The sequence below is a fragment of the Mesoplodon densirostris genome, chromosome 1 (genome assembly GCF_025265405.1).
Source record: "Mesoplodon densirostris isolate mMesDen1 chromosome 1, mMesDen1 primary haplotype, whole genome shotgun sequence".
Lineage (NCBI taxonomy): Eukaryota > Metazoa > Chordata > Mammalia > Artiodactyla > Ziphiidae > Mesoplodon > Mesoplodon densirostris.
The window spans coordinates 55,274,536-55,418,714 of NC_082661.1; the positions used below are offsets into that span (position 1 = coordinate 55,274,536).

Sequence of the window (144,179 nt, forward strand, 5' to 3'; positions counted from 1 at the left end):
CATGCTATCTTCTCTTGCATCTTGCTTGTGCCCTCAGGTCTTGTTCACATTCAATGCTAGATGTACCTCTTCCACCTGGGTCTGCCCCAGCTAATGGCTTGCAAAGTGTGATAGAAATATCTCATGAGGGGTAGTTCTGGTATCATGGTCACTTGGTGTTCCATGGTGAGGCACTCATCTCTATCAGGGCCTAGTAGTATTCCAGGAGCTGTGTTTTCAAAGGTGTATAATTCTCTGTTGCAGTTAACATGGCTTTGATCCAGAATTCTATGGATTTACATTGTGATTCTCCTATTGGGGCTTGTCATAAAACCTACATGTCTTATTTTCCCACCACTGATACCCCTAATAGTCTCTGCTGGGCTGTGTGGTCCAAAAGGCCAATAGCTGCTTGCCCTGCAGCCTAGACCTGTTGCAGAGTCCTTTTCTGCTATGGACCCGACTGAAAAATGGCATCCTTCTGTGTCACCAGGTATGTGAGTTGGAGCAGTATTTCTGGAAATATATTGCTTCTAGAACCTGAAGAGGTCTACCTGGCAGGCATTGTGCTGCCTTGCTCATGATGGGAGCTACAATATGCAGTGATTTCTCTTTTACTTTAGAAGGGATGCCCCAGCATACTCAAGATCACTGGACTCTGAAAATATACTTATGTGGCAGGCTCCTGAGTCTTTTAGAGTTCATCTCCCTTGAGGATGCATGTAAATTATCAAGGCCTCCAATATCCTAGCAACTGCTTGTTTTTTGATCCAACTAGCATGATGTCATAAATTTACTGGACCAGTGTGATACTCTGCAGGATGTCCAGCTGGTCCATGTCTCTTCAGACTATGTTATGACAGAGGACGAAGAGTTAACATAGCTTAAGGACAAGGCTATAAATGGATATTGTCGCACATTCCAAAGGAATGTCAATTATTTCTGACTCTTTTTTTGATAGGGGATAGAAAAAGAGTCGATTTGCCAGATCACTGGCCACATATCATGTACCTGAGTCCCTACTAATCTGCTCTAGCAAAGATAACACACTTGACACAGCAGCTGCAATTGGGGATACTATTTGGTTAGATTTGTGATAGTCCATTGCCATTCTCCAGGATTTGTCTGGATTTTGTAGAGGCCAGACTGGTAAATCAAACAGAGGTATGATGGGAACCACCACCCATCCATCTCTTAGGTCTTTAAGGGAGACAACCATATTTACCTTTTTTCTCTCAGTTTTTTTAAAATGTGGGTTGTAAAACACATACAGTTGTCCCCCCATAACCATAGGTTCTGCATCCACAAATTCAACCAATGGTGGATGGAAAATATTTGAAAAAAATTCCAAAAAGCAAAACTTGAATTTGCCACATTCTGGCAACTATTTCCATAGCATTTACATTGTATTTACAACAGTTTACATAGCATTTACACTGTATTAGGTATTATAAGTAATCTAGAGATGATTTAAAATATATGGAAGGGGGATCCCCTGGTGGCACAGTGTTTAAGAATCCGCCTGCCAATGCAGGGGACACGGGTTCAAGCCCTGGTCCAGGAAGATCCCACATGCCATGGAGCAACTAAGCCCGTGAGCCACAACTACTGAGCCTGTGCTCTAGAGCCCGTGAGACACAACTACTGAGCCTGCGTGCCCCAACTAGTGACAACCCATGCACCTAGAGCCTGTGCTCCACAGCAAGAGAAGCCACCGCAATGAGAAACCCACGCACCGCAACGAAGAGTAGCCCCTGCTCGCCGCAACTAGAGAAAGCCCACGCGCAGTGACCAGAGACCCAACACAACCAAAAACAAAATAAATAAATAAATTTTTAAAAAATAGCATTGGTTTAAATTAATTAATTAATTAAATAAAATATTCGGGAGGATTGCGTAGGTTATATGCAGATATTACACCATTTTATATAAGGGATTTGAGCATCTGTGGATTTTGGTAGCCACAGGGATCCTGGAACTACTCCCCCTCAAATACCAAGGGATGACTGTATTACACGGAATTCACTGTTTCAGCCATTCGTGAGTGTCCAGTTTGGAGGCATTTAGTACATTCAAATTGCTGTGCAACCTCCACCGCCATTAATCACCACATCTCATTTCACTCAGCATAATGTCTTCAAGATTCATCTACATTATAGACGGTCTGATTTTCATGGCGTATTAAGGTTAAATAAAATTCCATTGTATATATAAACCAGATTTTCTCTGTCCATTCATCTATCAATGAACATTTGGGTTATTTCCACCTTGTGGCTATTGTGAAATAATGTTGCTATGAACATGGATGTACAAATGTCTGTTCAAGTCCCTGCTTTCAGTTGTTTTGCATATATACCCAGAAGAGGAACAGCTGAATCATATGGTAATTCTATGTTTAGTTTTTGGAGTACTCGTCATACTGTTTTCCATGGTGGCTGCACCATTTTACATTCCCAACAGCAATGCACAAGTGTTTCAATTTCTTGCCAACACTTGTTATATTCTTTTTTTTTTTTAAGAGCCACCTGGACACCATGTGCTTCTTTCTTTTTTTTAAGAAAATATTTATTTATTTATTTATTTGGTTGCACCAGGTCTTAGTTTCAGCGGGGGGGCTCCTTAGATGCAGTATGTGGGCTCCTTAGTTGTGGCAGGTGTGCTCTTTAGTTGTGGCATGTGAACTCCTAGTCGTGGCATGCATGTGGGATCTTCCCTGACCAGGGATTGAACCCAGGCCCCCTGCATTGGGAGCAATGAGTCTTATCCACTGTGCCACCAGGGAAGTCCCACACTTGTTATATTCTGTTTTTTTGTTTTTGTAATTGGCATCCTAACAGGTGTAGAAGTGATTTCTTACTGTGATTTTGATTTGCATTTCCCTAATGATTAGTGATGTTGAGCATCTTTTTATGTGTTTATTGGGCATCTGTATATCTTTTTTTTGAGAAATGTCTATTCAAGTCCTTTACCCATTTTTTTAAGTGGGTTGTTTGTTTCTTGTTGTTTCCTTCAGTTGATTTTGTAACTGTTTTCTATTCATTGCAATTGTTCTTTGTTTCCTTTTTCACCCCCTATTTTTCTGCCTTCTCAGGTTTTAATTGAACATTTTATATGAATTCATCTTATCTCCTCTCTTAGCATATCAATTATACTTCCAAAAAAACTTAGTGGTAGGCTTAGACTTTTCAATATACATTTTAACTTATCTAAGTCCATCTTCAAATCACATTACACTGCTTCATGCATACTAAGTTATTGCAGGTAACTCAGAATATCTCCAATTCCTCCCTCGCATCCCTTATAACATTGCTGTCATTCACTTAACTTATCCATTTGCTATAATAAAATATAAATAAAATAAAATAAAAGATTTTATTTTACTTTTATTCCTTCTCTAATACTCTTCCATTCTTTATGTAGATCTGAGTTTCTGGCCTATATCATTTCCTTTTCCCTGAAGAACTTCTGTTAATATTTTTTGCAAGGCATTCTTCATTTCTGTTACAATGTTTTTTACTTTTAACATTTCCTTTTCATTCTTTTGTTAGAGTTTCCACTTCTCTACTTGTATTACCCTGCTTATGTTAATCCGCTCTTGCACGTTATCCACTTTTTCCATTAAAGCCCTTAGCATACTAATCAGAGTTATTTTAAATTCCCTGTCTGATAATTCCAAAATCTGTGTCATATCTGATTCTGGTTCCAGTACTTGCTTTGTCTCTTCAGACTATGTTTTCTCTTGTTTTTTAAGCAAGCCTTGTAATTTTTTCTTGAAAGCCAGCATGATGTATTGGGTAACAGGGGCTGAAGTAAACAGTAGGTCTTTAGTGTGAGGTTTTATGTTAGTCTGGCAGAAGTTGGGCTGTGTTGAATGTTTACTGTACCTGTAGGTGCTAGAGGTGTCAAATTCCTCTGTTGTCCTTGTTTAGTCTTCCAAGTTGGCTATGGTTTCCCTATGGAATCATCCTCAGTTTGAGTCCTCATCTTGCAGCTCTTTCAGTGCTAATCGTGTTGTACTGTTACACTGGAGCCCTGCTGGGGTGGTGGTAAGGAGTGGGCAGGGGATGTGTTCTCTAATCTTGTCACTGAATCTATCTTTTAATGGGCCTGTGTTCCTGAGCTGTGACCTTCACAAGCCTTTCTTAGCTTTTTTTTTTTTTTTTTTTTTTTTTTTTTAATGCTCTTAGATAAAACAGGAAGGCTAGAAGGGGTTGGAGTGGGAGAAATTCCCTCCAGCCAGGTGGGAAGGCTCTGGTAAGAGCCTTTTTCCCTCCTGGAAAGTAAGTTCTTGCTATGGAGAATGTTCTGGGCATATTTCACAATGGTTGCTCTTCCCCATCTCTTCCGGAGCCACAAGAGTATCTTTCTTGGCTCTTTATTGTGAAAACTTGGTGGGATTCCTGGAGGTAAAACCCACTGGAGTGTGAAAGCCCACCTAAGACCGAGGCCCACAAGAGTTTTTCTCTCTAGTCTCCACTCAGCCATTAGCAATTTGTCAAAATGACCACTGAGGTGAGCATTCCAACCAGGTATGGCTCCAGTGGCTTCTGCTCCAGGTAATCACATCTTTGCTATGACTCTTTGAACTTGCCTGTCTCTCCAGAGTTCAGGGTGGCAGTTTACCCTGCAACCTCAGTTTTCTAATGGTTTCAAGAAAAGCCAAGGGCTTTCAGTTTGTTCAGCCTTTTCTTCTAAGAACGGGAGTGATAACTTCTAAGCTCTTTACATGCTGGCGGTGTAAGTGGAAATTCCTCCCCAGGTTGTTCTTTATTTAGTATCTTGGCTGAGATGGGGGGGATGGTTTCATAAGCCTTTACTTGGCATTCCCCACTATGATAGCTCTTACTCCTTACAGGCCAAAAATTCAATATGGGGGGTTGTGCAAACTACCAAGGATGTCTATTCTTAAGTGTATTGATACATTTATGGACTGGGGACATGACAAGTGGGTGTGTTTGAGGATCCAGGAAAACTGCTACAAGCTGGACCTGGGCCAGACCTCCATTCCAGGCTCCCATCTGCCCCCACTCTAACGGAGTCCATACAGGCACTTGGAATCTCTCAGTGTCAATGTCAGTTCAGGTTCTATATGCAATTGTCCTTGAAATGTTTGGGTACTCTCTTTTCCCCAGTGTATGGCTACATAAGCAAATGGCTACAGATCCCTTAAGGAAAGGACTCGGGGAATGACTACTGAATACACTGTTATGGTGTTGTAGAGTTCTTTCTCCTAGGAACATATTTCTCCCTTAATTAATGTATTCCAGGTCCAAAAACTGGTTGTAAACCCAAAACTAAAATGGAGTCACTTATGTTAGGGACAAAATGGAGTTGGCTAATTCAGGTTCATTAAAGAAAAATGAAACTTAACTTTACCTAACATAAGTTGCAGGAATTTACAGCTCTTCTCAGAAATCAGCAGAGGATGCGGGCCAGTCCCCAAATGCCAAGTCTATTCATGCCATCTTTGGATTTCCTTGTTCCCCTGATCAAAATAAGGAAGAAGACCACCAGGCAACCAATCAGCTGAAAAATCCAAATAACTTCTGCATTTACCCCCCCCCCAAAAAAACCCTTTAGTCTGTGAGCAACTCAGAATTCATTGCTCTGGTAGCCCTGAGTGTCTCACCTTGCAGGTCAAAAGCCTTTCAATAAACTCATCTTTCTGCTTTGTTTTATTCAGTGTGAAGAATTTGGTTTTTGACATAGTTCAGGTCCAGAAACTGGGCAAATTTTCACTGGGGCAACTTTCTTTAACCTCTTGATCTTGCATCCTTGATTTATATTGGTTGTTCAGATTGAGGACTTCCTTTGATGGTTGTCCATCTATTTTGCCTTAGATGCCTTGTTCTATTTACCACCTCCATAATTCTGTGGGTCAGGCCCCCTTGACTGCACTCCTACCTTATAGCATCCACTTGGTTTCGGATGTTTAAATGCCACCATAAGACCTCTGTGTTACAGGGTGCTATCATCTCTACCTCTCTCAGGAAGTCCAGCTCTGAAATGTCATCGTCTATCTTCAGTCCTGGACTACGATGACAGCCACCACTGAATTTATGAGTGATGATGATGCCTCTCACCAGAAATTCCTTTTCGATTTGCTAAGTGGTGTATCCTCTGAACTTTTCTGTGGAATATATTCATCTGCTGAGTTTTCCAGCTTTATGTAAGTATTTTCGCTCTAGCATGTTCACTTACCTGAGCTGTTTAATCCCCCCTTACACTGTCAACCACAGCAGTTCTGGAATTTCTACCTTACTTGATGTAGTTTGGGCCATTGTTTTTGCCATGCTTCTAGATGACATCTTGAGTGTGTTCACGCCATCAACTGAGGTTCTTGTGCGAACCCATATCCTGGGAGAGTACACCCAAATTGATAAATTCTCCCTCATTGGACTTTATGTTCCGCCTTCATCTTCTCTTTTTATCCAGAACCTTCAGAATTCAATCACGTGCATACTTCCCTGGCTTCTGTTGGTACTTGTTGCATAGGTTCTACAGCTTCTTTGGGGTTGCTTTCCAATATTATCAGCCTTAGAATGTCTGTGGAATATCATATATCGTGACTTAATTCTAATCATTGCCTAGTGATCAGCAGGTAATGTGGGGGGTGCATCCTGAGGGAAGTGCATGTTATCTTGCACAGAAGGCCTCTCATTATCTCACAAGGAAGGAGCACTAGCTTTTAATAGGAAGTAGTGGGACATTTTGGCAGACTCAGCAGGTTGTAGAGAATTTAGGGTTTGAGATTTTTCATGTATATTGACCTAAATGTCCTCATCCCATGTGTCAGGGTCCCACTCTTTCCCAAACAGGGATCTACCCTTGAAATATCATGCCTGCCTAAATGGAGAGTTTAATCTTCTTTGGAAGTTTCCACTTGGCTTTCTGTTACTGTTACAGTTAAGTCCTGGGATCTGTCCTCAGTTTTCTCTGTCTTCCCACTGCAGGAGATGAGAACCTCTTTACATGCTTCCAGAAGATCTTCTGGCTTTCATACTGAGCTTTGACTTGCAGATTAATCATACTCAGCCTTTCATTATCTCTCTTCAAAGTATCAAGTCTACTTAGCAATAGTCAATCAAATCCCAATGGTCTTACAGAATAGATACTATTTCCCCTATACTTTGGCAACAGTGCCTGATCTTTCCCAGTACACCATAGTTGAAAGCTTTAACAATTGCCCTGCTTTCTTGTGGTAGCTATGTTCCACCTGCCACTGATTCATTGCCAGCCAATGAAATTGGTGGCCAACTGCAACATTCAATCATAGTGTCTTCTTTCTTGGACCATTCCTGGCACCAAAGCTTTTAGGTCAGATTCCATGAAAAGTAGACTCTGAAGCAAAGATTAGTGTTCTGGGAGTTTATTAAGGAGTACACTAGTGGAAGGAAAGGCATAAAAGTAGGATCAGACAGAGGGAAAAATTAGGCTGTGATGCTGTCGTATAATAAAGAATGACTGGTTTTGTCCCTGGTTCCTGGGAGGCAACTTCTAAACCATTGGAATTTCCCATGGGATAGGAGTGAGTTTGTTATTTATGGTGGGTCCTTGGACCACACCTGAGTTTATGCTATTGAGATGATTTAGGATGAGGGTTGGTCATGCCAGAAAGACCAACCATGTGATAAAAGAGTTGAGGCTTTCAGCCATATGACATCAGCCTAGGTTCTGGACCTCTACGGAGGGTAAGGGGACTGGAGATTGAGTTCCATCATGGGGCCAGTGATTCAATCAATTATGGCTGTGTAATGAAACCCCAATAAAAACTCAGGACACTGAAGCTCAGTGGAGCTTCCTGGTTTGTGAACAACACCTTCATGTGTCAGGAGGGTGACGTGTCCTAATTCCACAGAGAGAGGGCACAGAAGCTCTGTGTTTAGGACCCTCCCAGGCTTTACCCTATGTATCTCTTCATTTGGCTGATTCTGATTTGTATCCTTTATAATAAAATTGTAATCATAAATATAGCACTTTCTTGAGTTCCGTGAATCATTATTCCAGCAAATTACTGAACCTGAGTAGGTTGTGGGAAACCCCAAATTTGTAGCCAGTTGGTCAGAAGTACAGGTAGCCTGTGGGTCCCTGAGCTTGTGGACGGCATCTGGAGTAAGGACAGTCTTACTGGAGACTGTGCCCTTAAATCATGGCATCTGAGCTAACTCCGGGTGGTTAGTGGCCAAAATGCATGGTGGTACAAGAGACACCATCATAAATAATAACAGCCTCAGCTGATCCCACAGGGAGCTCTGTTGCGCCAAAGCTCATGGTTGTTCCTAGTTACATAAAGGGATCAGGTGTTTATACCTCCACAACGTCTTCAGGCTGCCCTTGAGCAGCTCTCTTTATTTATTTAGCTGTGTTGCTTCTTAGTTGCAGCATGCAGGACATTTGTTGCAGTGTTTAGGCTCTTTGTTTGGCACACGGGCTTCTCTCTAGTTGTGGAGCATGGGCTCCAGAGGTGTAGGCTCAGTAGTTGTGGCGTGTGGGCTCCTCTAGCTGTAGTGTGTGGGCTCCAGAGTGTGTGGGCTCAGTAGTTGTGGCGCATGTGCTTAGTTGCCCTGCGGCATGTGGGGTCTTAGTTCCGTGATCAGGGATTGAACCTGCCTCCCCTGCACTGGAAGGTAGATTCTTAACCATTGACCATCAGGGAAGTCCCAGGCAGCTCTCTTTAACCAAGGAAATTCCTGAAGGGAGCAGACAGTTGAGTACCGTCTGCAAGTAGCACTCCTAGAAACTGAGGGATGTCTTTCATTCTTGAAGCAGAATTTCTATGGCAAGTCATAGTGCCCACTACACTTTGTTACAGTTTCTATTAAATGGTAGAGAGAGGACAGAGTGATTAAAAGCACTACTGAAGATTGTTTTGAATTTGTAAGCATTTTGCAACTAAAAAGAATTCAAAAAGAGAGATTGGCCGGTTGATCCTGGCAAATCCTCACAAGTGATCATATTTTCCCAATTAAGTCTTTTTGATGTCTTCCTATTGCTCTTGGGAAGGATAGTCTTAATATCCTTAGCAGACAACTCAGGCTCTGCGTGAAACGGCCCCCTCTTGCATCTGCAGGATCATGTCTTCCTCATCTCATTGCACTCATGCTCTCTCTGTCTGTGGATTGCACCTGACTTTTGAAAGTTTCAGGGCCTTTGCACAGGCTGCTTCCTCTGCTTGGAAATGTTTTCTTACCTCTTTGCCTGACCAATTTGTACTGTTTTTTTCTGGTCTTTGTTTAAATGTCCCTTTCTCAGAGAGGTCTTCCCTAACCTTCACTCTAGATGAGGGCCACTTGTTATATGCTCTCACAGTGCCTGTTCCCTTTGCATGGCCTAAAAACACTTACCAGATATAGTTACCTGTGTATTTATCTGTTTAATGCCTGCCTCTCTCCCTCTGATAAGTGTCATGAAGGCAGGAACTATGGCTATTTTGTTCTTCTCTTTTTCCCAGCACTTAATTCAATGCCTGGCATGGGAGTTTAATAAATATTTGTTGAGTGAATAAGTAAATGAAGTAATTAAGGCATAGATAATAATGACAAAGTGCAGTGGTTAATCACGTGGCTCTGGAGACAGAGTGGGTTCAAGTCTTTTAAATCCTGACCCGTTCATTGAGAGCTCCGTGAACGTGTCCTCCCCTTTGACAATGTAGAAATTTATCAGTTCACATTGAGTCTGTCTGACTGGGGAAACTTATCCTCAATAACGAAACCCTAGGAGAATAATGTGGAATAAGAATGCCTCCTTATCAGCAGCACTACTGTGTACCCCTTAAGCACACAGACTGTTCTGGAATGAATCCAAAACTGTCATCTTGGCCACAATACTCAGCTTCTTGGTGCCTCAGTTTCCTCACCTGTAAAGAAGTCTAACTCATAGCACCCAGCTTAAAGTTCTGTAAGGATCTGATAGGTTAATATATATATAAGAAACAGTGTGCGGGACCCAGTATATGTGTGTGTTATATGTGTTACCTAATATTATTTATTAAGTTAGGTTGGGAGACACCTCTGGTTTGACACCTGGAGCTGGTTAGCTGCACAGGACATTCCCTCTAGGTGAGTAAAGTCATGCCATAGACCAAATAATAGACTGGAGAGTTGTCTGGTAGAGTAAGAGTAAAGGAAATCTCCTCTGGCAACATTTCTGGGAAGCTGTAGGGGAGCTGGTGGATAGCTCTTCTCTATTCTAGGGACCGTTCTGCCTGAAAATCCAGTATGAGTCATTCAGATCCAGAACTCTACCCCTCCTCACAGAGAGTGTAAACATCCTGGCAGATTCTGGCCCTTTGCTCCCCTGTTGTAGATTCCAGAAAGGCCACTATACTTAGGGAAATACAGCCTCTCATCAGTCATTCAGGTCACAACACAATTGATTAGGTTACAGTTTTCTTTAAATATACACTAGACCCAAGGAAGAAGTCTTATCACTTTGATTTCAGTTCCTCCTTTACCAAGTTTCCTTGCTCATTTATGACAGGCTGATGCCTCTTAGGGTGGAGCATTTCTGCAGGTAGGATTCTAAGCTTTTCCCTCATTGTTTCTCCAAAATTTTAGAGCACTTTATAGTATCCCTCAAACTGGGAACCTGGAGACCTGAGCCTGGAAATGTGAGAGTGAAATCTGGATTTTAATTCTGACATTGACACTAACTGGGGAACCTGGTCATCACAGGGCTTAGATTTCCTCATTTGAAAAATGAAGCAGAAAGAGAAGATCAGCTGGAAACCCTTCCAGGTTTACAATTCAGTGATTATGCATCATGATCGCCAACAAAAGTCAATATGCTGTTAATGTATTTTTAGGGTAGAAAGTTGTACTGAGTATTTTATAAGTGAAGATACTCACTTTTATTTGGGCTGACTTTGGAATGTGCATTTTGTACAAAAAAAAAAAAGAATTCTCTTTATAGGCTGCAATTGTAGAGTTGTATTTAACCTTAGAGATTGCAATTCTGAGGACTGGATAAGAACCCTAATATGGTCTTCCAGGGCATCCAAATGACCACTGCGCAAACTACATAGATTACCCAGCTTGGGTTGGTTCACAAATCTTTTTTCTTGTGTGCTTCTTCTGGGAATGGATGCAACAGAGCAAGCAGATAGGTTCTGGGGGGAGAGAGTCACAAAAGTCATAAAGTCATTCTGCCCCAACAATTTGCTATGGCTTTAGGGACAGCCCTAATGGCTGTGTGACATAACCTCTCTCAGTCTTGGTGTCCACTTCTATTAAATAACACCTACTTTGCAAGGTTACTGTAAGAATGAGAATAGAGGTACGGTTAACACCGTGGAAGCACATAACATGCACACAGGAAAAAGTTACGCCCTTCCTGCCAATTTTCCCTATTCCAGTAAAAACATCAATAGGTTGAGTGCAATCTGTCCGTGCTTGGTAAAAAGTGGCAAACTGTTAAATCAACTATAGTATAAAATAAACATTAAAAAAAAAAGGCAAAATGCATTATGGTAAGTCTTGACATTTTCTCACCTCAGTTGCCCCACTGCAATTGAGAATGTCTGGTCAGTGGCTTCAAGTGCTAGATCAGGAGTTATAGTTGGGTACCAATCCTGGCTCTGTCCCTTAACAGCTGTATAATCTCGATTAGTTTTTCAACCTCTGTGGGTCTCAGATTCCCCTAATGCCAGGGTAATACAGATGGATAGGATTTCCTAACTAGGATTAGACTTCCTCTTCTCTCAATTTCCTAAATCAGAGGGCCGTGAAGGGGCCAAGGGCCCAGCCCGCCTAGCACCCGCCCAGAGGGCGGAATGTGCCTGCCAGACGGAGGGCGGAAGAAGGGCGGGTCAACGAGGCGGTGGGCGGGGCTGGAGTTCCCGCCTCCTATGCGTGCGCGAGCACCACGTACGCACGCACGTACGTACGCACGCACGCACGCACAGCATACCGCGGAAGCGCGCGCGCAGGCCCAGCCCTCGTCGCCGCCGCCATTTTAGCTCCTGGTTCCGGCCGCACGGTGTAGGCTGTTGTAGCGGGAGGGGCGGGGGTCCTCCAGAGTTTTGTAGCTGCCTTCGACTGCACCGATAGAGCCGCTAGGTTCTCTTTTTTTCTTCCTTCGTAACCGCCCGCTCGAAGAGTCCGAAGATGTCTAAGCGACACCGGTTGGACCTGGGGGAGGATTACCCCTCCGGCAAGAAGCGTGCGGGGACCGATGGGTAAGCCAGGCCCGGGGCGCGAGGCAGGAGCTCAGGCTTTGTTGGGGTCCCGGCCGGGAGCAGGCCAGCGAGGGCTAGGCCGAGCGGGCCACGGGCCCCGACCCTTTTGTTTCCCTCTGGGCTCGGGTCACTGGCGGCGGGGCGCGGGAGAGCGGACCCCCAGGCGTTCGGCCCGGCAAGGGCGCGGGGAGCTGAGTGGCGCGGTGGCCGCCCGGCCCAGTCGGGAGAGCGGAGAGGCCTGTCGTGGCCAGTAGGGTGCCTTCTCCCCGGGCGGAGTCGAGCAAGACTCACTTCGAGGGGAGCGGACGGGAGGGAACCGCGGACCTCGTGGCCTGGGCTCCTGGAAAGGCCTGGAGCCTGGGTGGGGGAGGGCGCGGCGGGAGTAATCGTTTCCAAGGGCACCAGGTACTTCTCAGGCAGCGGGGTCGGGGAGAGGGCCTTGGGGGGCGGCTGGGCGCCCAGCAAGGGGAGAAGCGGAGGCCGGAAAGTGAGCGAAGCGCGTGGATTCTGGTGTAGGCTGGGGTGGAGGTGCTGGGAGTAGAGTGAGGCGTGCGGACGAAGAGTTCTCGGGGGAGGGGAGAGTAGAGGGCCAGCCGGGAGAAAGGAAAACGTGGAGTATACCTGATGGGCTGGAGGGCTGGTGGTTTGGAGCCGCGGAGTTTATACTTTGGCGGGAGAGTGCGTGCCTCGGTCCATTCAAACACTTCAAAGTAGATACTAGGCAAACTTCCGCTCTCTGCCCACGCTCCCGCCATCTCCTTTATTTCCTGCTTTGGCCGAAACAGTAGTTATTGGGCATCCCCGGGATAGCAATTAGAAGGCATTCTTTTTAACCAATAAATTCTTGTTTTCTGTGTCCCTCCCCCGCCCTCGTTCCTAGGTAGCTTTTGAAATGAGAAGGCCCTTTTCAAAAGTTTTTAGTGTTTACGGCAAAATATCGGCCGTCGGGAGGTTGCTTTGGAGTTGAAATAGACCACGCCCGTGGTGTTTCAGATTCCTTTCTACTTACCTTTTCTTAAAGGTGCAGAGGAATTTAACAGTTAACCTTAGCAATTGCATCAAAATCATTTTTTGTCCAGTGTGTACTTTTCGTTCCTGAAGTACAGAGATTTATTTGGATAATTCAGGCAGAGACATGAAAGTCTGAATATCTTCAATACTTTGCATAATTTTGCATTTTATTGTGTGTGTACGTGTGCAGAATCACTGTCAAGTCCGTATAACTTTTGTTCACTCAAAGTCCTTCCTTTCGGTTGATTGAGATGTCTGTGTCTGGGGAGTATAAGCCAGGATGGGGCATACTTTTTGGTGGCTTTCCGTATATTGAATATGGAAAGCATAAATATATAACAGTTTAATCGTGTAAATTTTTTAGTTTACAGTGTTCTATGTCAACTTTCTCTCCCTCACCCCAACACACACAGCAGAACTTCAGCACATTTGAGCTACAAGTCACAGGCTCCTTAGAGCTGGAAGTGACTTTAAAGAGAGTATACTCGGCTCCACTCGAGGGATGAGAAATGGAGACCCAGAGTTGTTAAGGTGGCTTGTGCAACCTTACAGTTTACAGGTGGATCTAGAACCTTGATCTTTTAATTTTCAATGTTAGCCTGTTGCTTTTTCCAATACAGCACACAGACTGTGACTGTAGTTAAGAGTCATTACAGCCTATTTTAATGACATTTACAATGGGTTGGTAAAGTAGGGAACACTTGGTTCTTTGTTCCTGTGCAGCAAAAATAAATTACTTGTCATCTGGCTAAGTTGCAACTAATGCCTCTCACAGAATTCAGATTGGAAAAAAATAAACGGGGAAGGAATGAATTCACTTACTAATATTTGTGTGTATGTGCACCATTTAAATGCTTTTTTGGGGATTAGCGGGCACATGATATGTACATGGTTTGTTCCCCTTTCCTTGCAAATCCGACATCCTTAGTAAAAATGTGGACTTTTTAAGTCTTTGATGGTGACCTTTTGATTCTCTTGGATATTATATATGACATCTACCTGTAAATGAACGAGAGTTCATCTTTGGAATAAAGCTCAAGTTCTGAGATATTTTGGAGGGATATTTGTATACTCATTTCTATGTCACCTGAATGTCATTTCTGATAGAACTTTCTTTAGCAGTGGGCTTGGAGTGTTTATTAGTGCTTAGGGTTTTTTTTCCATATTTAATTTTAAAAGTTACCTTTGTTGACTGTCATGCAATCTTGTAGATTTTTTTTTTTTTTTAAAGCCCTGCTAAGTAACAGGTGGTTTTACCTGAGAAGGTAGGCCTGTCAGTCTTGTGAACTCCACTGCCAAACATGGATGTCCCATTTTCCCCGCTACTCAGAAGGGAAGGTAATTCAGTGAGAGATTTTACTCAAATTCATGCTCCCAAACTATATATGGCTTTATTTACTCTTGATATATTTCAAGTTTGGAAACAGGTAGAGAAGTTGAAGGTTTCTGTTACATACTGACCTTATTCCTTTTTCCATTTTTCCCACAACATTTTCTGTGTAAAATTATTAACCAAAAGACAACTTACTGTTGAAATATGGAAAAAATTTTTGAAAACAGGGACAGTTTTCACTTTGATGTTAGTTTCTGCTATTACTACCTGATAAGAATTTTTTCGATTAAAAATGTGAAACATAGATAAGATAACATACGTACAGTGTTCCCAAAACTATTTCAGGTGCTTTATAAACAGGTTTTCACTGCAGTTGTGTGATGAGGTTAAGTAACTTGCCCCAGGGAACACAAGAAACGTCCATTCATAAAGATATAAAGAAAAGGGGAAAAAAATTATCAGAAATCTTCATCCCCATCTTTATTTAATCCCTGATGAAAATTTTTTTAGATCTCTGCGTATTTATTCACAGGTATCCTATTTGATACCAGTAGGATCTTTTAATATATTATTTGTGCTTTGATTTTTAAAAATTCACCCAGAAATATGTCATAAACTGTGGAATGGATGTACATTATTCTTTTCATTGGCTGCATAGTATTCCACTTGTAAAGGGGTATCAAACTTATTTAACCAATTTTCTGTGCACTGATGTTTTGGTAGTTTCCTAGTCTTACAAGTGAAAAGTGTGATGAACATCCTTATGTGTACTTATATCCCTAGAAGTCCCTGAAAGTGAGATTACCAGATTGAAAGCAATGCTTGTTTAAAATACTCTGATTTTGATAACCAATTTACATCTTCATTAGCATTTCTTTAGTATCTGTTACTCCATGTAGAATTTTAATGTGGCATTTTAAATTTAAAAAATAAATGATAACCAATGTTTATTGGGCATTTATTATGTACCAGGCACTACTTTAAGCACATTACATATATTAACTCATTTAACCCTTGCAATACCCCACAAGAGCTTTTTAAAGATGAGGAAAGAAATAAATGTGGTCATATAGTTAGCTTAAATGCTGAGCCAGGATTAAGCTGAGATAAAATACTGAACCACGTGCTAAACAACTGTGTCTTGTTGTGTCTCTCCCTGCCAGTATTGTGGCTAAGTGATCACGGCTTTGATAATTAGTTTTTTAAGCATTATACCTCGATTAGTAAATCTTCTAAGTAACAAACTCCTTTATAATAAAGGTGCCTGTTTAAAAAAGAAAACATGCATATACACAATATTCTGCATATATTTATGAAGCAGTGGGTTTGAGGGCCCCCCCAACTGACCCTTAATTTTTATCTTCCCTTTCCTGTTGAAGGTAGATAGTTTGAATCACAGGCAACATTTCTAGGTGATTGAATTTGCTTTCTTATTTTAATCTAAGAGACTATTTTATTAATACTTCTCGCTTTGCAGATTAGTAAATTGAGGCTTATACCTTTCCAGTGGTTATGCAACTGTGATCTAGGTGCTCATGCTCCTTTTAGTCTTATACTAGAGTTAAACCCCAATTCATGGTCAGCAGTTAATTTTTGTGTCTTCAGAATGTATTTTATGCTTCCTCTGTTGCAGTTATTTTTGGTAATAAAGTTTCTGGTGAAGTAGGCCATTGAAAAACATGTATTATTTAGACCAGATGTTCTTTAAGGATTCTTTATGTTCTATGAACTATAAAATGTCTAGTCTTTGAATACATTCCTGACTACAGTGCTTCTCACTTTGCTGGACACGTATCTAACTGTCCTGTTGTAAACTTTTTCTCATTCACATTTTGGGGCTGTGCAAATACTTATTTAATTACAAGCACCTTAAACTGGAGCAGAAAGAGAGAAGCAAAGAAAGGATGGTTGACGGTATATTGCGAAGATAGGCCAGGAACCTTAAGTTCTGAGTTAGGGGACTTTATTTTGTATGCTGAGTAGGTTATCCTTTAGGTTCCTTTGATTTCTTTCTGTTCATGCCAGATGAGATGAGAAGCTTAGATCCTAGCTTGTATGTCCTGTAATTCTGTAGAAGGTGAACATTGGGTTGGGGGAAAGGAGAATAGCTTTTTATATATACATATATGAAAAGATTATATATATGTAAAAAATATATGTGTGTATGAATATTTGTGTACATATAATAAGGCTTTTCTCTATTTAGGCAAGTTCCTGTGGAATAGAATTATTTATTTTAGAAGGGACAATATCAAATATAATTGGTCTGTTTACTATTTTTGTAATTGGGGAACCATCCTAACTCATGCTGGGCTCAGCATTTTAGCTGTATTCTACGAAGGGGAGTAACTGTTGCCCAGCTGATGTGCCATTACATCAGAATGAATGGTCTTCCCTAGTCTGCTACTGATAATTGAGGCATGGGAAATTTGTATGTCTTTTGTGTGTTATGGATAAGGAACATGACATGTTTAGCAGCTTGTGTCATGGTTCCATGTTGCCTCACTGTTTCAAATCTGAGTCCAAACACCTTGTGGCACACTTGTCTGCTATAGGATTTAGTCTGAAGTAAACTTGATTAGTAAAATGAATAAGCGTAGATAATTTTAAAATTCTTACTGGTTAGGGATCATCTCTAGTAACTAGAAGTAGATACTGGAATTGGCTAAATGACCTAAGATTAATATGGTGGTCATCTGCATAATTTAAACATTTTAAACAACTTAATAGTGTTCAGTGAAGCTTTTTTTTTTTTTTTTTTTTTGCGGTTCGCGGGCCTCTCACTGCTGTGGCCTCTCCCGTTGTGGAGCACAGGCTCCGGACGCGCAGGCTCAGCGGCCATGGCCCACGGGCCCAGCCTTCTCCGCTGCATGCGGGATCCTCCCAGACCGCGGCACGAACCCGCGTCCCCTGCATCGGCAGGCGGACTCCCAACCACTGCGCCACCAGGAAAGCCCGAAGCTTGTTTTTAAATGAGCTACTTTTCACTTTATGCATGATCAAAGTATACATAGGTTTTACAGAGTACTTCCAGTGTTTTTTACTATTGCTGTTAAGGATACATGCAAGAGTAAACAATGAAAACAAGAATGAAAAGTTTTAGTTTTCCTTATAGAGCAATGTATGCATTTTGAACAAAATTTGGGAAGTGTTAACTTAGGAAAACAAACTTGCTAATTCTTTAACTCAGAATTTTGTTCTGAATTTTGTTTGTATTACTGTAATGTGAGGTGGAATTGTCTTTGAGGCCAGAAGCAATAAAAGACTTAGTTCTTGCTAAATTTTGAACATACTTTCAGTGTGAAAATACCTTTTCATGTAACCTAAAGGAGAATCTGGGAAAGACTCTGATGCCATTCTCTTTTTGCCTAATTTGTCCCTACCTTTTTCCCACACTGCCCTCAGTCTTTAATTTCTAAGGAAAGGATTTTACATGCAGAATGAGTTCTTGTGTTATCTCAGCTGATGGCTAAAGGTGGAAAGAGACTGTTCCTTAATAGAATTTGAAGCATCATTAAGGAAGGGAAAGATGTTTATGGATGAGGAATGGAGAATCCTTGATTACAAGTTCTTTTTCATTGTTTCTGATACTTCGAGTTTTATATCAGTTTATTTGGTTGGACATTTACTTTCTTGTGACTATAACGCCGCTATGAACATTTTGCGTAAAATTTGGAATCTGAGTTGTAAATTTTTTTTTATTTTTAATTTTATTTTTTTTTTTAGGAAGGATCGAGATCGTGACCGTGATCGTGAAGATCGGTCTAAAGATCGAGAACGAGAACGAGATAGAGGAGATAGAGAGCGGGAGAGGGAGAAAGAAAAGGAGAAAGAATTGCGAGCTTCCACGAATGCTATGCTTATCAGTGCTGGATTACCACCTTTAAAAGCGTCCCATTCAGCTCACTCAACCCACTCGGCACATTCAGCACATTCAACACATTCTGCTCATTCTACACACACAGGACATGCAGGACACACATCACTTCCACAGTGCATTAATCCATTTACCAACTTACCCCATACGCCTCGATACTATGATATTCTGAAGAAACGGCTTCAGCTCCCTGTTTGGGAATACAAGGATAGGTTTACAGATATTTTGGTTAGACATCAATCCTTTGTACTTGTTGGTGAGACTGGGTCTGGTAAAACAACACAGGTGAGTTATTGAATACCACAGTACGTACTTTATTAACGTTCACGTTTACTAAATGTTGCGTATTTGGTTCTGGTGGTTATTCTCACTGGCTATCAGAACTTTTTGAAGCATAGCTGCTTTTATGTTTAGCAATTTTTAGTGAATTACGGGGTCGGAATCCTGTAGGGAAGTACCTATTTTCCTGAGTCTCTTTGGAAAAACAGCGGTGCTGTTTTTTTCCAGTTTTATTATGTAAATTATGGCAGTGATACTGTCCCACCCACTTTGAATCTGGGGTGGTACATATTTGGGGGCACAAGGTTTTCCAGTGCTTCGGTGGAGAGAGCTGAACCATTAGAGTGGTTTTGTTTTTGTCATTTTCATTTCTTTGTTTTTGTTTTTATAATTGTTTTGAACTATGTGAATATTATCTGTTCTTTTAAAAAAAAATAGAAGAGCTAAGTAAAGTCTTTTTACTTGAGACCTCCATCCAATAGTGTCCCCGTCCTCCCCACCCCTGAACTAAACACACATGTTAGTGTTGTATTAGAAATATATTTAGGATATTTCTCAAACGTGGATGAGCCATTATTTACTAGGTCCATGTTATAGACATTTAGGCTGCTTCTAATGGTTGTTTTGCATGGGCAAGTATATCTTTAGGATAAATTCTCAGAAGTAGAAATTACTGGGTCAGAAGATGGATTATAATTGTGGAACGTACAGCCAAATAGCCTTCTATAGGGAACGTATCAGTTTACCGTTCCGTGAGCATGTATGAGAGCATACGTGGGAAACCACTAGAGTGTACTACTGAACTTGAACTTTTGCAAATCTGACAGGAGAAAAATGGTATTTCAGTGTAATTTTTTAATTTGCATGTTCTTGCTATGAGTGAGGTAACCATATTTTCATTTTCAGATGCTTGAGCCTGACCCATCAGAAAATTTCTTAGATTTTACAAAAATAGCAGCCCCTGGCTATTGTAGAAAATTTGGAAAATTCAGGAAAGTGTTGAAATGAGTTTAATAGTAACTTACACAGAAATAATCTCTGTGTTTCCTATGGGCCTGATTTTCCATGTTTATGTACCTATGAACATGTTTAGATTTGAGCATACTGCATATACAGGTTATCCTGTATGTGTATAATTTAAGTTACACAATGCCACAAGTCTATCAATTTGAGTATTTCATAGAGACATTTTGAAGGCTACAATAGCAACCCAGATTGGAGGTGCTTGTTATATAAGACTGAGCCTTAGTATGGTTTTTCTTTTTAAATGGAGGAAATGTAATGCTGATGTTGGAAGCTAAAACTGTTCGTTTATTTTTATCACCTTATGGAAATTTAAAGAATTAAATACATGAAAAGATATAACTCTAAGATTATTAATATTATATTTTTAATAATTATTTCAACTGGCTTATCTAGTTTGTGTAGTATTAATAGCACGCATTTAGTCAGCAGTTGGGTAAAGCCAGGCACTGTGTACTTTGTATTATCTCATTTAAGTTTTTCAACAGCCATGCAAGGAAGTTGTTAATCACCATTTTCCAGATGAGCAAAGTGAGGCTTTGATTTATGAGAGGTTTAGTGGGTTGCCCTAGGTTACACAGTAGATATAGGTGGGTTCAGTATTTAAAACTCTGTCCCTTTGTCTCATAGCCAAAGTTATATTTATTTCATATTACCCTTCTGTGGTCTTATATGATTAACCTTATTTCAGAGATGAGTTTATTTAGTAGCAGTTAGTGGAGAAGAAGGGCAGGTGAACTCAAAACAAGATTTGTGATTTTTTTGGATTAGTTTTTTTTTTTTTTAATACTTAAGGTACATGGATACCTAGGATTGCAGGGATTTGGGGGATTCAAAGGGAAACAACAGTGTAAATAGTGAATTTCACGCAAATGCTTTTTCCACATACTCCTATTAAACTTTGACTCAAAACCATTAAGAATAGTTAGCCATTTTTGGTTATCTTTTTGTGCCTATCAGAAAGTGAAATTCTCCAAACAAAATAGCAGAAGGAACCTAACTAAAATGTAGTAATAGGGCTTCCCTGGTGGCGCAGTGGTTGAGAGTCCGCCTGCCAATGCAGGGGACACGGGTTCGTGCCCCGGTCCGGGAAGATCCCACATGCCGTGGAGCGGCTGGGCCCATGAGCCATGGCCGCTGAGCCTGCGCGTCCGGAGCCTGTGCTCCGCAACGGGAGAGGCCACAGCGGTAAGAGGCCCACGTACTGCCAAAAAAAAAAAAAAAAAGTAGTAATAGTACAACTAGTATTCTTCAAATATCACTGTACAAATCCTATACCAAAAAAATGCCACGTTTCCTGTAACATTAAAATCTGTTAGGCTTTTGGAGGCTCTGATGGAGATCCATCATGTCCTTCTTGTAGGAGTGGATTCCAATTTAACGTAGTAAGCACTTAGATTTTTCCCACGGTTCTTTCCCAGGTAAGTGAGTAGAGAAGAACCATTAAATTAGCAGATCTCTTAGTTTCTATTGATAATGGGACAGCTAGGAAATGCAGTGTCATCATGGCAACAACCAACTACTTATGCTTGTTGGTCTTTTTTTTTTTTTTCCTTGTTTACCCTTCATTGCCCTCCTTCAGGGAAGTGCTTTTGCTGCTTCTATAGGTCCTATTGAATTTGAGTTTGATAGTTAACTAAAATTAACTTTTAAGATGTACTTAAGGTGTTGCCATTGTGCCTACTTCTGAGGGGAGAAGGATAGGAGTTAGATTCTGCTGGCTTACCAAGTATGAGCTAAATTTGTAACTTAAATTGTATAGGAATCTAAGTTACAGTTTCTTAGAATATTTTTGGGAACTAACATTTGTTATGAAGTAGAATTTTCCTAAGTTGGAATTTTTCCAGTGCATAGAGAAATGCTTGGTGGTGGAACATTGACACTACAGAGCATATTCAGCAAAGCCTCAGTGGACCTAGTTCACTGAGGAGTGCAGTTATGACATATCAGTGTTATACATTACCCTTCCTTGGCTTGGAGAGCTCATGCTATTATAAGTTTAAGTCATAAGTAATAATTTGTGGTGTGCCTAAATTGAATTTTGTTTTAAATTATTAGAATGAGATAAAACACTTCATGTTAAATGTACCTGATGCGCAGGCAGAGTAGAATTAATTCAAATGTGAAATTATTTGATAGATTCCACAGTGGTGTGTGGAGTACATGCGATCATTACCAGGACCCAAAAGAGGAGTTGCCTGTACCCAACCCAGGAGAGTGGCTGCAATGAGTGTGGCCCAGAGAGTTGCTGATGAAATGGATGTGATGTTGGGCCAGGAAGTTGGTTACTCCATTCGATTTGAGGACTGCAGTAGTGCAAAAACCATTCTTAAGTAAGTACTATCTTTAAAAATGAACCCTTTTTTCCCCTCTGTTTTTATTTTCTGCCACCAGATAGGGGACTTTGCTAGTGGAGTCTCAAGCCATCTAACTTTAGACTAATCCATATTAGACCTTCTTATGCTTACTAGTTGACTTTTTAATATGGACTCTTTTTCTTGGTAGTAATATATGTATAGCTATTCAGTGGTCATTGAAGTTCAAAGGTCAGATTTTTTAGTTACTTGGTGCAATATCTTAGGTGAAATTCTGGATCATTTAAATATGATAGAAAAGTAAAGTGATATATTTAGTAAAGGACAGTTACTTTTAGAACGAATGATGTGTGGGAAGGGGTATGATTTATTTGGGTGAGAGAGCTTTTAATGTTAACTGTACAGCTATTACCATGCATATGTTATGAGCTAAAAGGAGGAATCTTTTGTCTTGTGATATACTCTTGGAGTCTCCTCAAAGACCTCGTTCCTCTTCATTATACCGTGGTGCATATGATTGACAGCCATACTGAGCTTTTTTTCTAACATTTTCTTTAATTTCCCTAATACTTTACCTTCATCTTAACACCTCCATTCTGCGTAAGTAGTGATGTTTGTTGCCTGATGGTAATTCTTTTGAAAATCTTCCCCTTTTTTTATTTGTTTATTCTGTGTATGTATGACATTTCAATCATTTTTTAAAAACAATTTCCTTGTCATGATACAATCTTCTCCCTCAGGTTGTTTTTAAAAGACAATTGGGAATAAAATGTTACATGGACAGTGACGTGAGTCTTTGATGGCAGAGGTACATACTGTGTTATGGGGGAAACTATATATTTTACAGAAAACATCAAATGTATGTAAAAGTAGAATAATACTGTAATGAACTCATGTTTATTTGTCTTGCATCTTCAAACTTGGCCAATCTTATTTCATCCATACCTCAACCTTTTATATGTCCCATATAATTTGAAGTAAATCCTAGGCATCATACACTTTCATCTAAATATTTCAGTGCATCTCTCTCGAAGATAAGATTTCTTGAAATGTAACTGTGATATCACAACTTAAAATTTTTCCATAATCAGAACATTGTTACTCTCAAGTTTCATTTCAGTTTCTTAGTTTCTTTGATATATTGTTTCATTAGAACTTCAGATTGTTTCATTTTTAATAGCAATTGAACTTAGGTGTTTAGTTTAGTGTAATCACATTATTGGTTGGTTGTAATTACAATATAATTGACAAAAACACTACATAAGCAAAATCTTAACTTAGGATTGTTTTTAATACTTTAAGATTAGATAATGTCAAGCAGTTGAGGATAATAAAAGGCAGTTTTACTCACCTTTAGGAGGAATAATATTCTAAAATTTGATTCAGTATGCATTGAATTTTTTTTTTAAAGCCACAGTTGAGCAGGGAGAACAGAATTTGGAAATTCGGAGATGAGAAAGTTACATGCAGTGTTGGGGCAGAATGTGTGTTGTGTATTTTTGTAGTAGGAAGTGGTAGGCTTTCAAAAGCTGTGTGCTTGTGAAAGGTTTTGGTTCAGTTAATAGGGAGTGACAAGTAACAGATTTGATAGCTCAAAATGAAAGTATCTTGGGCATTGTGATATTTTCTTAATGGAATGGTTTCTGGAGGCTATAGTAAAATTTTAAAAAACTTTAATTCTTGACAGGGTAAGCTTATTGGAATTTCTTCTAGAATCTTCTGAAGAGCTAGAAGCTAACTTAGTATTATCTTTAAGTGATATCAAGTCCTAGTAGTACAGGGTTAGTGGTAGGTTTAACTCATGGGAATGCTTCATTAAGTGCAGTGTCTTATGAATCCCTATGTGTATTTTGTATAGTCATCTATCAACTCATTTCTTGAGAACCCAGTGTTCAAAACATTTAAAGCTTTAACTTAATGAGGATCGGTTACATAGTTAATTGGGTAGGAAGAGTGAATACATCAGACAACTATCAGTAATCTCCATAAACTATTTTCATATATAGATATAAAATGCTTATGTATCTACTGTGTAGCCAGAAGAAGCCTTTAATTTTCACCATAGAAGGATGGTAAAGAGGACTAACTTATAAAGATTCTGTCTCAGGAGCTGAGAATTTAACCATGTCCTTCCTCATTCATTGTGTATACTGAATAAATGCGTGTTTACTAATTAAATAAGTTTGAGAGTACTTTAGCCTAATTATATCTTTAAATCATCTTTATACAGATTAATGGTCCAAAGATAGTTTCTTCAGTGTTTGGGACACATATATGTCTAGGTTCTAGGTCTAATATTATGCTATTTTAGAGGATTGGATCTAGTGTAAATTAATGCACAGTATGTTAGACTAGCCTTAAATAGTTATCCAGTCCCAGTAGACAAGTTACTTTTCAAAACCACCACTGCTAAATGGTTTTTATATTTTGTTTGTTGTGTGTTTGCCTGCTCCCATCTTTTTTTTTTTTTTCCCCTCCCTGAAGTATTTCTTTTGCAGTATATTTATGTTCCTTTGGCCATCTTGGAATGCACATTATTGGGAGGGGTACCTCATGAGGTAGCTATAAGAAGAGCAGAATAGTCAGAAAGATTAAGTTGCCAAATTTGTGATGAGTCAGTGAAAAATATCTTAATTCATTTTAATATAAGGAAGAGGTTGATAACAGTTTTGCACAGGATTTTAAGCACTTTATAGTTGGACTTGTCACAAATTTTAAGAAATCCATTCTTCATCCTTTGTGAAGGAGCTGATAACTTTTAAGGCAGTTTAGTAGTCTTGAACTTTTGGGAAAACATCATAATATTTAAGTTATTAATTTAGTAGCTAATTTCACTGTTATTTTAGGTGGTATGCTTCCTTTTGTTTTTTTTTCCTCAAACTGCCAAATTACTGAGAGATTGTGATATTGAGGGAATCCAGTAATTTACACAAGTAATGTTTGGTCATTCATTCAGTCAATTGATAATTGAGTATCTTCTGTATGTTGGGCAGTGCTAGGTATAGTAGTAAATCTGGTTCCTGTCTACGTAAAGCAAATAAAAAAGTAAATATAAAATTTAAAATTATGATTAGGCTCTGAAAGAGAATTTTGGAGTGTATATGAAAGCATTATTTGAGAATTCAGTTGAGACTAGAAAAGAGAAGGCAGAATTTTAAGTCAAGGACTGAACTAAAAGTAATGGTTTGCCAGGAGTAGGGATTGGGGTACAGAGAAGCAGATCTTTCTAGGCACATGGAACATCATTTTTAAAAACTTATTTTCTGAAGGGGAAAAAAAATTGTACTTTTTACTTGAATGCACTGTAGTCTGCATATTATTTAAAGTATCCAACTCATTTGTGTGAATCAGCATTTCCATGGCAGATGGCTTTTGAGATATTTCAGGACTGGTTTGTAGACAGTATGGATGATCAAAGATTGGGGTTTTTTTTGTTTTTTTCCTTGCCTAATTGGAACATAAACCCTTTGGGAAGAGAGTTTGTGTCTGTATCTGTAGACATTTCTTGTGCATGAATCCTTTAAAAAAAAATTCTGAGGACACGGAAGGGGCAGCAGAGGAGTGTGAAAATTTGTCACTACGATGTAGACTAAGGGTGAATCTTAAATATAATCATGGAGAGGGTAGAATTTTCATGGAAAGACATTTTCACTGATTTGTTTAAACTTGTCTTGGTGGAGAAGGTATAGTGATTTGATGTACATAATTTGCCTTTTATTCTGAATCTTTTGCTTTTGGGTATCAGATTTATTTCAATTTTGGGATGTCACTGGACTAAGAACTCAACCCAGGATAATGATGAAGCAGAAAGTGTTGCAGCTCTTTATTGGAAGACACATGCTTTTAGCTCTGTATGACTGTGCACTATCCTGAGATGTTTATCTTTTATATAACTTCAGGACAAGATGCTAGAAAATCAAGGAAAGTTAAAACACAGGACATAGCTGAAATTTAATTAAGTAACGGGGAGAAATAAAGCCTTGGGTTTTAAGGTGTGGTAAGCCCTGTGTAAAACTTGAGGGAGAGAAGTTTTGAGCAAACCAGCCAAGGAAGTGCTTTTCCACAGAACATGGATCGGAAACTGGCAGAATTTTTTAATCTCCGAAAGACAGTCTAGGCAAGAAGATGAGAGAGAATCCAAAAATATTTAACAAATGTAAGAACCCAGTAAAATAGAATATCTAAGGTTGACCCTTGGGGAGGATTTATCAGACATTGCCATAGCAAATTCTTTGGGACCCCTGGAAACAACAGTTCGAAGCACCAGCTGCCTAAGGACTACTTAGAGGTTCCAGAGTGGGTTTCCAACAAGACAGTCTTGTTCTAAAAAGTTGACTTGAGAAGAGAATCAAAAGGAAAGAGATTGTAGAGTACAGACTAGGATTGCAGTGCCTGAGTTGTGTCCTAGCTCTGCCACTTATTAGCTGTGATTTTGGCCACGTAATTAACCTCCCCTGAGCTTATTGCTTTTTCAGAAGATGGAGCTGATAATAACAACTACATCTTAGGGTTGTTCTCAGATCACATGTGTAATTTGTGTGTAGCCCATGGAGTAATTCCTGTTACCCAGAAAGTGCTAAGTCAACATTTCTACTCTTGCTGCTGCTGATAGTGGTGGTAGATTTCCAGTTTGAGAAATTATTGGATCTTATTAACCAGTTAACCCGGTTAATTTTAAATGGACTTATAAAACCAATTTAATAAAGTTTCTTTCAATCTACAATTCGGGAGTTTTAGCTTGAATTAAAAGTTGACGTTACTTGTCAATATGAAATTAATGAATGAATCCAAATATTCTTTTAGGACTGGAGGTAAGATGTGGAAACAGATAACTGGTCATTAGAGGTCATTAATTATACAAACATCAATTATAAACTACTTTATTGAACATCTGTTATATGATAGGCTTTGTTCTAATTCAAGTGTAGCACTGAAGTTAGGGAAAGGCAGTTTTAGTGGATCTTTAGAAAGGGGTGGGAATAAAGAGTAAATGTGGCTATTTACCACTTAAGCAGTTCCTGTCATAGAGACTAAAAAAAAACTGTTGTCACTTAGAATTAAAATTCTGTTGGCTTTTGTTAATTCATAGAAAGCTAACTTGATTTCCTAAAGGTCTGCATATAGTATTACATTTGACCTTTGTGTTTATACTTAGGCACTCGCAAGGGATTAGTTATAGAAGTCTCTCTTGTTTACAGTGCCAGCATCTTTAAAAAAACCAAGTAGGGGACTTCCCTGGTGGTCCAATGGTTAAGACTCCGTACTCCCAGTGTAGGGGGCACGGGTTCGATCCCTGGTCAGGGAACTAGATCCGCGTACTGCAACTAAAGATCCTGCATGCTGCAACTAAGACCTGGTGCAGCCAAATAAATTAAAAAAAAACACTAAGTAGAACCTACACATTGATCCTAGCTTTGTAAATTCTGTTGTGAAGATGGGAGAACATTTCCTTCAAAAGTTATGAAAATTTGCAGACTAGGCAGTATATTTTGAAAAAAATGATTTAGTTTCCTTATTTTTCAATTGTTAATTTCTTTTGCTTGATTAGATCCCTAACTCTGAAACACACACCAAATGTATTTTGGCTGTTTGCCAAAAATAAAGCTGTATTCTTTGGCTGCTGATCTTCAGCATTCCAGTTAATAACTATGAGGCTATGTACTTGATAAGTGTGATTTGATGTTTTCTGTTTGGCTTTTTTGGTCTGTTTTTAAAATAATTAATTAACTAATTTGGCTGCGTTGGGTCTTAGTTGGGGCACGTGGGATCTTTTGTTGCATCATGCAAGCTTCTCTCTGATTGAAGTGCGAGGGCTCAGTTTTGGCACGAGGGCTCTCTAGTTGTATGTGGGCTCTAACGCGAGAGGGCTCAGAAGTTGTGGTGGGCGGGCTTAGTTGCCCTGCAGCGACATGTGGGATCTTAGTTCCCCAACCAGGGATCGAACCCATGTCCCCTGCATTGGAAGGTGGATTCTTAACCACTGGACCACCAGGGGAGTCCCTGTCCGTTTTTTTGATATTAGAATTGCATTAAAACATTGTAGATTGCAAATTATTCCGAGTACTGTATAGTACCTTTCCATGTGACTGTTTACATCTAATGGTGATTTGTTCTCATTGTAACCGATATCATGCTAAATATAGTGTTGTGGTTATAGTAAGATTAGGGTTGCTCATACTGGATAATGCTTTTGCTAAGAATATGTCAAACTGAACGTGAGCCTATATAAATCTTTATCCCTTTACCAGTGAAAGGATCATTATGTATATAAAGGAACTGAGTGTTGCTGGCTCTTTTCTGACTTGGTTGGGGAGGTAAGCTATGAAGCAATTAAGAAGGTAGTTTGAATGTCACATGAATTGTGTAGATGATTTCACAGAAGAGGTGGGTATTTCATCTGAGCTGAGAAGGATGGAGAGACTTAAATGGGCAGATTAACTAGGTAGATAAGCTAGATTTTAAGTAGAGTAGAAGTTCCCATGCTGCTTTGGTTCGCAACATGCTTAATGTCAGGAGTTTTTTCATGACACCCTAGGCCTAAAGAAATAACTCAGAATTCTTGTTTATTTAGTAGTATAGTTCTAAGAACCTAATAAGTATTTATGTTCTAAAAACTTAATAGCCTATTAAACAAATATTGGACATTGAAAGAAAAAACTCAGTCATTATTTCATTCTTAACCACCATTATTTACTAATGTAATGTCTGCGGAATCAGATTGGATGCTCCCACCTTTATTTTTCTACACAGTAAACTTAGATTGTGCTTTAGTGGATTGTATGTGAGCTGTCCTTTAGGAGATCTTAATATTGAACAACAAAATGTCTTGCTTTTTTAAATGACTGTGTTCTTGTGGATCAGGTTTGTGAAGTTAGAACTGAGGCATACAGTGCTAGCTATTTGGGAGATGTACAGAAGACTTTCTTAAGTTAGTGATGAGTCCAGAAATAGCCAGGTCACTTAAAAGAGGTAAAAAACTTCATTTTTTAAACTGACTTCTATATACTTAAAATGTATGATCAACTTTTTTTGTGCACATGGCATACAGAAGTACTAACTGATACTGGAAAAAAAAATTGTTTTGATGGATGAAGGTATTTGATAACTATCAGTAGTTCTTTAATAAGTATAATAGCATTCACTGTAAGCATGTTTAAAAATTGTTTGCTCTTTTTGGGTAATCAACCATTTCACAGTGTTGGCATTGTGAAGGAAGGGTAGGGTGTTTAGACTCACCATATTTGCTGGTGAAAAGAACAATATTTTATAAAATCAGTGTACTATATGTAGTTCTGCCTTCTAATATTATTCCTGATAAATGCAAACTGTTTTAGCTTTGTTCTTTTTCTGTTCATTACTATTGTCATTAAAAAATTATTCTACCGATAGGGGCTTTAAACAAAAATAGGTTATGTGGTAGGAAAGTGTGTAAGTACTTCTAGTCATTGTCTCTTTCAGAAGTCTTGATCCATTATAACTTTGAAGAAATTACCAGACACAAACCTGTTTGTGTAGGCACTTTAATATGGGTAGCTTTTCTTTAACAGAGACACATATGTCACTTGACTGGATTGTAGTGGGTTAATCTAAAAACAGTGGTAGGGCTTCCCTGGTGGCGCAGTGCTTAGGAATCTGCCTGCCAATGCAGGGAACATGGGTTCAAGCCCTGGTCCAGGAAGATCCCACATGCCGTGGAGCAACTAAGCCTGTGCGCCACAACTACTGAGCCTGCGCTCTAGAGCCCATGAGCCACAACTACTGATGCCCACGTGCCTAGAGCCCGTGCTCCGCAACAAGAGAAGCCACCGCAATGAGAAGCCCGTGCACTGCAACGAAGAGTAGCCCCTGCTCGCCGCAACTAGAGAAAGCCCGTGTGCACCAACAAAGACCCAATGCAGTCAAAATTTAAAAAAATAAATAAATAAAATAAAAACAGTGGTAAACAGAAAATTTATGAAAACGTTAAACATTTTATTTTAGCTTAAAACCTATACATTCATTCGTCAATCTATTAATGTAGGACAAACCCATTTCCTTGAATATCGGCCCTTTGGAGTTCCATTACTTAGTAAAATGTCTAGTTCTAAAGGTGGGATCTAAACCTCAAACACTTGCAAAATACACAGGTGTTGCTTTTCTAGAATTTAAGAGAGTTCAGTCTTTTGGAATTCTGGAATTCCAGACACCTTTCACTCTTCTGTAGTTATCTCATACATTTGATAGCTTTTGTGTGTATGATTTATCTTTTTCAAGCTTTTCTGGAGCATACAACTTAGGATACATACGTACAACTCTCTTTTCTGTTCTAAAAGTTGATCATCATGTCACATATTATGTTGACCCAACTGGCAGGGACAAAAGTGTAATTATACTACAGTATGTTTGTAGAGTAAGGGTGGTTTTCCCAAGGATTCATTCATTAGGTGGAGGTTAGTTAAGAGTGTAGCGTACGGTGCTTTGTGACTGCCTGGAGGGGTGGGATAGGGAGGGTGGGAGGGAGACGCAAAAGGGAGGGGATATGGAAACATATGTATATGTATAACTGATTAAATTTGTTATAAAGCAAAAAAAAAAAAGTGTAGCGTAGAGTTCTACTGTATTGAATACTTATCAAGTGCCAGGCAGTTGGTGCAGTTAGGTGTTTTATATACATTGTTGTGTTTAATTTAAACAATAGCTACCATATTCTCATTTTTCAAATGGAGCCTTAGAGAAGTTGAACTTGTTCAAGGTTGAACACCAGTAAGAAAGCAGGGACTTGATCAAAGTTTGTCTTGCAACAAGGATGCGTTCTTAACCACTGTATGTCTACTGTATGTATTGTTATTCCTCTCCATCCTCATTCTTCATCTCCATATAGTTATGTGTAAGTATTTGTGAAGCAGTAAATCTGATTACTAAGAATTAACAGTGCCTGTCATTTATACTGAATACTCTTTGAAGCAGATACCAAGAATTTCTTCGGGTCATGCTGAGGCAAATTTTGGATCCTCTAAAAACATAGTTTTGATTTACATGCATATTTAATCATGCCAGGATAAAGCCGATACTTTGAAAGGTAACCAAAACCCTAACAGTATTGGAAAAGCACTGTGTAACTAGGATTTTCAGAACAGATTAATTCAGAGTTTATAGTAGGGCTGGTTCAAGACGTATGGCTGCTGATTTCATTTATATTTATCTTGGAGGCTGTTGTAGAACAATAAACATAAAATTGCCTCTTTTTGGTCGGGGGTACGTGGGCCTCTCACTGTTGTGGCCTCTCCCATTGCGGAGCACAGGCTCCGGACGCGCAGGCTCAGCAGCCATGGCTCACAGGCCCAGCCGCTCCGTGGCATGCGGGATCCTCCTGGACCGGGGCACGAACCTGTGTCCCCTGCATCGGCAGGTGGACTCTCAACCACTGCGCCACCAGGGAAGCCCGCCTCATTCTTTTTAATGGCTGCATAGTTTAATTCTTCTGATGGACACTCAAATTTACAGTTTTTGTTACTAAAATTGGTTGCTGCCCTAGGTACTCCCTTACAATCTTGTACACACATTTTTTCACACATGTGTACAGGTGAGTATATCTGTGAAATGAGTTTCTTAAAAATGAAACTGGTTGGATCAAAGGGTGTGTTTGAATTTATTAGCTGTGGCCAGATTTCCCTTCACAGAGATTTTATTTACTCAGACCAGTAAGGGATGAGCAAATGAGCGTCAGTTTCCATGCCCTTGCCAATACTTTGTTGTAGAACTTTTTTTTTTAATCTTTGTCAGTACTGTAAATGAATAGAATCTCATTATGGTTTTAATTTGCATTTCTTTTGTATGAAATTGAGCATCTTTACATGTATTTATGGGCCATTTGTATTTCTTTTCGGAATCTGAGATGCTTTTTTCATCTTATCAGGAGTATTGCTACCTGGTTGACAGTCGTTTGTAAGGTGCTATTTTAAAATGTATGCTTTAAACAACAAGGTCCTACTGTATAACACAGAGAACTATATTCAATATTCAATGATAAACCATAATGGAAAAGAATATATATTTAAAAAGTATGTATATGTATAACTGAATCACTTTGCTGTACAGCAGAAACTAACATAACATTGTAAATTAACTATACTTCAATTTAAAAAATCATGAGTGGAAAAAATAAAATGCATGCCAATCACAGAGAAGGTAAATTTGAAAAATATACGGTATTATAGAATTGATGAAATTTGGTAACTTTCTATTCTTTGTCCTGTGGTTGGTCGGCCTTTTTCTTACTGAGTTGTATGAGCTTTTAGCAGTTGACATTCTGGATACGAGTTGCAGTTTTTGCCTAGTTTGCCATTTGTTTCCTTGCCTTGTTTATGACATTTCATGCCTTGCAGAAACACGAATTTTATATGTTTAACCACTTTTTAATATTGGATTTTACATCACACCCTGGCCAAGGTTGTTTTAAATAATCCTTCATGTATTCTGTATTCTAGTATGTTTTTGTCTTAAACATCTTTGATCAGTCTGGAATTGGGGGGGTGGCGCTGAGGCAGGGAGTCTTTTATTACCCCCCCACACCCCCCGAGAACACTGTTACCGAGGATTACTTACCCATACAGTCAGGTATTTTTCTTCATTCCTACATGGGGGCTTTCTCTGGTTGCGGTGAGTTGGGGCTACTCTGTTGTGGCGCGCGGGTTTCTCATTGTGGTGGCTTGTTGTGGAGCACAGGCTCTAGGGCACGTGGGCTTCAGTAGTTGTGGCGCACGGGCTTAGTTGCTCCACGGCATGTGGGATCCTCCCGGACCAGGGCTCGAACCCGTGTCCCCTTATTGTCAGGCAGACTCTCAACCACTGTGCCACCAGGGAAGCCCCAGTCAGTTTTTCATCACTCATAACTTGAGCATTACTTGTTGACATTCATTAAAGTTATGAATAATACATAGTTTATTATTAAAAACTTTTTAAATTTCTGGTGTTCATTTTGCAAAGCATTTATCACCTTTCTGTGGATCTATTTTCCCTTTATGACTTTTCTTTGAATCAGACTACTTGAGATGTTTCAAAAATTATAAATATATGTAAAGAAAACTATAACCAAATAACACGTTTGCAGTACATTTTTTAAGTTTTATTTTAATAGTGCCAAAGACTTTTTTTTTTCTTTTGGCCATGCCACGCGGCTTGCGGTATCTTAGTCCCCAACCGGGGATTGAACCTGGGCCCCCTGCATTGGAAGCTTGGAGTCCTAACCACTGGACCACCAGAGAATACCCTGCCTCTTGTTTAACTTGATTAATTTAGACTAGTGCTTTCCACAAGTTAGCAAGCATCAAAATCATACGAAAGCTTGTTAGAACACAGATTGCTATGCCTCACCTTCAGAATTTTTGATTAAGTAGGCCTGAGGTGAGGCCAGTTCTGTATTTCTAACCAGTTCCCAGGTGATGCTGATGACTTTTTAAGCTAGTCTTTGTCCTGAGACAGTTAAAAAAACACTGTGGAGAATAGGGTATCCAGTAAAATGTAGAATTTGGCCGTCCTGTGCAGTTTTTGTTTACTAGTCCATTACTGAAACTTCAAAATAATGTAATTAAAATTTATTATTGTGACCTCCTATTTTTATGACTCACCCCTTAGTCTGGGTTAAGTATTTTATCACTACTATGAAAGGTAGTAAAACTTGACCTAACTAAAAGAAAATGGTTAGGGTTTTAATAGGACCACCAGTACCTACCTGGTTCTCCCTTTTTTGTGCTCTGTTTCAGGTTACTTTGTTTTTTTTAGCAAAGGGTTTCATACATCTAGCAGTACAGCAAATCACCAGGTAGCTTTTTTATTTATTTATCTGGGACTTTGAGGAGAGTGTGTTAGTGTAGGAGGGGCCTGGGATTGGGAATCAGTACACTGATACCTAGTCTTAGTAAGCTATTTAACTGGTTTTGAGACCTTGGAAAAGTTAACTGCTAGTACTCAGTTTTCTTCACTGGGAAAGCAGCAAATTTGATTGTATCTTTGAGAGATTTTCCAACTTCAAAAATATCTTTTTTCCTGAAGCTCTCTCTGGTTGTACAAACAGCAAGCTTCCCATATTAGCTGGTGATGCAGGAGATAAGTAACTGTAACATCTCATAGAATTGGATCACCAGGTGATGATCTAATCAATATTGAACTGTTAGGAGTCCGTAGAATCTGGAAGTCAGAGGGTTCAGGTTTAGTTGACCATTTAACTTGGTAATAGGTAATACAAGTTGTTAATAAAAGAAGGCAAATAATAGTTCCATTAATTTAATTTATAATATTTATAAACTGCCATTTGTAACCTTTCCCCTCTTAGAAAAATATGAAAGAATGAGTATTTGGGTTAGCTCTCCTTTTGGATGCCTCGATAGTGTTTTGGTCGTCTTAAGTTTGAGGAATATGAGAAAAGATCAAAATAAAAGGGTGGTTTGTTTTTTTTTAAGGAGTTTTCAAGTGAAAGTTTGATACTTTAGTGGCTTTTTAATCACAATTTTAATATGTGAAATTAGAATGCATTTTACAGTCTATGAGGGTCTTATAAACAGGTGGAAGTTAGGTGGTTATCAGTGCTTGAACTTGATCTAGCTGTACAAGTTGTCACTTCAAATAAGTAATATGTATTGCTGTAACTACATATGTTGAGTTCATTTGTTAATTCAAGTATCTTCAAAATACTACACTAGGATTCCATGTTGAAATGAGTTGGCTTGCAAACTGAGCAGTAGAGTGTAAATTTGATAGTATTTAAGCAGATATTTGCTGTTCAAAGAGTGACCAGTTTGGATTTTTTGCCTTGCAAAGCAACAGACAAGAGCTTTGTTGAATCTAAGGAAATTATCCACAAGTAGATGAAACTGTATTAATGTTTTGCTACTGAGATAATGTGCAAAAGGACTGCCCAGCTCATGTCAGTAGTAACATCTGAAGGCAGGAGAAAGCATCACATGTCCTCAAAGAGATCAAAGATATTTCAGAGCATCTAGAGGATAGTGTAGCTGATTCATGTACCGTGGTGCACTGTGGTTAAGGCATTGAGTCATAGTTTAATTGGCTCTGTTTTTGCTTCATGGTCTTAATATAAAATAATCTTGCAGGTAATGCTGTGTTGATGCCAGGAGTGTGGTAGCTTCCTTTTTAAAATAGGACCAAAGAAGAAAGAAACGTAGCATATAAAGAGTAAAGATGGATTTCTTTGCCAAAAGTCTTAATTTACAGTTAAGTTCAGGTAAAATAAAGAGAAGACTTCATGTGGGTTGTATACTGTCATTTTGCTGAACTTGGTGCTCCAACAGATGGCCTTAGCTAAAAATATCAAGTTGGTCCGTGAAAGATTAGATTAGACTAATTTGTCAAAAATAGAGCCAGAATAGTGAAGTCATAAATGATGACATCAGATTTTTATACTGCTTTTAATTCTGTAAATAAAACCATGGATTTGTATTTTAACTGAATGACCTGTGACTTCAGCATTTGCAATTTGTCCAGGTGCCAAATGTAGGATAGCATTTCGTGTTAGTGACAGTAGCAGCCAGAATAGAATGGACAGGAGATGGCTGACCCATACAGCCATTCTGCAAACCACCCTTCTACTGAGTGCCTGAATTACGCATTAGCTGTCTTCTCTTGAGCCATCCCTAAGCCTAGTTTTCCTTTTTGCTTCATTGATACAGCTAATGCCATTTGCCTTTTCTCTTCCATATCTATTTATCAGCATTTCCATAGTGCTAATGCTGCTACTCATTCCATGAATATATTCCTTTTTATGACTCTTTACCATCATTTTATTGAATTGGATGGGGCTGGGGAAAGAAAGATGGTAGACTCGTGCTCTCTTAGTCCTTCTGAACCGGGAGTCTGTTAGCTTAAGTGGGGAGTTATTAGGATTTTAAAGAAATACAACATTTTAGTGCTGTAATGTGATAAAGCAACTTAAAATGGTTTCTTAGTTTTATTTGCAGGTTGAATATTTGTTTTAAATTTTATTTTGTTTTTAAGAAATTTATTTAAGTGACTAATTTTGCTTTGGCATTTGTGTGAAACCATGTGTTTGTTATATTCTATCATCAGATTTACCTTGTTTTCTCAATGCATTGCAGTATTACAGGCTCACTTGACAGGATCTGATAATGTATAACTTTGATATATTCACTGAAAAGTTTTTCTGGAAGCTTAATTTTGCAATTGATTATGAAACAATAGCACATTTGGTTTGAATAAGGGTTTAATTTTGACTTATCTGATGTCTTTGCTTTTCATATTTATGTCATGAAGTTTAGTTTTAAAATGCACTAAATGAACCTTAACTAACATGTTCTTTGTCAATATAGGTATATGACTGATGGGATGTTACTTCGTGAAGCTATGAATGATCCTCTCTTGGAGCGTTATGGTGTAATAATTCTTGATGAGGCTCATGAAAGGACATTGGCTACAGATATTCTCATGGGTGTTCTGAAGGAGGTTGTTAGACAGAGATCAGATTTAAAGGTGAATTCATTTATTTGTTTGGTTCTTTAAAAATACCTATATATGTATGTATATATAAAAAACAGGGAGCACATGATGATCACTCTGATCGACTACAAAAAATAATCACCTGTAAAAGAAGCAACCAATGAGAGTACCTGTAGTGGTTTATCCTTTCTTTCTAATTTACCTTGCTGTGTCTTTTAGACTTGAAGTATGTATTTTTGGTAATGCCTTTTTAAGCCAAATATTTTTGGTAATGTATTTTTAGTAATGTATTTTTTAGTAATGTATTTTTAGTAATATATTTTAGGAATGTATTTTTAAGCCAAATCTTTTGTTTCTAACCCACCTAGTTTTTTGTTTTGTTTTGTTTTAAATGATCTAATGGTGTTTTTAAGCCTTCTGCTCACCCTGACTTTATTAAGTACAGGGAACGCCTTCATTAAGGATCAAATCTTTGTCCTTGTCCCAACACAAACATGCTCATTATAACTCGTAACATTGGAGAGTGGAATAACTATACCCAGAATAAACCACTCCTTAGAAATGCCTTCCCTAAACCTAGGGTCTTGTGTGTGTTTGTTTGTTTTTCTGTCCATTATACCACTTAGACCCTGGCCAGTGTTACTTTGTTGATAAGGGCTTAAAACTGACTGAATATGCTAACTTTTTTGTCTCCCCAAGTTTATGAAGTTTCCCTTTTGCATTGTCTGTGTGTGTGTATGTGTGTACCATTCATTGGAACTTAGTATCGTGTGTTAGTGTATGTGTTACAGAGGGTTTGTATACTAGGCAGAAAGATTCTGGGTCTTAAGAAAAATTGATATTGAGTATGATTTGGCTTATAAATATTAAATGTATGCTTTTAAAGAATATACTTGAATAACTATATGAGTACTGTCATTATTGATTAAACCTTATGAGCTACTGAAATTTTTAGGTAGGAACTCAAAGTAAAAATTAAGAACTCTGTAGTGGAATGTTTAAGGGGGGAGCCTTCTATTTAAGTACGTTTTTAATGGGTCATATAATGTCATAATTTAAATAAAAGGAGGGTGACTACACAGTCATGCAACCCTGTACCTGAACAACCTTTTTTCACTGTGGCTTTTACAGCAGTATAGAAAGCCTCTGTTTTAGAAAATTTTCTGAAGAGCATATGCTTAATAAAGATGGTTTAGAAGAATGGAGAAATATTTTGTTTTGTTTTGTTTTTGCGCTTTCTTCCTGTTTTCCCCTATGTGCAAGGTTGTCATGTTTTGTTTTAATAACATAGCTGCAATCATACTACATATTTACGTTGTCTTTTACCAATCCCTTTTACATAACACGTAATTATATAAACTTTGGTTTTTAAGGTGTTGCTTCATGAACATGTATTCTAGTTTATTTATTGGATGCCAGGTTTATTCCTACTTTTTAAAAATGTAAATAGTTTACTATAGTATAGCTTTTCTGTATTTGATTTTTTTAATCACAATTTATTTAGGCATATTGACATATTTGGAGCAGTAAACATTACTCTTCTGTTTTTTACTTTAAAACCACGTAAGGATCTTTGAAGACAGCTTCACTTAATTTACTGTTTTCTTTTCAGGTTATAGTTATGAGCGCTACTCTAGATGCAGGAAAATTCCAGATTTACTTTGATAACTGTCCTCTCTTAACTATTCCTGGGCGTACACATCCTGTTGAGATCTTTTATACTCCCGAACCAGAGAGAGATTATCTTGAAGCAGCAATTCGAACCGTGATCCAGATTCATATGTGTGAAGAGGAGGAGGGAGATCTTCTACTTTTCTTAACTGGTCAAGAGGTATTGTCATTATTTGCTTCATTATTTATATTGTTTCTATTAGGCAACAACTTTAAGAACTTGGCATATATTAACCATATATTTCTTATGCCAGTATTTAAAGTTTTTCTTCAACCTGATTGTATATATATATGAAATAATTAACTCCTTTTATCTGTGTACTCTAGGAATACCCTTTTATACTATTAGTCTTTGTGTTCTGGTTAATTACCCTAAGAATATTAAATGCTTTTAGAATTTCAAGATTTAGCAGTTGTAGTCTCAACTTTGGAGAGACCTGGGTGGTGAGTAGTGTTGTGTTAATTTGCAGTTTTGCTGAGGTATGAATTTGAATCACAGGTAATGTGAAATCTGGTTATTATAGTCAGTAATTTAGTTTGTAAGTGAACTCAGGTAACTCAAGTGCCCATCTACCATCAAAACAAATGTGTGTGTTTTGTTTTTGTCTTCTTGCATGTGTTTACTGAGGATTGGAAGGAATCACTGAAATTCCTTAGTTAGAATTTACATCATTTTTAAGATAGGAATTTTATTCTCAGATGCAGCATTTTCTAAACTCATATCCAACAGGATGTTTACAGGTGTGCTGAAAAATTCTTGATGGCTAAATAAGCTCAGTGAAAGCTGTCTGGATAAAATAGTTTTAGAAAGCCTTTTTCTAGAGGTTTTCTTAAAGCTTGTCATTTGCTATAGTAGGCTTTGTGGATTTTCTAGAACTTGCTTCTCAAACTAATATATGTGCTGATCACTTAGAAAACTTGTAGATTCTGATTCAGTAGGTCAGGTAGGGCCTGAGATTCTATTCCTAGCAAGGTTCTAGAGCAGTGCTATTCCATTACAACTTTCTTCATATCTGGAAATGTTCTGTATCTGTGCTGTTCACTCACCTCCACTAGAATGTGAATTATGTTATTTGCGTTCAGTCTGCAGGGATGCTTGATATATAATATTTGATCAAATGCTGTTGCATTAAGAGCTATAAATGTTGAGTAATTTTTTTATCCTTGCATTTTTTCAGTATTTGTCCATATGATTTATTATTTCTGTCCCATTGGCCATAGTTTCTTTTCTGTAGAGCAGGGTTTTTCGACCATAGCACTGTTTATGTTGTAGGTTGATTAATTCTTTGCTGTGGGTACCCCATGCATTGTAGGATGTTTCTTAGTGTCTCTGGCCTTTACGCATTAGATGCAGTTACACTCCCCCAGTCTGTAGACATTGCCACATGTCCTCTGGGGGTGCAAAATCATTCACAGTAGAGAATCATACTTGTTCTTTTGGGAAGAAAGGTGGGTTGCAAATTCAGTTTTACAGATAGATCTCTGTACGTATTAGTCTTCCTTTGTATGCATTTTGAATGGAAGAATTTTTATATATATTTTGTAAGCAAGAGTACCAAATGCTTTTTAGATAGCATGTAAACAGTGTTTATCCTATAATGCAACGTTGAGGCTGTTGTATTCAATTTGTTCTTTTGTGTATGGTCTCTATAGTTTCTCACTTCCTCCAAAGTGCATAGCATGTTTTTTTAACGGCTATTCAAAATAGTCATTATGTTCAGATAGACAAGCATATTAGAATTCTATCAAAAATATCAGGTGGCCTTATGGAGACGACCTGAGATGCTTTTCTATGAGTTAAATTTCTGTGGTTGATACTTTGGCAGCTACCCCACAGCTGGGGAAAGGAAGGGAATAAGCCTCAAGGTTTTCAAATGTGTGTATCTTTCAGTAAAGTATTACTGTAATTAAACTAGGTTTACCTGTGTCCTGTTGCATTTTAAAGTTTCCTTTAGAAGACTAATGAAGTCTTGAAGAATGTAAAGACCTTTAAGGAGAAGGTAGCAATACTACTATTCCTCATGTCTGTGAACCTGTTATTTTTACTTGGTCAGTTCAGTGGTAGATTCTGGGAAATCAGTACTCCTGTCTCCATAAATTTGAATAGCATCCATAAATTTTAGCTATCTTGACATTTAAAAATGATGACCATGTTACCATTTTGACCACGTAAACAGTTGTGTTTCTATAGTCCCTTGAGTTAATTTAGGAGGGGAGAGACCAGTTTTTAATTGATGAAAGGTTGGAAAACATGTGAATTCTAGAATGTGTATTATTTTTTTGTTAATCCATTAAATCAAGTGTTCCTAGAAGAACTCCTTAGGAGCTGTGCTACTGAATTAGATAAGAATGATTATAATTGAAATATCAATTGTAGATGCTTAAAGTTGTTGAAACCTTCATTCTTTAAGCAGTACATTCTTTTATCTTTAATTTCACTGAGTCTTTTCCACATGCAGGAGTTGAGATTCATTAAATTAGTAGGGTCTAAATTAATTTACTAACATACATATTGATGCTTTTGGAGCTGAAAGTCTTTCCTGAGTTCAGAAACTCTTAAACTTTTGTCTCAGTTCTCAATCCATGACTAAGCAGAAGGTTGCATTGTGCTGATGAATGTTAATAAGCTTTGTGGTCTTCAGAACTGACAGTGTTGACTCTGGAAGTTTGGTTAAATTTAGGGAAAATTTTGTTGCCGAGTTTAAAAGCATAGTGTTTAGAACTTCATATAAAAACATAAATGGTGTGGCATTTTTGTTCCCCTCTTCTCTTTAGAGTAGTCTTTATATCCCGTGCAATAGTGATTTTGTTTTAGCTCCATACATGCTTAGCATATACTTTCAGTACTTCCAAGTAAAATAATCTTGTTAAAATTTCTGGAGTCTGCACATGCATGATTTGGGGCACTTTTAATTTTCTATATAAAATCTGGGATTTGGTGGGTTCGGACCATTTATTTTCCAGTCGAATATATAATAGAATTAACAAAATTGAAAATACTGGTGTCAGTTTTCCTATAAGATATGTAGTATATAAAATCTAGTTTTGGATTTACATTCAGTTTTTTTTGCGGGGGTGGGGAAGAGGTCTAATTTTGTATTTGTATACCAGCAGGGGGCATTCTAATCTAGGTACAGCATTTGAAAGCAGTTTTTTTGGTAAAAATATTTGTTTCATTTGTTATATTTTTTTCAGTGAATAGCAAACTTTCATTTTCGTTTGGAAACTTTAGATCTCAAAGGAAACTATTACATCAAATACTTAGTAGTAATTTTCTGTGTCAAAATTTTCAAGACCTTATCTGTTATTCAAGAAAACTGGTATGTTTGAAATTGATGGAAAAAAACCTTTTTTTTGTTGTTCTTAAGTATCCAAAATCTTTGTATTCTTTAACATGGAAACAGTTGCACTTTGATTTACAGTCATTTCAAGGAAAATTATTCTAGCTTGATTATAATATACAATAAATTAACCTGATAAATGTTTAAAAATCATTCTGTCTATTGAATAAAAGATAATTTGTCAATAAGGGTAACTTCTGGTTGAGATTATTGGACAAACTGCCAAATCATTTAGCATACTTCTGAGTTTAACTAAATCAAAGCTTCTGTAAAATTTAAAATTGGCTCCCTTCCCATTTTCAAGTCCCTTTGCCATCCTCTAGAGCCTCCCATCTACCTGTCGCTCACACACTCTCAGTATTCATTGTGTGTCCTCTCTTTAAAACTGGGTTTGAATGCAAATGTATTGGAATCGTTTTCTGTAGTAGGGAAATTTTTGAAGAGGCTCTAAGATATTTGGGTTAACCTAGTTCTTAAATATCTATGTTGATACTGTAGAGGTGTGTGTTCTCATTAAGCACAATGAAGCAAATCTTCCATATAATTGCATTAGTGATACGTGACATTAAAGCCTAATTGGCTTGTTTAAAATATCTAGCACATCAATTTCTTTTAGATTGTGAAAATTGAAAAGGTTATGAATGCAGTTAAATATTCCTGGGTGAGAAATTTCAATTTTAGTACAGTTTGTTGAGAATTAATTAGGATATCGAGTCTAAGAAAAAAGGGTGTGGAATGCCAATAAGGCAATTTTGTGTTTATTTGACTACAGAAATCAGTTTCTTGGATTATTTTTGGAAATCCCAGTGAAATTTGCTAAATTAATTTTGATTACTAAAATGAAAATAAGCTGCATAGAACTAGGATTATGATAAATACTTAAAATGTTTCAGTGTGTATTCATTTTATTTTCAAACTCAAACTTTTGTAGGAAATTGATGAAGCCTGTAAGAGAATAAAGCGTGAGGTTGATGACTTGGGCCCTGAAGTTGGTGACATTAAAATCATTCCACTGTACTCTACACTCCCACCTCAGCAGCAGCAACGCATTTTTGAGCCTCCGCCTCCAAAAAAGCAGAACGGAGCAATTGGAAGAAAGGTAGCATTGAAATGTTCTCTATAAACATTGCATTAATGCCGAAAGATTTGTCTGTGAGATATCAAACTATATTGAATTACAAAGGAGTAAGTTATGGGTGATTGTCATCTGAATTGTATGCTACAAAGTTACCTGTATTTCCAAAGTAAATAGAAAGAAATGTATTTGAGTAGAGTTTTGCATATCTTTTGACCTTAGAGTAAGAGCAGATACTGCTTCCCTCTCTCCCCAGAAGTTCCTCCTTAGCAAATGGAAGGTTGATTGGGGTGAGGAAGACAGCCAAATGTCTTCCTCCCCATTAAATCACTTGGCAAAAACTAAGTAGTTTTTTCTTCAGTGCCTTGGCTTCTGCCTAGAATTTTTGTCAAGACCTAACCAAATGTCATGTCTGTAGGTATGAAGTGTTGACTGCACAGATCTCTAATAACAGCAACACTAATCACACTGCGTAAATATTTGGATTTCTTGAGGGCAGGAACTGTGGATCCTTTTGGTGTGGATATCTGCCTGGCACAGGAAGGGAGCCAGGGATATTCCAGCCTTGTTTCTGGGTGCGCTGTGTTGTGGGGGAGTGTATAGGAAGGAGATCTGAGTTTGATACAGGCAGCTATGCTTTTATTTTTTAAGAGATGGAGATTCTGTTAGTTCCTTTGAAAATAAGATTGCATTGTTTGAAAAGGTTGGAAAACCACTAGAGTCAACTTGGCTTCTAAAAAGCCCAGCCATTTATTAGGCTATATAATAAGCTGCATGTGAATTTTGGTACTATTCTTGATCTGTTTTTAAAGTTTGCATATTTTAAAGTGGGTATAGTTGATTACCTTCATCACCTTGGGGAGATGATTGTCAGGGATTAAGCTTATTGTATACAGGGTATCTAGAACAGTCTAGGCCCTCGTGGCAACTGTTACACATTTCTTGAGTTTATTCATGTAGAAAAGTCTTAGGAAATATTACTCACTTATGACTTGTTGGTCAGTCAGATTTGGAATTTATTGCTTTCTTATGTCTGTATTCTAGCCTAACAGATGCACAATTTTTTTTTGCTGTATTTTTTCGATCTTTTTTCCCAACATTTTTGATGATTGTTGGAAAATTACAAATTATAAAGGTATTTAAATGTATCATGGTTAATTATCTCTTCACATGGCTGTGTAAAAGTTAAATGGACCAGATACATTTTTCAAATGGAAAGAACTTACTGAAAAGATAGGCAACACCAGCGTAGTGTGGTATATAAGTTAACAGGAGATTGATAGGGGAAAATATTAGGTTTTGAGTTTTTCATAGATCAACAAGAGTAGTGAATATGACTTTTAAAAAAAATAGTCTGATCATAGCTTCATTATGTTCAACATTACAATTATTTTTGTCATAGTGCTGTCTCTAGAATATGTTTTAAAATATTTTCTGTTTATGTTCATTCAGAACTTCGGGGGACAGTTTTAAGTGATAACTTTAGCATATAATTTTGAAGTTGATTTGTTGACTGAAAAGTACTCATTCTCTGTGGAGTTTTTAACTTCACTCTTTGTCAGTGGATGTATATAAAAGTAGCTGTTCTGTAAACATTTTCTATAATAAGGAGGAGTTAGTACATCCTCCAGGCAGGTGATTTAATTTTTTCTTGAAATCATACACTTTGTGTATCTGCATTCGTTTTAATTTTAAAATGGTGTTTTTATTTATCTTTGAGTAAAATTGGCTTACAGCAAGATTTGCCATGTTTGTCTTTTCATGTAGTTCTCTTCATTCCATTTTGAGTTACTTTGAGAACTATTGGGCGCACACGTTAAAACTTCATATCTGAGCTCTTTGCTCTGTTAATACTAGTATATTGGAAGTTTAGGTTCAGTCTGGTGTCAGTCCAGTACATGGTACATTTTGTAGACTCTACAACCAAAGCCCATGGAATAGAATGAGTTGTTTGGTTTTTTAAAACTATTGCTTTTCATGTTCTTGTAAATCCTAGGATATTTAGGAGAATTTTGTCTTTCTGAAAAGAGTGATTCAGCAGCAGTTGGATATATGTGTGATGGCCACAGATGTTGAGGGGAGGCCATTGGAGTTCCCAGGGCTTGGGCTCACCTTGGGATCCCATCTCAGCCTTTTAATTCAGAATCAAAACTAAGGGACACAGTGCTATTTCATCATCCACTAATGAGGTTTCATTCAGCTGAAGCTGTAGGATCTCTTGTTGGGAAATCATGTTATCTCCTGGCGTGAGTCAGCTTCATCTGAGAGGTTGAGAAGAGTGCTGTCATGGCCTCCCTGGATGATCCAGGGGAGGGAGGACTTCCCTTGGCAATTGGTGCATTATTCTTTATGAGGAAAGGCACATTGAAGCCCAGCATGTTTAAGGGAAAGTGAACAATTTTTATAGAAATTTATGGAGGAGGATTCACTCAACAAATCATGTATTTTGAAGCTGGTCAGGGAAGGTGGGAGTGCCAGCTGAAAACCTGAGACTGTTGAAATGCACTAAGGCCAAGCAGTGACTGGCAGGCGAGATGAGCAAGTGACCATCAGACCCAGGGCTTGGCAGGTTCAGTTAGAATAGAAGAAGGGATTGGTGGGATTGGGAAAAGAAGAAGGGTAAGAATTAAGATGCACACAGGTTACATGAGGGAATGTGGGTGGATACCAGATACTGAATACCAGTAAGAACTGGTATTCAGTTGCTATTTTCCTGTTCTCTTTTTTAAATTAAGCTACAACTTTGGTAATATCCTATTTATATTATAAAATAAAGAACTAGAGGCCAAGGTTTGACTCTTTTGTCATGAATTCATTAATTAAACATAACTGTGCCAGTTACTAGAATGGGACTTTATTCAAGAGTGCTGTCACTGACTGATACAGTTCATTTAAAATTACAGGGAGGGATAAATTGGGAGATTGGAATTGACATATACACACTATTATATATAAAATAGATAACTAATAAGGACCTACTGTATAGCACAGGGAACTCTACTTAATACTCTATAATGATCTATATGGGAAAAGAATCTAAAAAAGAGTGGATATATGTATATGTAAACTGTACAGCAGAAAGTAACTCAGTGTTGTAAATCAACCATACTCCAATTTAAAAAAAATAAAGAGTGTGACAAAGCACAAAAATAAATAAATAAATAAATAAATAAATAAATAAATAAATAAATAAATAAAATTACATAGGAACATTTAGGGGTTTACAGTCTGCTTCCATTGTGAAACAAAATACTATTTGATTCATGTTTTTATTAAATTACTGTATATACAAGCACTTTTTATAAGGTAGTACCTTATTTGTTATCTTACTCATTGTATTAATTTATGCAAAATAGGGTTCCTAATAGGATTGTGGTAAAACTAATAACAAAACAGCTTTTTGGTACCAAAGTTTTTAAATGTAGGCTATATTAAATGTAATCTTTTATGGGCACTGGGTACTTAACTAGTATTCCTTTTACAAATAGTTACTGAGTTCTTTTTATGGGGACTTGTAACATAGCACCAATGGTAAACTTTCAAGTTTTTAATCAAGAAAGGTTGACGGCTTCCCCGGTGGCGCAGTGGTTAAGAATCCGCTTGCCAATGCAGGGGACACAGGTTCAAGCCCTGTTCCGGGAAGATCCCACATGCTGCGGAGCAACTAAGCTCATGCGCCACAATTACTGAGTCTGCGCTCTAGAGCCCGCGAGCCACAACTACTGAAGCCCACGTGCCTAGAGCCCATGCTCCGCAACAAGAGAAGCCACTGCACCACAACGAGAGTAGACCCCACTTGCCGCAACTAGAGAAAAGCCCACGCGCAGCAATGAAGACCCAACACAGCCAAAAATAAATAAATAAATAAATATACTGTTTTAAAAGAAAGGTTGAGAACACAATTCATAAATTTATGTGAGGGTGGAGACTTTTACCTGTTTTGATCATGCTTGACATTTGTTCAAATATTTGACTTTAAGCTAAAGCTACAGTGGTTTTGTACATGCATGAAAGTTTACTCATCAGTAAGTCACTTGTATGCATTTTTTTTTTTTTTTTTTTTTGCTGTACGCGGGCCTCTCACTGCTGTGGCCTCTCCTGCTGCGGAGCACAGGCTCCGGACACACAGGCTCCGCGGCCATGGCTCGCGGGCCCAGCCACTCCGCGGCATGTGGGATCCTCCGGGATCGGGGCACGAACCCGTGTCCCCTGCATCGGCAGGCGGACTCCCAACCACTGCGCCACCAGGGAAGCCCTGTATGCATTTTTTGACTGAGACTTATAGCTGCTGTTTTATATAGATATGGTGTTATTAAAAATCCAGCAACTATTTTTGTTTTTATTTAGTTTTCATTAATTTTGTCCATACAAATAGCTGATTTTTCTGTAGCTTATCTTAGAGTTTACTAATTAACAGTGTATGCTCAGAGCATACATTGCTCAATAAAAAAGAGAAATGGCCCTTGTGGAGATGGCTCTGTAGTTTTAAAGAGAGGCTTAATAATACACTATCTGAAGATAACTTAGTGTGGTGCTGCTGGGACATTTACATACAAGCTAATGTCCTCACTGAATTGGAGACCCCACCGAGTTCCCTAGGGACTAAAAATCCAAATTTGTTTAACCTAAATGCATTACCATGTCCAAATAGAATTCAAGTAGAGCAACTCAAGTACTTTGAAATGGAATTATTGAAATAAATCAATGTGGATTCCATTAGAAGGCAGATTATTGAGGAACAAAGGGATAAATCTAGCTGAGAGTTTATTCTTAACACGTATAATATAAAAAGATTAGAATTGGCATCGCCAGACTTTTTGTCATAGTGTTTATTCTATATATGGGGTTATTTACCTGAAATAATTCCTTTGCAAGTGAGGTTTGAACACTCTTTAAGACTCTTTGAACACTTATTGCCAAGCTACAGTCTAGAAAGCTTGTAACATATATATTCCTGTTGGTAATATGTAAGTCCCTTGACAAATTCAGTATCACCGTGTTATGACCACTTCCTAATTAGATCATGTGCCACTTAACACACCTAGAGCATACTTAGGGCTTGCCTCACTCACCCCACTGCTAAGGTTCCAAGACAGCTAGATAACTTTTATCGTCTCATTTATTTCTCTGTTCTTTTGTAATCTGTGGGTGTGTATGTTTTATTTAGCTTTAGTTAGTATTATTTATCCAGCTCTAGTAGTAGAGTCAGTAGAAATACCTCCCTCAGAGTTGTACAGTTTGTTATATGAGTGTTCCCCGTATTTGTCCAAAAACCCACCTCTCATAGGGTAGGTAGGTCCTACTCAAAAAAAATTTTTTATCACCTTAAAGCTTTTTAACCAATTTACTTTTTAAATCTTTGGTAGAAGTCTAAAGACCATGCTTCTCTAGGTCTTTTTATGCTTGTATTTCAGAGTGTGACTTTTGGATGGCAGTTGACTTTATCATCAGTAATGACACGGAGCTTGCCAAAGTTGGTGTAATCACCTGATTCTTAAACACTTGTGAAATCACACATCCACACCACCTTATAAGGTGGTGTATGATTTGTCACACACATACCCAGAGAAAACACATGAACACCAAGTGAAATTATTTGGTGGACAAAAATTGTTTTTAAATAACTCAAAGGGTTAATCACATCAATACATTTTTATTACATTGAGTATATTTTGTTGTATTAGAAATATGTGAAATGTTTTTTTTCCCCCAAAATATGTTTTTTTGTTTGTTCATTTGTTTGTTTTTTCGGTATGCGGGCCTCTCACTGTTGTGGCCTCTCCTGTTGCGGAGCACAGGCTCCGGACACGCAGGCTCAGCGGCCATGGCTCACGGGCCCATCCGCTCCACAGCATGTGGGATCTTCCCGGACCAGGGCACGAACCCGTGTCCCCTGCATCAGCAGGCGGACTCTCAACCACTGCGTCACCAGGGAAGCCCCCCCCAAAATATGTTTTAAACATCTATCTAGAAGTACAACATTTATCCATAATGGCAACCATTTTCACCCCAGAATAACAGAAAACCACAAGACCTCTTATGTAATCACAGGCATGTAGTTTGTGATTCTGTATAATTTATAAGGGCTTTCCACATTCATTATCTAAGTTTATATCTTAAAATTCTGTCTCAGCTAGACTAGTTTACAAGAGTTATAAAAGGAAATTAAAGCTTGGGGGTGTTAAAACCTCTCCACTCTTACTTAGCTATTTAGGTTTGATTCCTGGCTTTGCCACCTACCCCTGCTCCTTCCACTACAACACACTGACTTTGTAGAAGAATATTAAATAAACTCGGGTTATATTTATTCAAGTTCACCTGTTAACCTTGTTTATGCTTGCTTCAGCTCTAATTATTGAATGTGCGTGCCTTCGAAATGTTCTGGAAAATATATTTCATTAGCATCAAACCACTTACGGTTTATTGTCCATTTGCTAGTTAGCAGTCTTTTCAACTGACCAATGCGCAAAGGGAGCGTTTTGGTCTTAGACATGTAAGTGATTCTAGAATATTATCCTGTTAGTGATGCTCTAGTAATCTTTTTTAAATATGTATAAATTTATTTATTTATTTTTGGCTGTGTTGGGTCTTCGTTGCTGTGCGCAGGCTTTCTCTGGTTGCGGCGAGCGGGGGCTACTCTTTGTTATGGTGCTCGGGCTTCTCATTGCGGTGGCTTCTCTTGTTGAAGAGCATGGGCTCTAGGTGCCTGGGCTTCAGTAGTTTTGGCTCGCAGGCTCTAGAGTGCAGGCTCAGTGGCTGTGGCACACAGGCTTAGTTGCTCCGCGGCATTCTAGTAATCTTAAACCTCCAAGATTTCCTGGCAGTGTGAGTCCTTTCTTACATGTGCCTATGGGCAGCCTTGTCCACATGCTGTCTCGTTTAAGCCGAACCTTCTATTTCTAGTGCTCTTCCCTTCCCTCTTGTGGGTAGATCCCACCTTACCTTCCACAACTCTCCTAAATGCCATTTTCTCAGTAAGTTTTCCTTGTCTTCACTTTGGAAATAAACACTTTAAAAATCTTACAGCACATTTTTTTTTTTTTTTTTTTTTTTTTTTGCGATACGCGGGCCTCTCACTATTGTGGCCTCTCCCGTTGCGGAGCACAGGCTCCAGACGCACAGGCTCAGTGGCCATGGCTCACGGGCCTAGCCGCTCCGCGGCATGTGGGATCTTCCTGGACCGGGGCACGAACCCATGTCCCCTGCATTGGCAGGCAGACTCTCAACCACTGCGCCACCAGGGAAGCCCTTACAGTGCATTTTTGATGTCATTACACTTCCTCTCCACCTCTAATGTTTCTTTACAAACTGTAAAAGCTTTTAAGAGCAGACGCTGATGTATCTTCTGTGTCAGCTGCTTGCATATACACATATTTCCTACTTAATGGCAGCAATCTGTTCCCAAAATCAGATGTTTTGGGGAAAATAATAATGAGGATCCCATTTTCCCATTGTTTAAAAAGAAAAACTATGTAACATGTCATTCTCAAGCCCCTAATCTTCTAAAACCTGTTTAAAATACAGTAAAACACCCATGTCAAAAAACAAGCTATCATGTTAGTATGTAAATGCTTTAAACATTATTCCCTGTCAATAAAAAGTTGAAATGATTAACAGTTTCTTTGTATGCAGTGACACCCCCTTTGAGACTATACACTTTACAAAACATCTACGTTCTGTTCTGATGATCTGCAAATTCTTGGATTCTAACTTGAGATTTTCATCCCTATGTGCCATTTTGTTTAAAATACTGAGTTGAGTTTTGGTGATATAAAGTTTTCCTTTGTCAATGTTGCCTGAAAATATTGAAAGATGTTACATGTTGTGTAGAGTTTGGATATTAACCAAAGAGTGTTCTCTCAGGGAGACATTCTGTGAGGTAAGCTTATATTGCTTTATCGATAATTTTCTTTTGATGCTCTTCTGCTCTTTGAATAATCAAAACATGATGTGATTGAGTAATAACCTGAAGATTTTTTGTTGAAGGAAGGTACTATGATGAGCTAAATGAAACTTTGAATTTTTAAATATTCGTCTTTCTGTAGCATTGGTCATTAAAGATCAAACCTTATTTCTGGTTTATTTAGTGGGTTGTAACTGACTGTTTAGTGAAAGTTAATGCTAATCTTACTATTTGAATTGTACTTGGCCAGTAGTATAAGTTAAATACTGTTTATTTCTTAACAGGTAGTCGTGTCAACTAACATTGCCGAGACATCTTTGACAATAGATGGTGTGGTATTTGTGATTGATCCTGGATTTGCGAAACAAAAGGTACATATTTTGTACTACTTTAGTACTTTATAAATTAGTATTAGTTTAACAGTACTTATTGCTTACTCATTTAATGGCTGAAATTTACTTTTTAGAATTATTTTCCAGTTTGTGTTTCATTTTCAGACTTCTGAGATTTGAACCCTTTGTGTTCTAGCTGGCTTTCACATACTAAGCCCATGTTTAATATTTAACCCTAGACTTCTTTTCGGTTGCATTGGTTTCTTTGTAGTGATGGTGAGTGTTTTGTATGTGAGTGTATGGTTCATGTAAGGAGTATGGTGGTAGTAATAAATACAGGATTGATTATCGTAACCTGCATATCAGTCACTCCCCAACTAAATTAGAGTTTCTATGTGCCAGGCACAGTACTTGAAAAAAAAGTACTATGTTAACCTCTAGTTTAACAGTACTGAATACCAAGCACTTTTACCAAATGAAGTGACTACTCAGTAAATAAATAAATCTATGTTTTATAATTTAAAGATCTTTGATTGCATTTGATTAATTTTATAAGTATAATTGGGAAAATTCATGAATTCATTGTACATAGTATTCATGTTTTTGATAGAAAACTGTCCTTTAAACTGGCAGCATATAACTGACTTCTTCTGGACTAAGTTCAAAATAGTTTTCTTAATGTCCAAGGTGTTGAAATTGACAAGTTCTTTTCAGGCAGAAACCTTCAGCACAGTCTACTATATAAGAGTAAGGTAAAGCTGAAATTATTTTAAATTAGGAAGAGTAAAGATGATATAAGCTATCTGTCTGTTAGATAAGAGCCTTTTCACGTTAGCTTGGGTCTCTCAGAATGCTGGAGTCAGAATACCTGAAAGAAAGTTAAGGAGTAAAGGCGATGAATTTTTTCTGTCCCAGCATGGTTTATGGTGGTCATCAGTACTACTTTGTTTATTTTCGGGTTAGCTGTGGGCTTTGGATACTTCTGTTAGATCACAGTTTTGTGTTTAACTGAAGGAAGAATCATTCTTAATGTTATTTCCATTCCAATAGGTATATAATCCTCGAATCAGAGTCGAGTCCCTTTTAGTGACAGCCATTAGTAAAGCTTCAGCCCAGCAAAGGGCTGGTCGAGCTGGACGAACCAGACCTGGGAAGTGCTTCAGACTTTATACAGAGAAAGCTTACAAAACAGAAATGCAGGTAAGGGTTTTACTGTGTCCTTCCTAGTGTATGTGGAAGGTTAAGTTGAATTTGTTACCAGGAGAAAATTACTTCATTTACTTTATCTTGCCTTTTGGCACTATAATCTCTTTAGTTTTTCCGAGATTTATGGTGTAGTCTACCAATACAAATCTTTGTTACAGTTCTAAGTCGAGGTGGGCAGCAGCAGTAACGCTTTGAACCCTATAAAGATAGTTCATGGAAAGTGTCTGATTCCCTTTGAGTCTTTTTAGTCCACAAGTGTTTTTCTCTTCTCTTTAGTCAGTGGTTTAGAAGAAATGCCAAAAGTTAATGGCTAAGGGGGCAGAGAACAGGTACGTTTTGCTTTTTGGAGCAAGAGGATTAAGGAATATTTAACAGAACAAATGTTTTTGTACTCTTCTAGGATAACACCTATCCTGAGATTTTGCGTTCTAATTTAGGATCAGTTGTATTACAGTTGAAGAAACTTGGTATTGATGATTTGGTGCATTTTGATTTTATGGATCCGCCAGGTATGAATTCTCAAAGCATATTTTATCAAACCTTTTAACCAAAATTGACTCTTTCTCTGCATCCTATTCAGTATATATATTAAATACACTTTACCTGTTTCTTACAGTGCATCAAGATAAATTTTGTGTGTTAGCATTAAAACTAAAAGAGTGACAAAAGAGCAAATTCTTTTTTTTCCCCTTCAGAATAGCTTAATTATTCTGGGAGTTATTGACAGGGCATGAAAATGTGAAAATTTTCCCAGGTTTTTTTGGGAAGAAAAATAGTTTGATAAACACATTGTTGAGTTAACAGTTATTTAATGTACTTAGGAAGATGACAGTTTTACTATTATACAGGAAAGTTTTGCAATTTTATATGATTCATAGTTTGCTAGATCTCTGTAATTGAATTTGATGACAGTTTGAGTTTCGAGTCTGGTCCACTGTAGAATGAAAAATGAGAATGCTTATAATAATTTGTACTATGTAATGTTTTTGCTTGTCTGTTATATTGCCTTTTCCTCCTAGCTCCTGAAACTCTGATGAGAGCCCTAGAACTTTTGAATTATCTGGCTGCTTTAAACGATGATGGAGATCTGACTGAATTGGGATCCATGATGGCTGAGTTTCCTCTAGATCCACAGCTCGCTAAAATGGTTATTGCAAGTTGTGACTACAACTGTTCTAATGAGGTCCTATCTATTACTGCTATGTTGTCAGGTAATAGAGGGAAAGGAACTAAAAAAAGCCCAGCTCTTCAAAGTTTGGGTGGACGTCACTTTTGGTTTTGTTTTTTAATACTTAGTATGATAGTGGATTTTATAGGTGGTTTTAAGGGACTCATTTTGTTTCCTAAATATCTTGTAAAGTAGCTTCATAATGACATAGTATTTACAAAAGTAAATTAAGTCATTGTGCACACAGTATAGTAAAAACATGGGCTCTCTTGAGTGCAAATAAAAATCTCAATAAGAGAAGAATAAGTCTGAAGACATTATAACTGAGTTCTTTGGTAGGTCCATCAGTTTTGCAGTTTATTGCTGAAAGTACCAGAAGAACTTTGTTCTAGTAGCTGGCACTATTAAGTGAGCCTGAGACAAAGCAAACTGTCATTTAAAGAGTGAGCTTTTTTCTACATGTATAAATCGTACTGCAGTGGCGATCAAACATTTACTTCAAACTTAGTATCAAATAAATAGAAGTAGTAATATATAATTCTAGATTTAAAATCTAACCTGATGGTAATTCTTTTACAATGGCAGGAAAACACTTGATAAAATAAATATGTCTAATAGATAAAATTGCTTATTTAAAAAATTAGAACATTAAGCTGAACAAATACTATTGTTTTTAATAGCAGTAACACTTAATTCACAAATAAATAGTAACTTGGAAATTAGATTTTCCAAAAAAAAGAGAAATATTGTTAACATACAAATATACACTGGTTCTTGCAGCGAAAAATAGAAAACGTATTAAGTTTTTACTATCAAAGTACTCTAATACTAGTTTCAGTACTGGGGAAAATTGACTTCCAGTCATAGAGTGGTTTATTGGTATTATTTATAATTAAATGCCTCAAATAATTCAAAATCTTAAATGTAGTTAAAGGAGGAAATTTTTTAAATTTCTAAATATAAAAATTTTGGCTTAGTTTAGATGTATATTTTAATGGTGTGAATTTTTAATTTAAGAACTAGCTAAAATGTTTTTTTTGCAGAGTTATGATTGATCAGACTCAGAGCAGATGGGCAGGGCAGTATCGAATCATTTTAATGAAATTGTAGTCTCTTGCGGAGGTGGTGGTAGGTTGTTGTCTGCCTTTTCTTATATGTTGTTTTTGCTAGATTCTCCCAGTTGTAGTTAACCCAACATTTTAGTTTTTAGAGAAAGTGTGGGGCAAGAGTTTAACAGATTGTGTATTTGTTATCTGCCCAGTTTTTATTTTTCTAGGTTCTCTTATCAGGCATACTATACAGTTACCATTGTTTGAGTTTAGAAAATTAGCCCTTTAAAAAAATTGGTCATTATGATGCAGTTGAGATCTTCCAACTACATCTCTTATTTGTAATAGTTCTACAAAACGTAGGGTTTACTGGTCATCTTTAGCACATCAAGAGAGTGAACATTTATGTGCAGCGGTTATTAAGCATGGCATTTGTGGGGGAAAATGTTAAAGCGTGAGGAAGAAGTCATGGAACTGAAACCGTTTGCTGAGCTTGTAATGCTTTGTTTTCCATTTAAAGAGTTTCTGAAGTTTTCGGGTCCTGATATAAATAGTACAAATCAGGGGCCTTATGGAGTGCTTCTTATACCCAATATTTAACTCTGGTAGCTAGTTCACATCAACTTTCACAGCTATGAGAGGTTTCTGTACTTTTATTTATTACCTTGCTTCAGTTACATTAAGCAAGACTTAGTATTTACTGTGATTATGTGTCATTGTCTCTCTTTGGCTTCTTTGGAATCATTTTAAAGGGGAAACTGTATGGCAAAGAGTAATTGATACTGTATTTGATCTCACTGTCGATTATTCCCATTATCTTCTATCTGAACTGATAATTTTAATTTTTTTTTATTGACAAAGTTTTAAGAGCTTTAAAAATGTGTTCACAAAGTCCCAAGTTGTTAAGTCTTTTTATTTTCATACTGCTTTTATGACTATGGAATTACTAAAGTGAATTAAGGAAAGTTGTATTTCAAAAAATATAGTACACGCTTTGTATGTAACAACTTAAAGTTTTATGTGAATTAATATTGAGGCTCTAAACAAATACTGTAGTTATATATTTTGATGACCCTTGAAATAATGACCGTTTCAGACTAATTGTCAACTTTTAAAATATTGGATTCTGCTTTTATATTGAAGTCTTCAAATACAGTTTAAAAAAAGAACTTGGGACTTTATTTTCTAATCTTTTTCTTAAAATGCTGGAAAACTAGGCCGAATATTCCCAGCCTTTTTGAATTTTCTTAATTCAGAGGCGGTTTAACCTTCCACCACTACTGCTATCATCAAAACCCAAGATTTCATGATATTTTTTATGTTTACATATGCTTCTGCTCACCAGTGCTAATAGTGATACCCACCAGTTGGTAATAGCCACAGCACTAGGGAAGAATTATAATAGAAATGTGGCAGTACACTGGTTGGAAAGTTGTTTTTAGCTCTGCAGTGGGCAAGTATAGCTTCATCACTTTCATAACCATTCAGCGGATTCAATGGATGGCCTTTTAAAAAATTATATTTAGCTAAAAGGCTATTAACACCGTAATTCTGGCTATTGGTAGAGCTATCGGCACTGGTTTTTGAAATAAGTTAGCTTTCTAGTATCTTGATGGCCTTCAGAATAGCTGTTTTGATGCCTACTTTTAGATCTAGTTAAAAATAATCAGGTACTCTGTAGCTTTGAAACCCTCTTGTCTTACAGATGTGGTTAGGTGTTGATGTACCAAATCAAGGTAGTAAACAGTCCAAGATGCAGTTGGAGGCCATCCTGCCCTGCCCTATGCTCTGTGAACTGACCTAGCTAGGCCTTGTTCCTCTATCTGTGAATGCGTGACTCATCGATATGGGCGTTTGTGTTGGGCCCATACCAACCTTGTTTAGTCCCACAGTGTTTTGTTCGCCCCACGGAGGCCAAGAAAGCCGCAGATGAGGCCAAGATGAGATTTGCCCACATAGATGGAGATCATCTGACACTGCTGAATGTCTACCACGCTTTTAAACAAAGTAAGTATAAATTAGATTGAATGCACTCTTTTGTCTAAATGTCACTTGCAGCATATAAGATGTTTCTTCATCTCACTTTCGTTTATTATCCATGACAACTTTACATTAGAAACCCAGAGATCCTTTAGAAAAAAACACATGACTGGCATTTAAAATAGAAATTGCCCATCTTTTCCAGAGTTGTTTACTTTTTTTTTTTTTTTTTTGCGGTACGTGGGCCTCTCACTGTTGTGGCCTCTCCTGTTGTGGAGCACAGGCTCCGGACACGCAGGCTCAGCGGCCATGGCTCACGGGCCTAGCCGCTCTGCGGCATGTGGGACCTTCCTGGACCGGGACACGAACCCATGTCCCCTGCATCGGCAGGCGAACTGTCAACCACTGCGCCACCAGGGAAGCCCCCAGAGTTGTTTACTTTTATAACCAGGGGAAAAGCACTGGAAAGCTGGAAAATACAGAGGAATAAAGATAAAATACTTGTATAAAATTTACCATGAACATACAGATTTTGATATACTTTTGTTTTAATTTTGCATTTTTTGTGAATGGTTTTGTATTATAGAATTATCACTGTCTAATATTTTTACTAATAGCTCTTACAAAAGAGTAAACTAACAAAATAGAAATACAGGCTATAAATGTGAATGACCATTCTCAGGCTATAAGTGGTCCATAAATATGAGGGGGAAATTCAACTCTACTTGTAGTTCAGTAAATGCATTGTTATTGAGAGGTGCCATTTTCTCACCTATAAAATTGGCAAAGGTTAAAGAAAAGTAGTCTTTAGTTGTGTAGGAGTGGGTTTAGTGGAGCAGTCTTACAGCAGACCTGGGAATATAAATTTATGTTATGTTTATGAAAAGCAGTAGATTTTATGTTACCAGGAACCTTAACAAACTCAAACCCTTTGACCCAGAGGTAATCTGTGAGATTTTCTTTTAGCATTCTGTGGACAGAGATATGTTTCAAGTTTTTTATCCCACAGTTATCTATCATAGTAAAGGAAAATGGAAACTACCTTAATGCCCACCAGTAGAAAGATGGTTCAGTGATTTATGCTATAGCAATGTGATGAAATATTGTTCTAGCTTTATATTATGTTTTCAGAGAATATTTAGCAACATGAAAAACATTTTCCAGTTATTTGAAAACAAGGAAACATAGTGGTAATAATACAGTTATTGCCAGATGCTTTTGTTGGAATGCACTATTTATAAAAATTAAATGAGAGGAAAATGTAAAGGGAAAAAATGTGGAAACAATTGCAATAGATTCTGAAAGTATTTGATTTCTACATATCGGTAGGTTAACCTGTTGGGTGATACGTTATCAGAGACTGATAGCCCTACATCACCCTTTTCCAGGAATGTGGTGTCTTCAATCACTCTGAAAGTTTGTGGTTTCTGCTGATAAGAATTTAGTTTCCTAATTTATTATATAGACATTCAAATTTTGCACTCCTTGTTTTGTTTGACTCTCATTTTTATTTCTCAAAAAATCCTATTTATACTCTTAAAATAGTCTGTTGACTTTGGCACATCTCTTTGGGGATAGGGGTGAATTTATTCATTCAGGGTCCAGAAGTGCTAGAGGGCCAGTATGAGGAACAAGGACCTTAGCAGCCAAATTGCACATCTGTGTCTTACACACGAACTCTGATATGAGTTGATAGAATTGATGAATATCAGATAAGGAAAAGGTAGAGTCCTTCTCTTCCTGGATCTAACAAATTTGGGGCAGATAAGGGAGGTAAGTGAAAAGTAATTGAGAAACAGATGAAGGCCAATACATAGTTTACTTCAGAAAATTAATTTTATCCTTCTTGTGTCCAAAGTATTGGTAATGCATAATGTTAAAGCCTTTATTCCCAATGGGATAGGTCAATTCAAGAAATACACTATATTCCTGTTGTGGTGCGAACTGTATCACATGCTAGTTGATAACTGTGTGACCACCAGACATGTAACTTATTAACAGATTGTGATAACTGCCTTGAGAAGGAGCAGATTCACACCCATCTTGGTTCTCAGAATCCCTTGACGTTATTAAGGTACTGTTTTTAAGTGGAAATGAAAAGATTTCTGTAGGAGCAGCATGGTTTTTTAACCCTATTTCTCTCATAGGACATTTTAATTCTTTAAAAATTAGGTTGTGTTATTTTGTCATTTAAGCTTTTTTTTTTTTTTTTGCGGTATGCGGGCCTCTCACTGTTGTGGCCTCTCCTGTTGCGGAGCACAGGCTCCGGATGCGCAGGCTCAGCGGCCATGGCTCACGGGCCCAGCCGCTCCGCGGCATATGGGATCCTCCCAGACCGGGGCACGAACCCATATCCCCTGCATTGATTGGCAGGCGGACTCTCAACCACTGCGCCACCAGGGAGGCCCTGTCATTTAAGCTTTTGATGATAACTAGCACAGCATTGTATTTGGATTTCATAATTCGGTTTGAAAATGAAATTTAAGATTTATAGTGGAATTGTGTGTTTTCATTTTTGCGTATAAATGTAACATTACAGTATCAGAGGAGTTTTAAGATTTAAATGATAAAATTGCTAAAGAATGCTTGTGCTTTATACACATATTTGGTAGTTGGGAGCTTTCTAGGAAAATATTGAACAGTAGGTACCTATAAAAGCTTTATCCTACCCATTCTAAGCAGAGGGAGTGTCATGAAGTAGAATGGGAGCATCTACTCACTCAATAGATAATCCTTTTCTACTAAATGCTTCTCACTGCCATAGGGATGGTAAGCTGTTGGTTAGTTTTAGACCTTTTCCTCGATACGCTTTTCTTAATAAGGTCAAAGGAAACAGAATGACTGGACATTTAGCCTTTAATCACTGCCACCTTTTCAAATAAGGAGAGCTATTCTAAAAATAACATCAAACTTTGATCTCCACATAATATTTGGACATTTCATATCCATTTATTGAATTTGGGGTGTTTTAACTATTTTTTAAGTGACGCTGTGTTGTATTTGAAACATTGTGTATTTGCAAACTAGCAAATATTAGCAAATATTTCAGATATTAGTCAAGAGGATCTATTTCATTAAAGACAATGATTGATTACATAGTAAAGATAAATCAGTCTTCATACTATTTGTTTTAACACTTGGGAAACAGAACTAGATTTAAGTTATTTTGCAGTGCCTTAACTTCTCTGTGTTTGTGTGTGTCTGTGCTAATGGTTTGGCTTTAGATCTTAAGAGTAGTTTCACTGTGAGAAATATATAGCTAGAATTATTTTAATAAAATGTTCCCATGTTTAGATTTTATTCCTCCCATTTATCAAACTATTTCTCAAAAATTTAGAGACATAGTAAAACCATCAGATACTATTTGTTTATCTTGACAACTTAAAATTCCTGTTCTGTTACTCTTTAGTGTATGAATTCTGTGAAAAGTTTAGCACGTCAGAAACACTACACTCCAGATCAGAGTCAGCAAATGAACAACCCTTTTAAGAAGTCCCCCTTTTTATTGTCTGTTTCGACGTTACCTTTCATTAAACACATACTTTCTTTGTTTCATCTCTGAAGATACTCAGTGCTTTGCTTTAAATGTCAGTATGTTCAGTTGGATACCTTTTATTTCTCATTCCAGATGGGTTAATTAATGGACATTTTAACATGTCAGTTCTTCAATTTAAAGGTCATTTACTACCCCATCTATCCACCTACCCTGTTTCTGAAATGTGGCTGCATTTTGTAATGGATAAACATTTATTAATATACCTGTTGTTCCGCTGACAAACTATTAAGAATATATATATTACAATTAGTAGAATCCTAGAACCAAGGAGGAAGGACTATGCCAAAGATTACATCACATAGCTGGAAAAGGATCATCATAGTTGTAATTTTTTAAGGACCCCCCCATTTCAGAATAACCCTCTTAGATTTATTTATCTAAGGGCCTCTGAAATAAATAATGCAGTTTTCCATTGTGACTGTCTTTGAGACATAAAGATGACACTGTGTGATATTTTACATGATGCTACAGTTTGAGCTCTTATATGAGCATCTCTAGGTTAGTTGGAAGGATTAATCAATGGAGAAAGATCCCTTTGATAATAAACAAAATACATGTAGTGAAATTACTTTAAGTGCTTTGATATAAGCTTTGTTTATTAAACATAAGAATGAGTGTTCCAGACATCCTTGTAAACTATGTTACTTGTATTTTAAACCACTAAGAGGTACATGGGTCACAGTAAAACTTCTAAACACTAAGTTTGGGGTGCACACAATAGTCACTTGAAGTTCATTTTTATAACTTTTAAATTGTATTTGATAGTCTTAATCTAAGCTTGTTTTTTCTTTGAAAATGAGAAAGACATGGCATTTTTCCAAATTTTCTCAACCCACCCCTGTCAGACTATGGAAAACAATCAGGTGGATGTTTATGGGTAAATAACTCAGTACAATTAAAATAGTTTACCCAAAAACCATTGTTTTGTCATTCAATAGCCAGAAACCTTAGTGCTATTTCTAATTTTGAACTTTACTCCAGATTTTTAGGAAAGTTGATAACGTTGTGATTAATTTATAAAAATGATGTGGGTTATTCCCTTTTGGATTATTTAGCTTACTGTTTATAGTGATTTCCGTTTTTAATTAGATAATATACCTGTTTGGGTGATTCATGTCCCCTTTTATTTTCCCTCCCTCCAACTTTGTAGATCATGAATCGGTTCAGTGGTGTTATGACAACTTCATTAACTACAGGTCCCTGATGTCAGCAGACAATGTACGCCAGCAGCTATCGAGAATTATGGACAGATTTAATTTGCCTCGTCGAAGTACTGACTTTACAAGCAGGGACTATTATATTAATATAAGAAAAGCTTTGGTTACTGGGTATTTTATGCAGGTATGTGGATAATACAGAAGTGCATAATTAAATGTTTACATAATGTTTGTTTTCTATAGCAGCCCTTGGAATCCACGTAAACACAAAAATTCAGTTAAAGAATGCCTATAAATACTGATCTTAAATTTTATGTCCAAATTCGTGAATGAACTGATATACTGAGAAGTTTTTACGTGTCTAAATTAATTCACTAAATGGCATAATTAGTGATCCAGTTATATAGAATTCAATTTTAGAATTACTTTTTTATTAATGGAGTCTTTAAGACACTTGGTGCTGGGAAAGCCAGGCGTGTCTTGATTTAAGTAATAGAGATGAAAAATAATTTAAAACGTTTCATTTAGCTTTGTGTTTTATATTGGAGGCTGAAGTAAAACTTGTCAGGTAAATCTAGTGAGTATTTATTTTAAGGGACTTAAAACAGATTATGTTTTTAAAAATGCAAAGTGTTTCTATGAAAACAAGTCAGTCCCTTACTTGGGATGGGATTGGTTTTAGTTATCTCTTATATATCCCACTTGTTTTTTTTCATTGTCTCCTTTGGCTCTGTCTTTTAAGCAAGATGTGGCCTGCCTTAAGGCCAGATGAGCTCAATAAATAAAATGGACTTAAATGCACTGAGTCAGAATGAAAGTAGATTGACTCATTGTATTTGAAATCAAAGCAACAGAATGTTTACTGTGGCATCTTATAAGATCTTATTAGAGTTAGGATTTTCATGCCTTGCTCTATTACTCAAGCGTTACGGATTTCTAGAAATAGGGCATGCAGTGTAGTACCTGGCACCTAGTAGGTGCTTAGTAAATATTTATTGAATAAAATTGAGTTTATTTTCTATTATGTATTATTCATTTCTATTATTCACACATATTCTTTATATTACTAGAGTTCTACAGTTGGAAAGGGCTGTCTTCATCTGCTTTGGTATTTGTTAAATGTTAGATGAGTGCCACCAATTGCTGTGTTTGATTGTAGATAATGAATCTTTTAGTAATTGTTCAGCTACCACAAAGTTGTCACCTGGCGTTAAGAACCTGCTCTAGATAGTCTAAGGCAGGAAAGGCCAAATAGTATATATTAGGCTTTGTGGGCCCATTAGGTCCCTATTAAAACTATTCAACTCTGCCTGCCCTTGTAGCACAAAAGCAGCCTTGGACAAATGGGAATGCCTGTGTTCCAATAAAACTTCACTGAAATGTAAATTTCATGTGATTTCCACTCCATTGTCACCAAATGTTTCTCTTGTGATTTTTTTTCCCCTAATCATTTAAAGATGTATAAAGTATTCTTAGCTGACAGGCCTTACAAACATAGGCAGTGAGTTGGATTTGACCTGCTGTAGTTGGCCGATTCCTGCTTTTATTAGGCAGTGGTAAATAAATATATAGCCATCAGATAAAAAGCAAAAGGTGAGGCTTGCTTGTCCCTAATTATATAGGTAGCTTTACACCACTTTTGTTCTGTAACTAGCACATCAGAAGTATTGTATTAATTTACTGGGTTTTGGTTTCAGGTGGCACATTTAGAACGAACAGGGCATTACTTAACTGTGAAAGATAACCAGGTGGTTCAGTTGCATCCCTCTACTGTTCTTGACCACAAGCCTGAATGGGTGCTTTATAATGAGTTTGTTCTTACAACAAAGAATTACATCCGGACGTGTACAGATATCAAGCCTGAATGGTAAGCTCAGCACCTTTCGTTCTAAAAGTTTTCGTTACCGTTTGCTCAGAATGGAATCTGAAAGGAGTCTTGTTTTTCGTTTCACTCTGGGGAATTTGGTGTTTTCATCAATAAGGTATATAGTCCAGTGTATAGTTATGGAGCTTTGACCTGATGGTATGGTTACCTCTTAAAATCTTTGCTTTGATAAGAGGACGGTGAGATTGTTGGTACGGACATGGGCAGGATTTGGAGCCAAATATAAAGTTACAGTTAACTGATATCAAGAGTGTCTTTAGAGCCCTTCTCTTGCTGTTGTGATTAACTCAAGTCTCCTGGTTCCAGAAGTCAGTCAGTCTTTATATTTTCTCTGTCCCACTATAATTAGCTCTCAACCATTATTTATTTATATGTTGGTGCTTTGGGAGCTAAGCAAGCATTAAAAACTATACCTCTTTGTATCATTGAATATTTGATTCACAAAATGTAATCAGAACTGACTTATTTTAAGCAAAAGTACCCACCCATTTCAGTAGCTCACTACCTCACTCCCTCTTGTGTCCTTTTTTTTTTTTTTTTTTTTTCCTTTTTTGCCAGAATCTATTCTGTAACTTAAGATAGGAAACGTCAGCCAAGAATGGTGGGACTGAAGCGCTCATTTTAGTTGATGTCACTTGCTATATACTTTGAGGCTTCTTTCCTACACTGATTTATGACTTTTGACACTTAAATTGTGTAAGACATTATCATTTTATCTTAAATGCTTTGTTGAGAAAAAATTGTATGGCTAAATGTTAGAAAAGATTCAGTCAAGTGTATTGTTTGGGGTATAGAGTTATATTTATGGTTATTAGAACTTTGAAAATGAGAAGATCCAGTCATTTGAATACCAGGATGTTTCTTGTATAGAACCTTCAGTACTCTAACCTTAGAGAGGTTGGTCAAAACAGTGTTCTAGAGTGAAGAAATGAATGACCTTATGTTAATATCTTTGTATTAATGTAAAGAAAGAATTTTCTATAAGAATTTATCTTTTTTTTAAGTTTATGGAAAGTCCACCATCAGAAAATTTACAGCTTATTAGAAACATGCATATCAAAAGTGGTGTTTATAAGGATTAGGCACTTGTAATTTTAACATTGATTTGGATTTGTAGGTTTGCCTTTCTTTATCAGTATATTAATGAGTAATGCCTATCCCATTAGCAACTCCAGTACTTTAATTGTTAATTTGGTAATTTTTTCCCCCCCTTCTGGACAGGTTGGTGAAAATTGCCCCTCAATATTATGACATGAGCAATTTCCCACAGTGTGAAGCAAAGAGACAGTTGGACCGCATCATTGCCAAACTGCAATCCAAGGAATATTCACAGTACTGAATTCAATGCTTAGAACTGAAGTTATTCAGAGGACAGCTTTAAAAGATGAATGAATTCAAAAGTTCAAGTTGTGCTCTTCACGTTGGTTCAATAATGGCCTTTATTTGAAAGCTTTTTAATTTTTCTTTACAGTAAATATTCCATTCTGATTTCATAAATTAAACATTTATGCCTCCCTTTTGTGTTGACACTGTAGCTCATACTGGAAAAGTCGATCAATGTTTTGCAGTTTATTGAAAGTAGTTCTATATATAACAATGTTATAAGCATTTCTTTAGAAATGGTTGAAAATGCTTCTAAAATGTGATTATCGACCATGGTATGCATGATCGTTGTAATTGTTGACATTCCTTTTAGAAGTTGTGAAATGTTACAACTTGTGCTTATGTAGACACAATCTTCTGTCTCAGTACAGAGGCACTGACTTCAATAAAGTCTATTTATACTAATTTTGGCCACAGCACTTTGATATTTTTGTTCTAGTCTCTTTAAGTATGGCTTCTTCTCTTCCCCAGTGTGGGACTTTTTTTTTCTCTCCTTAAACTGTAAGTGTACTATGATTACATATTCAGCATCTTTCCACAGGGTTGCTCTTTAAAGTAGTCGTTACAGCAATGTTTTAAAGAACATAGCTTAGCACTTTGTTAGGTCAGGATGTGATCTAATGGGATAAAGTATGTAGTTTTTGCTCAGAAATGGATCCCCAAAGACAGAATAATAAAAGGATAGTTTTCTCTTCATCTTAAAGTTCGTTCCATAAGACTGATTATTTATTATTTTGTTACCACATTTTTAGCAGATGTTTTTGTTTTACTTAGACCATCCTAAGCACTCTAGTCACTGAAACAAATGTTTGTATTAAATAGACAATAGGAAATGATATTATAGATCTTGGTCAGTTTTACTAAATTCTCAGTGTTGGGTGTTTTATGCAATGTACAAAGTAATTAGTGTGTTAAAATGTGAACTTTCCATTCCCTGTAACAGGTCACAGACAAGTTAAAAACCCTTTTTTTAACCACAAATGACCCATCAAAGGGTCTTTAGATGCAACCCATCTTTAGGGTGTGACCCATCAAAGCGTTCTTAGTAAATCAGTTCCTTTTACTTGAAGAGTAAATACTGTACTCATTAATGTCTGGACTTGCCTCTTCTCCCTCTCCCCTCTTTAAAAATATTTAAATGTTAAATTTATAGGTGTACATAGTTGGGATTTAAATATACTTTGAGGCATATAACTAGTATATGGTGTAAGGGAGTTAATTGGGCAAGTTAAGAGTATTTCAGGTTACTGGGATACTTCTCAGTGTAGGTAGCTGTTATTGTTAAATGATGCCTAGTGGTTTGAAAGAGTTAATATGCTTCTATTAAGTGCTTAATTTTGTTCCCATGGAGTAATTTACATGCTGAAGTAATATTTTAGGTTTCATTTAAATTGTTTAAAAATTTATCCTACGTTAACTATTGGCAATATTATATGCTAGCATTTTTTTTTAGGTTAAGAAAGTCTAGGCACTTGATAAGACTTTTCACTAAAATGGTAGGTCTTGCCAAAGTAATATATTATCTGTTAAAATTATACCACAGTATACAGTTGGTAAATCAGTTGCATATCTTTATAATCTGGCCATCTATCCAATTTTAAATAGGTCTCAGTGTGTTGTGTGTGTTTTTTAACCTTGTGCTTTTTAAAATCTAGAGTTCAACCATTAGGTTTTCTTACAGAGAAACAAGTTAGAACGATATGTAGAACAATGTTAGGTAGTTATTTGGCAGTTTCTGGGAATCGCTGGTATTGTTTGTATCTTATAAGTGATGAGTGTGCATTGGGAGTGGCTGCCTGGAAGCAGCAAACCGAGTTTTTTTTTATTCCCTATTATCATGCCTACCAAAATATTAAAATTTCCTCCATAGTAATTCAGAAAATCTTTTTTGAAGATTTTCTGGAGAGGTCTCCTTATCTCTCAGTTTAAAATAAGTAGAACTGCTTTTTGTTGTGAATATAGTCATTCTCAGTAACTGTGGGGAACTGGTTCTAGGACCCCTTGTGGATACCAAAATCCGTGCATGCTCAAGTCCCTTATATAAAATGGCATAGTATACAGTTGGCCCTCTGTAAACACAGGTCCCACATCCCTAGATTCAACCAACCATGGATACAGAACCCCTAGATACAGAGTGCAGAATATGTAGCATAAGGAAGGAAGAAAGACGATCAGCAAGTAGAACATTTGCCTGTAAAGGCCGAGGAAATGAACACAACTTGGGGGTATAGGGCAGGATAAAATACATACCCTGTAATCAGTCCATTTAGCTAGAATTGCAAAAATAAAAGGATTCTATGCTGAATTTTTAATATAATATATGACTTAGTTCTAGAATTTTAGGTTTGTAAGGTACCTGCAAATAGTTGGGATTCTTTTCTGAATAATTTTAATGGCCATCCCCTTTGCTCAGATACTTCAGAGCAAAACCATTACTTTAGAAGACATCTTAATAGTTCTCTTAGAAATGCTGAGCTGAATACTCTTTCACTGTAACTAATTGTTTTTATTTTTTATTTTTTTTTATTTTTTTTTTTGCGGTACGCGGGCCTCTCACTGTTGTGGCCTTTCCCGTTGCGGAGCACAGGCTCCGGACGCGCAGGCCCAGCGACCATGGCTCACGGGCCTAGCCACTCCAAGGCATGTGGGATCTTCCCAGACCGGGGCACGAACCCGTGTCCCCTGCATCAGCAGGCGGACTCTCAACCGCTGAGCCACCAGGGAAGCCCAATCTTCTAGAGTAAAGTTAAATAAGCCTGGCTGTTCTTCTGCATGATGCCATTTAGTTATTTGAGTTAACTGTCATCTTCCTTTATTCTTATTTAGGCTGTATAGCCTGTTTTCCTCCTCAGCCTTCCTCTGATACGGTTTCTAAATATCATGAATGTTCCTGCTTAACCTCTGCTGGGTGTTCTCTGGATTGTAGTCAATACTGTGGTCTAAGCTGGGCAAAGTGCCGTGGAACTTGTATCTCCCAGGGGACCAGACATGCCATTGCTTCTGTTAATGCAACTTAAGATTATATTACCCTGTATTAGTGAAAGTAGAGGAGGGTATTGTGGTCTGGTTCTAGGCGTTTTTAGAGGTGCCCTCGTACCATACTTACGGATAAAATAGGTGGATGTTTTATCCATAGGTAAAAGATAACCATCATACAAGTGGTTAGATAGTTATCTTGCCATCATCAAGGCAAATGTGTTTATTGAGAACTTACTGCTGTAGTGACTTTTAAGTACTTCTGTTGATATACACTGGCTAGATTTTGGGAACTTTCCTGTTTGGCTTACTGTGAATTCTCTAGCTTGGACTGTTAATTGCTCATTTCTAAAGTGTTTGAACTTAGCCTAGCAAAAGCAGCCTCTGTTATCAGTCATACGCTAAGTTTAACCCAAACCTGGGAGTTACTTGTATTTGGCAGGTTTCTTGCATTCTTTTAATACGTGGGCCTGTTTTATTCTGTTTGAAAAGATGCTATTTTTTGTACAGTCTTCATTTATAATTAATAATAGACTGTAGTAAATGGAACCTGATTGAGAACTCATGGGAAAACTACATTTATAACTTGTTTTTAACATTTCTCCCTGATAGAAGTTGTATTGTTACTGGTATTCCTTCATAGAATTTTTGTATACATCACTTTGTAATACCGATCACTGTTCATTTTATTAAGTACCAAGTCTGGAAGGCATTGTGTGAGTCTATAAAAATAGATTGATAATTCAGAGACCGTCTGGAATTATGGTCTGGTTGGGATTTTAAAAATGTGTTCAAAGATCCATAATACAAAGCAAGGTATGATGAATGTGGTAAAGAGCTATAGGTATCAGAAAGGAAGGATGGGTTAAGGATTAATTAGTCAAGTATTGAGTAAAGTGAGATAAATAAGCAGCCAAGTAAGTTAAATGGTTAAGTGTGAGTCCATTGGAAGTGGTTAAGGACTGGGGTAAGCTCACATCCCTGGCTCTGTCATGTGACAATGCCTCATGGTGTTTTTTTTTGTTTGTTTGTTTTGTTTTTTTTGCCTGATGGTATTTTAAACCAAGCTGGAAATTCGAATTTATGTGTTAAATCTCCCTATTATAAATTTTAGATTTTTTTTTTCTTCACTCTTAAAGCTGGATTCTAGGCAACCATTTGCAACTTTGGGGTTAAGTAATCAGGAAATTTTGTGGTTTAGTTGCACATCAAACAATTATTAGGATTGCAACAGGCACTAAGTATTTCTTAGACAATTAACAGCATTATCAGGCCAAGAGTCATGGTCCAGAGACAGTTGTTCTGCTTTAATTGAAGTATAATTTACATACAGCAAACTGCCTTGTTGATTTAGGTCTACAGTTCGGTGAAGTTTGACAAATCTATACAGTTGTGTAATCATCACCATAAACGATACACAACATTTTGATCACCCCAAAAATGTTTCCACCTGTCCCGTTGTTCACTAATCCCCTTGCTCAACTCCCAAGAGCTTTGCAAGTGCACAAACTTTCTGTCCTTTTAGTTTAGCCCTTTCCAGAAGGTCATAAATGCAATCAGACTGGTTGTGGTTTTTTTGTGTCTGGTTTCTTTCATTGGGCATAATGCTCTTAAGGATCATCCATGTTGCATATATAGGTATATTCAGTAGTCCATTATGTATGTACCATATTTGTTTATGCATTCACCTGTTGCTGGAAGGTTGAGTTATTTCCAGCTTTTGCTATTATGAGTAAAGCTATTTGCATACAGGTGTTTGCGTGGACATGGGTTTTTATTTCTCTTGTGTAAATACCTAGGAACGCATGTTTAGTTTTATGAGAAACTGCCCAACAGTTTTCAAAGTACTGTACTATTTTGCTGTCCCACCATCAGTGTGTGTTTCGTTGCTCTTCATTCTTGCCAATGTTTTGTAATTACCACCCTCCCCCTTTTCTTTTGCCACACTGAGCGGCACGTGGGGCCTTAGTTCCCCAACCAGGGATCAAACCCTCACCCCTTGCACTGGAAGCTCGGAGTCTTAACCATTGGAACTCCAGGGAAGTCCCCCATTTTTAAAAAAATTTTTAGCCATTTAAGTAGGTGTGTAGTCCCTCATTTTGGTTTCCATTTGCATTTCCCTGTGATGAAATTTGCACGACCAATCTTTAGTGGTGTTGAACATCTTTTCACATGCCTGTTTGCCATTCACATCTCTTTTGGTGAAGTGACTGGTCACATCTTTAGCCCTTTTTATAATTAGTTTTATTGTTGAGTTCTTCATGTATTCTGGATCCAAGTTCTTGATGAGATATGTTTTGCAAATGTTTTCCCAGCCTGTTGACTTATTTTCTTAAGGGTGTCTTTCAAAAAGCAGAACTTTTAAATACCAATGAAGTCCCCATTTATCCTTTTTTTTTTTTTTTTTTTTTTTTTCCCTTTAATGGTTTGTGCTCTTGGCATTAGGGGCCAGTTTTGATGGTGTGTTAAGGGGGCAGCAAGTATGCCATTTTGGCTGGAGCATGATGTATACGCTATAGAGGTCAAATGAGGCTGTGAATTTAGGTAGGGATTGAGTTGTGGAGGGCTTTAAAGGCTAGATTAAAAGTGGATCCGAGGGGCTTCCCTGGTGGCGCAGTGGTTGAGAGTCCGCCTGCTGATGGCAGGGGACACGGGTTCATGCCCCGGTCCGGGAAGATCCCACATGCCACGGAGCGGCTGGGCCTATGAGCCATGGCCGCTGAGCCTGCGCGCCTGGAGCCTGTGCTCCGCAACGGGAGAGGCCACAATGGTGAGAGGCCCGCGTACCGCAAAAAAAAAAAAAAAAAATGGATCCCAGTTCACTATAGAGGATAGATTGGAAGTAGTGGGGGACACTGAAGCCACTTAGAACATTATAATCCAGGTAAGAAGATTGAACCCCAAACAGAAGAATAAGAGTGAAAGGGCAAGAGAAAGTAGTGACACAAAGCAGAGTCATTAAAGATAGCTGGTTTAGGGTACAAGTGAATGAAATGGTTTGGTGTGCCAACTGCGAATCTAGGCTTCAGATCCTTTTACTGTGATCCTCGTTGCCACGTAGAGAGAGAAATGGCAGAGGTTACAAGTATAGAACCTACAATAAGGGAATTGGAGAGGTGAAAAACCAAGAAAACAGTTCAGATAGTGCACTTTCATGGGTAGATGAGAATTGTGAATCTACAAAATCATTGGATTAACCAGTTTGTGTTTAAGGCAGAGGCTGCAAATGGGTAGCCCAAAGAGCCAGATTTCAGCCTGCTCCTCATCTGTTTTATGTGACCATGGGGTGTTTCAAACCAAGTAGAGCCATTGTTTAGAAAGGGAAAGATGATCGCATAAGGTTTTTTCAAAATATTCATAGGTCAGGCAAGGACAGGCCTACCTGATGTTTAGCATGGCACTCAGTAATCCGCAGTGGGGTTTGTGTCTGGCCCCTGCAGGGAGGCACATTTTCTTCAGTTTGCCTGAGTCCCTTGCATGGCCAACCTGCCCTCTGTTAGGCATTGTTGAGTGAGAGAGAGAGGGTTTTGAACTAGGAAAAGCTTGCCAAGGCTACTTTTTACAAGAAGTTGCATGGTTAGGATTGAGATCAAGAGGGCAGGGATATTAAAAGAAGGGGACCCAGCTTAACCTTTTTAGGGAAATCCTGGACCTGTGTCTTAAGAGAGACTGGGGTTGAGGCCAAGCTTGGTGGTGGTAGCCTAGGAAATGAGAAAACTTCCTTAGACTAAGGTGAAGATAGAAGAGAGGGTTAAGGGACCCTAACTCAAATGCCTCTTTTTTTTTTTTTTTTTTTTTTTTTTTTGCGGTACGCGGGCCTCTCACTGCTGTGGCCTCTCCCGTTGCGGAGCACAGGCTCCGGACACACAGGCTCAGCGGCCATGGCTCACAGGCCTAGCTGCTCCGCGGCATGTGAGATCTTCCCAGACCGGGGCATGAACCCGTGTCCCCTGCATCGGCAGGCAGACTCTCAACCACTGCGCCACCAGGGAAGCCCTAAATGCCTCTGTTTTGATGGGGGTGGGGGAATGTATTGATCTTAGTGTGCACTGGAGATCAAGTTTAGGCTTGAGGGAAGGGAGTAATGTGTGACAGAGTTGGTAAGTGGTTTGATTGTGAGTAAGCAAAGGATCATCAGAGGGATGCCTTCGTCATGGGCAGGTTTAGATCTTAGGAATCTGATAGTAAATTCACTCTGCTCAGGTTCCTCTTCTGTGGTCTGTAGCCTGGGAACTGAAAACAGGGAGAAGGCTGCCCCAGGTTGAGGATGGTTATAGTAGGCATGGAGGAAAGTGGTAAAGTCTTTTAAGATCTTGCCATTAAAAAAAAAAAATTTAGGCAAAGCAGATGTTCTTTATACTTAAAGTTTAATGCATTCCATGTATTTAGATTTGGATGGCAACTATACCCGTAAACTCATCAAGTAGCAGTGAATTTTCCTTATGCCTTGTTTTCTTGTGATTTTTCGTTAATGGCATTGGTGAACACATTCTACACTCGGTAATAGATGTCATGTTTTTGCTGAGAGGTGTCTTAATTTCAGCTTAATTTGTTATTCATATGTAGAATTGTTGGCAGTTGAAAGAAATTTTGACTTAGCCAAATCTGAGGCACGATCAGAGGCATGCTAGTGGAAATTTATTTTAATGCTTACAGAGGTGAGTGTTGTTTATTTTAGATCACATAAAGAAGTAGAATTGTTAAGGTCCGATGCTGGGGAATACTTCAGCTCTTTGGCACTAGTTCTATTATATATTATAGTACCTTGTCAAAGAACCTAGTATTTGACTCACAGGGAGAATTTACCAGTGCTAACATTCTTTACAAGGGAAACATTTTAATGTTTAAGGAATGATAGATAAATTTGTGCAGTAAATTGTAGAAGAAATGATTAGAATTTCATTTCTGAATTGCAGTAGTGAGCGTATGGTATTACTTTAGTATATTTGCTTTTTATTGTACAGCCTCAGTTCTCCTTAGTACAAAAACATGTACTGAAGACTGTTTTGTAAAGTATTTACTTAGAAATTCTTAAAAGCTTTATATTTGGCTGCTTTGTGCTATCATGACTTCCCATGATTAATTATATTAATGAAATTTTTGTAATTTAAAATATAGTTTACATTTTATTTTCTTATTGTTTACCTTTTTTACATTTGAGAGAGGCTGGACCGATGACTTAAAGGTGTTTTTTAACCTTTGAATGCCTGATTCTGTTTTTTCCTTGCCTTTATTAGAGATGTTTAATTACCTCAGAAACAGGAGTTTGTACAGAAAGTCCTGATTGCTTTAGAGATGTCTTCTTAAAGTAATGTGATGCTTGGGATCTGCTCCTGTCAGTTTTGGTACAAGGTATTTTGTTTATCAGGGTTAAGAAAAGTCTTTGAAGCCCAAATTTCCCACAGTTTGTGTAATTACTATAGAGAAAGGTAATATTGGATATCTTTTAGTATAGAGGACTTTTACGTGAACAGCTCTCTTGGACAGTTATTGTCCTGTTTTCACTAAGAAACAGGTAGACTGAAGGCAGTAGAAATGATGGGAGCATGGTGGAGGAAAAGAGAAAGCAATCAATAGCAACTTTTAAAATAATTCATAGGAACTCTGAAGAGTCCTTGATCAGAACTCAATCTCCTACCTCTAGGGTAGACTGCATTTTCCCCCCCTCCCCTTTTTTTCCTCCCCAGAACAACTGAAGTCCAAGGTCACGTGGCCACTCAGCGGAACTGGCATTCCTCTGGCAGCCTAAGGGCTCCCTGCACTGCTTGATGCATTTCCCCTGAGCTGTGTACTAGGGAGCTTGGATATATAAAGCCTGGTTGGAGTCCCTGATTGATTGCATGGTTCTCAGATTGTGATCTCACGTTAAGTTTAGAACATTATCCACATTATGTATAGGCACATGTGTGAGCAAGGTGGATCTGGTTTTCCGTTCTGGTGTAATGTTCACAAGGAAATAGGAAAAGGAACTTTACTGCATTCTGGTGCTCCTCTTGCTCGAGTGGTACTACAAGGGTCTCATGGGAATTTTTTTTTTAACCAGTAACTTGCTTTATTGTAGTATGGATTTTCACTGCAACTATTTCTTGTTTTTAAAGTGGATCAGTGATACGCTAGCGTGAAGTGAACGTAATCCAAAAGTTACTTGTTTAGTTTGGGGATGAGAAATATTTCCAAACCGAAGTGAATCATGTTCGCTCCTGCTTAATTCATGCTAAACTGCTTTTCCCTGTGATTTCGAGCCATTATGATGATTGTCTTACCCATTTCTGTCCTTGGAGTATTGAGTATTTAAGGCTGTTTTTCTCTGATAGGCTGTGAGCTCCTTAAGGGCAGGGCCTGTGTCACATGTCACTGTGTCCCTAGTACCTAACATTAGGTGTGGTATGCAGTAACTTTTCAGCAGATATTTAAAAAATCTAGCCACTGTGGCTTTCTTTCTTGTGTTTGCTTTTCTTACTGCATTGTTGCTTCCTCACTGGTGATGGGGTTACTTCTTAGAATGCCTACTCCTTTTTTAACCACCAGGCTAGAAACCAGATTATCCGAGGAATATGGGGTAGGAATATCGTGTAATGAGCTTTAGAAACAGATCGATGGGGTTTGAAATACTGGATGTGACTTACCTAACCGCTTCCTCATTTGTTAAGGGAAATTGGTTATAATACTTTGCCAAAGGATTGGATTGACTAAATGAAATAGTATATAACTAACACCTGGTCCAGTGGATGCCTGTAAGTAGCAACTTTTCCTATTCCATTTTTACAAATATGATTGGGTATTTCGTGGGGCCTGAGTAAAGCTCCATTCTTTACACGAACTTTGAAATATTTATTGTGACCACCTTCCAGAGGTCTGTCTTGTTTATTAGTCCCTGACTCTTAGGATTCTTAGCTAAAGTCACCTGGAAAGAGATTCCCCTGTATAAACTTTGATACTACTGTGAATATGACAAGAAGATTTAAGTAACCTGAGTGCTTTCTTTTCCTTATTATATGCCAGGGGATGCTTGCAGGGAAGTATCCCGAAAGAATGTATTGAATGTATTGAAAGGAATCACAAGTTTTTCATGGATAATCCACGTTATATTTATGAATTGATAGTGTAGTGACTGTGATTGTTTATAGATCCTGTGCTGTAATCTACTGAAGTCAGTATCTGATTACAATAAATGTCTGAAGTATTTGTCTACAAGAGAAACTCAGGATGTCGTGCACTCTCAGAGGGTCCAGTAGAGGTTTCCAGGGAGAGACCTTATTTGTTTTGACCTTCCTTTTTTAGTCTCCTGACAGGGTTTAGACCCAGGTAGGCAAGCAGGAGCAGGTGTTTAGACTTACGGAAGACTTTTTGAACTATTTAGCAGAAACGTCAGTTGTTTTTCTTCTGTAGTATTTTCCCCCCAGTTCCATAAGGGAAGAGGGAAAAATAATATTTAAATGGTATAAGTAAGGAAATTAGCTTATTTTGTATTAAAAATGAATACTAATAGCTTTTGTATACGTATGATATCTAAAGAATCCTTTCAAAACTTTTATTGTGAAAAGGAGTATGGTGTCTTTTGCCAAGTTCTTCTCGTTAGTAAATATAAATACTGTAACCATGTTCATATGTATTATTAAATTATGTCTGAACAATATATCTGAAGAAAGACCTACTAGTAAGTGGTCTAAAAGTTTTCCATGGCCATTGGGTTTCCCACAGAATTTCTAAGTCTGCTAGATTTATTTCTTAAGTTAGTGTTTTAAGTTTAGTTTTGCTATTTATTAAAAAATAGAAAACTTAGAAAAACAGATAAGTGACAGTTCCTCATTTCTCCCCCGCCCCCTTTTTGCTTCCAAGCCATTACCTAGTTTCTGAATGTGGCATTGCGATCTTTATTTATTTTACTGTTCTGAACTAAGGCTTTTGAGATAAGTCCCTAGTGTTGAGGAAATCCTGAATCCTGGGGTGGGGTGGGGGGCTTCAGAAGTATGGTGACAGGCTGTGAAATAGTGTTGTCATGACTTATCAGTGGCTAGTAAATGGGGTAGTTGCCCTCTGGCACCATTTTGAGTGAAGGCAGCTTAATTGCATTCCCTCTGTTTAGATAAGCATTTGGGATCTACCATCAAATGTGTGAATGCTGTGCTTAAAGTATTTCTATTATATAAGATTTGATTTCTTAAGTGATTTCTCTTTCGAAGTTCTACTTTACATCAAAAGTTATTTGGACAGTGTCTTTCACTGTATGTGTATGTGGAGAAACATCACTTACAAATGTATGTAAATCCAGTGACTGTAAAATATCAGGAATTTTGGAATTACATGACTGACAGTTGGTGGTTTGCTCCCATGTGTTACCCCTCCCCCCCAAAAAAAAGAATCCTGTGAAAAAAATTAAACCTTTTGATTAAGAATTTGGAATTTTTTAGTTGTGTTATTTTTATTTGAAGAAAACTCTTTCCCTGTTGAATGAAGATTCTAGTTTCTGGGCATATTACATTCATGCTTCCAGCCTCATTGCTTTCTGCAGCATAAACAATAAACACTTAAACCACTAAGCCTTTACCAGGATACTCATGGAGGAAGGCTGCAGCTATTTGAGCTAATTTTTGCATGCTTTGTCAATTCAGATTTTCTACTAGGTTGAAAATCCACTTTGGTTTTCAGTGGTGATGGGTTTTATCCTCTGATGATTCAACCTTTTCGATTTTTGAAAGAGAGGAGTTTTAACCTTAGCAGTCATGTAGTGCTTTAAAATTCAAAACAAGAATTTGACTCTTTGACTCTTAAAATGATAACGTGTTTTGTTCTTGTGGAATGGGAGGGCCAAATGGCTAACTTCTGTCTCCGTTGCAGCAGCCGTCAAAATCAAAGGAAATGCCGGAAGGGACCTCAAGCCATTGATTCCAAATCCTCATTTTCAAAGAAAATCAAGGCCCTGAAATAACCAAGTTTGCTTCAAGGTCATTCAGTTTGTTAACTTTGTTTCCTCATTCCAAGTGAGGGCTTTCCCCCTTGTGCAATTATGTACATGGTGGCTTTTATATTTATAATCCCTTTTTTTTTTTTTTTTTTGCTGTACGCGGGCCTCTCACTGCTGTGGCCTCTCCCGTTGCAGAGCACAGGCTCCGGACGCACAAGCTCAGTGGCCATGGCTCACGGGCCCAGCCGCTCCACGGCATGTGGGATCTTCCCAGACCAGGGCACAAACCCGTGTCCCCTGCATCGGCAGGCGGACTCTCAACCACTGCGCCACCAGGGAAGCCCTATAATCCCTTTTGATTTCTTTCTTTTCCCAAATAAAAACGGTCTTTAAACTATGCCAGTGGCATTAAGGGAACTTGGATAATAGTTACTAAAACATTTTTTGTGTGTGTTATTTTAGTAATTTCATTGTGGAGGGAGTTGCAAACCTTTGCTGATGTCAGGCTATTTTTTTCTAATTTGATTAGCATCGTATAAGCATGTGAAATCTTGGTCCTTTACAACTAAAGATGGAGTGTACTTTTTCGTTCAGTTTTCAAATAATGAAAATTTTGACTTCTTTATTTTTTAACTTAAGGAAAGAAATCATTTTTTGACTTTTTCTTAAGGAAAAATATGTTGAACTCTGGAAGAAAAACACATATCAAACACATTTTGATTTGCCCTACGATTTTTGAATGGTACTTTTATGTACCAAGTACTGTGTTAATTAAGCACTTAACATAAACTAAATTTATGAGGTGCTGTGAGGTTATGTAACCTGCCCAAGATTTCAAGCCTAAGTGAGACCTGGGTTCCAAACCTTGAAGGTGGAGGTAAAGGGTGGGGAGAGCAGATAACTGAGCAGGGAGAGCTCAGTTATCTCTACAGCATTGTTATTTCCCTTAACACCTTACCCTACCCCCAGCCAGTGCAAAACTGAACTGAACTTGTCATATCTGTGCCACTAGAGACTTGCTTTTTTGAAGGCCAAGGCTTTATGTAGAAATCACAGTTGTGCTCCACCCCTTAGTCCCATTCCTCCCGTCCTTGTCTTGCCAAGTTTGGCAAATGTCAAAGTGTACCCACTCACCTAATCCTTCCTTGAATTGTCGGTTGCTTCCTCCCATCCCCATCTTGGGGATTTCCCCTGTTTCCTGCTGTGCTCTGTTATGCATTTTAAAAGATCTTGTTATATTTCTTCTGCATTCTCAGGTGTTTTGTTGCAGGAAGCTTTCAGGTGATCTGTCTCTAGAATTGCTTGATACAGAAATTGGCCACTCCCTTTTAATCTTTTTTTTTTAAGATTTATTATTAATTTATTTTTGGCTGTGTCAGGTCTTAGTTGCGGCACGTGGGATCTTTCGTTGCGGTGCACTGGCTTCTTTCTAGTTGTGGCGTGCAGGTTTTCTCTCTCTTAGTTGTGGTGGGAGGGCTTAGTTGCCCTGTGGCATGTGGGACTTTACTTCCCTGACCAGGGGTCGAACCTGCGTCGCCTGCATGGTAAGGCAGATTCTTTACCACTGGACCACCAGGGAAGTCCCCCCCTTTAATCTTTAAATCAAGAGAGGATTAGGGGCACAGCACTGTGCTATCTAATGAATTATTCCTACAGATGTAGAAAAGATAAATATTTATTGATTTAATCAGATGAGTGAAAGTTTAGTGAGCATTCCCCGGCATATTGACATACTTGGGCCAGCCGATTTTCTATCCTTTAGCAAATCTCACTTGGGTTCTATTGGCATAATTAAGTAGGGTTGATAAACCATCTCTATTTTCTTTCCCCCTTAAGCCTGACACCCAGTGGTCAGGCTTTGAAACCAGAACACTTCCTTGCCAGGATTAACTAAGAAAAGAGGAGACTATTCTTAGCCTCCTGCCTCACACTTTGATCTTGAGGGTGGAAGAGGTGGGTGAAATACTGAGCCAGGGGCCAGACCCAGAGGGCCACACAATTCTTGAGATGCATTTAAGCTATCCCTTCACAGGGGACTTGCCTTGAGGAGCCGGGGATTTTAGCCGCTTCCTTCCTCAGTGTCCTTGTTATTTGACTGCTGAGCCTTTGTTCATTCCCTCATCTTTTGGAGAGGGATAAAGTGAAGTCTCATCTTTCACCCAGGGGTCAGACTCTGAAGTCAGACCTTAAGGCAAAAATCATTATATAGTCCAGATTAAATCTCCCCAAGAAGGTGCTGTATTAGAGATGCATGCTGGGCTATTTCAAGAAAAAAAAATGGCCAGTTTTTCCTTCAGTATTGAAAGATCACAGTTTTTAAGCTGAGAATTGATATAGTTGGCCTTCATTCAGAGGCCATTTACTAGAGAATATCAATCAAAATGAGAATCCCACTCATTACCGAAGACATACTTCAAGAGGCAGACAACGTCTTGAGGAAACAGCAAGTTCAACGTTTCATAAGCTGGAGGCACTTTCACTCAGAATAGTGGGCAGAGTTGCCCAAACTGTTTACATTGGGTTTTCTCTGTTTTTGTTGGTGTTTGCTGACTCCTTATAATTGAATTATCACATATAATTAATTAATTGCTACTTCGGATATTTTGAGAATTGGGCAATCATTGTGACAAATGCTTTGTAAACTGTAAAGATCCCTGTGGTAGTCATCAGTGTGATTCTCCAAATATTTCTGGTTCCAGGCAGGTGGTAGTTTTTTTCATCCCCCTTGAAGTTAGGTATGGCCATGTGACTTGCTCACTTTAGGCCAGTGTAGAAGTGAGACTGTAAGCTGTAAGAGCATAGTCAGTGTGTGATTCCCACTGACCAATCTCCCTCTGCCATGGCCCTGTTCCAGAGTGAGGCCACACAGAGCAAAGTTCCCAGCTGATCCCAGATGGAAATGAGCAAGAAATAAACCCACGTTTGTAGAAGCCACGGGGGTATGGGGACTCTGTTGCTACAATATATTTTAGCTCATCCTGACTCAGGTAACATACAACACTTACATGTCTTATGTGAGATTGTGCTATTTTATGCATAAGTCTAATCCAATCAACAAGGCTTATGGTGAAGGTACAGTTGTGATTGTATTTAAAACAAACTTTTGAACTCTTAACAGAAAAAGTTAGCTCCAAGATCCTTCAAGGATATGTTTGAGTCATGCCTTATGTCCAATAACCAAGCATGAGCATTCATGGGAAAGGTGGAGAACTGATATTTGGTGAGGCCCCTCTCTTCCTGCCGCTGTGCTAGACTGATTTGCACAGACGAACACATTCAGTCCTAACAGCAACCCTGGGAAGAACCCTGGGTATTATTCCTACTGCTCAATATAGAAAGTAAGGTTGAGAGATAATAAATGGCCTGGGTCACACAGCTAGCTAATAAGCAGGTGAGAAAATTATTTTTGAGAGTGCAGAATGCAACTTTAATGTACAGTGACAATCTCAGCTTAAACCTAGAAATTGGCGAGGAGTACCTACTTGCTGAAGTCTAGTTGCACAGCTTAAGGATTAATTACTCTTATTCTGGATTTAAAAGGGAAAATGTAAGTCTCTCCACTGCACCTTGACCTTCCTCACTGACTGTGACCTTGCAAAAAGTCACCCTGATGTAAACTTCTACATAACAAAACCCTAAGGGTCATCCTTGCAATTTGGGACTCCTATATGGGTGGGAATGTTGGCTGGACTCTCTTTTACCAGAGCTCTCTCTTATTGCTTGATTCATTTTCCTCATTTATATTACTATATCTTTCCTTAAAAAAGAAAAACAACAACAAAACCCAGCAACCTAAAATGATGCTATCAGAATGCTACACCTTTCAAATTCAGATTTTTTAAAAATTGCAAAGCCAAATATATTCATTTGTATTTATATAAAGTAGTATGAATAAGAGCCATGTTTAATTGCTTCAGAATATTGTCACTTACCACACATTATGAAGCTTTTTTATGTTAGTTTGTTATATAGCTGTATTAAGGCACCTTGGTGCATTTCTGTGCATGGACGTGGGATGGGAACATGAGCAGCTGGTCAGTTTTTAATAGGGGGCTGCCTCGTAATACAGTTAAGCCAGTGGTTCTCAACCCAGCCCCACCTTAGACCAATGAAATCAAAATCTCTAAGATTGGGCCCACACATCAGGGGTTTTTTTGGGTTTTTTTTTCCCCAAAACTCCCCATTTGGTTCTAATGTGAATTTAGGGTTTAGGTACCTTGGGTTAAAATCATGGACTCTTCTTGGTCAGGCAGTCTTGGATTCAAATCCTGAGTTGACAGAGGAAGTTACTTTAAGCTTTGCCATCTATAAAATGAGGATAGTTTAGTATTTACTTCATACGTTTATATTAAGTATAAAATTATATAGTGTATGTAAAAGGACATAGTCCCTTCCCAGGATCAAGTGCCCAGTAGATTATTACTGTGATTAACTTTTAAATGACTGGGAACTGTGGGTCAGGTTCAAGCAGGAAAGAAAGAAGGTCTCCATTTGCAAAGAAGCAAACCCAACTAGACAGAGTTTGAGAAGCGACTTGCCCAAGTTCTCACGACTAGGCCTAGGGTCCTGTTTCCTCCTCCAAAGCTGATTTTCTTATCTTTATGCCATCTCCCCTTTAAAGTTCAGCTTCTTAGTTACATCAGGTAGCCTTCCCTTCAGTTACCAACAGCAAGGAGCTGGACGCCTTTAGGAAGGGAATGTGCACAGCAGGCTGCTCAGCCCCTCGCAGGTAGGTCTCCAGCAGCACTCAAGTGTGCTTTTACTTCTTAGAATGTTCTCTTGGATGGCATGGCTCAGGGCATGAGAAAGTGAAGGGGCTTTTCTAATAAATGGTCGTCTGGGCCCTGGGTCTCAGGGAGGCGTTTTGAAGTGGTGGTGAAAGTTGGGGCGTTTGGCGTCACTCTTCTGAGGCCCTGCCGCAAACACTTGCAGCTGTGTGACTTCACATCTAGGCGGTGGTGATGATTCCTCGTAGGGTTTTGGGGAGGACTGAATGAACTGCTTCTGCCACTTCCCAGTTGTGTGGCCTTGGAATAATTACTGAACCTTTGATACCCTCAATATTCTCATCTGTCATATAGGATCATGGTACGAGGTACTTGGGATAAATAAGGTTATGTACGTTAGGTGTTCAGCATACACCTGCTATGTGCTCAGCATCTAAGCAATGGTAGCTGTTGGACCTTGTTACCAGAAATTGCCAATTTCCCTCATCCCTCTACATCAGATGTCATGAGGTGATATTACGTCATAAGTCGGCTCTCTTCTGAGGCCTGATGGACAGTGGCCACGGTCAGGTCCAGCCCATCTCCCCTTGATAAGCTTTTCTAACTTTTTTCCCAGCTTGCTTCCCATTTGTGGATCCTGTTGGTCTGCAGTTTCCCTTCTCTTTGCCTTGCCTTCTGGCTACTTCCTTATCGTTAGCGTCTCCATAGAGTGGGCAAGGAAGAGAAAGGATAAGACACTGTTAGTAGGAAGTCTGGGAAGAAGACAACATTGGATTATAGGAGGACACATTTGCGATACCATTCCCACCTTCTTGTTACCCTGATACTAAGAAACCTTCACATTTGAAGAACCATTTATAATTCACAAGGCACTTGCAGGTATATTGTCTCTAAGATGAATATTGCCCCATTTTTACAGCTGTCAAAACTGAGGCGCAAACAGGAAAAGTGACTTCCCAGGGCTCTGTTAGCTAGTGAGGACACAAGCCTAGATCTTCTTACCACCTTCTTTGTTTTTTTAACCTCTGGCACAGAGGGTTAAGTTAATCAAGCCCTTAGTGTATGGCATGTTACCATCATTTGTACAGAAAAGCTTCCCCTGACAATGCTTAAACGAATGGGTTACTGTGTTCCAATAGAACGTTATTTACAAAAACAAAGGGCAGATTTGACCTGAGAGCCATAGTTTGCTGATTTATTTATGTCTGTGTTGGGTCTTTGTTGCTGCGTGCAGGCTTTCTCTAGTTGCGGCAAGCGGGGGCTGCTATTTGTTGCGGTACACGGGCTTCTCATTGCGGTGGCTTCTCTTGTTGCGGAGCACGGGCTCTGGGCGCACGGGCTTCAATAGTTGTGGCGTGCGGGCTCAGTAGTTGTGGCTCACGGGCTCTAGAGTGCAGGCTCAGTAGTTGTGGCGCACGGGCTTCGTTGCTCCGCGGCATGTGGGATCTTCCCGGGCCAGGGCTCGAACCCGTGTCCCCTGCATTGGCAGGCGGATTCTTAACTACTGCACCACCAGGGAAGTCCCATTTCCTAGTTTATATGTGTCTTTCCAAATGAGGACTTTTGTCTTGTGGGACAGTATTTTGAATTGACTTTTCACAGAGAATTTGTTTCTTACTTTGTTTCTCCTTCAACTTGATGCCTTTAAGGTCCATTATTGCCATGGGTACATGAAACCTGTTGCTTCTGACTACGCCATAGTGCTCCCTGGGTTGCAAGCCCCACGGTTTACCCACCCACGCTCCCAGTGACAGACACACAAGTTGTCCCCAGCTCTGCACTGTAAACGAAGCTGCATGGAACACTTCCTTGCACTCGCCCTATGCGCCCGTGTGAGGACCTCTGTGCTGGGCGCCAGGTCAGAGCAGGGCCGTGCTGCTCTCAGCATGGCTGCACAGACTCCGCTACCCCCACACCTCTGCCAGCTGGTGGCATTCCACTTCGTCATCTTCGCCATCTTCATATCTCATTATTTCAAGTTGCGTTTCTCTGACTACTCATGAGTTAGAACATGTCTTCATGTGCAAATAGATCTTCAATTTTCTCATTCAAAAGCCAGGTTTTCCCTTAAACCTCAGCTGGTCCTTCTCAAAAGATTTCAGACTTTTTAATGGGATTTTTCGAACTTGTACAAAAGTATAGATGTTTTGTAATGAACTCCCATGTATCCATTTCCCTGCATCAACAGTTAACATTTTGCCATCCTTTTCTGGGGTCCCAGCATTATGACCGTTGGCTGTACACCAGTAGGCTGAATAATGACCCACCCCCACAAGTCATCCATGTCCTAATCCCTGGAACCTGTGAATATATTACCTTACGTTCCAATAGGGACTTGACAGATGTGATTAATTTAAGGATTTTGAGAAGAGCACGTTATCCTGGATTATTTGGTGGGTCCACTATAATCATAAGGATCTTTATAAGAAGGAGGCAGGAGGCTCACAGAGTAGGAGATTTGATGACTGAGGCAGAGAGAGTTTGGACTGATCTGAGGAAAGAGCCAAAAGCCAAAGAATGCAGGTGGCTTCTAGAAGCTAGAGGAGTCAAAGAAACAGGTTCTCCCTTAGAGCCTACAGAAGGAATACAGATCTGTTGACACCTTGATTTTAGCCTGTAAGACCCATTTTGGACTTCTGACTTCTAGAATTGTAAAATAATAAATGTGTTTTTATTTTACCAATTTTGTAGTCATTTGTTACAGCAGCAATAGGAAGCTAATGCAACCTGCATCACATGCTTTATGTAAAAGCTATAAACCAGGGCTTCCCTGGTGGTGCAGTGGTTGAGAGTCCGCCTGCCGATGCAGGGGACACGGGTTCGTGCCCCGGTCCAGGAAGATCCCACATGCCGCGGAGCGGCTAGACCCGTGAGCCATGGCCGCTGAGTCTGCGCGTCTGGAGCCTGTGCTCCGCAACGGGAGAGGCCACAACAGTGAGAGGCCTGCGTACGGCAAAAAAAAAAAAAAAAAAAAAAAAAAAATATAAACCAGTATGTTAATGTCTTCTTGTTCCTTCTTTCTAAAATGCCCTTCCCCCCAGTTACCTGCCTGGGTTCCTCCACCTTCTTCTCCACCTTCTTCACCTTCCTTGGTCTCTCTCTATTCATATGCCACCTGCTCAGAGAGGCCTTTTTCAAGTAACACACTCCTATCACTATATCTCCCCTTACCTTGCTTTATTTTTCTTCATAGCATCAAATTACCTGACAATATATACATATAAGTATATATTTTTATTTCTATATGAAAGCAGAAGCTTGTTTTGTTCACTTTACCTGGCAAAAAGTAAGGATTCCATAAATATTTGTTGAATGAAGGAAAGAAGGAAAGATCTTGCTTGTGATATCAATCCTCTCACTCAAGGGCTTCCTAAATGACATTCCCCCCTCACCTGTATTCTTAGTGTAGTTTGTGGATTTCTTCCTTGAATCTTTCATTAAAACGCAGGCACTCTGCTTAAATCAAGGAATGCTTCAAACACACTGTGGGTTGCCAACAAGAAATTGGCATTAATTCTACTTTGCAAATGAGAAAGAAGTACCTGTCCAAGGCCAGCAGCTTTTTAAAACCATAATTGTGGGGATTTGGGCCACTGTGCTGGGCAGAGGACAAAGGCGAATCCAATGGCTGTGATCAAATGGCTCACCTGGGCTTCTCTGGAGGAGCAGATTTGTTTCATCCTAATTCACCATCAGAGATCAGCAGAGTTGGGAGGGAACTGGGGAGACGGTCTGGATTCACTGCCTGCCTTTGCCATGTGACTCCTGAAACATTCCCTGGGCGCTAGCATTAAAAAAATAGTACCCCATTCCCCAACATCCCTTCTCCCACTCCCAGCTGGCCCCAAACTGCCCAGGCTTCAGTAAGACACTTGACAGGTTTTATGATACCGTTGGGGACAAAAATCCTGGTTGTCCTGGCTCAGTGCAAAGGCAGTCAGGCAGAATGGTGACTGTCGCAGACCTGTGGGACTAGCACTTGTGCCTGGCTGCCCAGGCTGTTCCTGATTTTCCAGCAGTGAGGTAATGGCCCCAGGAGCAGCCTGGAGCCAGTATGGGGCGGAAAGTTTGCGGATAAATACCTTCTCCTCTCCTCAGCTGGGATGATTCTCAAGCATGTTGCACGCTGGATAGAGCTCCAGTGCCCTTGCAGTAATGAGCTTGTTGGTGCCCTTTTTACTGGCTTCCTTCTCTTCCCTGACCCCACTTTCCTACCCGTATTTCCAGGGCTCATCTCCCAAATAAAATACACACACTGCATTGTCATCTCAGCGTCTGCTTCTGGGGTCTTCCACTTCTGTTCTTTTCTGCCTAAGTGCTACTCATCTTTTAGCTGCATCTTCCCTGTCCTCCAAGACCCATCCTTACCTTCTCAGGCCACCCCAGTGCACTCCTTCCTCAGCAGTGAGTATCCCTCCTTGCATTTGGCACATACTGCCTTGCGGCAGTTCTAATGTTATCCAACTTTTGATGGAGTTGGGGTGGGTAGGGTGGGCATATCTCTCCCAGTGAGACTGTAAGTTCCTGGTAGGCAGGGCCACTGTCTTAAACTGGATAATCGCCCTTTGAGCATATAGTTTTGGACCAGATACCTAATAGTTTCTCAACAAATACTCATTCAATGATCAAAGTATCCAGAAAAGAGGATTGTGGTTAGAAATTTTTCAATTAGAAAAAATTTGGTTGTAGACAGAACACCCAACTCAAATAGGGTTAAGTAAAACTGGGACTGTTGGTTTGTACAGTGGAAAAGTCGAGGGGTACATTGGCTTTAGGCAGCGCTCGATCCAAAGCTCAGACAATGGCTTTGGGACTCGGTCTCTCCCCTTCTCTTGCCTCTGCTTTCTTCTCTGTGTTGGCTTTTTCAGGCTCCTCCTGGGGACACCACCAACTAACTCATCCACTTCATTAGCAGCTCTCTTGACTGAAAAGACAGTGGCTCTTCTTGGGAGCCCTGGTCTCAGGATGCATCAGCTGGAATCCATACCCACTCCTGAGCCAATCACTCTGGCCGGGGAGATGGAACCCTGCTGACTGTCTGGGCAGGGCTAGTGGTAGAGCATGGGGCGGGGGTAGTCGTGCCCCACATGACTCATGTGGCCTCTGAGAGTGAGGGGTTCCTCAAAGAAATCAGAAATACTGCTGGCTCAGACCCTGCAGCCAGACGCTGCGACTAGGCAACTGAGCTCGTAGTGCGTTTCCTTGTCTACAAGATGGGAATGATAGCAGTAGTATCTAGAACAAAGCAGAGGATTAGCAGAGTTAACACACGGTGCACTTAGAACATTGCTTGATCCATGGAAAGCACTCGATAAATGTTTGCCATTATTGTACAGCTGAATACATATTTTTGATACTGCAGAAGCTCTCCTTTCCAATAAGATTGGAACCAGTTGGTTGGTTGATAAAATGATGGATATTTAAAAACGTTATACCCCTTCAATGTTTTAACTTAAAACATACGTAGATCTGAGACCACCTGGCCGGGCTGGCCCCAGGGGGTAGGCAAGTAAGGCACTTAGGGCATGAAATAAAAGGAGGCGCTCACTGTGGGGTGCCGACCCTGTATGCGCATGGTGCTGAGGACAAGTCCTCCTGAAATTCTGCACCCTGGGTTCCTCGCTTGCCTCACCAGTTTCCCACTTTGCTGTCTAGGTCTGTTGATTAGAGTTTCTTGTTTGTTGTCTGCACAAGCCATGCACTGAAGTAATATGTCATCTCTAACTTCTGCTTTCGGTTTCTTTAAAGGCTTGGAAGAACTTTAATACACCTGCAAAGGAGAATCCTGGATTCTTACCAATGCTTCCAACACTGTCTGGTCATCTGGCCCACGCCAGATTCAACAGCAATTTTCTTTTCGCAACTTGCATCCACTCAGTCATGGCAAAACATTTCACTTGGTTTTCATAGGAACAAGAACTTTTTCCCACAGGTTTCATAATATGTGATTAAACTATGAAATCAAAGACGTATAACTGGAATAGAAGGTCCCTGTGGGCAGGCCTTCTCTGTCTTATTCACCAGAGCTTAGAACAGTGCCCACACATCACAGGTGCTCAAATGTCTGTTGTATGAATGAATTAAACTGGCAGCCACAGGTTTGGGGAACAAAAGATTGATTCAGTTTGTGGGAATATGTGGGCGAACTCAAGTGGAGCAAAGCAGCTCTGAGCATTTCATGGGCTGTGGGCGTCGTCAGCATGCTTTACAGAGGGACTGGGTGGCCTCAGTCAATCCAGCAAGTTAGTAAAGAAATGGTCAAACAAGAAAGCAGATACCACATTATATGTAAATACATAGGGGAAGGGTCCAGAAACATCTGCTTGTTTCTTACAGTAGGCAGGTATTTCCCTGTGCTGACTTCTTTTTCCTCCTGTCCTTCCAGCTCGTCCCCCTCTGCAGCATCCCCTCCTCCTCTTCACAGCTTCTGCTTTTGAGAGTTAATAGTGTATCAGTCACTATGAGAGATATCTATTATTTCATTTAATCCCCAGTAGCTCTATGGAAGTAAGTAATAGAATTTCCATTCGGAAAGGTTAAGTCCCTAGCCCACAATCACATGGTCAATAATGTAGTAAGGACTGGGTGATTCCACAGGTCATAACCACTCTTAACCGCTTAATTATGCATACAGTCCTTCCATCCATCCATCCTTCCTTCCATCCATCCATCCATCCATCCATCCATCCATCCATCCTTCCTTCCATCCATCCATCCATCCATCCATCCATCCTTCCCAGCAGTGGTGCTTGTCTGTCCTGCCCAACCATAGCACTTAGACTCTTGGTATATGCAAGAGAAGCTTACAGACTCATGAAGGAAACAGGTACAAGCCATTACAATGCAAACTGTTAAGTAAGAAAGCAAAGGAAATAAGCTAGTGGGGAGGGAGAATCAAGGAAGGATCATATTTCTCAATCACATAGGTGGTACCTGATAAATATTAATTGTCGATTAATTTTGCTCTGTTTGCTCCCCAGGAAAAGCATCTGCTCTCATGCTGAAATAAGCATGTGGGTAAACGTGGTTTATAAACTCAAAAGCACTTACAAATGTAAGGAAATGTGCCTGTGGTTACCTGACAGGTGACACACCTGAAGCAATGCCTACCTGTAGTAGATGCTACGTCCATGGGTGCTGTTATTAAAGACAAACATCAGGGCACAGTTGGTATGCTAGCTTTGGTAATTTAAAATAAAAAAATATTTAACATTGTGAAAATATTCCCTCCCTCCGTTTTCCTATTTCATTGCATAGCAGTGATAAAGCTGAAGCCAGAGGGAGTGCGTGTTTTCATGAAAATTCGCCAATTGCCTACAACTTTTATTTTTATTTTAGGCCAGAATTTGAGGTGTATTCCCTTGCACCCACACAAACTCACCATTCATTCTGCTTTTCTCCCACCTATTTTATCCCTAGCATATTTCATGGATTCTTCCCCTAAAGAGTTTCCTAGTCATTAAAGATTTTGGAGACAGACAAAACAGTGTTCCTATGTGACTTTGGGTGAATTTTTTAATTCACCCAAGGATAAAACTTATTCTCATATATTTATCATTAAATATCTACCTCATGGAGGCTCTAGTGAAAATGACAGGAGATAACGTACAAAGCACCTACTTTGGCACCTGTCATATAGTAGTAGCTCAATAAAATTGTTTTCCAGTTACCTATTGCTTTTTAACAAATGATCTCAAATTTAGTGGCTTAAAACAACCATCTTACCATATATTCCATGCATGGAGGGTCAGGTTATTTGGGAAGGACTTGGCTGGGTGGTGTTGGCTAGTCCATGGCTGAGATGGCATGAGTGGGGCTGGCAGATCCACTTCCAAGATGGCTTGCTCACACGGCTGGGGCTCAGCTGGAGTTCCACATGGCTGCATGGTCTTCCTTACAGAAGAGGGGCTAGGTTCCAAGAATGTGTCCCAAGAGACTGACGGAAGCTGCAGTGATCTAGCCTCAGAGGTCCCAGAACATTCTTGCTGCTGCATTTTCTTGGTCAGGCAGGTCACTGGGGCCAGTTCAGATCCAAGGGAAGGGAAATTAGACCACACCTACTAAAAGGAGAAGTATCAAAGGATTTGCACCTATCTTTAACCCGCCAGGAAAAGCAAGTGTTGTTTTTATTGTATGTGCTGAGGCATGAGGTCAGCACAAGCTGCTGGGCTCCAGTGCTGACCACGGGTCTACTCAGGGTCAGTCCTTCAGCTGCTCCAGCCGTGGAGCAGCAGCTGGTTCCTTGTCTCTGCTGGCCTCTCACTGAACTGGAGAAGGCAGGTTTCAGAGCCAGCCATGGGTCTCACCATCTGTCCCTGTGGACTGTTCTTCCTCCTTCCCTCCCTCCCTCCCTCCCACCCTCCCTCCCTCTTTTCCTTTCCTTCCTTCCTTTGTTCCTTCGTTCCTTCGTTCCTTCCTTCCTTCCTTCCTTCCCTCCCTCCCTCCTTCCTTCCTTCCTCTCTTCCTCTCCCTCTTCCTTTTTTCCTTCCTCTTTCTCTCTTTTTCTTTTTTTTTGTGTGTGTGTGTTTTGATGCTTTTATTTATTTATTTTTTTGGTTATTTATTTATTTCAAGTTCTCTTGAATTTGTTTAACTGAGTAATCCTTTAAATGCTGGTTTAAATTCTTTTTGTTTTTCCATTTAACGAGCTGTAATCAACATATAGTGCTGTATGTGTTTAAGGTGCACCACATAATGACTTGATATACATGAACTGTGAAATGATTACCACAGTAAGTTTACATAATAACCATTACTTAATATAGTTATAAACTTTTTTTTCCTTGTGGTGAGAACTTTTAGGATTTACTCTTTTACAATTTTCAAATATACCATACAGCAGCGTTAACTATAGTCATCATGTTATCTATTACATCCCCAGTATTTATCTTATAACTGGAAGTATGTACCCTTTGACCACCTCCATCCAACTCCTCCCCACCCATGCCCCTCCCTCCCTTTGGTAACCGCAAATCTGATCTCTTTCTCTTCGAGGGTTTTTTTTTTTTTTTTTGCTTTGCTTTTTTTGTTTTTTAGATTCCACATATAAATGAAATCATGCAATATTTGAATTTCTCTGTCTGACTTACTTCACTTAGCAGATTGTCCTCAAGGTCCATCAGTGTTCCTGGAAATGACAGGATTTCCTTTTTTATGGCTAAATGGTATTCCATTGTATTATATATACCACATTTTCTCTATCCATCCATCCATCCATCCATCCTTCCCAGTAGTGGTGCTTCTCTGTCCTCCCCAACCATAGCACTTAGGCTCTTGGTATATGCAAGAGAAGCTTATAGACTCATGAAGGAAACATGTACAAGCCATTACAACTTAGGTTGTTTCCATGTCTTGGTTAGTGTAAATAATGCTTCATGGACTGTACTTTTCTAAGCCATTCACTGCAGAGTCTTAGCAAACATCTGATCATTTTGGTGAACATAGCAATCTCATCATTCCATGTGAAGATCTTAGCTCTGAGCATGAACTAATGAAATAGAGGTTTTGTACCCCATGGTGTGAAGCAACCTGGTTGCCATTTTATTTTGTCTTCTGGATTATATTTGGGAGTCATCCTGAATGCTGAAATGGTTTTTCATATCATAAAGACTTTAGGTTTCTTTATGGTTTTGGTTCTGTTTGCTTCATAATTCAGACTTTCCATGAGTACCTTGCTTGGACACATTTTCCTCTGTCCTTGAGACATCTGTATCAGTTCATTATTCACGTGTGTAAAGTTCCTTTTCTTCACTTTCATTATGCTCCTTATTTGCCAAAACCAGCATTTGTCAAAGTGAACATTAAAAGATGTCATATGTATATAAAAACCCAGATGTCAGGTAGGCCAGGGAAATGCTAATGATTAAAGTCAAGCAAAGAGTTTTCTTTACTGTAGGACTTACGAGAACCTTTAACAAACTAATGTGTACTTTGTATTTCAGACAAAATAGTCAATGCCATGTTTCACAGACTTGGTGTGGCCCCAGACCCTTTTCACAGAGCACCTCCCAGGACTTATGTTCCATGGGACACACTTTGGGAAACGTAGGCCTAATCCTGTGCTCGTTTTGGGGGGAAGATGCGTGTGACCCACCATTTTGTCAGTGTCTATATTTCAGGTGTCTGCACACCTTCCCTTCCTCCGGGCAATGCCGAGGGCTGCCTTCTTCTGGGATCTGGGGGCAGCCTGGTAGAGTAAGAGAAATCTGGGTTCCATTGCAGTTTCTCCTCTCAGCGCTGTGATCCTGGGCAGGTTAGCCTGAGATTTCTCAGGTCTGGTATGGAGTTAATACAACTTCCTGAGCTGGGCAGTGGGGAATTATAGCGGTAGTGCACACAGAGAAGGGGCTGGAGCCGGTTCTGGGACTGAGCCACCACAGGGAGCAAGGAGTGAACGCGCTCGCCCCCTAGTGGGCATTTCTGCCTCTGCCACCTGAGTCGACCCATCCTTACGACCGATGGCTTCCGTTGGCTTGTTAGCAACTGTTCTGAACTAGTATGTGGGCAATTCAGTTTAGACGAACGAGTCGAGAAATTATTTAAATGAAGGTGATTGATAGATCTGAGAACGGGGATTGTAGGTATTTTCCCCAGCAAGAGACGACGCATCATTCCCATTTTATGCATGCTGGCCTTGAGGTCACACAGAGGGGCCATTCCACACACCTGAATCCTGTGTGGACAGTGCGGAACAAGATCTTATTACCTTCATCATGTGTGGTTCTTAATTTTGAGAGTAGGGGCGAAGTATGATTTGCCTGATTCTATCTGTGATCCAAGGTAATCGATAATATCTGAAAGTTGCAAATAGTCGGCAGGCAGTGATAGCAAAAGTCACTGTTATTCAGAGCTTGCTCGGTGAGGAACCATCTTAAGCTCTTTAGTTATTTAATCCTCGCAACAAACCTTGGAAGATGGTAGAATGACTCTCATTCCCATGTTAGAGCTGAGGCAACTAAAGCACAGAGCCTTTGAGTAACTTGCTTGAGGTCACACAGCTAATGTGGGATAAAAATGAGCATTCAAACCAATCCACGCAGTCAGATTTCGCTCCTGTGTACTTAGCCATTGCACCGCCCTGCCTTTCAAAAATCGCTTGTCGACCATCCTGGTTGCAACAAGTGTTTACAGTGTCCCTGCTGTGTGCCCACCCCTGTGTCAGGAGCAGTGGAGGATACAAAAGATTCATGAGACTATTTGATGTCTATGATCGCTCCAAAATTGGTTTTGACTTCTTAATAAAGGGTAAAATCCCTGAGGAAAAAAACTGAATGATGAAATTTAAAAGAGGAAGTTTTTCAGAGTAGGAAGAAACTGGTTAATAGCAGGCTGAAGGGCAAACATGTTTAAAAAAAGAACCAACGCAGGGAAAACCAACACTGTATTACTGACACATATGATTTGTATGCCTGTGAGCAGGAAAATGTAAAAGGGGGAAAGAACTATCTTCTTGAGTAAATGAAGCATAGAAGTTCATTAGGGCCATAAAGGAGTGTTAAAAGAGGTGGAAACCCTGCCTTGAGAGCATCAATGGATTGTAATATAAACCATGTCAGGTAGGTGCAAATTGGAAACTGGAGATGCAGAGGCACGATCTGAGGAATACATTTACCAAAATATCAGATAAATAATAAATTATTAAATATGTTAAAAGCTAAAAGGATCTTTGTGTCTGCAAGGCTCTTAAATTCAAGAGAAAAAAAAGGCCGGGCTGGTCTGGTCTGGGTGGGGGGAAGGGAGGGGAATGGAGACGGTCTGGCTGGGTTAGTCCTTCCTCTAAAGACACAGAAAACACCCCTGGTGGAGCTTTCACAGGAGATCATTAGGCCCAGGCCACACGCGAGGCCCTGGGGAAATGAAGGAGCAAAGTTAAAAACACGAGGGCAGTTGACAGCTGGGAGGTCCCCTGGCCTCATCCTGTGCCCAGGAGCCCCAGGCCTGGCGGGAGACCCCACTGCCCAGGGCAGGGAGGTCTGGACGCCTCGGGCCCCTCTGTCCCCCTCCCGGGAGTGCCCTTCAGCTCCTCTGCTGCCAGCTGCTCGGAACCACAGGGTCCAGGTGAAATCTTCATGGTCCCTGTGCGGGCTCGGGGGCGGGGCGGTGGGAATGCTGGGGAGAGGGTGTGAGGATGGGCCGTCCTCTGAGCTTCCGCGACGCCCCTGCCACCTCTCCCACCCAGACTGTGGCCTCTTACCCCACAGACGGGGGGAAAGACCCAAAGGGCAGCGGGGAGTGGCCAAGAGGGGACGCACACAGGATTCAGGGCCAGGCTCAGCACGACCCTCCACCAGCCGGGTGACCTTGGGCAGGAACTCACTGCTGGTATGTAAAATGGGATGATGATCGTAGTATCTCACTGAGTTCTCCAGATGCTGGTGGCAGGCCTGCTCTGCTGAGCCGGGCACAGTCCTGCCCTGGTGGAGCCTGGTGGCGGGGGGGGGGGGGTCGGCCTTCTGCCCTCTTCCTATGGGTGCTACCTGCAGGGTACTTCCCAAGCACGGTAGCAGCATCAGTTAATTTCATCGTTGCCGCCACCCTGTGAGGTCGTGATTCCTATGTTCCTTGTGTTACAGCCCAGGAAACTGAGGTGGAGGGCGGCTAGAGAACTTGCCCGGCGCTCAGCTGGTAAGAGGTGGCGCTTGCTCCAGCTCTGATGCCTGACATCTGAGCTGGGCTCAACCCCGACTTTGTACAGGAAGCCCATGATCGCGTGCACGGCGTGCAGCTGTAGCTCTGACAGGTGGCTTGGCGTGCCCACGATACGGGCATTTCACTGAGGAAGTGACAGCACTGGGATCCAAACGAGGTCCGAGTTAACCGGGGAAAAATGGAGGGGAGCGGTCCCCGTGCAGGGAAGGCTGAGCCCCTGCTGTGAGGACCAGCCTGGGGGTGCGGAAGGGACCCGGCACAGCGCTAGCTGCGTGGCTGGCTGCGTGGCCTTGGCCAAGCTCCTTAGCCTCTTGGAACCTCAGTCCCCGCATCTGTAAAGTGGAGAGAACAAGAGGTCAGAGGATCAAGTGAGACGCTGGGTGTAGAGTGTTTAGCCCGCACGGTAGTGGCCGTTGTTAATGTTATTTGTTGTCCTGAGCAAAGATGTGTGAGGAAGAATCCCTACCCCAACCCCCCTCCGAGCCTCTACCTCAGCAATGACACCACCTGAGAGTTGAGAGAGGTCAAAGGTGCTCAGGGGGCCCTGGTTAGGCTTCTCCCTCAGTTTACCAGAGTAAACAGATAAAACGAGAAGCCAAAGTCATTATTCAGGTTGTCCCAAGCTGCCCTGGTGGTGAGACTTAGCAAACAATGTGGGAAGGATTATCTGAATCTTAATCATGACACGTGGCAATGCCCAACACGCTCCCGGATAGGTATAGCTTGTGAGGTCTCAGGAATCTCCTTATTCTACTATTGTGATGAATATTGATGTCTCAATAGCGCAGATTTGACCCTTCAACAGCCAGGTCAACCAAACACTCAGTGTCAAGGTCAACAGCAACTAGAGTGTCCCATGTCTCCCACGTTGTTCCATTTCGTGTTCACAGCAGCCCCGCCCCTGCCCTCGGGTAAGTGCCCCAAGCCCATTCTGCAGATGGGGAGACTGAGACTGTCTAAGGCTGCATGGAGAACAGACCCAGGATGGCCCCCTAGCCTTGCTGTTCCCACCCTGCACTCTCTTACATGTTAGGAGAATTTTGTAGGTACATGATACTTCTGAGTGCCCTTCCTAGGGTTACCATTAAGCTTTGGTTTTACGTTGAGAGACTTAAATAAATCTGACTCTAGATGACTGTGTGATTCCCTCCTCTTGTCACTTGGGTATCACTTCAAATCTTAACTCCTCAGTTTTCCTAAATGATCACCAGCCCTTCCATTCGCCATATCACAGGGTAGAATTGTTTCTCTAGTAGTTATCTCACATCATCTCGTCCAAATAAAAAAATTACTGACTTTATTGCATGGCTCAGTTCACTGGACAGTGAGGGCCACAAGAGTAAGAATCCTGTTGGTCTTCCATTCTCCACTGAGGCCAGCACATTCCTGCACATGGTATGTGCTCAGTCAGCATCTCTGTGTTCAGAGGGCATGCTCAGGTGCACGGAGCCTAGGCCCCCAGGCGGGGCATGGTTGTTCCTCTTACTGTTTGCCCTCTAGCAAGCAGCCAGGCCTCGCTTTTCCCATCTGTAAAACGGGCAATGGAATACTACCATTTAGCAGCCACCTAAAATGATGTTGTGCAAAAATATGAAATAACATGAACAGATATTCATGATGTGGCAAGTGGGAAAAAAAATCAGACAATAAAACAGCATGTTAGGGTGAACCCATGAAGGGTGCAGAATATGGAATTAAAGGCCCAGGCTGTGCTTCCAGGCTGCCTGGTTTCCAGCCTGAATTCCCCATTGACCAGTGTGTGACTTTGGGCAAGTGACACTCTCTGTGCCTTGATTTCCTTGTCTGTAACATGAGGCTGATCAGAGTCCATGTCAAAGAGTTGTGAAAATTAATGAATTAAGGCACTTAGTGTCCAAGATGGGTGTTTGGCACATAGTAAGAGCCTAATGAAGATGAGCTCTTGCTGTTGTTATGACCATTATTGTTTCTATTGTTACCCTGATGTAACAAGTGAGAATGAAGACTTGCAAAATGAGATGGACAATATAATTCCATTCGTTAAAATATGTGTATACATCTGACTGGAGGTATAGGGATAGGTCTTTTCTTATTTTCTTCTGTTCTTTCCTCCCTTCCTCCCTCTTTACCTCCCTTCCTGTCTTCTTTCTTTAATCGAACATGTATTACTTTGTGTAATGAGACAATAAAATCAAGAAAAGTCATTGAATACTAAAAAGAATGAAATACTAAAACGGGCAAGGCACACTTCCCGGGGAGTGGGGAAGGTGGGCCCTGGTCTCCGTTCTGTCACTAAGGACATGCCAGGCATTACAGTCAGCCCTTCACATGCATTCCACAATTTAATCCTCTTGGCAGACCTGGAATCCAGGGCCCAGAGAGGTCAAGTAATTTGTCCCAGAGCATCCAGCTACCAAGGAGGTGGTTCCCAGCCAGGCCTATCTGACTGGGAGCCTGAGGTCTAAAAGCCTCATCATTTGACTTGTGGGTCCTGGGCCAGCACCATCAGCATCGCTCAGGAGCTTGCTAGAAAAATGCAGAATCTCAGGCCCCAGTTAACCCTACCAGAATCCACACTGTGACAAAGTCCCTGGGTGGTTCATGTACCTAGTTAAGTCTGAGAAACCTTGGTCGACCCGCCATGCTGTGCCATGTCCCTCAGGCCTCCCCCACAGCCTGCCTGCCCCCCTGACTGTTCCTCCTTGCTGGGATCTCACTCTCCAGATCTCAGCAGGGGAAGCTGGTAGAAGCGACCTCCAAACCACTTTAGTGACTACTTAGCAGCTCTAAGACAAAGGTTTGAAGAAAAAAAAAGATGTCTGAATCCATAGACCTGATTTGAGGATTATCTACGGAGTGCCTGTATCCATGTTATCTCTTTCCAAATAGGAGACTGTAAAGAGGATATTTTTGTTATTTAAAAAAAGATAAATACTGCAGGCTTCATAACTAGAGGCCCTTCTGATATGCTTAAATGCAGTTCAGGGTGCCCTGATTTAAGGGGCTAGTGCTAGAACAGCAAAGGTAAATTATCCTGGCCTGTGGGTGTTTATATATGATGATGGAATGCAAAACAGCATTGTTTGGCTCTAAAAGCAGAACGGGAAAAAAACTTCATCTAGGTATTTAATTATACAGGGCAGAGTGGAAATGGTCTTTTCTTTCCTCACTGGCCCATGATAGGAAACCCATAGGTCACTCTAAGTCAAAAGCCATTACAATGTATACGAAGGAACTGGAACATAACATTTAGCAGAAGTTTTCTCCGTTTCTGCTTGTGTTCTTCACTGCCAAGGCTGTTTGCACTGTGTAATTCATGGATGGAGTCGGATAAAGTGGTCTGTCGTCGTGCACGTGAGCAGGCGCTCGCACGCGCACATGCGCGCACACATGTGCGCACACACGCGCACCCCCCTCCCCCTTTAGGGTTTATGGGAGGAAACAAGTCTGGTAATGATCAAGTCTGGTAATTTGGCGTTTAATTCCACCTAGGTAAAAGAAGAGTTGGAGATGAACATATCTCTTGCACGTGTGTATGTATGGGTTATAAAACCAGATGAAGTCAAGGGTACAGGGCTGCAGCTTTTGTTTCTGCCAGTTTCTTATGAGATATCAGGCTTCTTCACTAGTGTTAGAGCCAAGGCAGAGACCTAGAAAGATAAATGATTTAATTCGGGCTGTCAGGTTCTGTTTGTTTGGAAGCAAGGATTCACGAGGAGAAAAGCACATTAATTGAAGTCTCAAGGTGGTAGTAAAGCACATTTTCTTTATTACTGCTTTCTGTGTAGCGGGATGACTTTTTTTTTTTTTTTTAAAGTTGATTTGGGGCTTCCCTGGTGGCGCAGTGGTTAAGAATCCACCTGCTAATGCAGGGGACATGGGTTCGAGCCCTGGTCCAGGAAGATCCCACATGCCATGGAGCAACTAAGCCCATGCGCCACAACTACTGAGCCCATGTGCCACAACTACTGAAGCCTGTGTGCCTAGAGCCTGTGTTCCTCAACAAGAGAAGCCACCGCAACTAGAGAAAGCCTCCGTGCAGCGACGAAGACCCGATGCAGCCCAAAAAAGTTTATTTGGTCTTGTTTGGTCAACTTTTATTGAGTTGGTCCTGGGCTAGGTGGGAAAATCCACGTGAAAAAGACTGGCCTGTGGGCAGTGGACCATAGGAATGGTGGGAGCAGGGCTAAGAGAGACACACGTCGTTTCCTCTGGGACCCTTACAAAGGGCTTTCCCCCAAAAGGTGACTCCCAAGTTCGCTGTTGAGGTCTTTGCCAGGCAGAAAGGTGGGAAAGGCATTGCAGGCATACGGAGCCATAGGGGCAAAGCTACACCCATGTGGAGAATCTGATGTCTCTGGGCATCAGTGTTGGCAGCACTGAGGTTGCGTGTGGCTGGGAGACGTGAGGAGGAGCAGAGGAGAAAGGGACTTGAGGTGAGACCGGGTGGGTATGTGGGAGGGATCCATCCGGTCGTCAGGGCTCCTGTGGCTTCTTTTTCTGTTTTGTTTTGTGTGTGTGTGTGTGTGTGTGTGTGGTACGCAGGCCTCTCACCATTGTGGCCTCTCCCATTGTGGAGCACAGGCTCTGGACGCGCAGGCTCAGCGGCCATGGCTCACGGGCCCAGCCGCTCCGTGGCATGTGGGATCCTCCCGGACCAGGGCACGAACCCGTGTCCCCTGCATCGGCAGGTGAACTCTTAGCCACTGCGCCACCAGGGAAGCCCACTCCTGTGGCTTCTTAAGCCACATGGGATCATAGAAAATCATGCCAGACTTGGAGAGGGTGAGGACAGTTAGACTGAAGGAATTGGAAGGGGCCCGTGTAAGGATTGGGGCTTTTTAAAACAATAGTAATTGCTACTTTTTTAATTGAAGTGTTTACAACTGAATAATCTACAGTGTTGTGTTAGTTTCAGGTATACAGCAAAGTGATTCAGTTATCCATTTTATATACATATATATTTTTTTAACTTTATTCCTTTTCAGATTCTTTCCCATTATAGGTTATTGCAAGATACTGAGTATAGCCCCCTGTGCTATACAGCAGGTCCCTGTTGCTAGCTATTTTATATGTAATAGTGGATATATGTTACGGGTATCTGTTCGATCCAAAGAGCAGTGGAAGCCACTGAAGGGAGGCCGTGATTAGACTTGTGCTTTGAAAGCTTATTCTGTTTGAATGGTAGGAAGATAACAAGAATGGAGACAAAAGGAAGGGAAAGGAGTTTACTGTAAGGTCCTGGTGAAAGAGAAAAGTGGCCTGGCCTAGAGTGATGGGGAGGAATTGGAGAAAAGTGGAAGGTTTAAGGGGAGGAAACAGTAGATATAGGTGTCGAAGGGGAGGGAGATGTCCAGGTTGTTCTTCATACATCATGGTCAAGACTTCTTCCTAATTGCCTCCTAGAGACAGACACAATGTGCTGTCATCTGTCTTCAGATGGCACCCAGGACTTGCAGGTATGGTCCAGGAGTGGTCTGAAGAGTACAGGCTTCTATGGGCATCTTATCCCCTGGCATCAAGATCCTCTGATTTTTTAGCAAATGTCAGAGCCAAGTCAGACAAAACAGTGTGACAGATGATCTGAGTCCAGCCTTTATCATCTACTCTCGGTCTGAACTCCTGTCATCTGCTCTATGGCAGGTATTGTAAATTAACTCAGTATCCATTGCAACACCTCCTAATTAACCTTTTGGTACTTGGAGGCCACACAGTGGAAAACTGCATTTCCCAGACTCCTTTGTACGTAAGATGCCCCCAAGTGCACACACCTGCTCTGGACTGACAGGCAGAAGTGAGCAATGTTTGGTGGCTGCTAAGTGCAGGAGATCAGGTGTTCCGGCCAATAATGTGGCAAAGACTTTTTGTTCTTCTGGGACAGTGGGTGGTAGAGTTTTCTGATGTCCAGTCCCTACTGTCATATCACTTCTTTTTCTGTCTGCTTTGTTCCTATTTGTAGCATCCGAACCCAATTGTCTGGCCGTCCCAGGAATGATATGAATTTCCTCAGATTGTCTGCTTAAAGCATTGACATGTATTCTGTTGCCTGCAAATAAGAACCTGCAATTCACTTCATTTATTATTACATCTTTTCTTTGTTGTTCTACATGTAATGTTCCTTTTTTCTGAGCATAGTATGAGCTCCTTAAAGACCAAGACAAGGTCATGAGTCTTCTCTAATGTCAACCACAGTGCTGCTGTGGATGATTGCCATATTTGTCTGCTTGACAGCCAATCATCATTCTTCTAGAAAGAGGAGACTACTAGTTTGTGCCCCAGCTTTCCTCTGGGGGACCCCATCTTCTCCAGTCTCAGTTCACATGCTTTTATGGGCTGACTCTACCAAGAGAGCCAAGGATGGGCATGTGACTCAAGTCCGGTCAGTCAGAGCATTGTATCCCACTGACTACCATAATTAGCGCAAAGATGGGCACGTGACCCAATCAGAGCCAATGATTTGAAATCTCAGGGTTTTTTGCTGGGACTGTTGAGAGAGAGGGGCATCTGTCTACTCTCTTTCTGTTGGGACTACTGATAAAAAGGAAGAGGTGAGCCCGGCGCTGCTGGAGGCTCTTGTGCAGGCTTGAGAATGAGGTCAACCCAAAGGCAAGTAAAACCAAGAAACTGTGTTGTTGATGTAGGTTGAGACTTGCAGAGATCCAGCCTTTCCCAAAGACAGCCCTACTCTTGGTCTTTTCAGTTAGGTTAGTCAATAAAGTTTTCATGTTTGTTTTTTGCTTCAGCCAGTGAAGTGGGGTTTTTGTCACTTACAACCAAGAGTCCTGAATAAAACTGTAATTGTCCATAAGTAGCTCCTGATTGGCTCATCAAAAAACTGAAGGTCTTAACTCTCTGTTTTCGTTTTACGCTTTGTCACTTCCGCTCCAGCCTTTCTTAAGTGACCATCATTGACATATGGTTGCGCTTTTAATGATTTGATGGAACAAACAATTCAAATACAGCCAAGATACACCTTGATCCATCATCCTCTTAAACAAATTGGCAGCTGCTTCTGGAAGGAAAGAGGTTCCAAGTGAGGGCCAGACAATGAGGAGGGTGCTGTGGCTCTGAGCTCTGTCCTGTGGTAGACACTACTTGCCACTGTAGAGCATGAGCTAAGAACATGAGCCATAGCACCAAAATGAATTAGGGTTACTTGGGTTTGAATATTACCTCCACATTCATTAGAGGTGTGATCTTGGCAAAGTTGCTTAGCTTCTGTGAGTTTAGCCCCAACTGGCGTATAATTAAAGAAGAGTTTATTGGCTTACATACTTGGAAAGTCCAGGGCAGTGGCTGGCTTCAGGTTGGGCTGGATCCAGTCTCTCAAAGGATGTAAGTCACGAATCTGTGGTGCTTCCTTTCAGTGCTGGCTTTCCCCTGAGCTGGCTTCATTCTGAAGCAGTTGGGTTCATTCTTGTGGGTGTAACAGGGCCTGGAAGAGCTCCAGGCTTATATCCTCCCAGCTTTGCTCTCGCAACAGAAAGAACACACCTCTACAGCTCCTATAGCCTTATAGGTCCAGTGAAAATCTGAGGTAGTGCTCTTATCAGGTCAGCTTGGGTCACCTGCGCATCCCTGGAGTGAGGGGCTTAGGTCAGATAAATGAGACAGAGGAGGGAATGTTCCTCAAAGGAAAAGCATGGGGCTGTTACCAGAAGAGGGAACTGATGTTAGTTAACTGGGTAAAAACAACAGATGCCCCTTCTTACTCTCCTAGACTATGTTCTCTCAGGAAACAGTGGAAATGTTCCCACTTCAAAAGGTTTTTGTAAAATGAAATGAGTCAATGTTTGGTGTGCAGATGCTCTTGGTGCCTCACCCATAGCCCCACAGCCCTTACCATTTCCAAGTATGTGGCCGCAGGTTCGAACAGCGGTCTCTGCATCCCTTTGCCTGAGGACTTGCTCTGGCTGCCAGCGCCCACTTTGCCCACGTTTGCCGCAGGTTGGACGTGCTGGGGAGTTAACGACACCTGGGAGCAGCCGTCAGCCGAGGAGTTGACGGATCCGTATCCCAGCACCCTCAGCCCTCGAGTGGGGTAACTCTGAAGGGTGCCTCCTCCACTGCCCCCCAGAGGTTCCCACGTGTCGTTAAGCTCTGGTTGCCCATAGTTGGCCGCTTTAATCCTTTCTTCTTTTCTCACTTCTCCTACTTCCCTACCTATGCTTCCTAGGATCTCCTCCCAAATAAACAGCTTGCACTTTAATGCACTTCCCTTTGGTCAGGGCAGCCCCAAGTAAGGCTGCCCTACGTTTAACATCATGCCTGACATACTGTCAGCATTCGTTACACATTTGTTATTACTATTGTCATAGTTATTTTTAGGTTCATTTTCTGCCATAGTTGGGTTTTGCATGAACCTCTGCATCCTTCTTCCTGCCCTTTTCTTTCTGCACTTTCCACGGGATCTCCCTGTCTCTTTCTTGCCCTCTCAACTTTTCCTTGTCTCACTACTTCTTAATTTTAATCTCTCCCCAGGGTAATTACAATTTTGATGAGCAGATGTAAATTTTTAAACAACTATAAAGAAAATCGGCAACTAAACCAATTGGTAGACCAAACAACATGTGTTGAGACTGTAAACTTCTTTTTTTTTTTAAATAAATTTATTTATTGTTGGCTGTGTTGGATCTTTGCTGCTGCACGCGAGCTTTCTCTAGTTGCGGCGAGCGGGGGCCGCTCTTCATTGCGGTGCACAGGCCTCTCACTGCAGTGGCTCCTCTCGTTGTGCAGCACAGGCTCCAGGCACGTGGGCTTCAGTAGTTGTGGCACGCAGGCTCAGTAGTTGTTGCACATGGGCTTAGTTGCTCCATGTGGGATCTTCCTGGGCCAGGGTTCAAACCCGTGTCCCCTGAATTGTCAGGCGGGTTCCTAACCACTGTGCCACCAGGGAAGTCCCAAGACTGTAAACTTCTTGAAGGCAGGGATGATTTTGGTTTCCACTGTGCCTGGAATTAACACAAGTTTGTATTCAGAGGGCTTTTTAAAATAAGACAGATTAGCAGACTTTATTTTAATAAAGGAAAAAGACTGAATGAAATCTTCTTCCTCTGTACATCTGCTTCCCATCTGCAGTTTTTGCCAAAACGACCATTTTTTATCCACATCCACCACACTTTGGCCTCTTGCATCTGCAGAGTGGAGCAACCGGTCACTAAACGACACCCTAGTGGTATGAGAGTGTTAATGCAACTCATTTATAAACAAGGAAAACACCTCAGCATCATCTGGACCATTAACCAATTTCCACTATGAAATGAATGCAAAACATTTCTTAGGGGGAAAAGTGTTTACGAGTAAAGATGTATTTTCTTGTTAATGGAAAGATATCAATTTAACAAATCACACATTTCAGTGTGACAAATCGTGACTTGGCAGTATGACAGAGGAATGCGTGCAGAAGTTTGGTTTGTCTTCAGAGAACCAAGCACAGGGGATTTGGAAATGAAACGCGGTTTCCATCTTCATATCTCTGAATACTGCAGAGCAAAGAGTTAGCAAGGTAGCTGGGATGATCTTTTCTCAATGAGCTTGTGGCTCCCTCGGCTTCCCAAGGGGTTGTCTCCATCTGTTCAGGGCCCCAGTGGGGGTAGAAGGGGTGGCTTGATTTTATGTTTTTGGGAACTAGCAAACAAACCTCTACGTTACTGTGCTAATACCTGGTGAGCGAACCTACCAAGGAAGAATTTATTCAGGATGGCAGGGCTGCCCTGGGAGAGGGACAAGCTGGGCAGAGAGGAAGGTGTTTCATCAGAAGCCTATCCAGGTGGCCCTCCTTGGGCCTTCCCTGTTTGGAAGAAGAAAGAGCTGGAGATTTGAGGGCAGCCAAATGTTTGTGGCTGGAGGCCAGACTTCTGTATACAAATGTTCCCCTGTTTGTTGCTCAGAGGACATTCTTTCCACCTCTTCCTGCCTCTCCCTCCCTGGATGTCTCTGTAGGTCCTGAGCCTGCTCAGTGGATCCATATACCCATTTTCCTGTGTGTTTGGAGATGGGAAAGACTATTTTTTTTTTTTTTGCTGTACGTGGGCCTCTCACTGCTGTGGCCTCTCCCGTTGCGGAGCACAGGCTCCGGACACACAGGCTCCGCGGCCATGGCTCGCGGGCCCAGCCGCTCCGCGGCATGTGGGATCTTCCGGGATCGGGGCATGAACCCGTGTCCCCTGCATCGGCAGGCGGACTCTCAACCACTGCGCCACCAGGGAAGCCCAAGACTATTTTTTAAGGAAAGAGAAATCATGAACCAGAAATCTTTGGTTTAAGACCTAGCTCTCCACTTACTAGCTGGGTAGGATGGGGATCAGAGTCTTTCCCTGAGCCTCTGCTTCCTCACCTCTAAAACAAAAATAATAATAGCTTCCTAACAGGGTCCTCATGAAGAGTGGATGAGCTCGTGAACGTGCAATCAATTTTTAAATGAACACGTCTCACAGATGTACACACACCACGAATTTGGGCAGTTAGAGGGTGGAACCACTGACTCTGGGATGTGTGATATGGTCATAAGAGCAGTGCTCTGATGGGCTCAGTTAGATCTGGATGTGAGAGGTAGGTGACGGGGGTGGTCACAAAGTTTGGGTTCACTTCCCAGTACTTTGCCACTGGGTGATCTTGGCAAGTTATTTGGCATATCTGTGCCTATTTCCACATCTTTGAAATGGGTTTAAAGAGACTCAATTCTTCCAGGATTGTTGTAAGGAATAAACCTATTCGTTCAGCAAATAGGAAAGGGGATCACAGAGACAGAATTAACTTCCCTTGGGGTGGAGGTGGGACCTGAGGGGAAACCAGGGAAGCAGTAAGTGGCTGTAGGAATAGAATGTAAACTTGAGATAAAACGTATATGAAAAACACCTTACAGACTAAATCTATATAGTGCTCTGTAGAAATATTATCTAAAGGACTTTAGACAGGAAGCCTAAGTAAGAAATCCCAGACATTGGGCCTCATTTCTATTTTCCATTCCCTTTACGTTTAATATTGATAAGCGTGAGACTGCAGGGGGTTAAAAGGGGGGACGGCATGAAAACTGTTTCCCTCTTTCTCCCAGCCTGAAGATCCAGGAAACAATAGAAGGAACGATGGAGGAAAAGCCCCTCTCTTCAATATTGGCGAGATCAGCACTAATTTTGATAACTGAATAGAATTTCCGTGGGTCTAGTACTCCTTAAAAACTATTGTATTTTTGAAGCCAGGCCAGTCAGCATTGTTTGGATCTGAAGTTAGTACATTAAATTTCATCTCTCAGTGTTCTTTCTGACATCATTTTTTAGAAAAAAAATCTTTTTCCCGTTTATTAAAATCTCTAGTGGCCAGTGTGATTAGGGACCACTGATTTGAAACACCATTCTTCACGAACCCAGGAAAGAGGATGGTGACCTATTTCTTTTAAGATCATTTGACATATCTTTGAAAAATAAGTTAATCTCAGAAAAAAGGTATTTAACCAGAAATCTAATATGTTTTCTGAATCGCTACTAGGAGCAATGCCATTTGCAGGAAAACAGAAGCTGTCTTTCTAGAGAGATACTTTTCTCTTGCTTTATTTCCCCTCTGAAATCATGAGCCGATGTTTGTGACATCAGTGGGTTGCTGTGGAAGTGTTGATTTCACAGAGGATTTTGACCTCAAGTGGGGAATTTAAAAGAGGAAGTGTGGAGTCTTGGAAAAACACAATTGGTTTGAATAAAAATGGGCAGCATTTGGAAAAAGGATTCAGAAAGAAAACAGTATAAATTGTATATAACAGGTTGTTTCAAGTTGTCCTGGAAAGATTCAAATACTTGTAGGAGCACCCTACACTGATACGTGGACTTTTATCTGAATTTTACTTACTATGAATATCTATAAAAAGTTGGGGGGAGCAGGTAAGGAATGGCTTTTTGCAGAAAAAAACCTCTTGGATATTCAATTACTAAAATTGAGAGAAAGCTTTGCTTCTAAAATACCATTTGGGGGCGGGGGTTATCCGTTTACAGTTTTATAGCATGTAATAGACTTAGGAAAATAGCTCCATTTAAAGGATTGTGACTCAAGGGGCCTGAATTTCAGTGCAGAAGCTACAAAATCCTTCTACGTTTTAAACTGTTAAATCAACAGAATGCCAAACTAGAGCCTTTCTTCCTGCTGGGGCAGTATTGTCCCCTAAATCCACTTTCCAGTTCTCTCAGCCTAGCCTAGTTTGATGTAGCATTGACTTAGCTTAACTACAGCCAAAGGAAGTGGGTTTGCATTTGGGATGGGAGGAGGCGGCCACGGGTGTGTGTGTGTGTCGGCGTGTGCGCGCGCGCGCGCGGGAGACGTGGAGCACCGGGAAAGGAAAAAAAAAACCCATTGAGACGTAGCAACTGTGTGAAAATAATTTCCCCGTGGCTGTAAGAGGGGTCCCTGCACGGGAAAGCAATTTTAGGAATTAAAAAAAAAAAATCTTCAAAGAGGGTGGGAGGAAGGTTGGCCAGGAGGGTGCGGGGCGTAGCGGGGGACAAGTGCCTCCCAGCCGGTATCTTTCTTTCCCAGTCCAGGCTTGGGGCGACCCCCTCCCCACCCACCCACCTTCCCGCCACCGCACCCGCGCCCCCTGCAGTCCCGGGGTCCGCACAGACCCGCGGGGAGGGTTGGCCGCCGGCCTCGGGGGAACTGCAAAGGTCTGGCGGCGAGGGCTTATTTAGTGGCCGTGGCTGTAGTACAGGCTGTCCCCGGCAGCCGGCGGAGTCAGCGCACCCACGTGACGGCCCCGGCTCTCCAGTGAGCTCCCCAAACAGACGCACACCCAGCCACACGCGCGCACACACACACGCACGCACCCCCGCGCGCACACGCCCGCCCGCTCTGCCTCTGCGCCCTCCATCCCGGCTCGCTCATTCTCTCGCCCTCTCGCTTCCCCTGCGGTCTCTCGCTCTGCGCGCACACACCACACACACGCACACGCACACACACGCGCGCACACACGCAGCCGGCACAGGCGGCGGCGGCGGCTGCTCAAGTCAGGACGAACCTCTCTAGGTACCGTCTTGAGAAGGCGGCGGCGGCGGCGGCGGCGGCGGCGGCGGCGGCAGCAGCGGCAGCCCGAGCATCCTTCCTCAGCCGGAGAGGGAGCACCGCCGAGAGTTTCCGTTCCCTTTGCCGTTCCCTTCCCCCTCCTTTTCTTTATTTTTCGAGAGAATTTCTTCTTCGCTTATTGGTTTAATTTGATTTTGAAAATTTTTGGTTGCTTTTGTGTGTGTGCTTTTTTTTTTCCTTTCCTCATTTTATTTGCATCCAGAGCATGGCGGGCTGCGGGCTGTCGGAAGACACCTTCTTCTCTTCCTTCTTTTACAACTACGGCTCCTCTTGGGAAACCCCTTCCAACCAGGTAAGCGGTGGCTCGGTGCCGGTCGGCGTCGCGCCCCGTGCCCCCAGCCGTGCGCTCACTTGGCACTCGGCGGGGAAGCAGAGGCTCGGGAGGGGGTGGGGAGGCTGGGGGGGCCAAGTGGGTCGCACCGTCTGGGTCTGTGCCAACCGGCGAGAGGAGGTGTCCGCCTTCCCCCAGCACTAGCTTTCCAGTCTCCAGGGTCTGTTGCGTCCCTCCCTTGTCCAATCTACCATCCAGACTTCTCCCCACCCCCCGCCCCAACCTCCCAGCCCAGCGGGAACCCGAGAGAGAGAGGTAGGAGCCGGCACGTTACCCCGAACAACTCCAAGCAAAACCAGGGAACTCGAGCGCAACCTTCCCCAAGTCGCCGCGGGCGCCGCGCCCCTGTGCGCCTGGCGCCTGCCCTCCCTCCAGATGCGCCGAGGGGCTGCGGAGCTCTGAGTCCCCCGCGACGTGCTGTTCCCCCTCCACTCCCCCCCCGGGCTCCGAGCCACCTCTTTCCCTAAAATGGCTGCAGTCTCAAGTGGAGGCGTCCCCTGACCCCGAGGAGGAGGGGGGAAGAGTGGATGCTCCGGTGCCCATGACCCCGAGCCTCCCCCGGCGCGCACAAGCACCCCACAAACACACACACTTAACTTTGATGACAGTGCAATGCAGTCCGGCTGCATCGTGCCCTCGACGCTCCCCACCGCCGGCCTCGAGGTGTGCTTGTCGGTGTGACTCGGGGGGCGCGGAGGAGCTGGGGGTAGACGCCGGAAGGGGGGGCGTGGAAGGAGATGGGTGTTAGTGGGCCACTGGTAACCTGGAGAGACAGGCATGTGCTCAGGGTCTAGGCGTGCAGAAGCTATTCCGGGAGCCAGAGCGAGAAAGAGGAAAAATGCCTTTTAATTAAATAACTGTTGTAGTCTGCTGCCCCCACCGCTTGTTTGGTGAAAGTCTACAGGCATCTGTCATCTCCAAACTACACGGGGAAGTGATGCTGGAGTCGAGGGAGGGGAGGGGAGTGTGTGTGTGTGTGTGTGTGTGTGTGTGTGTGTACACGCGCGCGAGTCCAGGCTGGGGAAAGTTGGCGGGAGGCGAGGCGAAGGAGCAATGGTGAAAGGCAGCAGCAACTCGGTGGGCGGTCCGGGGCGCGAGGGATTCCCGGGCCCGGCGGAGCCAGCGCCGCGGGGGGAGCGGGCCGGCGGGGTTTGGGGGGCGTCTAGGAAAAGAGCTCTGTTCTGCCCGGTTTGCCCAGCCGCCGCGGCGTCTCTCCTCCCCAGCTAGCCCGCCCGCCTCGGCCGTTAGCCGGGCTGCCCGCTGCACTCGCCGGCTTTGGCGCGCTCCTTCCCGGGCCCGGGGCGCAGCGCGCTCCTGCGAGCTCCCGGCAAAAGATCCAAAACCCCAAAGCGAAACAACAGAAAAATGCGCTCCGCCGCCCCCGCAACACCCCCAGTTTCCAAGAAACTGAGACTGCCGAACTAGTAATCGCCGGGCGAAGACCTCGCGTCTCCGGCGTGGGCTCTCCAGAAAGCGCCGTGGCCATCCGAGTGAATAATACAGCAGGGCGGCCCGGGAGACTCGGAGAGGCTCCTGCCGCCGAGACAGCATCAGCGGGAGACGGCGGCGAGCTCCGGCCAGACCGGCCGGCTGCCGCCGCTGGTGGGGGCGTCTGGGCCGCTCCCCGGAAGCGTGCCGGCAGCTCGCCGGGTGCGGAGCTCTGGAAGGCGGGGGCCGCGGTGGGGGGGAGGGGGGACGACGGGGGGCGGGTTGGCGGCTTGAGCTGGGGGTTCAGGCAAGGCAGCCGAGTAACGGGAGGCCCCGCTGGGAGTAGAAACTTGCAGGAACTGCCGAGGGGGTCGGGCGGGCGCTGGGATTGGGGAACTCGAGGGGTACTTCGGCTACCCGAGGCAGGCGCTGGGGGCTTTCTCCAGAACACCCTGCCTCGGGTGCTCTCCGTGCCTCCCGGCGCCGGCTCCGGATTGCCGAGAGCCAACAATCCCTCTGGCTCGGCAAACTCCAGCTCTCCAGGAGCGGGTGTCCGCGCGCCTGCGCGCGCGCGTGTGTGTGTGTGCGCGCGTGTGTGTGTGTGAGATTGTCGATGAGTCAGAAACCAACCCCAGCTGGTCTTTGAGGACAGAGAGGTGTAGGAAAGGCTTGAGCCACTCACCCCGCACAAGCCGGGGCGGGATTAGGGATTCCTTGGCAGCGCCGCGCCCCCGAGTCCGGGAGTCAGAGGCGTTAGGATAAGTTTTCAGGCGCGTACCTCCGACCTGCACCTCTGGGCCGCGAAACTCCAGCACTTTGTTTACCTCCCAAGGGAGAGAGAAAGGAGATTTGGGTGTAAGGAAGCTCTCAGAGATACAGCTTTACAGCGATGGGAGGTCTGGCAACATCTTTTAACGAGATAGGAAGCAAGTCGTTTGAGAGCCTTTAAAAGCGAAGGGCTACGGCCCGATTTTGCAAGACTGGCAATCACGTGCAAACTCCTTGGAAACCGAAGGAGGTGGGCGAGAGGGAGGGGTGCGGGCAGGATTGGAGTAAAGGAAGGAGAGAACCAGAGAAGGGGCGGGGGTGGCGTTTTAAAAAGAGGAAAACTATCGGTTTCTTCGGGTAAAGTTAGTTTAACTTGATTTGGAAAAGCGTTTTCCCAAAAGGCAAGATCTTTCTTCTAGAAAGGGAGACTCATGTTGCTAAGAAAATCGGAAAGAATTTCTGACAAAGCAGCTGGCGCTGCTCTGTGGAGGATGATTAGCTCACAGGCCGGTACTGGGTGGCGTGCTACTCTTAGTGCAGTGGCATTGTATGGTGGGGAAAGGGAGATTATTTTAAATATTGATTTCTTCTTCCACTGGTGCGGTATGAACTTTAAGATAAAGTACAGAAACAAATGAGAGATGTACATCATTAGAGAAAGGTGCCCTCAAAGTGCTACCGAGGCTTTAGTCTCTGGTGGTAGATGCAGCCGGGCAGTGAGTCTTACCAGGACTTGCGGCTTCCATCGCGGCCTTATCACCATTTTCAGGGATGAAGAATATATAGGTATAAGGACCTAGGTTCTTATTGATCACCAGTTTGCATTTTCAGCATTTGAGCGTGGTTAAATGACTAAGAAACCTGCTCCTAACTGTTCCTTCGGAGAAAAAGCATTAATTAAACAAAGGCAACCCTAACTCTCATCTTGGACTCTGGGCAGGGCTGCTAGGGGGAGGCCTGGGCCAAATTTGAAAGAGTGAAACTTATTCATGATTTTTACCTGAATCGCTGCCAAAAGGCTTACAAATCTTCCATTCCCTAAAAATAGCAATGCTCTTCAAATATAATTTGTTTACTCCACCTCAATTAAAAATAAAATCCTATTCCTAGTGTTAGAAAGTGCTTATGAAGGTAAGGGTTCCCTGTACAAAAAAAAAAACAACAAACAACCTTTTTATTTCTAGATCAATATGATATGCTCTCAACATCTAATACCATGTAAAGGAAGCCTTTTTACAACATCAATAGAACGCAGGCATGTCTCCCTAAGACGCTCTTTTCCTGGAATCACAAGGCATTTTGATTACTTTCATTTTTTTTTTTTTTTCTTTTTGCGGTATGCGGGCCTCTCACTGTTGTGGCCTCTCCCGTTGCGGAGCACAGGCTCCGGACGCGCAGGCCCAGCGGCCATGGCTCACGGGCCCAGCCGCTCCGCGGCATATGGGATCCTCCCAGACCGGGGCACGAACCCGCATCCCCTGCATCGGCAGGCGGACTCTCAACCACTGCGCCACCAGGGAGGCCCTGATTACTTTCATTTTCACAAGAAACATGATTATGACACCTCTGGTGATAAACAAGCAAGTGAAAAAACTAATGAAAATGGGGGTTCTTTATATAGAGACCTGGAAATTTGGAAACGACTGGTGCCCTTATTCCTTACTAAACACAAAAACAGACCCAAAAAACCCAAACACGAATCATGGCTGACTGGAAGGTTTTTAGTTATTCTGTGAAATTTTATTATTAAAGCAAGGGGAGGGTGGATTAGGGTGACTTTTTTGGAGAGAGCCCAGTGTGTATTAGAGTCGAATATGTTACCATTTAAAAACTGGGAAATCCCATCTTATATCTGAAGGGACCATGTTGCAGAAATTTTGCACCCACTTGCCAATGTGCAAAACATACCATAGTGAGGGTGGGGCGGGGAGCATCTGCTTAGGTGGAATTTATTTCTTCAATTAGAATGAAAACCCCAATTAAAGTGCGTATACGAAATGTCTCTGATTTGGCTCAGCGCAGCAGACAACAGACCATTCTTTAATTTACAGTTTCACGCCTAGGGATGGCAGTAGTGCAAGCTTCCAGAACCCAACTCTATCTTTTTATGTTGTGCTTTTTCAACCTGCGACTCTCTCCTATAGTTGTTGAAGCTTTCTGTCTCCATCAGGAAACTGACTGTGCACTGGCCATTACTGCTTGCAGCTGAGACCTGGGTCACCTTCTTAGCTGTCCCTCTGTAAGCCCAAATTGAAGCAGGCCAGGTCTGTATGATATTGAAGCAATCAACTGAAAGTGAAAAATGAAGCCAATTAGCTGACTGCTTGGGTGTCCACAAGGCCAGCTATCTGACTTTATTCACCCAATTGACCGGTTCTTTGGTTACTGGGTAGCTTAAACCTGAGTTCGTGATAAAGGCATCACCAGCAGACTGTACTCTGCCTTTAACTTTTTTTCTTTCCTAACCCCCTCCCCCTGCCACTCCCTCAAATTTGCCAGACTAGAAACGGAAAATGGCATCCTTATAAGGACACACACTCTCTTCTCAGAGTAGACAGTGACTGTTTTGAATTCAGCCCTGGACTTTTCTTAGCCAAGACCTATAATTCTTTGTACTCACTCTATCTTTTCAAGCAGGCTAGACGTTTCAGTGCAGAATCATTAATGGATTTGGGTAAGTTGTTGAACGCTTGTGCTGACTGCCTATTTTTGGGGAGGTGAGGGGTAGGGCTTGGCACTCCTTCCATGAATATAGATAGCCAAAGCAGAAACAGTCCGCTGAGGAGCACTTCTTTTCCATCCAGTCCAAGTACCGTAAAGAATTCAATATTTTTCCCCCCTCTCTTCTGGGTATTTCATAATTCTTAAAGTGGTAACACTGCTTGGATCCACGTAAATGAGCCAAGACTTGGGACTGTCCTCCATTTACAAGGTTGTTAGGAAGCCGGTATCTTAAAGCTGGAAAAATATAAACTGGGCTTCTTTGTTTAAAAACATTTTAATTTCCCTGAAGATGAGTGTATGTAGTTTTTAGGTGCATTTCTATATATTTACTTCAAATACATTTTAGAAATCTACCTCTAAATCCAGCTCACCTTATCCCAGTTTTTCCAACATTGGGTTTCTCCTAGGTAGACAGAAAAGTAAGAGACTTGTAATAACTTGGGTTTGTTGTGGATCTTCCAGCAAGGGTAGCTTCTTTAAGGTACAAGCTTGAAAGTCTTGTTCCTTTTTCTGTATAAAGTGCTGTTACCCTAAAACTTGGGAACCAAAGTACAGTGACAATAGCTACCATTTATTAATGCTGTTCCAAATTAAAAGTATGTGACTCCTTTAATCTCCACAACATATGAGTTAGATACCTTTATTATTGTTCCCATTTTATAGATGAAGAAAATAAGGCACAGAGGGGTAAGTGCCTTGCCTCAGACCTCAGTGCTAATTAGGGGCCAAACTGGGACATCCTCCAGGCAGTCTGGTTTCAGAGCCCAGAGTCCCACTTACTCTTTCTCCACACTAGACTTGCTCTCCAGTACAACAGAAAAATGCTGTGTGGCCACAGGTACGTTTTTAGCAAGTTTGTTATGCTGTCATTCATTTGCCAGCTTCATGAAATAATGAATAAATCCTTTGCTTGTCCAAGTTTGCTCATTTTTTTTTCCTGGTTATTTATATAACGAGGTATAATTCTGTTTGGGAATGAGTTGAAGTCTTTTGTTTTGGTGAAATCAGCCATAACTACCTGATGCTTTTTTTTTTGTTTCTTGGTGATGGACTAAATGTTCGAGTTTACCATTCTTTTCGGTTCATCCAGGTTGAGAGATAGAGAGGGTCTTCAGATTGCCAGCTCCCAACATCAGATAATTAAGATTTAGCGGAGGGCTCATTCCAAATGTATGTGGGCATCAGGAAGATAACACTGTACAGAAGGAATGTAATTTTAAGATACACGAATAGAATAATTTTTATAAATAATCATTCAGATGCACCAAAACTGTAGCTTATGTATATATATATATATATATATATATCATGTATAGGTATGTGTATGTGTGTGTATATATATATATTTGAGGCATAACTCACTCTCCTTTTATAAGCAAACTTATATCATTTTGGGTTTGTTTTGTATATAGCTGTGTTTGTGATTTATTTATTATTATTATTTTTTTTATTTATTTTTTTTTTGCGGTATGCGGGCCTCTCACTGTTGTGGCCTCCCCCGTTGCGGAGCACAGGCTCCGGACGCGCAGGCTCAGCGGCCATGGCTCACGGGCCCAGCCGCTCCGCGGCATATGGGATCCTCCCAGACCGGGGCACGAACCTGTATCCCCTGCATCGGCAGGCGGACTCTCAACCACTTGCGCCACCAGGGAGGCCCTGTGTTTGTGATTTAGACTGAGATTTACCTTTCTTGTCATGGTGACGTTATAGCATGTGTCTTCTGTACCAAATCACGCACCTAACATTTATGTCCATCATGAACTAATGCCTTTTAGTGGTTCATCCCTTGTATCGTGTTCTTCTAAAATATAGTTGTGGGAAGGGGAGGGAAAACATTAAATGTCAGTAGTTACAGCAAGACAGTCTCAGCGAAGAGGGCAAAGAGTCTCTGTCTAGTTGCACGTTCCTGCGGCCCTAGTGGAAAAGTAAAAGTGCTGGGTTTGCATTGGAATGAGAATGGGGTCACCTACCCTTTGTAGTCATCATCAAGGAAGCAGAACTTCCTTCCAGAGAGAGAGAGACCATAGGAAATCAATGATCACACTTTGCCACTGGAGAGGTAAATGTGGACAGCAGACGGCATTAAATGAAAGGGCAGCAGAAAAGTGATTTACTGAAGACGGCAGTGTGACTTTTTGGTCCCTTCAAAGAATTCAGATTTTTGACATAATTATATCAACATCTTTCTTCCTTTTGGATTATATTTTTTTTAAAAAAAGGAGAAGAGAAAGTACCGTTAGGTGCTGTTACTGTCTTTTCACTTGAAGATAGTTACTTAAGGAAAGCAGAGTGTCTGGGATATGGAACCACATCCGGACTTCTGTTTGTTTGTTTATTCCATGTATTCCCTGACACAGAGGGGAAGCTTGCCAAGGCTCACCTTGACAAGAAGGTGCTGCAGAGGGATGCTTATATGGGAGAGGCACGGAGAAGGGGGGCGATCGCTGGGGTAAAGGGCAATGTGGATGTGGAAGCTTAATGACATACGTAGAAGCAGGCGTGCGGTTCTAATACACTGCCCCTTTTTAGGGTGCGCTTCTGATTTGGTGCGCTGCTGATTGCTTTGTGAGCACATCTTCCTGTAGATATGAAATATCCAGCTGCAGGTAATAGCTATAGGGCAAAGAACGTCTGGCTTATATCTGGGAGAAGACAAAAAATCCATGTACTCTCTTGCCTGAAAGCGTATTAGAAAGTGTGTTAGTTGTGTAACAACGAAACCAAACAAGCCAAAAAAGCACAAACAAAAAGAAAGAGGACTTTAACCATCACCCCCTACCACATTTTGCTTCAATTTATTATTTCCAGTAGCAGTTCAGTCCCTAAAGTTAACAATGAATGATTATGATTCTGTAGTTTTGTTTACAGCATAAATTAGCATTTTGTTTTCTGTTACAGCTTTTGAATGAGGAATTATAATGTATAATTTGCTGAAAATAGATGTTATCATCTCTTAGGATGAGAACAACCCCATAAACTTGAACAAATGATAAAAATGGAATCAATTACATTTCAAATGGAAGTAGTTTACAAACCTCCAAATACAAAGTGGCAGTAGTAGCTGGTTATTGTAACAAATAATTTGTTTTTTTAAACAACATTTATTGAATTCCATTGATGATTTGGTAATTGTTCACAGTCGACTGTAGCCCTCCCTCTTCCAAAATGAAATGTGGCGTGGAATGACTGCATCTTATGAACTGCAGGTTGCCTCATTATTTAGTGTTGCAACCAGAATGTATATTTATTTGCTGATGTAACCTTTCTGAGTAATAAGAAAACATCAAATTGACAAAAATGATGCCACCAAGGCTGGTTGGTGGCTTAAGATAAACACCCAAGGGCTCATGAGTGAGAGTGTTTTCAGGTTGCAAAGAAAGAAAAGAAGTATATTGTCAAAATGGGTGTGTGTGAGTGTGTGTTGAAGGGGGAAACATTTTAAATAATTTATCAAATAGCCGAGTCGTATTTTTACATCAGCAAGAATTCATTTCTCTGTCCCACTCCCATCACTGTCTTTCCCATAATCCTTTCCATCCTGAGTTGTCATCGTTAATGTGTGAGTTTCACCTCCCCTATCACTTAGGAAGCTCCCTGTGGGAAGGAACAATGCCTTCTTCAGTTCAAGATCCCTCATCATGCCTGGCCCGTAGTAGACAGAGAGATGTGTTGGAAAATGTCTGAAATTTCAGAAAACTTTTGTACCGTTATATGTGTCCCTTCATTTATTCTTATTTGTTCCATCTCTTAGGATGATGAGGACAATTCTACAGTGTCATTTTTGAAAATGGGAATTTGACTTGGAGAGTAAATGAATCCTGCCTTCATTTAAGTGTCCCCAGGGAAGAAGATGATTGGTTTACTGTAGGCTCACTAGACCTCTTAATTTTTAAAATGAAAAATTATGAAGTATATACTTAAATTAATAAATTCAGAAAGGATAAAGGAGGAAAAGTAGGAATCTGAGGGGTTGTAATTTTAATTTTAACTTTTTACTTTTTGGTAACTTCTACATGCTGAGTGGATCATTCATTTTGATTATTTCTAAAAGATTAATCTATTTCTTTAAAGTTAATATGCAAAGAAATATATTCAACATCACTTTATTTTTAGATCCCACGATTTAGTCTGAAACAAATCAGTGGTGCATTATAAACACACAAGAATGTATCTAATGACAGGAGTCAGGCTGAACAGATGCTAAAAAGGATGCTTCTGGTGAAGTTGAGGGAGCTGCAGGAGGGGACGGAAAAAAATCTCTAGAAGTTGGAGGGCTTGTGAGGTGAACAGTATAGAGACTTTCCACCCATCAAATATGTGTTTGTGCAGTTCAGAGCAGAAGGGACTCCATTTGCTTCTGCATAAAAGTAGGAATGATGACATCCATCCCCTAGAATGGTTGTTAAGATTAAGTGAGACCTTGGACCTGGGAAGACCTTTGCTCTTGACTAGTAAAGAGCTGAGTCAGTGTTAGGTCTTCGCCATCAATCCTCAAATATTTATAGAGTACCTACTGATGTGGCAGTCCAGCAGTGTGCCTGGCACATAGTAGTCTCAATACATTAGATTGAGTCGATAATAATAGAGTTCTTGCATTGAACACTTACTATAACATTCCAGAAACCTTTTAAAGTGCTTTACATAGAACAACTCATTTTGTCATCAGAATAACCCTAGAGATAGGTACTGTTATCAGTGTTGCATATTACTCTTTACAAATGAGGGAGCCAAGGCACAGAGAGGTGAAGTGACAACCAAGGTCACACAGTCAGCAAGTGGTACAGTCAGGATCTGTATCTATCATGTCTGGCTTCCAAGCCCATGTTTTAATATTAACCACCATGCTAGGCTGCCTTCAGGTGGACGAACCGAGGGGTGACAGGGAAATCAAAGATGGATAAAACCTGCTGCCTTCAACATGGGTGTGGGTTTCAAGTGGAACGTCACCTCTACGCAGAGAAGGTTAGAAAATGGGTAGTGCTTTAAGAAAGCAGTGGATAACAGTGCAGTGGTCATTTGGATGATGGGGAGTTTTCTTTTGGCTGGAAGAATCACAGATTTTAAAGAGGCAGTGACATTTGCTTTGGGCTTTGGAAAATGGGGAGAATTCAGGTAGATGAGAATGAGGCAGAGGGGGCATTCTAGGCAGAAGGAAAGCGCAGAAGGAATTTGTCAAGGAGTAGTTGTCAAGGATTGTTCTGTTTTTTTTTGTCGATTTCTTTTTCAATCAACCAAATTTATTGAGTACCTACAATTTATTGTGCTTATCCCCACCCTCAAGGAGCTTTAATTTAGTAGGAGACATAGATCACATGACATATATATAATATATATTATATATAAATTCTTTTGTATCTGTCTCCATATGTATATACATATCGTCAATCTATCATCTATTTGTCTGTCCTTCCTTCCTTCCATCCGTCCATCCATCGATCCATCGATTCATCGATCCATCATCATCTTGTTCAAACTGTGAAGTACCAAGAAAGAAAAATAAAAAATGTTATACAGAGAGAAGAACAGGTGAAGGGGCAGGGTCTGGCCTACTCATTGTTTCAGCTTTGGAAGTTTATAAAGGATCTTCCAAGGGACGAGTTTACAGTCCTCCCACCAGCAGTCCCCCTCCCTCTCTCTTGCTTAGCATAGGGACAGAGCTAGCAGAGGTAGGATCATGTGAGTTAGTAATCTAAATAGGGTAGTTGCTTTCCATTCTGTTCTGTCACAAGCAGGCAAGAAAGCTTTCAAACTTAGTTGGAAGTTGAGATCTTTGCATCATTTAAAACCTGCTCTGTTGACGATGTCAAGAGAACAGTTTAATTAGTAAATCAAACGTAAAGTTTTATTTTGGATCTTATTGCACTTTAATGGATTGCTAAACATTTTCTGGATTAAAATTTGTCATCCGAGCTAGAAAGTGACGTAGCCTCTGAAGTTGGGGACACACTCTGAGGCCTGTGCAGCAGTGCTAATGAAATTATTTACTTCTTTCTTTTCGTGATGTCAGACTAAAAGGGTTACATAGCGTTGGGAAAAGAGCCAAAAAAAAAAAAAATTGTAAAGGGGAATGGAATCATCTTTACAATGTTTGTCGAATGCTTGTTTTTTAGGAAGTAGGACCCCATTGCTAACCGATTTTGTGACCCTGCTAGTAATGTATGCATTAGAAATAGTTTTAGGATTATTTTCCCCAATTAAACTGGCTGTAAAGAACAAGTTTCTAAAAAAAACCAAAACAAAACCAAACAGCAACCCCTACCCCCTCCAAAAACCAATAGGTTGATTACAGTTTATGTGCATTAAAATAAATACTGGTTCATTTCTCCCAAATTTTGGCCATATTCATTCTTTTACTGTAGTAGTAAAATCGAGTATGATGATATTTTGGGGAATGTTTATAAATTGCTCTCTTAGTCACTATCATTATGGTGGAAGGAGAGCTTGCCTTCTGAAACCATTTTTTTTTACTATAGTAGCATCGAATACCCACCGGAAATAAAGTAAATGTTAAATAAATATGCATTATACTCATTTAGGTAGTTCTTTTTTAAATGCTTGTTACAGTGATATTAAACATTTGCATTGTGGGGTCTCACTCCAGGAACAATGACAAAATCTTTATTAAATCTCTGCCTCCTCTGTAACTGATTCTGTCAAGTGACCTCTGAGAGCATCTCAAAAAATCATAAAAAAAAAAAAAAACATAGGCTGAGGTCATTTTAGGCTAATGAGTCTTCCCCAAGCATTACTTAATTGTTTAAATAAAATAATTAGAGAATGTCCTGTAATATGAGAGCCTTTGAAGATACTTGAATATCCCTCTTTTTGGGAGAATTTTGGGAAAATGCCTAATCTTATATTTGGGTATATATGGTATTTAAGAAGTCTTCATAAATAGGAAGCACTCCTTGAATGCTGTTGTTCTTATTTGTTCTTTTATATCTGTTGTATTTAAATAGTTACAGCTTTTTCTTAGTTGATTTATAAATGCCTTGAGTTTTTTTTTAAACATCATTTGCATGACTTACATTAAATACAGTGCAGGGCACAAAATAGGTGCTAAAATCTTTATTGATCATTTGAAAAGAAAAATAAGCTTTGACTCCTTCTGGGAATATACAGGTATCAGCAGCCCCTGTTTCAAAAAGGATCAGAACATAGAGGTAGGAACATTCCTTTAAGCACCAACCCAAAAAGGACTTTTGCTAAAAAGGGAGTTTTCTCTTCAAAATTAGGACAAATACTTCTTTTGTTCTGCATTTTCAAGAATAAGGAATACTTTCTTCTTTTATACTTTACTGCTTAATTTAAAAAATATATTTAAGCCTGATTTTCTAAGGTACTGTTTTGGAATATCATATACTAGGAAACTGATAAAAACATATTATTAATTTTTCTTGTTATGATACATTTTCATTTTGGAGATTTTTCTTAGAAAGGTTCAGAAAAAAGAGGAAAATCAAAACCATACATAATGCAAATATCTAAAGATAATCACAGATACCATTCTAATGGATATCTTTCCGGTCTTTGTTTTAGGCCTACATAATATTTCATTTTTACATTGGTATCACGTGTAAGCAATTTTATAACCTGATCTTAGCCCAATAAATCATAACTAACTTGCCACATAATATTTCATATGCTTCTATATCCCTTTTAATGTCTCTGCAGTATTCCATTGTATGATTATAGGACCATTTATTTAACCATCCTCCTAAATGTTGGGTGTTTAGGTTGTCACCAGTTATGACTAAACCTGGGGCATATCTATGATTATTTCTTCAGGATCATACCCAGTAATAGAACTGCTGAGTTAAAGGGCATACAAATTTTTACGACTTTTGTGTTAATTGTTTCTTAGAAGAGATGCACCAACTTATACTCCCAGCAGCTACATGTCAGATGGAGGCTATTAGGAGACGAACCTCGTATTACAGTCTTTTCTTTGTCCATTTGAAAACTTCAAAATAAACCTTTATAAGGACCGTGTCAGTCAAGAGGTCATGCTTATATCAATTATGACCTTCTTTCGTCTTTAGTTTTTCAAATTCTTTGGGCTGCTAGAATAAAACGCTAGATCCAAGCAAATAGTTTATGTCAAGAGTTTAACTCTGGTTATCAAATGAGCATTTTCTCCCCTCTTTCCAAGGCATATTATCTCTACAAAACCTCCTGGCTTATGTTCTGTTGAGACCTATGGAGAGAAAAATCTTTCTTGTTCCACTCACAGAACTACTTAAACTTCAAAACAAGGAGTAAGTCTGGACTCTAAGCAGTATCTCTGGTCATTCCTGAGATATTTCCAAGGGAAGAGGAATGTTAACTATATAATAAGGCATCATTATTGCTGGTCTGGTCTGGACCCAGATCTGACAAATCTTAGAGATATTTGTGCAAATAAAAACTTATACAAAAGTAATAATGATTCAATTCCACAATGAAGGGCATTCTCTTTTCTCACTGGCTCGCCCCGCTTCCTTTCTCTGTTGACCTCCTCACAGCTTTTCCATAATGCCTTTGGACCCTTGGTTTATTAACAATATAAACTCCCTTTTCCCAAATCTTGCCTTTACTGCAGTTTGATTCCTCCTTAGGAAGATACAGTGGGGCAGTGGCTGTTCATTTGTCCACACCCCTTAGGCCCAGAGGAGCTGTGGTCATTGTAGCTTCCAGAACATTACTTGGTCACTATCACACAAAACCATGTGATTCCTGTAGCCCCCGGTGAAATTCCCAGAGACTGTATCCTACCCTTCCTCCTGGTCATCTTCCCAGCTCCCTGTCACTTTCCCTTTTCCCCTGAGGGCCCAGACACTTGGCTTATGTCTCCCCTCTCCCCCAACTGTCATCACCAGGGTGATCTTCAGCATTTGTGCATGGAGGTTGGACCCAGTGGCTTAGTCTCTGAGTTGCAACATTTCACCTCCCACAGTGGCCCAGTCACCAGCTGACCTTATCGTTTGGAATGGCTCTGCTCCTGGAACCTTAAACTCCAGTGTCATCATACATGACTACAGCCTTATAGCCTTTCTGCTCCCTCACCTATTTATTTCCAAGATCCCTGGTCCTTGTACTGCTCTCCCTTTTTTCGCAGCTCATCAGTCATACTTCCCTCCTTGCTTTTTTAGCCAGTGCAGAACCCGATACATCACTTTAACCACTCTCTTGCCAAAACCTCAAAGCCCTTATTAATCCTTTGCCCTTTAATAACTGTCCACAGAATCCCAGTCTTGGGTCAGTCCAACCAACTGCCTTGTTTGCTTCTACATGCAAGCTGTTGCTTGCTGTTGGAAAAACCCAGTCATGCTAAGGAATGCCACTGTGATTTTATTGTCCCCAAACTCAGTGCCATTCACCAAGCTCTGTATGGGTCATCAAGCTCACTCACTGTTCGTATCTGCAACTTCAGACATTGTCCACTGTCCTCAACTCCTCTGCCCACCACTGGCTCCCTTCCCAGGTGAGGATTCATGGTCACCCAGTGTGAATTCCCTTAATCTTTTGTCTCATATCTGGAAATCTCCATCTTTTCACCTCCGGCTTTTTCTTGCATCTGTGAATATCATCCCCTCTCATCCTCTCCAGGACTTTGATCCATCATTATGGCTTCGTGACTCCATACACTTAGGAATAAGTGTTCCACTCCCATCTTGAAAAATTCCTCCTTCAACCTTTTACTTCCCTTTAGAGGGTGCCTGTCTCCTTCTTTAGTTGGATGGCATGAAAAAGCCCAGCTGATGTGACTGTACATTTCAGAGTCAAGAATCTGCATGACTGTGAGGCTGGTCTCTCTCAGTGGCTCAAAGATTGCTGGAGCAAAGGGGCAGGTAGTGATCCAGGCAGGTGACCTCTGTGCCAACCTCAGCAGGAAACTTGTAGATACTCACTGTTTATAAATCCTCCCCTCCCACTCACTTTTTAATGAGCTCTAAGAAGGGTTCACCCATCACCACCTTACTGAAACTCTCCTGGCAATGGCTTCATAATACCCAAAGGCTGGGACTCTTACTAGTTCTATTTTTTTTTTTTTTTTTTTTTTAGGTATTTCTGTGACTCTGTTGAGGAATTGCTTTGACTTCTGTGGCATCTTCCTATCTTTCATCACCTCTCCTCTCCCTCATTGACTCTTGCTTTGCTTGACCTTAAATGTGTGTTCCTGGGGTCCCCACTCTGATCTCCTTTCCTTTTACTGTATTCCTGCTCTCCTGTGGCAATCTCTTCACACATGGAAATCAGTCTTTCAATTTGTATTTCCAGGCAAGATCCCTTCCTGAATTCCAAAACTATTTAACCAACTGGCTACTTGACAGTCCCATTGATATTTTAAGCACAGTGTGTCAAAAGACAGAATTCCTCATGCGTTGCTCTTGAATTCCTTATCTGGATGAAAGGCAACAATACTCATCCTGCATATCAGTTAACATTTGCAGTATACCAAACCACCCAAAACCTTGTGGCTTCAAATAACAACCATTTATAAGTACATAATTATATGGATCAGGAATGTGGGCTAAGGTCAGCTGGGTGGTCCTTCTGCCAGTTGGTTCAACTAGGTTCACTTATGTCTGCAGTCAGCTGGCCGTGGATGGCCTCACTCATACGTCTGGCAGATGGCTGGCTGTTGGCTGGGGATATGGGGTTAACTGAGCCATGTATCCATGCATCCATCATCCAGCAGGCTAACCCAGGCTCATTCACATAGTAGTGACCACAGTCTTCTCAAGGAAAGCAAGAGAGAGGAAGCTTCAAGGTCTCCTGAGGCCTAGGCTTAGAACTTGTAAAACATTACTTCTGTCTTATTCTGTTGGTCAGAGCAAGTCAGAAGGCCAGCCCAGATTCAGGGAGTGGAGAAGTATATTCTACCTCTTGATGGGAGGAGCTGCAAGGCCACACCACAAGGACATGCATGTGTGTGATGGGTGTGGGAGGTGGGGTAGGTGGGAGGGAATTAGGGGCCACTTTCATAATTAACTATACTCATGACCCAAGTCAGCCAGTATCTCTTGCTTTCCTTCTCCTTTCACTTCAAGTCAGCCATCAAGTTAGGCTGGTTATGCCTTTATGTGAACTCTCTCATTTGTTCCTGTCATCAGCCACTGGTCTGCATAATTCGTAAGCTTAACCTCGGTATGAGTTTGCTAGGGCTGCTGTAACAAAGCACCATGGGCTGGGTGGCTTAAGCAATGGAAACTTACTTTCTCACAGTTTTAGAAGTCCAAGGTCAAGCTGCAAGCAGGTTTGGTTCGTTCTGAGGGCCAGGAGGGAAGGACCCATTCCAGGCCTTTCTCCTAGGCTTCTAGATGAGTGTCTTCTCTCTGTGTCTCTTCACGTTGTCTTCCCTCTGTTTGTGTCTGTGTCCAGGTTTTCCTCTTCTTATAAGGACACCAGTCATATTGGGTTAGGCCCCATCCTAAGGGCCTCATTTTAACATAATCACACTGCAAAGACCCTGTCATCAACGATGGTCACATTCTGAGGTCCTGGGGGTTAGGATTTCATCATGAACTTTTTTGGGCTGGGGGGACACAATTCAACCCATGTTGATTCCCCCCAGCATCCTCTACCTCATCCTAAAACAGCATTATGATAGTGGTAGGATTGAAATCTCAGGCCCTTTGTTAGTGTTGTTAGTGCCAAGTGATAGTATATTTTTTTATCATTTTTTCATGTCTACCTTCCTAGACTGTAAGCTTCGTGAGGGGAGCACACTTTGTCTTTGTGTGTCCAGCACTTGGAACAGTAGACCCCCAATCAATAGTGGTTAATTTGAATGTATGACTTCCAACTTATGAAAAAAATAAGGAAATTATCTTTTTACTTGAGGCCCTGGGGAAATGGTCCTCCAGAAACAGTGATCTCAGGATTTGTGATTTAGAAAAGCGTGGTGAATGATGTGGCCTTAGTGCCTTTTGGCTGACCATGAGCAAGGAAGTGAGACAATTCTAGCCTTCACTCATTCCCAGTTATAACTAGTGCAGAATGACTGCAGGACGTGGTTGAGAGAATAGAACTTGTTAGACCCACGTGTGCAATTATAATACATTCTGTTAACTAAAGAAAGAAGCTGAGACAGACTGTGATACAAATGACAGCAACGTTAGACTTTTCCGAAACAGCGTGTCTTAGGGTTTTCCAGAGAAACAGAACAGACATACAGTGTGCGTGTGCGTGTGTGTTGAGAGAGAGAGAGAGAGAGAGAGAAGTATTTTAAGACATGGTTCATGCAGGTGTAGAGGCCTGGTAAGCCCAAACATTGCAGAGTAGGTCAGCAGGCTGTAGACCCAGTAAAGAGTCGCCATTGGAGCCCCAAAGCCATCTGATGGCAGAATTCTTGCTCAGGAAGGTCAGTTTTTGTCTATTAAGGCCTTCAATTGATTGGATAAGACCTACTCACATGATGCTTTACTCACAGTCACCAATTTAATTGTTAATCTCATCCAAAAAACACCTTCACAGAAACATCCAGAATAATGTTTGACCAAATATCTGGGTACCATGGCCCAGCCAAGTGGACACATAAAACTAACCATCACCCAGTTCAACCCTCGTGGTCCCATGAGGCACTTCATGGTATAGAATATAATGACTGGAATGTAGGCAAAAGGAATGGATGAAAATAAATAAGTAACTGATCTATGTACATATGTAGGAGGGACTCTTTGTTGAAAATGCCATTAGGGTCTTGCCTGATTTAGATGTTAGCCAGCATTTTAAAAAGATATTCTGTAGTCTAAAAAGGAATAGTCATATGATTTTCTGTAGCTCGAGTAGAAAATATGATGAGCCCTGAGTGTTTAAGAAAACTTTAAAATCCTTATTTAATGGTGAACGTAATTTCAGTCGATAAGACACAACACAAATATGAGTACTGTATTCATTTTTTTTTTTTTTTTTTTTTTTGCGGTATGCGGGCCTCTCACTGTTGTGGCCTCCCCCGTTGCGGAGCACAGGCTCCGGACACGCAGGCTCCGGACGCGCAGGCCCAGCGGCCACGGCCCACGGGCCCAGCCGCTCCGCGGCATATGGGATCCTCCCAGACCGGGGCACGAACCCGCATCCCCTGCATCGGCAGGCGGACTCCCAACCACCTGCGCCACCAGGGAGGCCCTGTATTCATTTTTATGCAAACATGAAATCAAAGTTTATGGTATATGCTGGGAAGGGGTGTTATAGATTAAACAAAGTCATGAAAATCAAAGAATTATTTGATTAGGAAGCCAAGCTGAAGTGCTGATTATTATAGCTTAGTTATCATCCTTTACTGTTACTCTTAGATCTATTTGTATTGTAATTAAATTCCCTGTAGTTTCTTGTCTTTAAGCAGACTCAGAAGCGTGATGAAAAGAAATAATTGTTTTCTTAGACAGTTTTTGGATTCTGAGAAAGTCTTTCACAACAGAAGAGGCCTTGTGGGTGGTCATTTGAGAGGTAATAACAGGTACGAAGCTATATTTCTATTAAGACTTAAAAACATTTACAAGGCTGAGGAATTTGGAACAAGCTATTTTTTTTCTTCAAATGGCCGAATATTCAGATGATAAAATACTGTCTTCAAAGATGTCTGTAGGCATCTGGCCCAGACTTAATATGCAGTGTTTATGAAATCAAGGGAAGCGAGAAAGGTTACTTGTAATGATGAATTCCACACAGCAGTTATTAATTCTGTCATCATTTTTACTAGTGAGTATAATTCAGGCTTCAGATTTCTCCATTTTTACTGGGAAGGAAAGAATCTCTGCAACATTTACATATTCTCAGGCAGATTTGTATAAGAATTCTATGTTGCTTCAAAGGTTTGACCTCTCCAAATTGAAATCTATCCATGTAGAAGTTCTAGAAGGAAATCCACGTATAGTGTGATGGTGAAGGTCTGGTGTTTTATAGTCAGCTCTGCAAGTTACTAACTTTCAGTTTTCTGATCTGTAAAATGGACATTGTAACATCTACTTTCCGAGGTTATTATTCTAGGAGTTAAATGAGATAATACAAGGGAAAAGCTTAGAGCAGTGCTTGGCATGTGGAAAGCAAACAGAAGCTTTAATGATGATGTTAGTATAAAAGGAATACTAACAGCATATGTGAAAAGAAGCTAACCAGGCTTACAAGACACAATTTTGGGGAAACCATAATATCTATTTGACCCCATTTTCTCTGCCCCCTTCTGTATTTGTTCCCACAGAACATGTTGGTGATGAGGTAAGTTTCAATAAAATATTTTCTAGGAACAAACATGTTTAGTCTTTTGTTGAGAAGCCGTATGCCCTAATACATACTAGTCACGTCATTTCTAGAAGTTCTGTTGTCTGCTTCAGATTTTAATATTTCTTTTTCCAGTTTGCAAACAAAATGGAAAAAATTGCCCATTTATTTGCAGGAAATAAAAACGTAATACCAACGAAAATTAGAAGGTAAAACTCCAGAATAATGTGATTCTTCAGAAAATGCAATCAAATTATAGGAGACAGGTAATAGCCAGTTCTTTTTCGGTTGACCTATAATAAATGCAGATTGCATAGGTATTTAACATAGAGTGGTATTTCAAAACCAGATGGTGACTATTATTTCCATTATCAGTGGAAAAAGTAATGTTAAGGTAGAAATTAGTATTTTGGGCTTATAAATGGGAAAAAAGTCTTTTGAGCCAAACTACCTGAAAAACTAATTCTTTCAATCTCAAGTTAGAGGACTGTTCTTTCCACAAATATTTTTGGAGGCTCGATCATGTTCCAGACACTGTTTTAGAACCTGAATAGACAGCAGTGAGCAAGAAAAAAATGGCCCGGGCTTTGGTGGCATTTATTGTCTTGCAGGCGGAGACAAAATAAAAACAATAAAATTAAATGCAGGCACAAGGTAATTTCTGAAAGCATTAAGTGCTATGAAGATGATAAAAAAGGATGATGTGATGGGATTGACAGTGATGAGGATGGGGTGTGTGGAGGGGGTGTACATGCTGGGGTAGTCAAGGGAAGACCCTGTGTAGGTCTTGTTGGAGCTTCTGTGGGCTGGCCGGAAGTGGGCAGCGCTAACGGTGTGGCTGCAGATGGGTGAGTGAGGGGATGTGGCTGGACATCAGGATAGAAGTAGCGGGGCCCAGATCCCACCAGACTGCAGCTGAAAGGCGAGGAGTTTAGAGTTTAGAATCCATCCTCAGTGATACGAGAATTCATTGGAAATTTGTAAGCAGGGGAGGGACATGGCGTGATTTATGTTTTTTAAAAGATCACTCTGGCTTCTTCGAGGAGGGGGAGGATAGGCTCTGGCAGAGGCAGGGGTGAATCAGGGGAAGAATGAATAGTTGGGGGCTCTTGTGTAAAATAGATGTGAGAGATGGTGGAGGCAGGGACTCAAGATGGAGAGTCATTACCTTAAACAAAGAAGAGTTTGGGCATCTGCCTCTGTTTCCCAACGTTGTAAGGATGTCCAAGTGTCTGGTACTCGTGCAAATGACAAACCTGAAGTGGGCTCCTCAAACATTACATGGCATACAAAGGTTAAGTAGCACATTCAGGGCAGATGCCCGTGGATCTCTGTGATTGGCTGGATTCCAGTGGGAGATGAGAAGGGTACAACTCCAGTGGGCACACTCTGTACCCTTGTGAACCCTCTGGGGTTTTTAGAAACAAGTGTTTAAAATGTTTAAATGAGCAACCCTCTCTTTTGTTGGTTTCTGTAAAGAACAATCGCCCAGTTTGCAGAAGCGCTTGATGCTGAAGTCTCTAGAAGCTGCTGGTCATTGCCTCGGATATTCTGTGGGGAAGGATATCTTCTGGGGCTGTTTCATGCCAATGTTTCCTCCTTTTGTTTGCAAGGAAGAAAGCTCACTAAGAAAGCACACACACACGCGCACAAACACACACACGTCTTTGGTGGTTAGCAGATGTGTGGCAAGGATCCAGACACATGGGATTCAAGGTCAGAAAGTGAAGTGAAGCCATGTGTCACGTGAAGTAGGACTGGGTGCTGTAGAGTTGGGACAAGGGCTACGTGCCCTCACTGTCTTAGGAGCCTCTTTGCTCCTGACTTATGTGGCCTAAGATTCAACCTAAATGGCTGCTGGTCCTGATTCCACGTCATCACTGCTCAGCCCCAGTGCCCCATCCCAACTGATGTTCCTTCTCTGTCTCTTTGTTTGGTTTCCCAGTGGGCAGTTCTGTTTGGCTCAGGCCCTGGAGTCACCTGCTTGGTCCTGGTTTGTGGTGGTGGCCAGGGTCTGGCTAAGATGGCCCCTCGTCCATCCACTCAGCAGTGCTGGGCGGGACAATGATGGGTGGGTCCAGTGTAGCATTTTTGTGAAGAAGAGCCACCTTTGGTTTCTCCACAGCCTTGGGCCACTTGGCAGTGGAGGGAGGAGAGTGTTTCTGGTCATGGGATGGAGCAGGTGAGAAGGCACTCCTGGTTCTGGGATGGGCGGCTGCCTGTGGAGGTTCGGGATTGTCTCCAGGGGAGAGCTGGAGGAAGTTATGGTGTAGTAGCTGTAGGCAGAGAAGAGACGCTGCCAGTGGCTGAAGGACCTGCTCTAGAAGGGGGTGTTTTACATGCACTGGTCAGATTTTCACTTGTAAAGTAAGACAAAGATGTGAGATGGCTTTCTAGTAAATTCAGCATCTCCCACCTGTTGTAGTGAGTTTGGGTTGCTATAATGAAGTACCATACACTGGATGACTTATAAATGACAGAAATTCATTTCTTACAGTTCTGGAGGCTGAAAGTCCCAGATCAGGGTGCCACATGGTTGGGTTCTGGTGAGAGGCCTCTTCTGGTTGCAGACAGCTGACTTCTCAGTGTATCCTCACATGCCTGAAAGACATAGACCTCTGGTCTCTTCCTCTAGTTATAAGAGCACTAATCCCATCATGGGGGGGCTTCACCCTCATGACCTAGTTACCTCCCAAAGGCCCCAACTTCTCATACAGTCACACTGGGAATTATATTTCAGCAGATGAATTTCGAGGGGACACAAACATTCAGTCCATAACACCACCTTGTCTATTCTGAGAGTTTCACCTTGGATTCTGGCAATACTCCCCTCTCCTTAGCACTCCTCTGTGTGATTATTATGTTAAAAGTGTCTTTGTCTCTTCCCTCTTCTTGAGGGAATTAAAATATGTAAGGAACTCCTACAACTCAATAGCAAAAAACTGATAACCAGATTTTTTTAAATGGGTTAAAGACTTGAATTGACATTTCCCCAAAGAAAACATACAAATGGTTAACAGGTATATCAGTGGCTCGAAGTCACTAATCGTCAGAGAAATGCAAATCAAAACAACAATTAGATGTTATAACACACTTTGTAGGATGACTGTTATTTAAAAAAAATAAAAAGTGTTGGTGAGGATGTGGAGAAATTCAACTGTTCCCTTCCTTATCCTGTCTTTGGTTTATGCCAGGTTCCAGAACCAGGTGTTGTTGGGTGATAGAAAGTGTGTAAGAAAAAACTGTTTCATCAGTGCCTTAGTCCATTCAGGCTGCAATAACAAAAATATCACAGATAGGGGGGCTTAAACAATAAACATTTATTTCTTACAATTTTGGAGGCTGAAAGTCCAAGGTCAAGGTGCTGGCAGGTCAGTGTCTGGTGAGGGTCAGCTTCCTGTTTCATAGATGGCCATGCTCTTGACATGTCCTCATGTGGTGAAAAAAGTGAGCGAGCTCTCTGGGGTCTCTTTTATAAGGGCACTAATCCCATTCATGCGGGCTCCACCCTTATGACCTAATCACCTCCCAAAGACCCGAGCTCCAAACAACATCATGTTGGGGGTTAGCATTTCAATCTATGAATTTTGGGGAGACACACATTCATATCATAACGATATGGACTGAATCATTTCAATGATATTGAACTAATATCTTTTAACCAGCAATGTTCTCCAGATTATCAGAATATATTTGGCAAAGGTAGGCAATCTTTTCCGGCCCAGTAAACTGAGAAATGCAGAATGGCGGATTTTCTGATAGTTTCATGTCCCTTTTGCTCACCTAGATTTGAGGACTTTGGAAGACCTACAGATACGCTTTTACCTCTGAAATGCTTTAAGTTCAAGGCTTAACAAATACCAACACATGTCTTGAGAGGTTTGGAAGAATTGAATCCTGTGGATGCAAATTGTTATGATTTTATAATAATAAAACCCACTGCTGGTATTCTGAACAGAGTCCCCATAAAACACAGTAATCCAGTACTGACAGTCTGGTTGTGTTATCAGAGACAAAAAGGAATTGTGGAGATATTGATTTTATATCAGCATGGGCCTACTGACACATGATTTAGGAAACATTTAAATAAAAAGCTAGTGAGAGAAATGGGATTATATGAATCTTCAAGCCAGAGAGACATTCAGTCTTGAGATCTTATTTAATGTTCACACCTGTGACTGCCACTGTCTGCACAGGGTTTGGGCCTAGATAATCGGGGTGAATGTCTTAGCACGTATGGGGTTCTTGTGTAGAGCTGGTCATTTGGTCATGGGACGTTTTCTGGAGGGCTTCTTCGTGGAGGCTTGCTGAGCTGACTGTTCTCCTGCATGCCTTGGTGCAGCCCCCCAGGACCTGGTTGGGTGGCCTGAGCTTTCCCTTCCCACCTCTCACCACTTCTGCACTGGCTCTTCCCCAGTGCCAGAGCTGTTTTTTACTGTTCCAGTGCAATGCGATCTCTTATTCCACTGAGCCTTTGCTTTTACTAGTCCCTAACCCAGACTTTCCTTTCCAACTCTTACTGTTCTGTAATTTTTAGCATATTATAAAAAAATGAAGTGCACTTTGCAAACTAAAATAGTGACATTAAAGCTGAGGAAGAGAGGCAAAGAATATATGTAATAATGAACATTATTTGACCAACCAGACAAATATATAATTTGTGCAGGTTAAAAAAGCATATTAATAACTTCATGAGGTTAACCAATTTAGGACTCAATTAGAAATGTGATCCCAGGAACTACATACAAATTATTATAATTATGGTGACAGGAAATGGCACTCCTAGGAAATGGAAGGAGGCAGAAATTTAAAGGGGGAATATATTATTTAAAAGTCAGGCAGCTTGTCTTTGCAGCCCTAAGAGTTGAATTGGGAAAATGAAAGATCTCAGATCATAAAACTACCAGCAGAATGAAGTACTAAGCTAATCCACTCAGCAGAAAGCAGTTCACCACCATAATTGGAAATACAGGCTTGTGGTTACTTAATAGAAGTGAACATTGAATCATGTCAGGGCCACTGTGTGCCATAGATTTAACATACCATCACTAACATATTTTGCAGCTTAGACAATTAATTCCACACCTGTACTGTCCCGTATCCAGCTTTATAAAACATGTCCTCCCCATAAAAATAAATGTATGTGGCAAATAGCCCTCTCCCTTGTTTGCCAAAAAACAGATTACTATCAGGAAGGCCGGAATTATCACCTGCTGTCAACAAACGGATTACCTAAGTTAAGGTCATTATCACTGCTGTCATTACCTTACGTATTAAAGCTGTTATGGCTGAACATAGGAACGAAACGGATGATCTTGAATTGGTCTGGGGTTTCCATTAGACCTTTTGGAACTTTATTTTGCATGCTCATAAGATTATGAATGAAAACTATCCATGCAGCCCCACATTTTTTAAAAAGAGAAACTGCCTCTTTAAATAAAGAATTTTTTCTTTACCGCTCACGTTTTTAGAAGAACTCAGCCTCCCATGAGCATTTTCATGTTGTCGTCTACTGACATTTTTCTTTCTGGATTTTTAGAAACATAATGCAAGATAAAAATTCACTTGGAGGGGAAACAACAAGAGGTAGAGATAACAAGAATATGTATTAAGTTTACTCTTCTGCTTTTATTTTTCCCTTATTACTTATGTAATTTGTTTGTACTCTTTTTCACCTCTAAAGTCTGTTTTTGTTAACGTTGACTTCCGTGATTCTATTTTATTTAATTAAACGTTTGGAAGACTTTTTTTGCCACTCCATTTAAATGAAACATGACTGAGGAGACAGTGAATATAAACATCTTTGCATAACTGATACGTTGAAAAATGCATGACCGCTTAAATGTCACAGCTCCGCCAAGCAGTTCTTTTTTGTTCTAGGGCTACTGAATTTTAAGGACCAGCTGAATTTTGCATTTGTAGCTTTGCTAAAATCAGGTAGCACCACACTCCTGGGCTCAGAACTGTGTCTATGATGAGTACGTTTTTGGCATCTCAGAGTTTCTCCCTCCCCTCTCCTCCTCTTTCCTCACCTCTCACCTCCCTCCTTCCTTCCCTCCCTCCCTCCTTTCCTCCTTCTTCGCTTCTTTCCTTCCTTCTTTTCTTTGGCAAATAGCTAGGGCTGTGGGCATGACAGATGTGAGGCCAGCCTTGGGCTGAGGCAGCAAAATCCACATTCAGGGCGGCTATCCCTCCTCCCCTTTCCGCGGCCTCCTGGGCCTGTGATTGAGTAAGGCTCTGGTTCTGCCAGGTCCATCAAGCCTTGGGAATTAATTTTCTTCTGGGTGGTGTAGCTCTTCCCTGACTGGACTGCTCATTTGCTTGTGCTCCAGCAGTCAGGCTGCAGTAGCTTAGACTCCAAGAATGAGGTAAGGTCTGATTCCAGTGTCCTAGCAGCAGGATCCCACAGGCAGAGAGGGGCAGGGGAATACAAATCTGAAAGGGAAATAAAAGGGCACAGAGAAACGATTAGGTTGTTGAAAGAATAAATCAGAGCTAGAAGAAGAGCATAAGGGCAGGGGAAGTGGGTCAGGGAACTGCTGTTTCCGAAGCACCTACTAGAGGTGACACACACGTGGCAGTGCCAGGGAGGGAAGCACATGAATGAAGTGCGCTGGGTGGGTGGTGACTGGGTGTGTCCTTGTCAGCTTGTCACACAGTCCCTACCATTCCACAGTGCTCTGACAAACAAACGATGACTGTTTTTAAGAAACAGGAATTTTTATGTTGTCTCAAATCTCTACTTAATGTTGTGTTAAATAGCTTGGGAATGGTGAGGACGTTGTGAACCAGAAAAATCTATGCTTCTCCAGAGGAGACAGCTGCTCCCTAAGGCCCATCCATTGTTGCCAGGTAGGGATGAATGTAGAGTGATGAGCTCTGATTTTTCAACAAAAGAAGGTGTTCCAAGTTTAATTGCTAGTGTGTGTGTGTGTATATGTGTGTGTTTGTGTGACATCTCCTGATTTTTGACTATTGACAACAAAATTTTACAATTTAAAGGTAGTTAACACTCTTAAATAAATGTGTCTATGAGGTGAATGTGTCTGGGGCTGGTAGTTTCTGACCTGTGACCTGTGCTGTGCTTGATTGAGCTGGCCGACTCACTCCTCGGCCCGGCCCCTCCAGGTGCGTACTGCTCTTCCTTTTCACAGGACTTAAAGGAAACTGGCAGTAAGCTTGGAAGCACATGGAATGCAGCAAATCTCTCCTGGGCACTTCCTGTGTGCCAAGTGCCATGTCGTTCCCTGTGGGAAGATGCAAAATAGTTCCTGCCCTGCAGATACTTCTGGTCTACCTCGGGATACTGGAAGGACATATGAAGTTTACCACCATCACAGTAACCATTTAGGTCAACAGTACAAGGTCTCCCAGCATTAATTGTCAAATGAATCTCACAGATAATCGTTGTTCTAGGAACTCCTAGGAGGAGAGTGACCTCTCTTTGCGTTTGCTATAGGGCAAGGAATTTGAACAGGGATCAAAAGATTGGGAGTATGCTTCAAAACAGGCTGGATGAGGAGGAGAGAAAGTCAGAGTGAGATACTGAAGCAGCTCCTCTTTTGGAAGAATTCCTTCTGGGTAAAAAGTCTCCATGAGGTATGGCATTTGGCCCAGAGGGTTGGGTCACTTGCCAATGACTTGTTGGTAAATCCATGGCAAATCCAGGGTTAGAACTCCAGGGTCTGTTTGAGTAAATGGGTCATTTTATTGGGATCATCTTGGACCTTTGATGGGAAAGATCAGAGCAATTACAACAGGAGTCTCTACAGAGTGACCGCGGGGTCCTTGTGCCTGCTGATGAGAAGCTATTTAACCTTGTCTTGGAAGGTTTTCTACTTTCTTCTGGAAATCTGTTTTTTTCTTGGTGTTTTTTTCACGTGAAAGCATTTGTGGGAACACCCAGATTGTGGCCATATCGTCTCTAGGTTTGAGTGTCTACCGATACCAGTTGAATCGTCATTGGAGGCTGCTTTAATGACTTCTAGCCTGGAACTTGGAAGAAGTCAAGAAGGAAACAGGAAGAAATTACAGCAAGTACAGAGAATGGAAAGGAGCATACGGATAACTTCTAACTGGTGTGCCCAAGGAGTCCTAGCTGCTCTGCGGAATGGTGCTTCTCAAACTTGATTTTATGAACAAGTCCCTTTGTTCAGTTAAACTTCTCACTCAAAAATCCGCCAATTTAAAATGGATGAAGACGGTTCTCCCACATCCCCTGCACCTAAGCCTTCCCTTAGGGTGCCGCATTTAGCCCTAGCGGGTGGAAATCCATGGTCAGATCAGTTGTCTCAAAGAATGAGAAGGATGCATATGAATCAGAGACGGGGGCGGGGGCTTGGGGGAGGACGGTATTCCAGGCCCATTCTTTCCAAACTGCTGGGCTTTTACCCAGGTGTTGAGGGCAGTGGGGAAAGGGAAGAAGATGTTAGAATTTCAATGTCTTTTTATTTTGTATCTCATCCTCTTAAGTTCTTTTTGGTTCATAGGCTATAATGTATATAATATATTAGTGCAGTAGAAATAATATATAATTAAATCGTATCACATTTTATTATAAATTAAAAAAACATTCTGGGGATTTGTGCTCAGTTTTATTTTACTAATGAAGTACAGGATCAAAAATGTTTGGCAACCTCAGTTCTGGACTGTGAGTTTCAACCATTAGTATTTTAATTATCTTCTACTAAAGGGCGTAGATCCTACCGTGATACAAACATGATGCCCAGCTTTTCCAAGAAGAGAGATTAACTGCTCACAGGCACTCTGCAGTTTGTCATTTATGACAGGTTTTGAGGACATCAACATTGCAGTGGTATTTTTGAGAGGAAATTTTTATCATTATAGCTCCAAAACACATCACAAGCAGAAACAATAGTTTCATTAGCAGTCAAAAATTGTAATAATGCTCTTGAATATAAATTTCACTGCTATGATAATTCTAAAACACAAGTATGATGAGTTAAAAAATTGCAGCAGTATTATTGGGAATAAACTTTACTGCCGTGAGTAAGGCACAAGTGGGAGAATTGATGGAGGCTAAAATCTTGGGTGATTGTTTTCAGCCAGTGGTATGGGTATTATCAGTAGGAATGTAGGGTTTTTTCTCCAGTATCATACCCTCATCTCTGGTGGAAAATCCCTGCTCCATAGAGAATGGGATAATGCTCCCTTCACTCCAACTCCAACTCACATCTGTTTCTTACTCAGTCTTTTATTACCTCAGTCATTCTATCCTGTTGCTTAAGCCAAAACCTAAGAATTGTCCTCTCTTCCCCTGTTCCTCCACATCAAATCCATCACCAAGTGCTATCAGTTCTACCGCTGAGTCAGTTTGTTCATCTCCATCTTTGCCTCCCCCTGATCCAATCTTGGACCTCCTACTGAATCTACCCACCCTCTGTGCTGTTCCCTTCCAACCAGCTCATTACCTGGGACCAGAGTGAACATTGCCATATGGTCATTGGATCAACCATCTTCCAGCTAACTCCCTCTTGTGGCTTTCCTTTATTTACAGATTTCAATCCAAAGTCCTTACCATGGTCTTCAAAGTCCTACAGGATGTCCAGCCTCATCCCCTGCAGTCTTCTCCCTGGGTCACTATGTCTAACTACTCATGTCTTTCTTCTAATTGTTGGATGCTGCTCTGGCCTGAATTGGGCCCCCTGCCCTGTGCCCAAACTCATATGTTGAACCTCTAAACCCCCAAATATGATGGGGCCTTTGGGAAGTAATTAGGATTAGGTGAAGTCGTGAGGCTGGGGTCCTCATGATGGAATTAATGTCCTTATTTAAAGAGACACCAGAGAGCCTGCTTCTTTCTCTCTCTGCCATGTGAGGACACAGCAAGAAGATGGCCTGCTAAAAGCCAGGAAGAGTGCCCTCATCAGGAACCGGTCAGCCAGCTCCTTGATTTTGGACTTCTCAGCCTCCAGAACTGAGAAGTACATGCCTGTTGTTGAAGTCAGCCAGTCTGTGGTATTTTGTTATGGCAGTCCGAGCTAAGACAGACACCAAGCGCTTGCCAGCTCTGGGGCCTTAGTTCCCTCTGCTCTGAGCTGACTACATGCACTCTTCAGGTTCTATATGTCCCTTCATTGGAGAGCTCCTCCCTGACCACACCAGCTAAAGTGTCCACTCTGGGCCTCCGTTACTGTCCCTCTGCACACCTGAGCTGTGGCCTCCACTCCTCCAGGGGGAACTGTTCACACAGAACATGGGGCAAGAGGTGGCCCCAGAAGCTGTGTAGCGAAAAGGTCCTTCCTCATCTCCTTTCTTTCCTTCACAGATATTGAGGCAATCTGACATCATCTCGCATGTTTGTTTATTGCTTTGCTAAACAAAAACCCGGTCTTGAAATGCAAATCAAAATTACAATGAGGTACCACCATCATATCAGTCAGAATGGCCATCATTAAAAAGTCTACAAATAACAAATCCTGGAGAGGGTGTGGAGAAAAGCGAACACTCCTGAGCTGTTGGTGGGAAAGTAAATTGGTACAGCCACTATGAAGAAGGGTATGGAGGTTCCTTAGAAAACTAAAAATAGAGTTGTCATATGATCCTGCAATCCCACTCTTGGGCATATATCTGGAGAAAACTCTAATTCAAAAAGATACATGCACTCCAGTGTTCATTGCAGCACTATTTACAATAGCCAAGACATGGAAACAACCTAAATGTCCATCAACAGATGAATGGATAAAGCTGTGGTACATATATATGACGGAATACTACTCAGCCATAAAAAAGAATGAAATAATGCCATTTGCAGAGATTATCATACTAGAGATTATCATACTAAGTGAAGTAAATCAGAAAGAGAAAGACAAATACCATATGATATCATATGATATCATATGATATCACTTACATGTGGAATCTAAAATATGACACAAATGAACAGATCTACAAAACAGAAACAGACTCACAGACAGAGAGAACAGACTTGTGGTTGCCAAGGGGGAGGGGGGAGAGGGGGAGGGAAGGATTGGGAGTTTGGGATTATCAGATGCAAACTATTATTTATAGAATGGATAAAGAACAAGATCCTACTGTATAACACAGGGAACTATATTCAATATCCTGGGATAAACCATAATGGAGAAAAATATGAAAAAGAATATATATATATATATATATATATATATATATATATATATATATGTATAACTGAATCACTTTGCTGTATAGTAGAAATTAACACAACATTGTAAATTAACTGTACTTCAATAAAATAAATTTTAGGGCTTCCCTGGTGGCGCAGTGGTTGAGAGTCCGCCTGCCGATGCAGGGGACGCGGGTTCGTGCCCCGGTCCGGGAAGATCCCACATGCCGCGGAGCGGCTGGGCCCGTGAGCCATGGCCGCTGAGCCTGCGCGTCTGGAGCCTGTGCTCCGCAACAGGAGAGGCCACAACAGTGAGAGGCCCGCATACCGCAAAATAAATAAATAAATAAATAAATAAATTTAAAAAAGGAGTCCAGTCTTTTAAGAGAGGAAGCTCTTATAACTTTCAGGTTTGTAGTTCCACATCTGATGGGGAAGACAGACACCATCACTTATTGGCAATCAAAATACCCATGTGTTCACATTGCTCTGCTGAGTTCTCCGTAAAGCAAGTCAGGCAGACATTCCTCACTGGGCAGACACACTGGAGTGGCAAAGAGGTGTCAATTCGTCTGCCACCTCTGCTTACCTGTGAGAGTTGTAGTGAGCACTGCCTTGCCAAGCCACCCTAGAGCCTGAGGTGGGAGAAAAATCAGTAATACCCATCCTGCCTTGACTTAAGATTTTGACTTTTTGCTCATCATCAATTTTTTTGTGTCAGTTTTTTAACATATTGCATTAAAATATCTTGGTTAATGAGATTTTGATGTGTCCTTAACTTTGGCACCCAAGGCAAGTGCCTCACTGGCCCTGCCCTAGTCCTGGCCCTGTCTGGGAATGTCATATCACTCATGAATATATAGGCGTAGGTAAGGAATCGAAGGCCTTATTTTGCTCAGTAGAAGAGTGATTGATTTGTACCATGGGCTGTGGTGTGCATGGGGTTGGGTGGATGCACCCCAGGTGCTCACCCTGCTAAACTGACAACAGACACGTCAGGAGCTAGGAAATCACGTGGACTCTTTCACAGCCCAGCATTGACTGAGGCCTGGGAGCAAGGTCATATAAAATGATGGGGAAGAGCAGGGCTTGGGAGCCTCATGGCCTTGGGTTCCAACCTTGCTTTTGCCAAGTTATTAGCTGTGTGGTTTGGGTCAAGTGATTTATTTGCTCAGAGCCTCAGCGTCCTCCTTAGTAAAATGGAGATTTAAAAAAGATCATCTCTTCATTGGGTTGTTGTGAATAACTTCTGAGGTGCCCACGATGTGGCAGCTTTGTGCTCAGTGCTGGGTATGGAGGCGGAGAAGAGGAACAAGGATGCTGTCTTGCCCCCGTGGGAGTCTGTGGTCCAGAGGGAGAGGTGGACCTTAACCCGGGGCGCACATGTCAGTGCCCATGCTGTGACAGGGCTAGTTGCCCTCCTCAGGGAGAGTAGGGGAGAAGCGGTGATGTGGGTGAGATCTGAGGAAAACACAGGTGTTCAGGAGACATAGCAAGTGGGAAGGGCTTCCAAGGAGAGGAAACATCTCGTCCAAAGACCCAGTGTGGGGAAGGGCTTGGCCTGCATGCAGAAATGAACAAATGCTAGGGTTGCTGCAGTACAGAACATTCCTTTATGTAATTTATGTTGTCGTTTTTACCAGTATCAGCCACTCTGCTGGCTCTGGGTGATACAGGGAGTATGGGATCCAGAAGATTCACTGGCCTACTCATGCCACCAGCAGAAAGGACCGTGCTGCCTACAAAGGCAGGAATTGAGTTCTGGGTCTGAGTCTGTACTTCTAGAGAAGGTTCCAGTAAGGGACAGGAGGAGGACGACTTCTCAGTGAGGGTGAAGAAAGAGGGCAAAGAGTTAAACCCAAAAAAGCCAATCTTAGGATGGACAGTGGATAAACAAGAAGGGACGTTTCTGTGTCACCAGCCATATTACTTTGGAAATAAGAATTGTTTTTCCAGAAATAACTTCAGTATTCAGCAAGAAAAGGTCCTGAGCTGTAAAGCACCTGTGCTGAGAAAATTCCCTGGTGAGTTAACATTTCTGAGCAGAATGTACAGGCAGTTCTCACGGGCTCTGCCCGTTTCCCCCACGTCAGAGTTGAATTTGGGGGGAATCTTAAAAGTTTCAACTGCTAACCTGTTTCCACCAGCCTATTATGAGTGGGCAAAATCTAGGTGAGAGTAAAACTGTTGAACTTTAAAGTAATTTCAAAAATGTGTTGAGGGGGAATTTGCATTTATGATCATTTTGGTGGTGTTGGCAAAGATCACAGAACAGGTGGAAAAGGGCTGCTATAGCCCCAGCTTTCCCAAGCCCGTCATGACCTCGGAGAGCGTGAGTTTCCAAGCTCTTCCTGAGATGCTGTGCAGTGAGTGTTTGTCATGCGAGCATCATTTGTGGCAGCTGATAGCGCCTGAAAACTTTGCCAGAGTCCACGGGAAGATAATGGCTCTCCATGGCCTTTTGCATTTGAACTAGAGACCTGGGGGTGAGAAATTCTGTATTCCTTTACTGGCTCACTCAGCAATCCCGGGCACCCTGATGTAGCCTCGACACTTAGAGTTACGTGTGGCATGCTGCATCGGCTCATGATGAAAAACTACACCGATTGAAAGTGAGTCCTCCATGCTGATCCCACGAGGCCAGCTTAGCAATTAACAGCTCTGACTTTTCCTGAGAGGGGCTGCCGAAAGCTTCATTGCCAAACTGTTCAAAATCCTGACAGGGGCGGCAAATTCCTAGCAAAACCCCCTCTGTAGTCTGCTGTTTATGCTTTTCATTAGCTTTAGCGCTTGCTTTGGCTTTCTTTCCTTTTTGGGGAGAGAGAGCAGTTCTCATCCGTGCCCTGCAAGGGATCGGAGGGACCCAAGTGAAGATTCAGAGAAATTCGGAGTTCAAGAGATGTTTTGACAATGATGACAAGAATAGCAATCAACAGGTCATCCTCCCCATCTAGGGTCTTCCGTGGGTGGGAAAAGCAGTCATTATGGAGGCCAGTGAGGCTTGGTGTCATTTGTTAATACAGGCTTTATAAGAACCAGGAGAACACCATCTGGTCCCGGGGCTCTGCCAGGTTGAGGAGACTTTAATAGCTTCTTGAATTTCAGCAGTAAAAATTGGGCTATCCAGGGAACAGAACACAAACTCGGGAATGGGAGGAGTTAGAGCTTATTTAAAAAGGGACGGTGGGGGGGCAGTTTCCTTGGTGGCGCAGTGGTTGAGAGTCCGCCTGCCGATGCAGGGGACGCGGGTTCGTGCCCCGGTCTGGGAAGATTCCACATGCCGTGGAGCGGCTGGGCCCGTGAGCCATGGCCGCTGAGCCTGCGCTCCGCAACGGGAGAGGCCACTGCAGTGAGAGGCCCACGTACTGCAAAAAAAAAAAAAAGTGACAGGGGTCTAAGATCACCCTCTACGTTGGCACAGGAGAGAGCTGGACTGTGTGGCCAGAGCAGCTGCTCCAATAATGCGAAAAGGAATAATTTATGGCTGCAACTTAGCATCCCAGGTGACCTCATTGTCTGGGATCTGTGAATCAACAGAGGAGGAGAGTCGTTATATAAAAGGCTATCCAATAATCCTTTAGGCAAGAGACCTCATTCATAAACTCAGTGCCTGTAGATAGGTGCATTTAAGGTGAGGGTTTATAGGTCCCTTTTGCAGATGATGGTAATTAACACTGGTTAAAGGGGATGTGGGTTTTCCTAGTTTACGAAACTTATGGGCCACACTGAAACCCAGAAACCTATTTCATGAAGTAAACTGTCAAAGAGTTGACGCTAACCCTCCAGAGAATCGCGTGTCCCCTCTAGAGAGAAGGCAGATAATATTTATTCATGGTATTAAAAACTTTAAATTAAGTTATCCAGTAGCAGCCTCCTGGGGAAGAAATAAAAATGTACAGGGACACGGTTTAGAAATGTTGCTATAGATTAAGACTATGGAGGCAATTAATATTGAAAAAAAGTCAACCTAGCAAGGTAAGAACCTGAAACATTTATATAAAAAGTTAAAAAAAAAATCCCACAAGCTATTACCTAGGTGGACATATCTCCATGTAATTATAGAGTCCGCTAACAAAAGCAAATTTCTCTCTCCTTGGTTCCATCTCTAAGGCATTAGAGTTGGCAGAAGTTCTTTTCATGGAGAAGTAATTTAAATAGATACTGAATGAATTAAGGGTCTCCTATGTAAATTGTCCTTTTTCTGTAGGTCAAAAATGTGATTCTCATGGGGCAAGGGAAATAGTTGGAGAGAAGGAGACTGCCAGATGCCTAGTAGGTGTTCAATACATCCTGGCACAACTGTATTTAAAAAAGATGGTACAAGACTTGTTTGGGAAAAGAGCAAGGTGGGTGACCTCAGTAGTACTTAGGAGTTGGCAAAAGTAGTTCAAATAAATTGTCCTATTTGGGCCCCTGCATAAGTCGGTGAGACTAGAACAATATTACGATCCACAGTTATTGGTAAGAAGCTCATAGAGTTATGATTGACACACTCAGGACCCAGCAACCTTGATGGGACAGTGGGGCTAAGACAGGGACTACCTGCTCTTATTGGTGGAGAAGGAGGGTAGGCTTTCTTCCAGGACAATCCTCATTAGACCACACTGTGGATGCATGGTAAACCCAAATTTTTTTTCTGCTTCTGCTCTGGGCTTTCAGCATCACTAAAGGGAGCTCCATAACCACGCTGATGGACACCACCATAACATTATGGTTTCCAGTTTTGGTTAGATCCTTAGTACTTCTTGAAATCTCTTTGCTTTCCCCTAATTAGCCACCTTTGGATTCCCCATGGCAGCCCATTCAAAACAAGCTATTCCTCACCTTATGCAGGTTATGCAGGTAATTTTTCCTCATCTTTCACAAAGGAAAAATGAATCCATCAGCTGGGGATTCCTTCATTTTCCTTGCGTATATCAGAACATTTACCCATGACAATCCACTCCTTCTCTCCTTTTCTGTAACAGACAAAGCTTATTATTAAAGTCAACTTTTGCTGTGGTCTGAATGTTTGTATCCCCTCAAAATTCACATATTGAAATCCTAAAACTGCTATTGTAGTATTAGGAGGGGGGGCCTTTGGGAGGTGATTTGGTCAGGAGGGTGGGGCCCCCATGAATGGGATTGGAGTCCTTGTACTTGAGACCCCAGAGAGATCCCTCGCTTCTCCCACCATGTGAGGTCAGAGCTAGAAGGTGCTGTCTGTGAGCCAGAAAGTGGGCTCTCACCACACACTGAACCTGCTGGTACCTTAATCTGAAACTTCAAGACTTCAGCACTGTGCAATAAATTTCTGTTGTTTATAAGCCACCCAGATTATGGCCTTTTATTATAGCAGCTGGAATGAGCTAAGACAACCTCTTCACTTGTATGCCGACCTCCTTAACTCTTTCTACCCTTTTCACTGGCTTATTCCATTGCTTTTCCCCTTCTTTATCTTCAGTTTCTTTCCTCAGGCTTATTCATCTAAGCCTATATGTGATCTCAGATTGCATTCATCTCTCCTCTCCCAGATTAACCTTCTCTTGACATTGCCTCCTATTCCCTTGCAATTAGTGCCCTCACCCCCAATTTCTTTGAAGTCATACCAATTTAGTTTTTGTCCCAACACTTTATTTTTTTTTTTATTTTTTTTTTTGCTGTATGCGGGCCTCTCACCGCTGTGGCCTCTCCCGTTGCGGAGCACAGGCTCCGGACACACAGGCTCCGCGGCCATGGCTCGCGGGCCCAGCCGCTCCGCGGCATGTGGGATCCTCCGGGATCGGGGCACGAACCCGTGTCCCCCGCATCGGCAGGTGGACTCTCAACCACTGCGCCACCAGGGAAGCCCCCAACACTTTATTAAAAGGACTCTTGCTAAGGTTACCAATGACCTAATTTTCAAAACTAATGACCTATTTTCAGTCTTCTTCTTTCTTGATTCTTTTAAGCAGTTGCCTGTGTTGACAACTCTCATATTTTGAGATACTTTCCTTCCTTGGCTTTCATTCCTTTCTTTATTCATTCACTCACTCAACAAATATTTCTTCAGTCCTACTATGTGCTGAGGGCACTCTTCTAGGTTCTGGAGATGCAGAAGTGTATCATATTCTAGTGGAGAGGCAGGCAATAAATAAATATGGAAATGAACATAAAGTATCATGTTGGATAATGATGAGGCCATGACGATGGCCAGCCTTCCATTGGTGGCCACTGATCTCTCTTCCATTGCCTTTGACAGTCTCTCTGGTTCTTCTGTCTGATTCTTCAGTTTGGTGTTTCCATGTCTCTTCTCCTCTTTGCTGTTTCTATATGACCCTCTAGGAGAATGCATCTACCCCAAGGCTTTAATGATCATATCTCTGCTAATTACATCTCCATCCATGTTTCCATCTTTAGACATATCTTCTGAAATTTGGAGGCATCTTTACTGGACACTTCCATTGGGGGGGGTCATCCCATCAACCTTTCAATCTAGAAGATTTTCCCTCGTTCCTGCTGTAATAAGTCACCCAGGGTGGTTGATTCTGTGACTTAAATGCTTCAGAGCTTTGCCCTACTTTCCATCTTCAGGGTCATTACCTTAGTGCAGACTCAGATCATGTCTGTTATGGACTCTGGCTTCTAGCAGGCTTCCCTAATCCCAGGGTGCCCAACTCCAGTCCACCTCTCACCTTGCTGCCCAAATTATCATCCTAAATATACCTGATTTTGTCAGTTCCCAATTTAAAAAATTCTCTTGCTTCCCTGTGGCTTGTAGCAAGGTTTAAAAACTGTAGGATAAAACTGATATGTGGCTCATGAAATCATTTTATGTTTGTTTGCAACAAGCATTCAAAGATATGAAGAGGAACAGAATGAATTTCACATAGAAAAGGTGAGTGTTGTCTTGTAAAACATTTGTTTCAGCTGCAAATCTGGTCAGGAAGCGCTCGGTTATAATAGAAACTGTATATCTTATCTGGGTAGCCCCTGAAAAGTTAAAAAGAAGTGCAGGCTTCTGAAGTATCATCCGAACGCCTTCGCTTGGCATATAAAGCATTTCTCAGTCCCACTTCCGTCTCCCTGTACAGGGCCTGTCACAAGAAAACCCTCCTCAAGTCATATGTAAGGAAAAATACATCTCACTATTGCTGAGCAGGTCTGATTCTGTTGATACCATGCCTTTGCCCACGCTGTCTCTGTGCTGCTCCCCTT

General features: G+C 41.0%; 1 protein-coding gene across 1 annotated transcript; it reads left to right on the forward strand.

Moving 5' to 3' along the window:
- Positions 1–11,913: 11,913 nt before the first annotated feature.
- Positions 11,914–64,551, forward strand: DHX15 (DEAH-box helicase 15). Its single transcript, XM_060103581.1, has 14 exons — positions 11,914–12,154; positions 18,225–18,660; positions 21,817–22,010; positions 36,314–36,473; positions 38,053–38,271; positions 42,384–42,551; positions 50,715–50,801; positions 51,813–51,962; positions 52,369–52,477; positions 52,988–53,179; positions 56,070–56,192; positions 60,872–61,062; positions 62,576–62,745; positions 63,985–64,551. The coding sequence occupies exons 1-14, from the start codon at positions 12,084–12,086 to the stop codon at positions 64,100–64,102; spliced, it is 2,388 nt and encodes a 795-aa protein (XP_059959564.1). The 5' UTR covers positions 11,914–12,083; the 3' UTR covers positions 64,103–64,551.
- The last annotated feature ends 79,628 nt before the right edge of the window (positions 64,552–144,179 follow it).

Excerpts from the sequence above, each read along its gene's own strand:
- DHX15 (XM_060103581.1), top strand. The coding sequence starts at position 12,084 with ATGTCTAAGCGACACCGGTTGGACCTGGGGGAGGATTACCCCTCCGGC. Across the intron at positions 22,011-36,313 it reads AGTGCAAAAACCATTCTTAA|GTATATGACTGATGGGATGT; the intron begins GTAAGTACTATC and ends TTGTCAATATAG. Across the intron at positions 62,746-63,984 it reads ACAGATATCAAGCCTGAATG|GTTGGTGAAAATTGCCCCTC; the intron begins GTAAGCTCAGCA and ends CCTTCTGGACAG.